General features: G+C 44.7%; 4 protein-coding genes and 2 pseudogenes across 12 annotated transcripts; 2 read left to right on the top strand and 4 right to left on the bottom strand.

The window, feature by feature from the left end:
• Window positions 1-2941: 2941 nt before the first annotated feature.
• On the bottom strand, window positions 2942-5501 carry LOC123955071 (annotated as a pseudogene).
• Window positions 5502-8282: 2781 nt separating this feature from the next.
• On the bottom strand, window positions 8283-9625 carry LOC123955072 (annotated as a pseudogene).
• Window positions 9626-17498: 7873 nt separating this feature from the next.
• WNT8B (Wnt family member 8B) lies at window positions 17499-54588 on the top strand. The gene is made up of 7 exons (XM_046026460.1): window positions 17499-17559; window positions 30679-30774; window positions 50458-50491; window positions 51686-51824; window positions 52683-52808; window positions 53549-53691; window positions 53901-54588. The coding sequence occupies exons 2-7, from the start codon at window positions 30707-30709 to the stop codon at window positions 54444-54446; spliced, it is 1056 nt and encodes a 351-aa protein (XP_045882416.1). The 5' UTR covers window positions 17499-17559; window positions 30679-30706; the 3' UTR covers window positions 54447-54588.
• SEC31B (SEC31 homolog B, COPII coat complex component) lies at window positions 50213-89124 on the bottom strand. Of its 9 annotated transcripts, none has more exons than XR_006821202.1 (27): window positions 86063-86166; window positions 85582-85705; window positions 79057-79252; window positions 78750-78845; window positions 77632-77775; window positions 77158-77300; window positions 76198-76297; window positions 75933-76094; window positions 75268-75402; window positions 71306-71536; window positions 69078-69152; window positions 68722-68820; window positions 68268-68367; window positions 67595-67773; window positions 67205-67331; window positions 66689-66834; window positions 65792-65965; window positions 65131-65292; window positions 62116-62293; window positions 61369-61683; window positions 61066-61124; window positions 60624-60770; window positions 60210-60329; window positions 59674-59745; window positions 59256-59440; window positions 52262-52482; window positions 50213-50881 (listed from the first exon to the last, which is right to left on the bottom strand). XR_006821202.1 is itself a non-coding variant. In XM_046026454.1 (27 exons), the coding sequence occupies exons 2-27, from the start codon at window positions 86139-86141 to the stop codon at window positions 59261-59263; spliced, it is 3552 nt and encodes a 1183-aa protein (XP_045882410.1). In that variant the 5' UTR covers window positions 86142-86149; window positions 88889-89124; the 3' UTR covers window positions 58300-59260. The 9 variants fall into 9 exon arrangements, 8 of the variants coding, with proteins under 8 accessions (XP_045882408.1, XP_045882409.1, XP_045882410.1 ...); XM_046026454.1 differs by lacking the exons at window positions 50213-50881; window positions 52262-52482 and adding exons at window positions 78195-78203; window positions 88889-89124 and having other exon boundaries at window positions 58300-59440; window positions 86063-86149; XM_046026452.1 differs by lacking the exon at window positions 50213-50881 and having other exon boundaries at window positions 52138-52482.
• A 3451-nt stretch (window positions 89125-92575) lies between these two features.
• NDUFB8 (NADH:ubiquinone oxidoreductase subunit B8) lies at window positions 92576-97233 on the bottom strand. Its single transcript, XM_046027239.1, has 5 exons — window positions 97076-97233; window positions 96687-96813; window positions 95318-95417; window positions 94753-94908; window positions 92576-92761 (listed from the first exon to the last, which is right to left on the bottom strand). The coding sequence occupies exons 1-5, from the start codon at window positions 97158-97160 to the stop codon at window positions 92669-92671; spliced, it is 561 nt and encodes a 186-aa protein (XP_045883195.1). The 5' UTR covers window positions 97161-97233; the 3' UTR covers window positions 92576-92668.
• A 177-nt stretch (window positions 97234-97410) lies between these two features.
• On the top strand, window positions 97411-110436 carry HIF1AN (hypoxia inducible factor 1 subunit alpha inhibitor). The gene is made up of 9 exons (XM_046027238.1): window positions 97411-97495; window positions 99857-100081; window positions 100364-100614; window positions 103608-103756; window positions 105871-106016; window positions 106831-106937; window positions 107359-107422; window positions 107656-107766; window positions 108593-110436. The coding sequence occupies exons 1-9, from the start codon at window positions 97442-97444 to the stop codon at window positions 108635-108637; spliced, it is 1152 nt and encodes a 383-aa protein (XP_045883194.1). The 5' UTR covers window positions 97411-97441; the 3' UTR covers window positions 108638-110436.
• Window positions 110437-142167: the final 31731 nt, after the last annotated feature.

A 142167-nucleotide genomic window follows, 5' to 3' on the forward strand; every position in this document is an offset into this window, starting at 1 on the left:
CCCAGGAAATAATGGACTCTGAGGTTTAAGGGAAGAATATTTAAGAAAGAAGGAGTCAGGGTGTCTAATACCTTTAAGAACTCAAACACAGAGGGCGCCTGGGTGGCTCAGTGGGTTAAAGCCTCTGCCTTCAGCTCAGGTCATGATCCCAGGGTCCTGGGATAGAGCCCCGCATTGGGCTCTCTGCTTCACGGGGAGTCTGCTTTCTCCTCTCTCTCTGCCTGCTTGTGATCTCTGTCTGTCAAATAAATAAAAATTAAAAAAATCTTAAAAAACAAAAAAAAACCTTCAAACACAGGAGGTACTCGATAACCCACTTAACTATTTTTTTTTTAAAGATTTTATTTATTCATTTGACAGACAGAGATCACAAGTAGGCAGAGAAACAGGCAGAGAGAGAGGAGGAAGCAGGCTCCCCGCTGAGCAGAAAGCCCTATGTGGGGCTTGATCCCAGGACTCTGGGATCATGACCTGAGCTGAAAGCAGAGGCTTTAATCCACTGAGCCACCCAGGCACCCCAACCCACTTCACTATAGAGGTGGGCAAAAGCCAGAGTGATTTAAGGTGGAAAAGGGGCGAGAGAATAGATTTAGACAATGCAACCAGTCCCGTAATTCATTTATCAGGTTAGTTGTCATCTTTCAAAACCATTATACTCCCAAGAGAATGAAACGAAGGACTTGAATTTTTTAAAAAAGGCAGCGTGGAACCTGAGTCAACTCAAGTCCTTGATGAGGCAATTGCACGGAGGTTCAGGGGAACAATAGGTCCCCAGGGTGAGTGCCTGTAAGTGGGAGGAGAATAGGATAGATAACAGATTATTTCATCATTTTGCCTTGGGTCAGCCCTAATCCTCACATTTAAAGAATGTCAAAGGATTTACTGTCAGGACTTAGTTAGCCAATGGAACGCCACCTCTCACAGATTTTGCTAAGACCCTCACCCAAATAGCTAGAAGATAAAGTTCTGTTGAGAAACTTTAGGACAAGTCTCCAAGCTTTTCAACATTTTCCCTGCAAAGAAGCTATCCAGGGGAGAGCAAAGAACATGTAAGAAACAGCAACAACAAAACTTCTCTTAGCTGAGAACCTGGGGTTAATATTTAGTTAACTTATAGTTCAGGGATTTGATTTATCCTGTATCATCATTCTTGCCCTTTATCTCATTATAGGGATGTTAACTGAACTAATAAAACCATTTGTGTGAAATGCTTAAACAAAGTCAGTGATAAAAATACAAGGTGATACTTCCTTTCCTAAGGGTTTATAAATTAAACATTAACCTCAAGTGCCATTTGTTACCGGAGGGTTACACATTCCGTCCAATTGCTAACTAGAAAAATGGAAAGATAAACTACAGATTCTGTTTCTGATTTGGAAACTTCTAGGATTATAAGGCCAGGGAAAGTTGGCATGAAAAAATGCCTTTCTAATCCTTAAGTACAGAAAACCAGACCATCACCATTGCCCTGACCTCGGTGGATCCCCCAGTGGCCTTGGATTCTTGCAGCACCCCAGTTAGGAGGCTGTACACCCCACCTACTTGGCCTGGCCAGCCAAAACAAAGCAGTTTTCTGCTTTGTAAAGGTCTTATCTTCCCAGCTTAAGGGGTGGGGAAGAGTCTCGTCTTTCCTGCCTTCTCTGTGCCCAATCATTTTCACCACCTTGTAATCTCTCCTACCAAAGAACTTCTTGTTCAGAAGAGGTTAAAGTTGATTTGAATAGAAATTGAGTACAGAGGGGCGCCTGGGTGGCTCAGTGGATTAAGGATCCAACTCTTAATTTCAGCTCAGGTCATGATCTCAGGGTCCTGGGATCTGCCAGTGTTGGGCTCTGTACTCAGCATGGATGGCCTGAGACTGTCTCTCTCCCTTTCCCTCAGCATCCCCTACCCCCGCCCTCCCATCTCGCACATGTACTCACACACACACACACACACACACACACACACACACTCTCTCTCTCTCTCTCTCAAATAAATTAGTAAATCTTAAAAAAAAAAAAAAAGAAAGAAAGAAAAAGAAATCTGAGGGCAGAAAGTTTAGGAAGTCGAATTTCTACAAAAGCAACATCTCCATGGCACATATAAGAGTCTTAGTAATAAAATTGCTAATTCAGAAATTAGGCAAAATTGGGAATAAAGAAGTTATAGGAAAGCTGTCTTTTCAATGTACTTTGGTAATGGCAAACGTGTTTTTGTGTGTATTTCTCCCCAGGGGCTGCTAGTGATAATGAGGATTAAGGGGCTTAGAAGCAAACTCCAAAATACCCAAGATGGGAACTCCAAAAAGACAAGTCTTCATTTCCTGTCATCTTGACGCATCTCTTTTTCTCCAGTTAAGTGTACCCGGATACCATAAACTCCTTCCTAGTATTATTTCCATCTCTCATGATAATTTAGAAAAGGGCCCTTAAGTCTGTCCCTAAAATTCATTCATTCAACAAAGACTTAAGTTTCTTTTGTTTTTCACCATTGTGCCAAAGGTTGCAGTTACAATTGTGAATTAGAATTGATCCTCAACTTCAAGGAATTTATGGTTTAGTGGTGACCCAAGAAAAAAGAAATCAGAAGATTTCTGGCGACCTAAAGCATATTCTGTCACTTAAAGGCAATAACACCTGATCTACTTTATAGCTAAGTACATCTTATGATTTTGTGTTATTGAAACCATGACTCCAAATCTAAATATACCTGTATATTCATATAACCTTACATGTTTACACTGTTAAATTTTAAACCGGTCCTTAAGCAGAGGGCTTTTGCAATTCATTCATTCTGGGTTTTTTTCTGAGGTATTTCTTAATACTGACGCACTTATCAGAAGACTTAAGCATACCCACCAATTTTGAGAGTCAAAGGGCGTATGTGTTAATAAGCACAGGGTTTGTTCACGAATATTCTCTTTTCCTTAGTTTCTTTAAAAAAATCTTTTAACAAAGTTTTATTGTTCGGTATGTGCGGATGGCAAGGGATCTGTTCGTGCCTCTTCACCAGCAGCTAGGATAACTCCAGCCCGTGTCTCTGGTGTAAATGATTTGGCTCCGTGCTTTGAAACCCGCTGAGTAAGTCCTTTACTGAAGAGCTTCTGAAGGGCAGCCCTGGCTGCCCATGCCCAAGGGGATGGGGGGTGTTTGCGTTATCTCCAGGCTCTGAGACAACAGCCAGGGTGGTAACCTTGGAGTTGGTAACCTCCTTACAAAGTTTGTCATATGTCACTTGATCAAACATTTGTTGAGCTCCTCTCGAACTTTGCCTTGGGACCACTTCTTTTTGGCCAATTTTGGACCGCTTGTTAGTGACCACAATTCTGGTCACTAGGACTTTGTCTGTCTTGGCTGACTTTCCGGCCTCTCTCTTCTTCTTGTTCTTGGGCTGCCTGGTGAAACTCCGAGAGCCGCTGAGAGCCGCTGCTACCCTTGAGGCATCACTCAGATGCCTGAGGAAAAGGACTCTTCTCCCTAGTTTTGATGGATTAGTTTGCCTTGAAAGACATGTTTAATTATTACATAGCACTCATATTTGACAAACAGCTTTCCACAGCTGGGGTGTCTTCTGTTTTGTTAACTAATTTGATTCTTAACCTCTTTTTTTAACCACTCTTAACCTCAAAAGTGCTTTTACAATGTACTATCCGGTTCCTGACTTCAAACGCCTGGTGCTTGAAACTGAGATACGGGCAAAGTGAGACAGAAGTGTAGGATGTCATGCCATGACAATTTAACAATATTCATCCTTTTCCTTTCCTTTTCTCCTTATGAACTTGGTAATGAATCTGAAATCTTTCTTCCGCCAGTCTTGGTGAATGCCGAGTCAATGAACACAGAACTCGACATCAAATTATCTTGTGTAGAACAAATGTGGCAATTTCAGTTCATTCCTTCATTCAACGAACATCTACTGAAGGCCTTCTAAAGGGCAGGTTCTGTGGGAGGTGTTGAGGATACATAAGTGAGCAAACAGAGAAAATTCCCTGCCCCTAAGGATGTTAGTGCAGTTTGCAATCATTGAACCCAAACTCCTAAATAATCAGTTCTGAGAATGGACTCTGCACTTTTAGGGGCAAGGGAGACAAATGACAGGAATCCCAGATCATATGAAAGTTGTAGGATGTGGAGTCAAAGGGCCACTGGATTTGCAATCAGGAGACATTGATTGTAGTCTAACTGTACTAATCCTCTTCATTATTTTCTGGGTCTTAGCCTTCTCATTTCTTAAGTAATGGCATCGAATTTCATAATCTCAAAAGTCTCTTCTGGGTTTTAGTCTATTATTCCGTAACAGGTAACATGCATTTACTCACTTGCTTGCTTAAGGTAAATGATTTGCACAGATTGTAGAGATTTTTTTTTAAAGTATAGCAATATCCAAGAGTCATCTTAAACTTTTATTCCTTCTGTAGCTACAGTACAGTATAGAATTATATATTATGTTCAGAGTAATGATCCCAAGGAATTGCAGGATGCTGACTCAGTAAGAGAAGATTTAATTATGTTCATTAGACTACTTATTAAAGCAAGAAAATACCCCAAGGCAATTTAAGGGTATTTCAAACAAAGTGTCTTCTCGTTAACCCATAGTTAATCTGAAACCCAATTAACCAGTATGCTCTATTCCAAGATTTTACTGTTCTAGACTTATTTATTCTTCTTTACAACCAAGACCAAATCACTGATCCAGATCTCAGTTGTCCCACATTTATACTGCTAAAATCAATGGATTATTTCCCCCTCAAACAATATAAAAAGCTACCAGAATAATCACTTCAGAGACAGAAAAAGCAGTTCTTTAAACAAGAAATAGGTATGAGTGAAATGATAAAATTCTGAGTTGCTTTAAAACACTCCGGATATACTCTAAGGTATGTGCAATTAGAAAGCAAGGGGGAAAAAAAAAAAAGAAATAAAGCAACTATTTTCCAAGTATGCTTATATTTCAATAAACCTTAATCCTTTCTAAATTCCAAATACCTGTAAGTTTTAAAACATGCGCAATAAAGTTCTCTGGAAAGTGTAACTCACTGATGAGAGTATCAGCACGACTACTTGTCTTTTGATCTTGTGTGTTTTTCTTTTTTTTTTTTAAAGAAGCTCTGCGACCCCAAGATCCAGAGTTGCTCGCTCTACTGACAGCCACCAGGTGCCCCAAGGTTATTTCTCTTTATTCACTATATTTAAGAAGCTAAAGCTAATGCAGAATTCTTTGAACTCTTAGTAGACACTAACCTGGCTCAACTTTCTTCTTTTCTTTTTTTTTTTTTTAAGATTTTATTTATTTATTTGAGAGAGGGAGAGAGAGAGCCCAAGCAGGGGGAGGGGCAGAGGGACAAGCAGACTCCCCACCGAGATCACGACCTGAGTGGAAATCAAGAGTCAGCCACTTTAACCGACTGAGCCACCCAGGTGCCCCTGTTAAGCCTGTCTTCTGGAAACACTACTCTCTCTCTCTTTCTGTCTCTCCTGGCTCTCCTTTACTTCTCACTCTGTCAACATACCTTTCCTCATCATTCGATCTTAACATTTGTATTGAGCAAGTAGTGCACATCTAACAATGTGAGAAGCAAGAATTTGAGGGATATCACAGATCTGGGCTTGGAGCCTACAGTCAAAGACTTACAGTCTAGGTGGGAGGATAGCAAACATGTCAGAGCAAACAAAACCATGAGGAAATCGTTACACTAAGCCATGCCATCCTGGCTCACCGGTATAACTTTAGAAACTCTTGGTTGAGAAAACCAAGCAGTAGAAGACACAGACATAGAGAAACAAAGAAAAAAAAACCATGCCACCATCTGCCAGGAAATATTATGCAAATCTGCAGAGGTGCAAAGCCTTCTCAGGCTATCTGAACTTTGGTTATTAGAAAACAAGCAGAGAGTGCACCCAGCTAGACTGGCGGATTTATATAAACTTTCACACATCTCCTTTCTAATTGTAGTAATTTAGCTGGATGTCACCAAACATGATGAAACCATGGAAAAACATGTCCAGGTACAAGTATCAGAAAAGTGTGAGTGTGTGTGCATGAGAGAAACAGAGACAGAGAGACAGAGAGATACAGAGAGAGACTTAGCCTGGTCAGCATCAACTGAAAGATGCACGATCAGTGATCCAGTCTGTTCCACCAATATAAACCCGTGTGTCTTTGGGTGGAAATAGCACCAGACGAGAAGCTAGATCTATTACCTAATGCCTGACTATAAATACCAAATAAAAATATAACTAACAAGGCATATCTTACAGTAGGTACTGGGCCACACAGACATGTTTTTATAAAGTCACACATTGACTTGGGGATTACCATAGTTTCACTCTAACCAAGACGGTCACAGCGATTGACTTTTAACCTCAGCAGAAGGCCTGTGCATGCCTGGGCAGAGCCTCTTCCCAGTTCATTCTAGTTTCACAGCGTGGAGGTTTTGGATTTCTGATCTGGCAAGGATGTTCCACCCCATGACTTCTAGGGGATGTTTACAGAGATTAACCCATAGGTAAGGAAAAGAAACTGCCTCACCTAAAAGCATAAGGAAGTGGTGCACCCTGCTGGAAAAAGTGGCAATTGCAGCCCTAGTGGGGTTTTTTTGGTTTGTTTTGTTTTTTGGTTTTTTGTTTTTAGGACAGCGACCTGCTCATTTTGTAGCACTAGATTTCATCTCTCCACAATGTGGCGCTGCTGTTCTCAAGGTCATTTTTCAGCCAGCTTAGGGTAGGAAGACTTGGGACATAGAGGAGGAAGCACAGGGTGGGGGCACAAGGAAGCCGGAGAGGTTAAGAAAGCAAGCCAGTTCTTTCTGCCAGAAAGAACGTCCCTAGCTCCTCAAATTAGATCCACTGCAGTAAGTAAAGGCATTCCCTAATCAAAGTAATTCATTTTTGGATCATTTAACCCAATAGTTCTCAAACCTGGCTGCTCAACAGAATCACCAGGAGGACACTTCTAAAGATACCAATTCCCAGATTCAATTCCACCCCCAAGAAACTCTGATTCATAAATTTGAGGAGGGGCCCAGTCATCTGTCTTTAAAAGAGAGCTCTCCTGAAGATCACTGGGGGTTTGTCTACACGAGATTTGGAAGGGAAACAATCGTTTTAAGAGGAAGCAGTCCTTGTAGGGCTCTGCAAAGAGGGCTTCCATTTTTCAACTCAATAACAGCAAATGCACTGAGCATCTATTCTGTGCTAGTGAGTCCTCTAAGAAATTAGAACACAATTTATTGAGTAAACTCATCTATATCTTTTAGGAGCTTACTAAGCAGACCTCTGTTTGGTGTTTTCTCTTGCCCGTTTCTGGCAAAAACTCTGTGACACAAAAGATTCGCAATTCCCTAGTACCAGACGCCACTGTCTACCTTTTATGTACCAATCATCCCAGTTAGGGAACAAGGGTGATCTGGCTCTCTTTGGCATCATTCAGAACTGAATTTGAATCTTAATTTAACAAGTCATCCACTACGAGACATTAAAAAAGTTACGTAGCCTTTCTGCCTTTATTTATAATAGAAATTAGTCATACCTGCCTCTGAAGTCTGTTATAAGATTCAAATGAGATCTTTTAAAATCCTTAGCCATCTGCCTGGTGCACGGTGTTTAATAAATGTCATTTATTCATAGTAGTAGTAGCCGGCTCCCTTGATCTCTAGAACTTATCTCAAGCACCTGTGTCATCTAATGACTCTCTGTGTTCACAGTTTTTCCTTGTCCCAATGCCCTGTTTTTGTTTTTGCTTTTACAACACTGAGAAAAGGATGTTTTATTATCTTAACTTGACTATAAATTATAATGATTATTTATAAAAGTTATATAAATGCAACCTGATTATCTTTAAAGTCTCAAAGAGCCAAACACAAATAAAGCACAGAAAATTAAATGAATTAAAGAAAGTTCTGACATGATTCTTCCACACATTATATGTAATCACTGGAAGAATCCTTGCAATAATTACCCAAAGTAATACTAAAGGTAACAAAAGAGATGTTTGGTCATAAATGTAAATTCAAATGTACAGTATATCTGCAATAATAGATCAAAGTGTAGCTGCAATTTCTAGCAGCAATAAACATGTTAGTTTGCAATACTGTATTCTTCAATGAAATAAGCAAGCAGATCAAGGATAAAATGTTGGATAGTCTTATCAACCAGGCCACCTTTCAGGACAGTTTTTCAGGGTAGTGTTCTACCCATGTAACTGAGCTGTTTGTTATTATTCTAGAGCCAGTACTTTATTTGCAGAGTCTGCACATCAAAATATAACAAATAATTATACATCAGGATCGGTAGGAATACCAACTATGATTTCACAACTGCCACTATGTGTTTCTTCTTCTCTGACACAATTGCCACAGATCCAGACTTGCTATGTTTGAGACGATTCCCCTCCGTTCATCGGCGAGCTTCCTTCATGATCCGCTGTTCTTGGATCTGGCTGTAGATAGATTTTGGTAGATGCCGGTGACGAGCAATGCGTTTTATATGAGGATGATGTTGAAATTTCTCCTTCAACTTCTGGTTATAATCTTTGGCTGCTTTTTCTTGTGATGTAAGCACACCCAATTTTTCAGAAGCATTAGCTTTCGATAGATGAATGTTCATTTCATCAGATCCACACATAATATATTTGCGTCAGAAGTTCATTTTACACAGATAACATGTTGCATTCTCTTTGTGTGATAAGCTTCCCTGCTTCTACTTTTGTCCACAGGGAAGATACAAATAGATTTATCAAAACTAGCAGACACAGGCTCTTTCCCAGTGGGAGAAAAATCCACATCAAGCACCGCAGACACATGATCCATATGTACCATTACAGGAGTGTGCAGCGCACGCATATCAAACGTATACAAGTTGTAATCAAATTCATTTGCTGCAGTAAAAATGAAAGCTTCCATAGGGTTCCAACAAATTGTATTTGTTCTCATATCTAAGATGACCTTTTTCAGCGGAGTAGCTTGCCTCATATCATATAGTACTATATTCCTGCCAGAAGCACAACTTCCCAAGAGAAATGTCTCAATTGGGTTAAATTTAACACTACTTATACTGTTGAATCCCCAGGCCATTGAACAGATAGGGCTTGTTCTTTGTTCATCCCAAATGTTTACTTGCTGTCCACATGTGGCAAAAACAGCTTCTTTCCAGTGATGATCAATTCCCATATACACTGTCTTTCCTAATATCGTATGCAATGGTTCTTCCTCTTCTCCATAGCCCGGTCCATCCATTTTCCATTGCTTCACAGTTTTGTCATCACCAACAGTAAAAAAAGAAGTCCCACAAAAGCGAGTACATATTCCTCGTACAAAACCTTCATGTGCTTGTATTGTATGGGTACGTTTCCGTTTAGTCAAGTTCCAAATCCTAACCTCTCCATCACATGCCCCATAAAGGACAGTGGCCAGGCTCTTTGGATGCTTTGTCAAGCAACTGACTCCATCTCGGTGACCATCCAGAGAAGCAAGGAATGGTTTTGCAAATACCTGTTCCAGTTTGGTAGCATTTAAAGCTCTTACATATTCTCGTGGGACCTCAAAAGGATGTAAGGTAGGATCATAGTTTCTTGGAACTCTTTGTAAGTCCAGCTTGGTTTTGCAGACATAGTTGTCTGGGTTCCGGCTGAGCATCTTCACCTTCATTTTGGCTGCTAGTTGCCCCCCGACCCCCCAAGCCTTTCTTCCACGTTCGGATTACCCACCACCTCCTCAGACACCCCAATACCCTGTTTTGAGAACTGCTGGCCTGCCCTCCAATCACTTGGGAAGAAAGTAAAGCAAGGAAAGCATGCTTCCCTCCCCAGAGTTGGCATGGGTAGATACAATAACTATATTTATCCATCTTAATTCCCTTTCCCACACCCCCACCCCTGTAATGTTAGAATGAAATAGTTGGAATTTACCTGAGCATGAGTTTTCAGACTCTGGTGAGCAACAGAATAATCAGAATCACATATAAAAAGTGTGGTTTCCGAGGCCACTCAGCAGGACTCTGATTAAGTGAACCCGGTGGGGGGCACAGAGTTCTCCACTTGAACCTCCAGCTCACACTTTGAGACCCAGGGCTTTAAGAACTATGTAGTCCCAGGTGATGGGTATGAACAAACTTAGAGTGGTGATCATTTCACTATATATATGTATCATATCAGCGTGTGGTACAACTTATGTGTATACAATGTTATATATCAAGTCTATTTCAGTAATAGACTGAGAGAGGGGAGGACAAAGAATTATGGAGTCCCAGGGTAGCAAGTTGAAAAGCTCCCGGGGTCAAGCAGATCATGCACATGGTTGAAGAGGCAGAGCGTAAGGCAAAAAAGGTGTGATGCTTACCAAATAGAACTGGAAAGTATATGTCTTTCTTTGCTTTTAGAAATTAAGTGATAATGCATAAACTGAAATAATTTTCTAAACAAATAAAATTTGTCTTTCAGCCCAGAAACATAAAAGGACTTGCTCAATGCTACTTGAGTAGTGATAGAGCTGGGCCCAGAGCCTCACTTTCTGAATGCCCTGGTCACCAGGCCATATAATTTCACAAGGGGACTCAATAGTCTACTTCTTTGGCCCACTAAATCTCATACCCAGTGGGAGAAAAGGAAAAATAGCATCAGGAAAGTTAACCTCGGAGGATTACTCCAGCCTGGACTATGCCACCAAACAGAATTTTCTTTGAGAAAAGCAGTGAGAGGTCATGGAGGCCTTGAGCCATGGCCACGAGTGCCAAAGCTTTCTCAGACTACAGACCAATACTACTAATTATTTTGTGATAGATCTTAACACTCTTTAAATGTTTATTTTCAAAGCAACCAAAAGCAGTTTGTAGCCTTCTTGAGGGAACTATCCACCTGATAATGGTGATCAATAACAAAATTATCAGACTATATTAGTCCTTAAAGATATCCCCAACATATCATTAAGGGGGGGAAACCAAATTGCAATAAAAATGTAGACTGTGAGCAGTAGGAAAAAACACATATATACATACGTGTGTGTGTATGGTGAAGGGACAGAAAAATGTTTAGAAGAATATGTTCCTCTTAACAATAAATACCTCCAGAGAATGGGCCTGCAGAGAGGAGAGCATTCCCTTTTTATTTTGTATAACTCTAAATTTTTAAAAAAACAATTAGAAAGTCTCAGTTTATATATCTCAAAAATCAAATACAGTCCCTCATCTGGCTCCTTGCTTAGCAGGACACCCGCTTCCCCCTCTGCCTGCTGCTTCTCCTGCTTGTGCTCACACTCTTGCTCTCTTTCTCTGACAAATAAATAAACAAAATCTTTTTTAAAAAGCAAATACGGGGGTGCCTGGGTGGCTCAGTGAGTTAAAGCCTTTGCCTTTGGCTCAGGTCATGATCCCATGGTCCTGGGATCAAGCCCCGAATCGGGCCCTCTGCTCAGCAGGGAACCTGCTTCCTCCTATCTCTCTGCCTGCTTCTCTGACTACTTGTGATCTCTGTCAAATAAATAAATAAAATCTTTTTTAAAAAATCAAATACAGATAGTAGATAAATGGCAGTGATGACACCATAGTTATTTAATCTCTCTAAATCCCCACATAGAAAGCGGGAGAGCAACAGAAAGCAAACCAAAAATCTATGGACCACATTTTGCAAAGCTAGGTGACAGGGTATCTCCACGAATGCCAAGCAGGGGAGAGCAAATCAGCCACACATTTGCATAATTTCAGCATCTGTGCCAGAAAGCAACAAGACCTCTGACAGATCCCCCAAACTGAAAAACCCCAAAACAGCCAAGGAAAGGAAGGCAAGTCGATTTGAGAACATGAGATTAAACTAAGAGTTTGGCCTAATCCTATTAGTGGCTGAGGGCATGGGGCTCATGGTTCAAATCTGCATCTTAGAGCAGTCTAACCCCTTAGCAACTCTTTTTTTTTTTTTTAAAGATTTTATTTATTTATTTGTCAGAGAGAGAGAGAGTGAGCACAGGCAGACAGAGTGGCAGGCAGAGACAGAGAGAGAAACAGGCTCCCCGCCGAGCACGGAGCCCGATGTGGGACTCGATCCCAGGACGCCGGGATCATGACCTGAGCTCGAGACCCCAGGGTTGTGAGATCGAGACCCCATCAGGCTCCACGCAAAGTGGGGAGTGTGCTCAAGATTCTCTCTCCCTCTGTCCCTGCCCTTCTCCAGCTCACATGCCCGCACGCATATACTCTATCTAAAAATAAACAAATCAACCTTAAAAAAAAAAAAACAACAGAAAAGTATCGAGGTTAAATTGATAAAAGAATTCATTATCCTGAAAAGAAAAATAAGAAGCAGAATAACATTTCTACAGATAATGCAAGCACACCAGAAAGACTACAACTACTTTACTCTGCTTCAAAACAAACAGAAAGCCCTTTAAAAACAATACAAGACATAAAAGATCCTTACACCACACATGAAAATAGACTCAAAATGGATGAAGGACCTCAATGTGAGAAAGGAATCCATTAAAATCCTTGAGGAGAACACAGGCAGCAACCTCTTCGACCTCAGCCGCAGCAACATCTTCCTAGGAACAACCGCAAAGGCAAGGGAAGCAAGGGTAAAAATGAACTATTGGGATTTCATCAAGATCAAAAGCTTTTGCACAGCAAAGGAAACAGTTAACAAAACCAAAAGACAACTGACAGAATGGGAGAAGATATTTGCAAACGACACATCAGATAAAGGGCTAGTATCCAAAATCTATAAGGAACTTAGCAAACTCAACACCCAAAGAACAAACAATCCAATCAAGAAATGGGCAGAGGACATGAACAGACATTTCTGCAAAGAAGACATCTAGATGGCCAACAGACACATGAAAAAGTGCTCCACGTCACTCGGCATCAGGGAAATACAAATCAAAACCACAATGAGATATCACCTCACACCAGTCAGAATGGCTAAAATTAACAAGTCAGGAAGTGACAGATGCTGGAGAGGATGTGGAGAAAGGGGAACCCTCCTCCACTGTTGGTGGGAATGCAAGCTGGTGCAACCACTCTGGAAAACAGCATGGAGGTTCCTCAAAAGGTTGAAAATAGAACTACCCTATGACCCAGCAATTGCACTACTGGGTATTTACCCTAAAGATACAAACATAGTGATCCGAAGGGGCACGTGTACCCGAATATTTATAGCAGCAATGTCTACAATAGCCAAACTATGGAAAGAACCTAGATGTCCATCAACAGATGAATGGATAAAGAAGATGTGGTATATATACACAATGGAATACTATGCAGCCATCAAAAGAAATGAAATCTTGCCATTTGCAACGACGTGGATGGAACTAGAGCGTATCATGCTTAGTGAAATAAGTCAATCGGAGAAAGACAACTATCATATGATCTCCCTGATATGAGGACATGGAGAAGCAACATGGGGGGTTAGGGGGATAGGAGAAGAATAAATGAAACAAGATGGGATTGGGAGGGAGACAAACCATAAATGACTCTTAATCTCACAAAACAAACTGGGGGCTGCTGCGGGGAGGTGGGGTTGGGAGAGGGGGAGGGGGTTATGGACATTGGGGAGGGTATGTGCTATCGTGAGTGCTGTGAAGTGTGTAAACCTGGCGATTCACAGACCTGTACCCCTGGGGATAAAAATACATTATATGTTTATAAAAAAAAATTGGAAGGGGAGGCGAACCATAAGAGACTATGGACTCTGAAAAACAACCTGAGGGTTTTGAAGGGTCAGGGGTGGGAGTTTGGGGGAACAGGTGGTGGGTAATAGGGAGGGCACGTTTTGCATGGAGCACTGGGTGTTGTGCAAAAACAATGAATATTGTTATGCTGAAAAAATAAATAAATTTAAAAAAAATTAAAAAAAACAATACAAGACATAAAAGAATAGTACAAACTGAAATAGAAAAATTCAGAAATAAAGTTAAAAAACTCACAGAAGAATTAGAAATAAAAGAAAAAATTCAGAAATAAAGATTAAATGATGAGGAACATCACAGCAAAAAAAAAAAAAAAACAAAAACCACAGATGATGGCTTAAGATAAATAGAAAGTGAAAAGGAGGGAAATTTAAAAACCAAAAAGAAATTGGGGTGCTTGGGTGGCTCAGTCAGTTAAGTGTCTGACTCTTGATCTCGGCTCAGGTCTTGATCTCAGGCTCATGAGTTCAAGCCTGCATTGGGTTCATTAAAAAAAAAAATACAAGAGAAAGTGACAAATACCAAAGATAAAATAAGAACATCCAATGTAGGGATTTGGATATCGATACTCTTACCATTGGGAGAGACTCCAGCTATATTGGGAACATAAATGTTTAGACATGTTTAACTTTTTAATTTAGCTTAAACTAAAAGCTTGTTCAATGCTATTGAAGTTGTTTTGCTAATTAGAATTCAAATCCCCTTTCCTAGGAAGGTTTCCTCTAGCTAGTTACAAAAACGAACACTCAGGTGAAGAGAATGAAACGGGTCAGGAACCCTTATATCTTGAACTGATCCAGATTTTATGGGTCCTTACGCAACATGGGGAGCCCTCTTTAAGAAAAAGAATACCCAAAAAATGCCTTATTTCTGTAGATTTTACAACAACATGGCAGTTCAAGGGGCCGCCCTAATTAAGCGTGGGAAGTCTACCTCTGCATGCCAACTTCTAATACCAGAATAGGCTGTCCTCTAGCTTTTTAAAAATTTTTTTTCAAAAAGACTTCATTTTTCCAGGGCCATTTTAGGTTCACAGCAAAATTACCAGCAAAGTACAGAGATTTTTCCATCAACTTCTGTCCCCACACATGCACAGCCCCTCCCACTATCAACGTCTCCGGCCAGAGTTTGTTATAATCAAGAACCTACACTGACACATTCAGATTTACTCTGGGGGTGGAACATTCTATAGATTTGCACAAAAGTATAATGACACATATCTATTACCGTGGTATCATGCAGAATACTTTCACCATCCCCCAAATCCTCTGTGCTCCACCTGTTCATCCCTCCTCACCACTCCCTGGCAATCGTTGATATCAGTCTCCGTAGTTTTGCCTTCTACAGACTGTCTTTTAGCAGGTTGCTGTTGCCAACACAGTACAGTTTGCCTTAATTTTTAACTTTATCTTTTTTTTTTTGGTGGGGGAAAAATACCTAACAGTATTTACCATTTTAACTTTTTAAAAAGATTTTATTTAGTTATTTGAGATAGAGAAAGAGAGCATGGGTGGGGGGCAAAGGGAGCAGAAAGCCCAGTGTGGGGCTGGTCTCTCCAGGACTACCCAGGATCATGACTTGAGCCAAAGGCAGATGCTCAACCAACTGACCCACCCAGGAGCCCTCATCTTAAAATTTTTGAGGATACAGTTCAGTAGTGTTAAGTGTATTCACATTGTTGTGAAATAGATCTATTCTCTTTCCTCTTGCCCCAGACTACCTCCTTTTTTGTACTCTTTCTCTTAACAGCATCCTTATCATTCAGATTCAAAATCTCAGCAATAACCAACAACCTCTGACGACTTCTGTTTCACTTACTGACTCCAATCACTTACTGACTCCAAGACTTCCATCTGTAAGTTCTGTTGATTGAGCCAGTCTCCAAGATGTTTCTCATCTCATCAGGCCCTTCCTTTCCAAGGTAACAACGGCAAGAGTTTTATAAGTGATTCTCTTATCTCCAGGATCTCTCACCAGAGACATTTTTTAAACCAAATTAACATTTTTTAAAAGTTTTTAATCATGCTACTCCTTTGTTCAGAAAAAACTTCAGTGACTCCCCCTACAAAATAAAAGATGGTGTCCTTAGCTTATCAAACCAGGTTATGCTTAAGATGCTATAACTTATCTTTTTAGCCTCATCTCCAATAAGCATGGCATGATTCCAGGCGATCGGCAAGAAGAAAAGAGCCATCTTCTATGTCCAAGGCAAAGAATGCCTCTCCATAAAGACCATGCCATAACACTACTGTGACACTGATTTCATTAGTGCTCTCACTTCAAGAATGCCTTTCCTATCCCCGAACGATGTAAGAGTACATACCATTGTGAAATCGCAGGCAATGAAAGTAAAATGTTCTTGCCTCTTGTATTATTTTTCTGTTGGAAATAATAGAAATATAACTCCTCTGGACAATCATGGAACCAAAGTCCTGAAAAAAACTCTTCTGGTCTGTCCACTTCTCTTTATGTCCACAGCTACCACCCCTGGCCAAGCCGCCCCATCTTTCACCTGGACTACCACAGGAGCCTCCTAAATTGTTCTCCCTGCTTCTATTCTAACACCCTTCTGATTCATCCTTCACACGATGGTCAGAATACATTTTCACATAGTATAAGCCATACATGATACTCCCCTGTCTTCCCACTGTCCTTTCAATGAAATCCAAACTCTCTGAAGGCTCTTTCTGATCTAGTTTGTGCTACCTCTTTGAACTTACCTTAATCCATTCTCCCCGCTTCGCTTGCTATACACCAACCATGCAGGTATTCCTTGTGCTCTGTACACCTGCCTAGATTGTTCCTACTTTTGGCCCTCTGTATTTACTCTTTCATTGGAATGCTATTCCTGAATCTATGCCAGGTGGCTCCTTCTTATCTTTCAGGTTTCACCTCATAAATTGCCTCCTCTGAAATGTCTTCTATGATCACACAACCTAAATAGAAATTTGGGGCGCCTGGGTGGCTCTGTTGGTTAAGCATCCAACTCTTGATTTTGGCTCAGGTCATGATCTCAGGGTCCTGGAACCAAGCCCTCAGTAGGGCTCTGTGCTCAGCAAGGAGCCTCCTTGAGATTCTCTCTCCCTCTCTGCCCTTCCACCATCTAATCATGTGCATATACACACACGTGTGTTCTCTCTCTCTTTCAAATAAATAAATCTTAATAAATAAATAAATAAATAAATAAATCTTAATAAATAAAAGGCCTGTGGTCATTTCCTATTAATTACCTTGTTTCATAGCATGTATCATCTGAAATTATTTTGTCATTTGTTCAATATCTATCTCCTCTCCCGCCTCTGTAAGTTCCATGACATGAATTGGTCTCTATTTTCTTCACAGCTGCATTCTGCTCCACAGGCAATTTCTAGCACAACACAGGTGCTCATTAAATACAGTCTGAATGAATGAATGAACTACCTTCAAGCAACCTGAAAGTGGTGTAGCCTGTTCTCTCCTTAAATACCTCCAGAGAAGATTCCACCATTTTCTGAAAAATGAATTCCCGCATCCAATAACTTTTCATTGTCAGAAAGGTCCTCTTAATATCCAACCTAAATCCTTCCTAAGGCAATTGCTGTCTCTTCTCATTTGGTCCTCAACAGAATCATTAAATTGCCTTTTTATAGTCAGTAATAAATTTGTTATTGGTCCTCTTAACACTAGCTACTTCCCACACTTTCTAACACTATTCTTTTCTGTCCTTGTTAGAGTTCTCTGTTTCAAGCTTCATTTGTGAGTCCAGCACTAAATATGACTACTACTGCTCGAATGTGCTATGTACAGAAATCTCAACTTAAAAAGAGTAGTCCATACATCATCTCACTTCTTTCCTGATCTCTTTTTCTACAGGTTCTGCATGTGAATTCATAAGGATGCTTGGATGCTTGGACCTTCTCAAGAATCTGCAGGTACAAATGAGAAGTTGCAAAATAGCTAGAGTGTGTAGATCTTAGGAAAGCTTCCTCAGCATGGCTGGCCCACCTGTGCTTCAGCTACCCACACAAAGCAGGTCACAGGAGCAAGGTCTGAAAAAAATTTTTTTTTTAAGATTTTATTTATTTATTTGACAGAGAGAGAGAGATCACAAGTAGGCAGAGAGGCAGGCAGAAAGAGAGGAGGAAGCAGGCTCCCCGCGGAGCAGAGAGCCCAATGCGGGGCTCGATCCCAGGACCCTGAGATCATGACCTGAGCCGAAGGCAGAGGCTTAATCCACTGAGCCACCCAGGCGCCCCAAGGTCTGAAATTTTTAAAAGGGGTGGCATCGGGCTTTCTGGTCAGTGGGGAGCCTGCTTCCCCCTGCCTCTCTGCCTACTTGTGATCTCTCCCTCTCTCTCAGTCAAATAAATAAAAAAAATCTTTAAAAACAAAACAACATATATATTTATTTAAAAATCTCTTTAATAAATGAATCTTATTAAACAAGATAATAAGGACCTCATTCCCACAGAACAAGTTTAGGATATCTTTCCAAATGCATACCCCAAGAAGACTTCATCAAATTAATGAAAGAAAGAAAGAAAGAAAGAAAGAAAGAAAGAAAGAAAGAAAGAAGAAAAGGACAGGACTGATGTCAAAGAAGTTATTGCCTGTGTTCTCTTCTAGGATTTTCATGCTTTTGGCCTTACAGTTAGGTCTTTCATCCATTTTAAATTTATTTTTGTGTATGGTGTAAGAAAGTGCTCTAGTTTCATTCTTCTGCATGTTGCTGTCCAGTTTTCCCAACACCATTTGTTTTTCCCATTGGACATTCTTTTTCCCAATGGATATTCTTTCCTGCTTTGTCAAAGATTAATTGACCATATAATTGTGGGTTCATGGTTCATTTCTAGGTTTTCAGTTCTTTTTTTTTTAAGACTTTATTTATTTATTTGACAAAGAGAGTGAGAGAGCACTAGCAGGGAGAGGAGCAGAGGAAGAGGGAGAAGCAGCCCCCCTGCCCCCCGGCTGAGCAGGGAGCCCAATGTGGGACTCAATCCAAGGACCCTGGGATCATGACCTGAGCTGAAGGCAGACACTTAGCCATCTGAGCCACCCAGGCAGCCTGGGTTTTCAGTTCTGTTCCATTGATCTCTGTGTCTATTTTTGTGCCGGTATCATACTGTTTTGATGACTACAGCTTTGTAATAGAGCTTGAAGTCTGGAATTGTGATGCCCCAGCTTTGCTCTTTTTCAAGGTTGCTTTGGCTATTTGGGTTCTTTTGTTGTTCCATATAAATTCTAGGATTGTTTGTTCTAGCTCTGTGAAAAATTCTGGTGGTGTTTTGATACGTAGGAGTGCATTAAATGTGTAGATTGCTTTGGGTAGTGTAAAACTTCTTTCTAGATATGTCTCCTGAGGCAAGGGAAACAAAATAAAAAATAAACTACTGGGACCACATCAAAATGAAAAGCTTTGGTACGTGAAGGAAACAATCCGCAAACCTATGGAATGGGAGAAGATATTTGCCAAAGACATATCTGATAAAGGATCAGTATCCAAAATATATAAAGAACTTACAAAACTCAACACCCAAAAAAAGCCAAATAATTCAATTAAAAATGGGCAGAAGATATGAATAGACATTTTTCCAACAGACACATGAAAAGATGTTCAACATCACTTATCATCAGGGGAATGCAAATCAAAACTACAATGAAAATCGCTTCTTGGCCTTTTGGCTAAGATCAAGTGTAAAACTACAATGAGATATCACCTCACACTTGTCACAATGGTTAAAAGCAAAAACACAAGAAACAACAGGTATTGGTGAGGATGTGGAGAAAGGGGAGCCATCTTGCTCTGCTGATGGGAGTGCAAACTTGGGCAGTCACTTCAGAAAACAGAATGGAAGTTCCTCAAAAAGTTAAAAATAAAACTACCCTAAGACTCAGCAATTACACTACTAGGTATTTACCCAAAACGACACAAAAATCATAATTCAAAGGGGGCACATGTTTATAGCAGCATTATTTACAATAGCCAAATTATGGAAACAGCCCAAGTGTCCATCGACTAATGAATGGATAAAGAAGAGATGGTACATAAATATACTGGAGTATTACTCAGCCATCAAAAAGAACGAAATCTTGCCATTTGCAATGTGGTTGGAGCTAGAGGATGTTATGCTAAGTGAAATAAGTCAGAGAAAGACAAATACCACGTATTTTCACTCATGTGGCATTTAAGAAAAAAAGAAGAGGAATACAGAAGGCAAAAAAGACAGAGGCAAACCAAGAAACAGACTCTTCACTAAAAAAACAAACTGATGGTGATCAGAGGAGAGGTAGGGGTGGGCGGTGGGGGAGATGGGTGAAACAGGTGATGGGGATAAGGAGCACACTTGTTGTGATGAGCTCTAGGTGTTGTATGCAAGTGTTGAATCACTATATTGTACCACTGACATTAATCCTACAGGTGTTAATTGGAATTTAAATGAAAACTTAACCAAAAAGGAAAGAAAAAAGAAATCAACCAATATAATTCATGTATTTTTTTGGGATAAAGAAAGAATGTTTATTCACTAGATGGAGAGAATGTATAAGATAAAATTCAACATCTTTCATAACTCTTAAAAATCTCTTATTAAACTAGGAATAAGTGGGAACCTTCTCTGATAAAGCCTCTAAAAAAATTCCCCGTATTGGGGATCCATCACTGTGTGACAAATTACCCCAAACCTTAATGGCTTCACACAGTAACAAACTTGTGTGTTCTCACACACTTTCTGTGGGTCAGAAATTAGGAGTGGTTTAGCTGGGAGACTCTAGCTCAGAGTTTCTGAGGAAACCCCAAGAATACTGGTCAGTATGCAGTTGTCTGAAGGCAGGATAGGGGTTGGAGGAACCACTTCCGGGGCGGCTTACTCACAGAGCTGGTCAATTGATGGTGGCTGCTGGCCGAAGGCTTCTCTGCTGCATTGATCCCACAGAAGGCTGTATCAGATGCTCCCGACACAGCTTCTGGCTTCCAAAAAAAAAACAAATTGAAACCGCAGTATCTATTATCACCTAGTCTCAGAGGTCAAACCGCCATTTCCTCAGGATCCTATGACACAGGTCAACCCTGTTCAGGGTTAGACAAAGATTGTTTGGGGGCAATCTTGGGGATGGGTTATCACAACACCATGCTGAGTATCTTATTTTATGGTGAAACATTCAGATTATCCGCTTCAGTTTCATGAAAAATACAAAGGTTGCCACTACCACACTTTTATTCAGCATTGGACTAGAGGACTTAGCTGACACAGAAAAACAAGAAAAAGAAACAAAAGGAAGAAAGAGTCACCATTTTCAGATCCTATAGATGTGTCAACATAGAAAAAGGCAAAAAAATTATATATATATATATATCCCACAAAACACGGGAATTAAGGTGAATAATGTTTTGGAATACAAAGCCAATGCATAAAAATCAGCTGAATTTTTATGTATCAGTAACAATCAGTTAGAAAATGAAACTTTAAAATATGATTTCAGTTACAGTGGCATAAAAAATATGAAGTACTTAGGGGTAAACCTAACAAAATGCATCTATGACCTTGATGGAAAATATTACAGAACTTCACTGAAAAACATTATAGAAGACCTGACTAAATTGAGGGCTTTATCATAGTTGTGGACTGGAAGACTCAGTGTTGAGAAAATGCCAGTTCTCCCCAAATTGATGTGCAGATCTGACAAATTCCAATCAAAATCCTGAAAGTGTTTTGGGAGGAGGGAAGAACTGACAAGGCGATTCTAAAGAACTAGATGGAGGGACTTGCCATACAAAATATAAGGAATTATTATAAATCCCTAATAATTAAAAAGGATCTTACTGATTTAGAGACAATGTAACTAATGAAATAAAATGGCCCGTGCATAAATGGAACCTTGGCTTATGATAGAGCTGATAGTAAAGAACCATGAAAAAGATGATAGCTTTTTTGATAAATGGTACTTGGTTGCAGATGAAAAATAACTAAATAATTACCTTACCTCATACACAAAAATCCATTCTAAGCGATCCTGGAAGGTAATGTAAAGACTAAACTATAACATTTTTAGAAATCAACATCAAAGACTATCTGTACAACTGATGGGTAGGAAAGGATTTCTTAAACAAGACAAAAAGGCATAAGTTAATAATAATAATAAATGTGTTTGAATCTCAGATGCCAACAATTCTACAATGCACCATTATATTAAAAAGGAAAAACATTGCTATTTAAATTGTAGGACAATGTGTTCTCACACTTAGAATTTTTAAAATTACACTATTATAAACTTATTTTTTAAGATTTTAAATGCATGCATAAGAAAGAAAATTTGAGGGAAATAAACTAGTCAAAATGTTCCTAAAATGTTTTCATATTCAGAGCCTGAATCTTAAAAATAGTTTTTGATTCTGTTCTTGACAGCTCTGTTTTTCACACAGCAGCACCCTCTACCATCAGTAACCAATGATGACTGCTGCTGTTGCTTCTTTTTTTTTAATTTGGGTATTTTGCTATGAGATTGGATATTTATTTAATAAGATCTGTTTTCAATGTGGACTTGTCTCTGTGATTAGCTGTGGAGAGTTCGTCATGAGACGGAGCCCCTGTGTCAGGCAGCCCTCTGGGCATGGAGCCTGCTGAAAATTCTCTTTCTCCCTTTCCCTCTGCCACTCCCCCCTCTCCCTCTTCCTCTCCCTCTCTAAAAAAAAATGTCTGTTCTTTGAGATCTCAAAGAATTGTCATTGTCCAGTATGAGATCAGGAGTCACAACCAGGTCCCTGGAAGGGCAGGTAAGAACAATTAAATCGTGACTTGTTGCCCAGCTGGTGAGCATGGAAGACCCATCAATTTTAAAGAGCTGCTGTGTTAGTTCCCTGTGGCTCCCATCACAAATGACCACAGCTGTGGGGCTTCAAACACAGCTAGAGGCTAGAAGTCTGCAATCAATTTCAGCAGGCCAAAAGCAAGTGTGGGCTGGGCCATGCTACCTCCAGAGGCTCTAGGTGAGAGCCTATTTCCTTGCCTCTTCCATTTTCTAGAGCTGCATTCCTTAGCTCGTTGCCTCTTCCTCCCTCTCCAAAGCCCACCTGCAAAACACCTTCAAATCTCTATGTACTGCCACGTCCTATCACACCCTCTCCCTTCTGTCACTGCAATCAAACTTCCCTCTGCCTCTTCCTTATAAGGACACTGGCAATTACATTTGAGGGCCCTCCCACATAATCCAGGATAATCTTTCCATCTCAGAATCCTTCATTCAATCACGCTTGCAAAGTAGCGTTAGTAACGTTAAGGTAAGTGTCTCAGGTTCAGGGTTTCAGACGTGGATGTCTTTGGAGGACTCTGTTCAACCTACCACAGATGATAAATGTGAAAAAATAGGCATCTATGAATTGATGAGACATGATAATATCAATAATGGCCAGTTTCCTTTTGGGGCGTCTGGCTGGTGCAGTTGGCTGAGCATCAGACTCTTGGTTTCGGCTTAGGTCATAACCTCATGGTCGTGTGATAAGCCCCACATCAGGCTATGTGCTTGGTGCCCAGAGTCGGCGTGAGATTCTTTCTCTCACTCTCCCTCTGCACCTCCCACTTGTGCTCTCTCTCTCTAAATAAGTAAGTAAATATATAAATCTTTTAAAAAATAGCTAATCTGCTTTCATGTGCCAAGTACTGTTCTATGAGCTTTATGTATAATTACTTATTTGTTAAGTTCGACACAAGAGACTACCTTTACAACATAGGTGTAAGGATGGATTTCTTAAATAGGATACAGAGGGATGAACAATACATGAAATGGTAATAGTAATATGAATAAATTACTACCAGTAATAATACTAAATTATTATATGTTGTTAATCATAACATTAAAATTAAGTTCTAGGGGTGCCTGGGTGGCTCAGTCAGTGAAGCGGCTGCCTTTGGCTCAGGTCATGATCCCAGAGTCCTGGGATCGAGCCCCGCATCGGGCTCCCTGCTCAGCAGAGAGCCTGCTTCGCCTTCTCCCTCTGCCTGCCGCTCTGCCTACTTGTGCTCATTGTCTATCTCTCTGTCAAATAAATAAATAAAATCTTTTTAAAAAATTTGTAAAAAAAAATAAAGTTCTATTAATCAAAAGACACTATCAAGATAGTGAGAAAACATACCACAAATTTGGAGCAGACATTTGCTATGCATACAGTTGACAAAAGCTGAATGTCCAGAGTATATAAAGAATTTATATACATCATTAAAATAGGAAAAACAAATAATCTAATAGAAAAAGTAGGTGAAAGACTTAAATGTACCCAACATAAAGTGCCTGAAGGGGTGCGAAATGCTGGTTGGAGTGTAAATGTAGCAACTGCTTTGGAACATAATTTAACATCATCTTGTAAAACAGATGTGCTAACCCTATGATCACAAATTCCACTTAAGGTATATACGCTAAAGAAACTGTTGGGATACGTGTTCTCAAAAACATGTATAGAATACTCACAGCAGGGGCGCCTGGGTGGCTCAGTGTGTTAAAGCCTCTGCCTTTCACTCAGGTCATGATCCCAGGGTCCTGGGATCGAGTTCCGCGTCGGGCTCTCTGCTTGGCAGGGAGCCTGCTTCCTCCTCTATCTCTCTCTGCCTGCCTCTCTGCCTACTTGTGATCTTTGTCTGTCAAATAAATAAATAAAATCTTTAAAAAAAAGAAAGAAAGAAAAGAAAACCATTAGAGGATTTGGCCATCATGTTAAAAAAAAAAAAAAAGAATACTCACAGCACCACTGTTAAATACTAGCAAAAGGTCTGACACAACCCTAATACTACCAACAACAAAATGGATAAATCCATACAATTGAATACTCCATATCCCAGAGAAAATAAATTCATTACAGCTACACATAACAGCAAGGATAATCTCAGGACTGTAACGTTAAATGAAAAAAAGCAAACTGCAGAAGAATACATACGGTTCAATTTCACTAATATCGTTCAAAGAACCAAGCCAAACAGTATTGTTTAGGAATAAAATATGTGAACAGCAAAGGGATGCTAAAAAAAATCCGTTTTCCCTATCAATTTTTCTTTCTCAGTCTTGGTATATTTCTTCCAATCTTGGCATTGAGTGGAAATGGCACAGTAAAGTAAAAAGGAGTGGGCTAACCAGGAACCCTGGGTTACTGATTGCTTTCTGCCTATTTCTATATAAAGACTAGGAATTCTAAGTAGAGGTCATTTACTGTGAAAGAGGATCACTGGGCGCCTGGGTGGCTCAGTGGGTTAAGCCGCTGCCTTCGGCTCAGGTCGTGATCTCGGGGTCCTGGGATTGAGTCCCGCATCGGGCTCTCTGCTCAGCAGGGAGCTTGCTTCCCTCTCTCTCTCTATCTCTCTGCCTGCCTCTCTATCTACTTGTGATCTCTCTCTGTCAAATAAATAAATAAATATTTAAAAAAAAAAAAAAAAGAGGATCACTGCCACAAGTCACATTATTCAGCATTAAACTGTCTCAGGCAGGTATCAGCTTAAACCGGTTGCTGCTATCCTTTTTGGTTGTACAAAAGCTTATGCTCAGCCTTGGCTCTTTCCACTCACTCGTACAGGTCTTCTGGACTCTCTCAGTCATCTATTTCAGAATGCATTTTGCCATTTTATACTTCTCTCTGTACCATCAGCATTCTTCTTTTGAAAAAAAAAAAAAAAAACATTGAATGAATATATCTCAAAGACCCTGAGAAGCTCAGCTTGGCAGAGAAACCATTTCTCCTCTGTCATTTCCCCTGTCATCCAAATTCTCAGGGAAGGAAACTTGACCGGCTCAGCTGGGTGATACCAGCTTATAACCATTTGTGTTGCAGATGGTAGAGGCTTCTATGTGGCACAAAGTCGCTCCTGAAGGTCCCCAACTGGAGGTAGAATAGCCCATAAAAGCAGTCATTATGAGCTGGGTGGACGCTCAAAAAATGTTCTACCGAAGCTGTTATTTATACTAATTCAATGAATACCCTTATATACATGTTCTGAAAAACATCGTCTGATTGCTTTCGTAGGATAAAAGTTATAAAGGTGGAATTATTGGATCAAATGTATTAACATGATTGAAATTTTATTTATTTCTTTATTGTTAATTATTTTGATTGAAATTTTGAATTCATATTATCAAATTGCTCTGCAAAGCATCGGATTAATTCACACTCCTACCATCAGTGTGTAAAACAACCATTTGACAAAACACAATACTCTTGTCAATATTGGGTCTCATTTTTTTTTAAAGATTTTATTTATTTATTTGACAGACAAAGATCACAAGTAGGCAGAGAAGCAGGCAGAGAGAGAGGGGGGAAGCAGGCTCCCTGCCAAGCAGAGAGCCCGATGTGGCACTCGATCTCAGGACCCTGAGATCATGACCTGAGCTGAAGGCAGAGGCTTTAACCACTGAGCCACCCAGGCGCCCCGGGTCTCATTTTTTAAAAGAGATTTTATTTATTTTATTTATTTGAGAGAGAGAGTGAGTGGGAAGGAGAGGGAGAGAAAATCTGAAGTAGACTCCACACTGAGCACAGAGCCCACCATGGGGCTCGATCCCACAACTGTGAGATCATGACCTGAGCCAAAACCAAGAGTCAGACACTCAACTGACTAAACCAGCCAGGTGCCCCAGGTCCCATTTAAAAAAAAAACCTTTGCCAGTTTGATAAATGAAGGTGGTATCTCATTGTTTTAATCTGTCTTTTCTCAAAATCAGTGAAGCTAAATTTTTTCATCTGTGTTTTGGATTTTTTATTTCTTAATTTTTGAAGAGCTTACCCATATAGATAGGGCTGGTTTTTTTTTTTTTTTTTATCCTAATAGTTTGTATAAGAGCAACATAGACGTTGAAAATATTTCTATTTCTATTAGTCTTTTTATTTTGTTTATAAAGAGGTGTTTGCTTGTTTTTTGGATGCCTGGTTCAATCTAAAAAGGATACTGTTGCCTAAACATCGCCCTCAGATCAGTGTGTGTGTGTGTGTTTTAGAGAGAGAGAGAGAGAAAGAGAGATGGCAGGTGGGGGGAGCAGAGGGAGAGAGAGAATCTTAAGCAGGCTCCACGGCCAGCACAGAGTCCAACTTGGGGATCTGTCTCATAACTCTGAGGTCATGACCTAAGCCAAAATCAAGAGTCAGACACTTACCCGACGAAGCCACCCAGGTGCCCCTGTCTGCAGATCAAATTTAAGAATAGATTTTTTTTAAATACTCTGGAAAACAATAGATTAAAATATTAATAATAAGTACTGAAAACTTAGTAAGCATGAAGTGTCAAGCACATATTCGACCACAGGGGCCTCCGTTGTGCTAAGGAGCTAATTCCATCCTCTTTCATTCACTTAACATGGATCCGCATTCACTTATACAGTCTTCTAGACTCGTCACTTGGATTTCTGCCACTGGCCCTAAACTGTCTCTGCCTCTAGTCTCACCTAAGCCATCTTCCATCATTGCCAAAAAATAATCTGTCAGGTATACAAATTTTATGTCACACATCTGCTCATCACCGTTTGGTGGTTTCCAGTTGCCTTCAGGATAAAATCCAAACTCCTCAGCACAAGGTCCTTCCCCTACCCTCCACCCCCACCACATTCTACCTAATTCTCTGGCCCTCCATCTCCATATCACCGGCACTGCAGCCGCAGAGAACTGCCCACAGTTCTCCACAGGTACCCCAAGGCTTCACAGATTTGTTATTCCTTCTGTGTGGAACCCCCTTCCTCCTGGTGACTATTGATGAACTTTTATTTATTTTTTGGACGCTCCCCCACTCTTTACATATGCTCAGAAGCCTGTCTGCTCTCTCCTGTTTCTTGTTTTTTTTTGTTTTTTGTTTTTTAAGATTTTATTTATGTATTTGACAGAGAGAGAGACAGGCAGAGGAAATCGAAGTGGGGGAGAGGGAGAGGAAGAAGCAGGCTTCCTGTTGAGCAGGGAGCCCAACTCAGGGCTTGATCCCACAACCCAGAGATCATGACCCGAGCCAAAATCAAGAGTCGGATGCTTAACCAACTGAGCCAGCCAGGCACCCCCTCCTGTTTCTTTAGGTACCCAGCCGCTATGCTTTCATAGCGTCTCATGCATTTCTTTCCCTTACCACTTCTGAGTGTACTGATCTGTTTCTTCCAGACTGTAAATGTGGTGACAGACTTCTCTATTCATTTTAATTCAGGGTCTTACCCAGGGCTTGATACATCATAGACCATTAAGTTTTTGCCAATTAAATACAGAGACAAATGAACATTTCTAGGTTTTCTCAGGAAAAAGTACAACAAAGCAAATGCGACACTATCAAAGTTTTAAATAGGGATTAAACAATAGAGCAGAGCGTTAGGACATTAATAATCATTTAAATGAGTTTACTACTTAGGTACCTGGCGGGCTCAGTTGGTTAAGCATCAGACTCTGGAGGGCAGAGTAGGAAGTGGTTCGTCAAAGAGGATTTGCACTCTTTATGCATTTTGTTACGTTTACGTTTTTACAATGAGAATGCACTAATTTTGTACAAAAGATAAGGGTATTAAATTTTCCCTTTGTGGGAAAAAATTCTGAGGTGATGGAAGAGTGCATCAAGAAACTTGTTTTAGGGGCGCCTGGGTGGCTCAGTGGGTTAAAGCCTCTGCCTTCGGCTCAGGTCATGATCCCAGGGTCCTGGGATTGAGCCCCGCATCGGGCTCTCTGCTCTTTGGGGAGCCTGCTTCCTCCTCTCTCTCTCCCTGCCTCTCTGCCTAGTTGTGATTTCTCTCTGTCAAATAAATAAAATATTTAAAAAAAAAAGAAACTTGTTTTAAATTTACTCTTTTTTCACAAAAAAATCGCCCAAGCCTGTTCTACCTCCTAGAAGTTTTTTCTATCCCCTGGGAATCAATTCCCTAGTCAAGTAAATGGAAAGAACTTTGTTCCTATTGTTATCAGGGAAGAAGTCAAGATTGAAATTCGGGAGTCATTACTCTTTACCTTCCTAGGACTTGACACTAGGTCTTAAAGACTTGGCTTCTTTCTTTCTTTCTTATTCTTAAAGGTTTATTTGAGAGAGAGAGAGAGAACAAGGAGGGGGATTGGTGGGGGGGGGGAGGCAGAGGAAGAGGGGAAGGAGACTCCCTGCTGAGCCAAGAAGTGCCCGTCTCCATCCCAGAAATCCAAGATCACAACCTGAGCCTAAGTGAAGAGTCAGAGGCTTGAACTCAAACCAAGAATCTGAGGAGTAACCTTAACTGATTGAGCCACCCAGGTGCCCCTGGCTGCTTCCTTTCTGAATGATAAAAGACAGAAAGATCTAGGAGGGTACAAACTTTTAGTTGTAAGATGAGTAAGTTTTAGGGATCGAATGTACAGCACGGTGACTGTAGTTAATAATACTTGTATTACTGTATATAATACTTGAAATCTGCTAAGAGAGCAGATCTTAAATTTTCTCACCACATACACACACACACACACACACACCATGTAAGGTGATAGATGTGTGAATTAACTTAATTGTGGCAATCATTTCACAATATAATATATACATATGTCAAAATATCACATTGTGCACCTTAAATTTATACAATTTTTATGTGTCAATCATACCTCAATAAAGCTGAGGGGGAAAAGAAGAGAGAACGGAAGACCTAAAGTTGAGTGAGAGTCAAAACCCACCAAGCTTATGTCACAGTTAGGAATCCCAAATAATGACCTGGTCTGGAAGACTCCAGGTGGACGACAAAGATAGTCAAAATATTTAGGTCAAGAGCCCTCAATCATCCTGCCTGAATAATTTGATAATGAATTAATCTGCTAATAATTCATTTGTCAGTTGAGTTTGCCAGTGTAGATCTGGCTGGAAAGGGTTCTGAAGAGTGAGCAACAAGGATAAAAGGAAGAGAACAAAGACAGACCATTGCCTCTGGGGAGTCCTCAGGAAAGGAGGTGTGGATGCCAAAGCAGGAGATGTGGCCATGTGGAAGTCAGTTGGGGGTGCTTTGAGGACCCCAACACTGTGGCTGAGGTGACCCTTCCTCTCTAGTGGACAAAAGGGGCAGCAACTCAGATGTGTGAGCAAGAATCTCAGTGCCCTACATGCTTCACCACCAGAGTCTTAAGAAGTTAGGGTTTGGCTACCTATTGAAATCTCAACCTGTCTTTGAAGTTCAGATTCTACCTTCTGTAGAAAACCTTCCCTAAATAAGCCCATATGATTTACAGGTACTTTGAAGCAAGTTAATACCTTATTAAATTACATTCTTATCTTACCACCCTACTGGGCTATAGTCTCTAGGGCAGAAATTGTATTTTGTCTTTTTAAAATGTCCACGCTGCCTAGCGTGGGGTTGACAATGTAACAGGCGTTCAACAAGTAAGTGTTCTATGGAAAAGTTGAAAGGAAGAAACCCTCAGGTTCCCTAAAGTAGCCCAAGCTTCTTTCTAACTTACAGAGGTGGTTGGTTGAATCCCCACATTTGCAAATCAGAGGGCTGAGGTTCACCCAGTACATGGTATATTTTTCTCTCAAGAAAGCTACTCTGAATGCAGATTAAGGCTCAAAGCCCTACAAAGGACAACCGGGAAAGCACAGTCCCTTCTAAATCCCCTTGGGGACCAGGCTATCCTCTCTGTGTGTCTCAGTCTGCGGGTGAGTGTGCCTGGGTGGGGGAGGCAGTCGTGGGGCGGGAGGGCATAGGCAAGAGGGAGGAGAGAAACCCCAAGCGGTGATTATGTGGAGGGGATTTGCTATGTCTCTTTTCCTCCCCCCCTTCTTTCTTTGTCCTCTTTCTCCGTGTTCCTCTCTTTGTCCCCTTTTCCTTGTCTCCTTCTTCTGCATTTGTCTGGGAGGATCCTGGAGTGTTCTTTTGATCGACTCAATCTTTCTCTGGCACTTGAGTTCTGATTGGCTGAAGGACTTAGAAGGGGGAAAAAAAACTTTAATTAAGTAGATAATCTCTTCTTTGGAAGTTTGGCAGCTCCATTTCACCTCCCCTTAACTCTGTTTGGGATCGCTTACACACCACGAAAGTTGGGACTTGAGGAGAATTCCACCCCACTCCCACTGAGGAGTATATTTCCCCATCTTGTCTGGCTCCCACGTTTTTAGAATTTTCTATCTGCTGCTCCTGAGGATTATGTTGCTTACGAAGCCTTCTGTGTGCATCTTCCTTTTCACCTGTATCCTCCGACTCAGCTACACCTGGTAAGTAACCTGGACTCCTACCTGGAACGGGACTAAGTAAATGTATGTAAGGGAGAGGGCTCTTTTTCACTTCCTGAAGTGTGGGAAGATTTGGGATCTTTTCTAGAGAAAACTGTTCTATGGAGTAGGGGCTCTTCCTAAATTTATAGCTGATTTCAGTAAATCTTTAGGACCCTGACTAATTAACTAATAGATTTAAAAGTAGATTAATAAATTGCTATACTACAAATATTCTAAGTGGTTTTGGGGGAAATGGACAGTAGTCCCCCTCTCCTCCCGTTTTTAACCAAATCCTGATGTCAGCATTGTGGAGAAAAGGAAGGTGGTTCAAAGTAAGTTCTACTGTGTTTGAATCTGATCTTTGAGATGAAGGCTGGAGACAAAATGCAATGGGCTCTTACTTTGCACTTTCTGACTTAACTTCACTTTGTTCAGGATATTGCAAGTAACTACATCATCATGTCTTAGAGATAAAAATTAGCTTGAGCTGTTGAGTTGGTATTGGGTAAATAAACACATTTGAAATGAAATATTTTAGAAATCTAAACTTTCTACAAATTTATTTAATGTATACAATTTACAAACACTTCTACGCTGCTCCGAAAATGAGGCAATGTTGGCGAAAGTGCTTTGGAAATTATAAACCACCTCACCAATGATAGGTGATGTTATTGTCAGTTTCATGTAGCTCTTGGGAATCACATGAAGTATCTATACATGGAAATGTTAACAAGTAACTACGCAATGGGATACAAAAGAAAGACCTGGGAAGTGCAAGTTGCTAGGGTGTTTGGAGTTTCTCCCCAACTGAGATACATAAGCTCAGTCTCTTTATCGGTTTGCATTTTGACCATCTGTTTAACCAAGGTCTGAATCAAACTGCTGCATAAACTGTTCAGGAAGCAAGGATAGGCATTTCTTTGCTGTAATCAGCTTCCTGTGCCAAGAAGGTATTCTTATCATAAATGATTATAGCCATCTTTATTACAGAGTTGGTAAGAAATATGCCCAATTTATGCAAGGATTTGTAAGTTAACGCAGTCATTTGTAACACTTCCAGTTACAAAGTGAACCACCAAATAATTGGTTCATTTCTAATTGGCATTTTAATTAAATATTTCACGCTCAAAAAAAAAAAGTCTCTCTCTTTTTCCCCTCATGAGAACAAAAAGACAAAAGGGAGCGGAGACTATTTCAGAGCATTTCTACTGATGTTCATGGTATTCTTCAGCTGATTCAGTATCAGCAAAAGAGAAACACGAGATTCCTTTCCCCAGTCACCAGGGCAGTGTGAAGAATTGTTCTATAAAAAATACCTTTACTGTGTGTTCCTTCCCTGCTGGAGGGGGTCATGTTCATTTCATTCCGATACTGACACAGCCACACTGAAAGGTGGCTGGGTTGCTTGTCTGTCCAAATTCAAGTGTCTGGATTCAAAAAGAAAAAAGAAAAAAGAGATGTGAAAGAAAGTTCTAATTTAAAAACAGGGTTTAAGAACCCCTCCTCGCCTTGCCTGACTTTGAGGAGAAAATGTACAAATCTCCTGTATAATGTAATTAGATTTTAATTGCTTTTTCTCTATAAGCCCTAATTTGAATTAAACACTTAGACTTTGCCAAGAGTCTGTTTTTGGTAGCATTTGAAGAGTGATTTTTAAATTTAACATTAAATCTTGATTATTCTTATAATGGAACTATCAGGGTTCTGCATAAGGTCATCCTCCCCTTTGTGCCATGCCGAGAAATTTGACCAACCACAGCCTTTCAGATGTTTCTCTTAATACTTCATTACCAACCTTTTATGTAAGGACCGCAAAAGCATTTAACAAATAGAGAACCACAATTTCTGCTTGGCTGTTCAATTGTAGGCTTGCCTGAAATTACTGTCAAAAAAGTCCATCAACAGAAGCTCTTGGGCTGGATAGAGGAAATAAAGATGACACCGACTTACAGCATGCCGTTTAACTAGGGTTCTCAAGGCAAGATGACTGGAAACTTTTTTAAAAACATTCTCTACCATGTCTTCTTGCTGGGACAATTCTGAGAATTATCCTTTAGTAACTTGAGAAAAATCTTTTCTTTGAATCTGTTTTCCTTAATCCAAATGGCTCCCCCAAAAAGAGAATGGGAGCACGTGATACAGCTAAGCAGATAGTGACGGTTACAGTGGTGGGCAGAGATGAGCCAATTTGACTTTTTGTTTCCATTACTCTTACTCATCTGGCATGAATGGGCCTAGAACATGTTTTTCCTTAACTGTGGCCTTCATTTTACTTTAAATGATGTCTCGTAATGACCCTAGGTTTTGCCCAGTTCTGCACATTTCTCCTTTCTCTCTCTCCCCTTTACCTGCCCAACTTGATGACCGAATCAGAAAGATGCACTGGAACACAGAGGTTAACTATGGCTCTGCTCTCATTCTTTCCAAAGACTTTAAAGGGAGTCAATTTCTTTTCTGCCGTAGAGCAAGAATTTATTGAAAATCTTTGGGTTTTAAGACAGCTTTTGAAATACACCATTCCTTGGTTTGCTACATTTATGTATTTAAAGTAACCTTTCTATGAACTTTCTATGAATTTCTATGAAATTTCATCTGATGATGACTGCAGAACCCTGGATCAGCAAGGGCTTCAGTGAGTGTAGGGGGGCTGTCTTGCATCCATACTCTCTCCCAGCATCATTTATTACTAAAATTATTCTCCACATACATGTGCTACTATCTTTCAAATATATATTATGAATAATAAAAATACATACTTAAAAGTATGAATTCATGATAATTTGTTGTTAAGTTTCTGTTAAGTTTTTCCACTAAAAGATACAAAAAAGAACAAGATGCACTAAACTTTGCTACCATAAAAAGAAATTCTCATCCTCAGAGAGGCTGGGAATCTCTGAAGTTAGGGAAATAAAAGAGTGAAAATTGCCTTGGAATCTGGAAAATAATATGCCAAAATCAAAGAGTCACATACCAATAGCTCCCCTGATCAACAAAAAATTCATAACCGATGAAAAAACTTGGGATTTATGGGGTAACTCTGAGGGGATTAGGTCAGTAGCTGCAATGTTGGAGGTCCTGCTAAGGGCTTGAGACATGATCACCGAAGTTGAATTCCCAGTTTTGTCATTGATTTGTCAACAACTTGAGCCCTATATTTTTGCTTTCAGAGTCTCTATACTTCCTGCCATGAATAAAAATAATGGTTAGCTAATAATAATAATAATAATAAATTAGTTAATGATATTTATTAGTACCATCATCATCATCATTTACAAAGGCTAAGAGGTCCTGGGAAGAGACACTTCATTACAACTTCTCTTACAAAACCAGTTTGTATAAATAAGGCAGATGCTCCATGATACATGTTTATTTTATGTGTGTGGTTGATAATATGACACAAAGAAGCATCTCCTTTTTGTGATATTATATAAGCAGGGATATTAAAAAAGGATCAGAAGGAGTTTCAATCCAAACCCTCTCTCTTCCATGGAAAGAGTTTACTTTTTTCTCTTTTTCCCAGCTGGGACACTTGCTTTAATGCTGTATCTTAGGGAATGCTATTCTCTCGGGACTATAAATGTAAATCCCTTTTCCTGGGCTCCAACTACTCTTAGCTTTTTTCTTTTCCAACTGATATGATCAAGTTCTCTTAATCTGCTGGATGTTTACTATTATTAAAATAGGGGCACCTGGGTGGCTCAGTGGGTTAAAGCCTCTGCCTGCCTTCGGCTCAGGTCATGATCTCAGGGTCCTGGGATTTAGCCCCGCATTGGGCTCTTTGCTCGGCAGGGAGCCTGCTTCCCCCTCTCTCTTTGTCTGCCTCTCTGCCTACTTGTGATCTCTCTCTCTCTCTCTCTCTCTGTCAAATAAAAAAAAAATCTTAATAAAATCAGGACATTTAGAAAGGATTTTATTTGTTCACATTTTCGGTGAAATATTTTTTGGCTAAAAGATTCCAAAGATTCCACTAGAACTTTGCCATCTACTCATCTTTGAAGACTTAGTTTAGGTATTCCCTCCTCCCGGAATTCTTCACAGTTAAATTAGCTACCTCTTCTCTCTGTCCCCATTATAGCTAGTGGCAGGTTAAGCCATTGTGGCACTTGGTACCTCTTACTGGAATTCTGCTTTTGAATCTGTCTTCTTCACTAGCCCAGAAGCTCCTCTAGAATCAGACACCTTGCCTTATTTATCATCGTGTCTCCTATGCAGAAATTAACCACAATTGTAATAATGGGTAACTTACAGGCACTGTTGTGCTTTACCAATCCTTCTATTAATCCTTCGAATTAGATACTATGGTCATCTACATCTTACAGGTGAGGGAACTGAGGCCCAGAGATATTTTTTTTTAAAGATTTTATTTATTTGACAGACTGAGATCCCAAGTAGGCAGAGAGGCAGGCAGAGAGAGAGAGATGGGGAAGCAGGCTTCCTGCTGAGCAGAGAGCCCAATGTGGGAGGCCCAGAGATCTTAAATAACTTGGCAAGATCACCTAACTTGTAATGATCCAGATGGAACTTGAACCCAGAAGACCTGGTTCTTGAGGCCTCATGCTGAATCATTATGATGATGAATGTGTTTTGAATTGATGAATGTGTTTTGAATTGACTTTGGCATGTAAACCATTTTACATAAGGGAAGAACCATGACAGGAAACCTTAACCTTAATTTAAACTTAATCTTTTCTTAAGTTCAGAAACTTCTAGAAATAGGTATCAGTTCTCAGAAGTAGAGCATCTTCATATTTTCTTTAAAGGTAGAAGACTCCATGGTTTACTTAAGTCCTTACTCTTGTACTGTTATAGTCTTCTGAAAAAGGATAATTTAAGATTAGCTTTGGCCCTGCCCCATACCCTGGGACAAAATCTATCTCAGAAATAATGATAATGAGGGGGCACCTGGGTGGCTCAGGGGGTTAAAGCCTCTGCATTTGGCTTGGGTCATGATCCCAGGGTCCTGGGATCAATTCCCACATCAGGCTCTCTGCTCAGCAGGGAGCCTGCTTCCCCTCCTCTCTCTCTGCCTGCCTCTCTGCCTACTTGCGATCTCTGTCTGTCAAATAAATAAAATCTTAAAAAAAAAAGAAATAATGATAATGTGAACCAACGCTTAGTACATGTTCACTAAGTAACTGGCCAAAGACACAAAAATTGTCACTGGTGAGACAGGATTTGAATCCACAGCACTCATGGCTTCTCTGCAATAAGCCTTTCTGCTTCAGATAGGACCTTGCTTTGTTTTCCCTGCCCACATTCGTAGCTCAGGAGCCAGAACACTGGACCATGGTCCTTTCTGTTGTGGCCATCCTTCTTTCTCTGTCTGACACTCTAATTCTTCTGGGAATGTTTAATAATGTTAACAGTAGTCTCATACACATTTAGAAGTCTGGCGTTAAGAAACAAAAGCTTGTGCCTGACTAGTATTTCTATATTAAAAAAAATAGTTCTGTTAGCTTATTTAAATTATCTTACACTTATTTATCCAACAAATTTATATTATTTCATTCTGTTATTTCATTCCTTTCATCTCACTGAAAACTGTCTGCAGGCTGATTTGGATTACATGTGTACTGTTGCCCAAAACCTCAAGTTACCTGTTCTTTTTAATGTAGTGGGCCTGTGTTTGTTCGTAGATCACTCAAAAAGTATCTGTACTATCTGTACTGCTTCTGATGTTAAGGTTTTATGTATAGTATAAGAAAGCTAGTTCTGATGATATTTTCCTAAGGATAAAGACCCATTTTTGTAGCACATCTTAGGATCTGCAGGAGCCTGAGAATTATTGTAGTGTCCTCCATTTCATTATTTTTCATATAACAGCTTTTAAAGAGACACTTAGAATCTTTAGAGCTCTTTTGTCTTTTGATTCCCCTTACATTCAAAGTAAAAGGCAGAGGCAAAAACAAATTCCCCAAGATCCCTAATTCGAGCATGTGATAAGGAGATGTAAAGAATAAAGTTACAGTGTTGGTCAAGAAAGAAAGAAAGAAAGAAAGAAAAAGAAAGAAAGAGAGGGGGAGGGAGGGAGGAAGGAAAAAGAAGGAAGGGAGGGAGGGAGGAGAAAGAAAGAAAGAGGGGCACCTGGGGGCTCAGTCAGTTGGACACCTGCCTTTGGCTCAGGTCATGATCTCAGGGTCCTGAGCCCCAAGAGTCGGGTTCTCTGCTCAGCAGGGAGATGCTTCTCCCTCTTCCTCTATGCTTGTGTGCACATTCTCGCTCAAATAAATAAAATCAAATAAAAACAAATAAAATTAAAAAAAAATAAACAGGGGCGCCTGGGTGGCTCAGTAGGTTGAAGCCTCTGCCTTCGGCTCGTGTTGTGATCCCGGGGTCCTGGGATCGAGCCCCATATCGGGCTCTCTGCCTGCTTCTCTGCCTGCTTGTGATCTCTGTCTGTCAAATAAATAAAATCTTAAAAAAAACCACAAATAAAATAAAAAAGAACTCTGTTCTATCTCCTTCAGAAAGGCAGAGGAGAATTCATAGGGCTCGGAGAGAGAGGTCAATATAATTTTTCTTAGGATAAACCCTGACTTTGCAGAGAGCAGATTTTTAATCCTCAGTAAAAGACTAGCCTGGAGGAAACTGAGCTCTTTTCACATAAGTAACATTCCCCATTGCCTCCCATTGCAATACATCTACATTCAGAGGACCTCTCAAAAGAAATTACCATTCACTCTGGACAGACTCTCTAGTCTCTTTATAAGCCAATGGCTTGTTTTTCTCAATCTTTTTCGTAGGCCCTGGTTATTGATCATATCATTTCTCTGTATGCTTCTTAGGTCAAAGTTATCTCTAAGCCAAGAGCAATCAGACCATAAGGGGATCGCTTAAATTCATCATTACTCAACCAGTCCAAATTCACTTTTGGTTGTTTCCCCACCTTCAGCATCCTTTTGGACCCAACACACTATGAGGCTGTGTTCCAGTCATCTCCATAAAGCCCTGTAAGTGGACCAGTAGTTCAGTCTTTCTGTACAACTCCGTGGAAATTCTTAGGTTTTCTAGGCCAAGCTTAAACCATCCTGCCTTGTGAGAAATTTCCTCTTCATTCAAAACTAATTCTCTTTTGCTACCATAAATCACAGTCCTTTTCCTTGACTCAAGCTCTTCAGACTCACCATAGTTGAACTGAAAGATTCCATTCTACACGAGTAGCCAGGATAATAAATAGCGAACCGTATTACCCTAACATTTCTTCACGTTAATCCAAGGTGCCTGGTGGAGCCCACACTGCATACATGATTGGTTCAGAAGCAGCATATTGTTTAATTCTATGTTATGGAAAATTTCATTTTTCAACAGAGAGAGAGAACAGTGTATAATGGACCCCACAACCCTGCCTCAACAGCTGGCCTCTGCTAGCTCATCTTGCTTCATCTTCTCTCACATTTTCAACTGCATGTATTTCTCTTTGTCTAAATCTTCTAAATACTACCATGGTTTAAAACTGGAAGAAGAGCAATAGGAAAAGAAATCTCCTATTGTGTCTGAGAGATCGAGAGTCAGTGATTAGAGTGAATCTTGGAGAACGTATAGATAAGACCAGCTGCCCTTGGGAAGAAAAATGAAGAATAAAAATCAGTAAAAAGAGAAAATTCATTCAAATACATTTAGTTTATTTCTGTTTGAGCTGCGGCTGATCAGCAAAGGCAACAGAAGTGGAGCGTTGGATTGGATTTAGTTCCATTAAATAGTTCCATTAAATTGGATTTAGTTCCATTAAATAGTAAAAAATGATACTAAAGTGTCGTAACCTGTCAATTTTCTCACCTTGAACTGTGCAGCTAGTTGTTTTGTAGGATAATTCTCAGAGTTACCGTATACACCTACCTTCCTGATCCTGAAATAACCTGATATTGTATCCAACAATGCAGTTGAGAACATAAGTATTTTCTAAGGTCTATACTACAGGGACCAGAATAACAAAATCAACAAACAAAACAAAATTTTCTGCCTCCATAATGATCCTGGAAGAGGTTCCTGTAGTCCCAGGCTTTCTGGGAACAGTGGCTTGGGCTGTTCCTTAGCAGCTTTTTGCTTAGAGGGCACAGAACAGAGAAAGAATACAGCTTATTCCCAGTTAGAGTCCTCATTTAAATGCTAAGTGTTGAAGTGCTTTTTTGTAGCTCAGCGTTTCTCAGCAGAGTTTGCTACAATACATAAAGAAGGAAGGAAATGAGGACAAGGAAAGACAGCCTATCGATTTATAAAACATCCTGGAATACACATGGCATTTTAGTTTCAGAGGAAAAGACTGTCCCTTGAACATTTGTGATTTGCTCAGTAAAGAATCAGCCTGGGATTGTTTTGCAGAGACCTAGAATACACAATTGTCCCATCAGCTATTATATAGTCTTTGCCAAGAATTATTGGGCACAGGCTGGATTTGAGATAATGTGGGAATTTATTATAAATTTTAATACGATTTCTACTAAAACTGATGCATTTGTTTAATTTTTTTTTTTTAGCTAAGTAGTTTATAAGACTTTTTTGTTGATTTTAGGGCACTGCATTATAATATGGAAAGTTCACATTTACAAAAAACAGTTTGAGAATTATTTATAGGCCTGAATTCCCTTGGAAGAAAGAGACATAGATATGGGAATAGAATGAAAACTACACATTCCTTCATTTTTTTAATACTTATCTTGGGAAAAAACCTTCACTTGGCCCCAGTCTGCACTGCAATCATGTCTGTCTTTACTTTCAATGCCATCCTCCCTCAGTGAGTCTACACTGGCGGCTTTCATTTCGTAACTGCTCATTTGCTGTAACCTCGCTTCAGTTCCTTTGCTCTACTGAAAATAGATCTCTCCGCTGATATCACCTCTGTCCCTTCTGGGCAAATTTTTAAAGTAGGAGGCAACGTGTCTTTGAAATTCTGGGTATTTCTCTTCCCTTCAAGACTTCAGAGATCTGTGCCTTCTGTTTTCTAATCCCTTCCCCTAGCTAAATGGGAAAGAGCCTGATTTCAATTATTTGGACTTTACAATGAATAAGAACTAGTCACGCTGTTCAGTCCTTAAAAAAATTTTTTTGCGGGACACCTGGGTGGCTCAGTGGATTAAGCCGCTGCCTTCGGCTCAGGTCGTGATCTCAGGGTCCTGGGATCGAGCCCCGCATCGGGCTCTCTGTTCTGCAGGGAGCCTGCTTCCTCCTCTCTCTCTGCCTACTTGTGATCTCTCTGTCAAATAAATAAATAAAATCTTTGAAAAAAAATTTTTTTTTTGCATCTTAACTTTAATTCTTTCTAATTGTACAGTGAATTGCTCCTAGCTTAAATATCCTTGGGTATTGTCAGAGGGGGTAGTGAAAAACTTTGGACAGATGGGATATTATTTCACAGCCATTTGTAAAACTTGCCTTCTATGTCATTGTGTGTGTGCCCAGCCCCATGTGTGCTGATGAGCCTGTATTCTGTGGGTCCAATGCTATAGAGGATGGAGAGACTCACACGGAAACTCGCTCAGAAAGAGCTATCTTTGGGCTCTCCCTGGCCAGAGACATTCTGTGAGTTCTAGGAGGTGAAAAGCCGGCTGTTACACATTCGTTCTAAGAGAAGTTGCTTCACTGGGGCACCTTCTATCTACAGCTCCAGGCAGCAACTCTCCTCAGGATCCTCCCCTCAGCCTGTTCGCTCCTTCCCGTCCTCTCTCTGTGCTAGATCACCACACAGAGATCCGCACCTGCATTTGTTTACCGCCACTTCTCTGTTTCCCCTCACCCCAAGCTGTAATCAGATGGTCCCTCCCGAAGCAGGCCACCTAGAGCTTCAGGACCCAGAGACTTTTTATGGACTTCGAAAGATGAGATTAAAGGGTAGGGAGAAGCCAAACCTATTATTCAAAACTTGTGAGGAAAGTGAAGGTGTGTGTGTGAGGGCTGGGGTGGGGGGCGAACCAACAAGGTGTCAGAGTGCATTGAGATGAAAGTTTGGGACCCTGAGAGGAAAACACTAAATTCTGGAGATTCACATTCAGAATTTGCTTTTTAAAAATATGTGGGGGAGGGGGAGGCACCTGGGTGGCTCAGTCCGTTAAGTGTCTGCCTTCAGCTCAGGTCGTGATCTCAGGGTCCTAGGATCAAGCCCTGCATCAGGCTCCTTGCTCAGCGGGAAGCCTGCTTCTCCCTCTGCCAGTAACCCCTGTTTGTGTTCTCTCTCTCAGATAAATAAATAAAATCTTAAAAAAAAAAAACCCTATACAGGTTTAAAAATACATATACATAGGTGTGGGGGAAGCAAAAAGGGAATCCTAACTTAAATCTAAGCCCCTACATTAACCACTGGGATTCAAATGAATCAGGGCACATTTGGCCAAGTAATGCTTGCCTATGAGAAGTTTGCTGCATGGCACTGAGTTCTTCCCTGGGAAAGAACTCTCATACTCAGGGGAGATGGAGTCCAGCACATGAACTTGACCCGTAAAAAGGGCCTAGTCATGTAAAGGAAGAAGTAAGTCTGAAGACAGGATGGTATTTGGTACTACTGGTTCTGTGTCCATCTGTGCTCCAGACCATATAGAAACAGCCATGTGTTCTCACCACAGCTGCCAAACTGCTGTGTGCTACAGACAGCCTCGTGGGCTACACTACTTTGGAAAATGCCCCCAAACAGGAAGAAATTGCAGAAACTAATTGGATAGTGGTTTAAACTGCTCATCTACAATTAGACATAACTACCAGAGAATGGGAACTTCCAATTTTCTATGAACTTCCTAAGGTGGTAAAATAAATTTCGTCAAGTGGTATCAAATGAAGAGGAGCTTTGAAAGTAGGGTGTTTGGATCTATGGATCATAAATGTGAGGTAAGAAAACACAAAGAAACAAAAGAAACTTGGAGACTTTCCAAGAACTAAAAGAGAAGATATGTCATTTGTATTTGGGTTGTCCAATGTCCCTCCCCTCCTGTACCAGCTCTCTGGGAAAAATTTTTGCGCTGATCAGGCTGATTATGAAATAAGCAACTCAGGAGGCAATATGGTTCATGAGAGAAGCTGCAGAATACTGAGCTGTGGGTGTTTGGGGGTTTACAGTCCTGGAGATCAAAGAACTTTCAGTTGGGGTCAGATCGTGGCTGAATATAGCCACTGAGGTGCTGCAAGGCTAGGAGATCCACAGGGCAGAGAAGAAATGGGAAAAAGATGGAAAGTCCACAGGACTCTCCTCTAGCATTACCCATAGCTTCAAAACTACAAATGCATCTGTATCTAGATGGTTGTTTAACAAGAACTGAAAAAAATATTCGGTAATTAGGAATCGTAAATGTAGACACACATTGAAATGAAGGGGAAAGAACTGATAAATATTGACAGTAAAGGAGCTAGGCAGAGGGCAGGGAAAACGGGACAAGAGGGCATGATTTAGCTAACCAGTCTAGATGGGGGCAAGTGACAGCAGAGGGTATGGTGAAACATTATTGTGAGAGCTGAGAAGGAATGATGGAAAGAGAGAGAAAGAGAGAGAGAGAGAAATTACTACTCTCCCAAATTCTTACTGTTGGTAAATTAAAAAGGAAAAAGTACAAACCAAAGACTGAGTTAGAGTCACTGATGACAGTGTATTGATGACAAGAATGTGGTCTAAGAATATAAAATCATAGCTATGGCATTGAAGACTTCCATGAATGGAGGTAGTTAGCAAGTTTCCTAGAGGAAAGATGGTCCTTAGACAAACACTTAGAATCATTGTGGGCACATTCCACCCCCCCAAATAGTTTATTCCTGGTATGACAAAGGTAAACATAAACAAGTCAGTTATAATTGCCAGGGGGAAAAACTACAGTATCAAGAAAAACCACAGGGAAGGAAAGAAATCCCCATGATTTTAATGCTCAGTGCAGCCAGAGACCCAGCCCCTCAAGGCAGTGACCAGAGAGAGCTATGAGAGCTACCGAAACCAGAAGGTACTCCATCCAGAAACAAAACAAGACAATTCCAGGGGCGCCTGGGTGGCTCAGTGGATTAAAGCCTCTGCCTTCAGCTCAGGTCATGATCCCGGGATTCTGGGATTGAGCCCCGCATCGGGCTCTCTGCTCTGCAGGGAGCCTGCTTCCTCCTCTCTCTCTCTGCCTGCCTCTCTGCCTGCTTGTGATCTCTGTCTGTCAAATAAATAAATAAAATCTTTAAAAAAAAAAAAAAGACAATTCCATCAACTTGTGACTGCTACAGTTGGAGCAGCAATTGTCTAGAAGACTGAAGCAATAATTTAAATTTTCTAAGCCCTCAAATTATTACTTAGGTATTAGAGGCCTGTTCTCCCTGGACCAGGGAGTTTCTCGAAGTGGACTCTGAGGATCATCTTAGGAATGTGGTATATACAGATTCCTACCATCTATTCCCCCCATTACCACCACTCAACAGGAGTCTCTGGAACTGGGACCCAAGAATCTTCATGTTTAATAAACTCCCCAGAGGATTCTTATGGACTCTACCAGCTAATCCATGTGGATTAATTTTCAAATGCCTACACTGAAGTCTATTCTCCAAATCTCTGGCACTCCAGGTCATGTACATATGTATGTATATAACATTTAATTTTCATATGTTTATATATATTTTTATACTTTACATATTTAAATTATAAACATATTTTTAAAAGATTTATTTACTTATTTGACAGAGAGAGAAAGAGAGAGCACAAGCAGGGGGAGTGGCAGGCGGATGGGGAGGAAGAAGCAGGCTCCCCACAGAGCAGGGTGCCCGACCTGGGGCTCAATCCACCTTAGCTGAAGACAGATGCTTAATCGACTGAGCCACCCAGGTGCCCCTATCAAGTTATTTTTATATAAATGACACTTTGCAGATTTACAGAAGTTTGCAAAGAACTGTACCGGAAAGTCCTATGTACCCTTTCCCCAGCCTTCCCCAGTATTAAGATCTTATAACCATAGTATCTCTTCCACAAAGCTTACTCAGACTTCTCAGTTTTACATACAACACTAAAGTTTACACTCCATTGCCCTAGACTGGAACCCTCCAAACAAAACAAAACAAAACAAAACAAAACAAAACAAAAAGCCAAAGCAGGACTAACACCAGGAGTCAGGAGGTAGAAGACTGCAGTCCTGCCTAGGTCAGGACTGGTGGACTATGTCCTAGGTGGACAGGTCCTAGGTGGACTATGGCCACCTGACAGTTAAAGGGAATTGGTGGAGTGTGGCTGTTTGCTTACACCCTTCACCACTGGGACTGACAGGAAGGCCAGGAGCAGATCTGGGGGGATGCGCTCACCAAAGTCACCTTCTTTGGGCATCTGGGGAAAGGAGCAGGGCTAGCTTCAGGCAGAGTCTCATTGAAGAATTATCCTGCTTATCTGGCAGGAGAGCCCCATCTATTTGCTTTTAAGCCAATGGACACTGCCAGCTCCCAGCGTAATAAAGAGGCTCAGCTAAATCAGAAACTACACTGGTGCTTATTCTTGAGGGAGTCGTCCTAGGGATGGAGGAGGTCCAGTGTGGGTGAATCAGTAATAGGCAGTGTGCCAAGGCCAAGGATATGGATCCTGGGTGGACAAAGGCACTTTGAGCAGGAGGTCACTGAAAGCTGAGCCCAGGAAAGGTCTCAACAAAACATGAGAGAAACTCTAGTTGATACTTCTCTTCATCGCCCATTTCTTTGTGAGGATGGCACCTTTTGAAGGTGCTCCACACTGGGACCACCACTTGGAGTCTGGGTATATGGGCAGGTCAGGAGAATTGGCAGGGCTGACGGCTCCAGAAATTTATCTAAATGAGTGGCTGTAGAGTCCTCCCAGGATAGCATGGGATAGGGATAGCAGGATAGGGAATCAAGAAGATCCCAGCCATGAAGCCAGTCACTGGAACATGTTAGCAAGCCCCTCAGCTTCGGTCCAATGAAGAAGGCTGGTGGGTGACGAGGAGGCCACGTTACAGGCCAAACCTGAAGAATTATTTTACTGAAACCCTCTAAGAAAGTGTACACGAATGGCAGTTTTGATAACTAAGTGGAAAAGCAAAGCTCTAAAGTGGATTAAAAGACATCTGTCCCTGTATTTTAAAAAAATTTATAGTTCCTCTAAGAGAAGTTTTAGGTTCACAGAGAACTTGAACAGAAAGTACAGAGTTCCCGTAAATACTCCCCTTTCCCCCTGCACAGGTTCCCCCATTATTAACATCCCAAATTAGTGTGGTACATTGCTACTTTTTTTATGCATCGAACTCAGTCTAAGCAGAAACGGTCCTCCCTACAATGTGCCCAGGGAATATGGTGGTGCCCAGATAAAGCAGAGGCCAGGCCTGGCAGATATGGGTGCTTGGCGGACAGACACACAGAGGGAGGGTTGGAGCAATGGAAGAACGGAAAAGCAGCAGAGACAATGTGATAGTTAACTGCGCTTGTTTATCAGTGTGTGCAAAACGTCACTAAGACCTTCAAGAAGTAGTTATCAAGAACTTTTGGGGGATCAGGAGTCCTGAATTAGCAGGTGGGAATATGAGCAAGAGAAACACGGGTTGCTTGCAGAAAAGCATAGCAGCGAAGGAATACACGCTCCGGGATCACACTGACTAGGTTCCCATCCTGGCTTTACCACTTACCCAGCTGTGGGATGCTGGCTAACCGCTGCATGCTTCCGTTTCTGGTTCTGTAAAATGGAAGACATTATAGTTTCTACCTTATACAATGGTTGTGACAATGACATGAGCTAAAAACGTGCAAAGAAAGCACTTAAAGTATTTTCTGTTCACAGGATAAACATTCAGTATATAGCATAGTACCTACCCCATAGGGTTGCCATGGAAATGAAAAATGATGATACAGGTGAAGCACTGCTTCAGAAGAGACGTACTCCATGAATGTTAGCTATTATTGTGTGATGGAAGTTAAATTTTAAATGGCATCAGTATATATACTGGAAGACTGTCAAAAGGAGAAGAAACAATTACAACATTTTTATTTGGCAGCATAAAAACAAAACTAACTGCAGTTGTTTATGTAAATCACTTACCACTTATGTCTAATTACCATGAAGCACAATAACAATTATACATAACATTAAGTGTGTCAGATTGACTTTGCTAAAACTTTTGATTATAACACCAACCTCTGTGTACATATGCTTAGTGTTAACTGTCTGTTGCTCTTGCGGTATGATCATCTGCTAATGTGGCACGGTCGTCTGCTCTCAATGTTAGAAAATTAGTGGGAGCACTGGCTTGCCAGACTTCCTTGTCCATATCCTCCCCCAGATCTTTTCCAGTGATCCTATTATCCTACAATTTTCTGTTCGTTCTGATGATCCTTCCATCCTTTTTTCAAAACCCTTTAATTCAATCTATTTTTAAAGAGCACTTACTCTGTTCAAGGTACTGTAATAGGAGTTGGAGGGGATACAAGGATAACTAAGGCAACCCCTACTTACAGTCGAATATTAGGAAATAAAAGGAAATCTTAATATGAGGCAGAAGAGAGTTGCTATGAATCTTTAGGAAATGCTGGTTGTGGATTTTGAAGTAGATATTAAGAGTAAGTAAAATTTTTATATGGAATTGACTATTCTGGACATTTTGTATAAAGAGAATCATACAATTTATGAAGCAGAGAAGGGTGGGGGAGTTGCAATTTTAAACAGGATGACCAAGAAAAGCTTTAGGGAGAATGACACACAGGATTTAAAGGCTGAATGCAGGTGAAGGAACAAACTATTTAGAGATCTGAGTAAAAAGCATTCTGGGCAGAAAGAACAGCCAATGTGATGGCCCAGAGGCTGGAGAGTGCCTGGTGTGCTGGAGGAACGACGACACCAGTGTGGTGTTACTGGCGGCCAGATTGCACAGGATTTTATAAACCATGATAAGGTTTGGCTTTCTGCTCTATGTGAAAGAGGAAATCAGGGCACCTGGGTGGCTCAGTGGGTTAAGCCTCTGCCTTCAGTTCAGGTCATGATCTCAGGGTCCTGGGATTGAGCCCTACATCAGGCTCTCTGCTCTGCAAGGAGCCTGCTTCCCCCATTCTCTGTCTCTGCCTGCCTCTCTGCCTACTTGTGATCTCTGTCTGTCAAATAAACAAATAAAATCTTTTTTTAAAAATAGATTAAAAAAAAAGAAAGAGGAAATCATTGGAGGACTTTGAACAGAAAGTAGCAAAATTTGATTTACATTTTATTTTTCTAAAGATTTATTTATTTATTTATTTACTTGAGAGGGGGTGGAGGGAGGGGCAGAGAAAGAATTTCAAGCAGACTCCCCACTGAACGTGGAGCCTGACATGGAGCTCAGTCTCATTCCACATGAGATCATGACCGGAGTCAAAACCAAGAATTGTTCAACTGACTGAGGTACCCTGGTGCCTGCCCCTGATCTATATTTTCAAGGGACTGATCTTTTTTTTTTTTTTTTTTTAAGATTTATTTATTTGACAGATAGAGATTACAAGTAGGCAGAGAGGCAGGCAGAGAGAGAGAGAGGAGGAAGCAGGCTCCCAGCCAAGCAGAGAGCCTGATGCGGGGCTCGATCCCAGGACCCTGGGATCATGACCTGAGCTGAAGGCAGAGGCTTTAACCCGCTGAGCCACCCAGGCGCCCCAAGGGACTGATCTTTAAATAGACCAATCATTTTGAGAATAAAATGTAGGAGAATAAGGGTGGAAACAAGGAGCACAGGAGGCTTTAACAATAATCCAGGCAATGGAGCTCCTGGCTGGCTCAACTGATAGAGCATGTGACTCTTGATCCCAGGGGTTGTGAGTTCAAGCCCCACATTGGGTGTAGAGATTGCTTAAAAGAAAAACCTTAAAAACAAAACAATCATCCAGACAGGAGACAATGATAGCTTGGACCTAGGGACAGCAGTGAAGGTATTGAGAACTGATTAGGGTCTGGATATAATTTGAACCGGAGTTGGCAGGATTTGATGACAGAATGAATATGGGATATGAGAGAAAGAAAGGAGCCAAAGATGATTCCAAGATTTTTGTCTGACAACTAGAGGAGGAAGTGTCCTTTACTCCAGTGGGTAAGACTACAGAAGGAGCAGTTTGGGGATGGTGGCAGCAAAGATCAGGAGTTAACTTTTGGATGGATTACGTTTGAGATGCCCATTAAATATTGAAGTGCAATATGCAAGTCTGGAGTTCAAGAAAAGGCCTGAGAATTGTTAGGAGGGTAAGGCACAAACCTTCTGAATGACAATCAATCTGGGTGGTATCTTCAGCAATAGTCCATATGGGGAATGGGAAGCTTGTACTTCGTCTAGGAACATGGTGATTATACCACGTTCTATAGAGCTACTTCCACTTGGTAAACAAATTTTGTATCTTCTACTGTTTATTATCATCTTGCCTCCAATCACCTAATTGTCTCTGGGTAATACCCATACAAACACTTAAATTCCTTCCTTTTTCGCTCTCTTTCCACTTTCTAACATCACATACTAACTATGCTATCTGTAATCCATATTGTATTTTACTCCCCAATAAAATATCTTGCCATTGTCTCATTAATTAAGAACAAGATCCTCCTCCTTTGGTGTTCGTTCACAAGGACACACTATCTTTTTTTAAATTGAGATATAGTTAACACATAATATTATATTAGTTTCAAGTACACAACAGGATGATTTGATATATGTACATACTGCAAAATGACCGTTACAAGAAGTCTAGCTAACAATCCCAAGTCTTCTTAATACTGGATGGTCTGGATATGAGGAAGCCAGCCATAATGGTTCACATATGTCTGCAAATAACTCTGGGGTTCACAAACATTAATTAATGGAAATGTCTACACAAAGCCTACAGTCTTGTCCCATGGCAGGTGTTCAATTAAATCTAATTGATTAATCATTTTGGCTCAACCAGCTCATCATACAAATCTTTACATATTGTAGGATCTTGAGGAAGAATCCTCTACTATCTCCCACCATGGCTCTCTGTGATCCCAACTTAGTATCCTCTCACAACCCAGGCTCATGGCAAAGATTTCTCTTTTCTCCACAACTTGATTTTTGTTTTGTTGCTGTTTTCTTTCCTGATACTGTCTAGCCTCTGAATGGGAACTAGCCTCTGTCTGGCGTGGTAATGTCCAAAAGTCTTTGCAAATTATGACTAACATCAAGATTGCCTCTATGACCGAGAGCAGGACTCTCCAGTGTTACCCTATTACAGCCACACCCATCCCCAATCCCTAACCCCTGACAACCACTAATCTATTCTCCAGCTCTATGATTACCTATTTCATGATTGTTGCATAAATGAAATCATGAAATATGTAGAAATCATGAAGATAGAGCACGAGTGGAGTAGAGGAAGAGAGAGACTCCTAAGCAGGCTCCATGCCCAGTGGGGAGCCTGACACTGAGCTCTATCTCACGATCTTGAGATCGTGACCTGAGCAGAAATGGAGTCAGATGCTTAACCAACAGAGCCAATCAGATACCCCAAAGTATGTATCCTTTTGAGATTGGCTTTGATCACTTTGTGTAATGTACTTGATGTTCATCCGTGTTATTGAATGTATCAATTAGTTCATTCCTTTTACCACCGAGTAGTGCTCTGTGGCATGGATGAACCACAGTTATTTTATCCACTTACCCTGGGAAAGGTATTTGAGTAGCTTCCAGTTTTGGAGTATCATCCATATACACCCATGTACAAGTTCCCGAGTAAAGACAAATCTTCATTTCTCTGGGCTAAATACCCAAGAGCAGAACTGCTCAGTTGAATGGCAAGTCCATATATTTCAGTTTTGAAAGAAATTGCCAACATATTTTCCAGAGTCAGATTATTTATTTTTGGAATTTAATTATGACTCAGTTCCTAGAAAGACACTCTACTACTTACTTTTTTTTTTTTAAGATTTTATTTGACAGAGAGAGAGAGCGAGAGAGCACGTGCGCAAGCAGGGGGAATGGCAGGCAGAGGGACAGGGAGAAGCAGCCTCCCTGCTTAGCAAGGAGCCCAGTGTGGGGCTTGATCCCAGGACGCTGGGATTGTGACCTGAGCTGAAGGCAGACACTTAACCAACTGAGCCACCCAGGTGCCCTATTTACCTCTTTCTGATTAGAGAACTATCCTTCTCAGAGTCCTACGGAGTCTGATGGCCTTGGATTCAATCCTGCTTCAATACTTATTAGATGGGTGAGACTGAACAAGATATTTACCTTTTTTGAGTCTCAGATTCCCTATTTAAAAAATAGGAACATTAATGGCCAAGACAGTAAGAATTTAACAAGATCGGCATGTAAAATACTCATAGTAGAGTGCTGGTACACAGTAGTAAGTTCATGTTCTCTCTTCCCACTCCATGGCAAAATAACAATCAAATATTACTTGCAACATTTTTGTTATTTGAAATTTTAAAAATCAAAAGAAAGCATAATGTTAGTTCTTCTTCTTTTTTTTTTTTTAAAGTAGCTTCCACACCCAGCATGGAGCCTAGTGCAGGGACTGAAACCACAATGCTGCGATCAGAACCTGAGCTGAGATCAAAAGTCAGATGTTTAACTGACTGAGACATCTAGGCATCCTAATGTTAACTCCTTTAGTGCATATTCTATTAGATAAATTTATCTTTAATAGATCCCTTCTGCATAATTTTTCCTAGGAAAAACCATTTTCATTTCTTCCTATCAATTATGTTTGCTGAGGTAATCCCTATAATGCTTGGCAACAGAAATGAGTTGGTATATCCCCATTATGCTCTGTGGTTTTTGTCTCTTCTAGGTCAGTGAACAATTTCCTGATGACGGGTCCAAAGGTAAGAAAAAATGGCCTTTGATTTATTTGGATTTCACTGATCTTAGCTTCTTGACTGAAGACTATACATGTCAATTTCTTTTCATGATATCCACATTTTTTATTAGCTGTGTATATTACAGAAGGAAAGACGTGGCATGGAGAGGGTTAGGGATGCACCCAAAAGAACACAGCAAACTACTGTCAGGACCAAGGCAAGAACTCAGGAGAACTGATTCTGAATTTATGGCCAGAAGTGCCAGAACCACAAAAGTCAATGGCCTTTCCCAGTGTCAGGTTGCAGCCACACATCCTTCTCAGTGCAGTGTTAGGATACAGCTCTCCATCTTTAAAATGCTGACTTTGTACTCCACGATCTCTAAGAACAGTTCCAGCTGCCAAATGTTCTTTTCTAAGACAGTAATGGGATGAGAACAGCCAAAAATTCATGAATTATGTAATTTGGATTCATTTTGGAGAGGCAGAATAGTATAGTGAATAAAGGCTAGCGAGGTCTAGGGGCACCTGGGTGGCTCAGTTGGTTAAACATCTGCCTTCGGCTCAGGTAATGATCCCAGGATCCTGGGATTGAGTCCCACATGGGGCTCCCTACTCAATAGGAAGCCTGTTTCTCCCTCTGCCCTCCCCCTGCTTGTGTTTTCTCTCCCATTGTCTCTCTGTCAAATAAATAAATAAAATATTTTTTTTAAAAAAGGTTAGTGAGGTCTAGAATCTGGTAACATTGAATTTCATTCCTACTGTTACCATACTAGCTGTACAGGACCTTGAACAAAACGCTTTACTTCACCTTTCTGAGCCTCAGGTTCCTAACCTATAAAAATAGTACCTACTTCACAAGGTTATTTGTGATGTTAAAGTGCTTACTCTGTCATTATTTTATTTTTTAAAAAGATTTTATTTATTTGTCAGAGAGAGAGAGAGAAAGAGAGAGAGAGAGCACAAGCAGGGGGAGCAGCAGGCAGAGGGAGAGGGAGAAGCAGGTTCCTCACTGAGCAAGGAGCTGAACAAGGGACTCCCAGGACCCTGGGATCATGACCTGAGCCAAAGGCAGATGCCGATTGAGCCACCCAGGCATCCCTGTCATTATTTTAGAAGGAGAGAAGAGTGGGCAGGAAAAGAGATGCATGGCCACTTCAGTGCAAATGCCTCCCAAGTTCAGCTGGGAGTCTGAATTTCGACCCCTGTGTTTCTGTAGGCCTACTTGATCTATTCCAGCAGTGTTGCAGCTGGTGCCCAGAGTGGTATTGAAGAATGCAAGTATCAGTTTGCCTGGGACCGATGGAACTGCCCCGAGAGAGCCCTGCAGCTGTCCAGCCATGGTGGCCTTCGCAGTGGTAAGGAAAGCCTCCGCCACAGCTCCCTTGACCCCCTGGCCATAGGTTAGAGCCCCGCTCTTCAGGGATGGCCCCCTGCTGCTTCTACATCAGCATCCTAGTCTTCACCTGGTCTCTACTCTCAGGTGATCCTGCCTCTGGGATCTTCTCTGTCCCTTTTCCATCTCCTCCTTCTTAGGAAGCTTTTTTTTTTTCTCTCTCTTCCCAACACCCTCCCTGCTCAATGCATGGACCTTGCCTCACCCCTAGTCTATAACATCCTCAGCCTCCCAGTTGGCTAAGGGCTTCCTCACACTATAAAGAGCATCAGGAGGTAGGTAGGAGTATTAATTCTTCATGTCTCTTAGCCCTTCTTTCAGCAGCTCAGCAGAGAGGTACAGGATAAGTGGGGACTAACTTGGACACCATATTCCCAAGAAGATAAAGAGTGGCCATACCAGTCAATGAAATAGCTGCCAAGCAGAGGTTTTCTCTTTAGGACTAGCTGGCCCGTGCCTCTTAGACTTCAGTATTTCAGGAAGGAAAGGGCATGAGTTCTTTACAGCCTGGCCTTCAGATTCATCTCCTTCCCCATTTCTTCCTCTGGCTCTTTGCCACCTAAATCCTTAAGAATCCTGTAGGTCAACAGTCATCTAGCCACCTAATCATAATGTGTGACCTGAAAAAGATGGGAGGGGAGAAGCGTAGCGCTCAGACGGAGGCTGGAGCAGACCATGGACAAGGGTGAAGTACATTGTAAAGGTGGGGAAACAGGTTGGAGCTGGGGATGAGAGCACAGTGATGGTGCTCAAGGGAGACAGCATGACTGACAGTGAGTTGTAACCCCTGCTCTGACTCCCCGTTTTTGGTTCCTGCCAGCTAATCGGGAGACAGCGTTTGTACATGCCATCAGTTCTGCTGGGGTCATGTACACTCTGACTAGGAACTGCAGCCTCGGCGACTTTGACAACTGCGGCTGTGACGACTCCCGCAATGGGCAGCTGGGTGAGTAGAGGTGGCCAGGGCAGGCTGGTGAAGTTCACTACGAAGAAAAGTTCGGTGGGTAGTTTGGTGGGTGAAGGACAGTTGTATTCTTCTAAATCTGGGGAAATCAGGGCGGCCCAGTTTAAGCCAAAACCCTAGAAGTGACAAACCAGGCTCAATGTAGCTCAGGGCCCTCCTTCTCCAAGTGGGGGGTTTCCTTAGTTTAAACACAACCAAGGAACACTCCCTGTGGATTCAATCCTGCTACTCTCTCAGAACAGGAGGAACATCATTCCATGTCCCCGTGTTGGAGACATGCCTACCCGTTTCCTTTCTACGCTTTACCTCTGCTGTCCTCTGGAATCCTCTCTGACCTCCAGTTCAACTTCCAACTTGGTTGGTCCATATTATTTCTATTGTGCCCCCGCCCTGCAAGCTGGTGCTTTCCTCTCCTTTTTCTGGCCATTGTCAGTCGCTCACCAGGCACAAACATACTCTGCCCAAAGACCAGAGACGGCGTGTAGAGGGCCAAGCCGCAGGCACCTTGCAGAGAATCCACTCCGCAAGGACTTAGGTCATGGAGCCCAGAGCAGGGAACTGGCTGAGGCTGGAAGTGGAAGCGGGAATGTGGCCTAAACAAATCTAGGCTGAAACTGATCTGGAGAGAGGATACCTGCCCAACGCCAACCCACTTAGAAACAGTAGCCCAGGAGTCCATGCCCGCCTGCTCAACGACCTTTCCTAACCTCGTATCCTTCCAGGGGGCCAAGGCTGGCTGTGGGGAGGCTGCAGTGACAACGTGGGCTTCGGAGAGGCAATATCCAAGCAGTTTGTCGATGCTCTAGAAACAGGACAGGATGCTCGGGCAGCCATGAACCTGCACAACAACGAGGCCGGCCGCAAGGTGAGTCCTGCAGCCCCCAGGGTGAGGCAGCTGGCTCCACCCCCCATCAGCCCTAGGTACCGACCTCTCTTCAGTTCATTTAACAGATTGGAAAAGCGAGGGTCCAGGCTCGCCAGCTACATGGACTAGCTAGCCGCCTCGCCATCCCCTAGCGGCCAACTGCCCCGCCGCTTACTCCCTGGCCGGCTCACTCCTAGCTCTCTCCCCAGGCGGTGAAGGGCACTATGAAACGCACGTGTAAGTGCCACGGAGTGTCCGGCAGCTGCACCACGCAGACCTGCTGGCTGCAGCTGCCCGAGTTCCGTGAGGTGGGCGCGCACCTGAAAGAGAAGTACCACGCGGCTCTCAAGGTGGACCTGCTGCAGGGGGCCGGCAACAGTGCTGCCGGCCGAGGCGCCATCGCCGACACCTTCCGCTCCATCTCCACGCGGGAGCTGGTGCACTTGGAGGACTCCCCGGACTACTGCCTGGAGAACAAGACGCTGGGGCTGCTGGGGACGGAAGGCCGAGAGTGCCTGCGGCGCGGGCGGGCCCTGGGCCGCTGGGAGCGCCGCAGCTGCCGCCGGCTCTGCGGGGACTGCGGGCTGGCGGTGGAGGAGCGCCGCGCGGAGACCGTGTCCAGCTGCAACTGCAAGTTCCACTGGTGCTGCGCGGTCCGCTGCGAGCAGTGTCGCCGCCGGGTCACCAAGTACTTCTGCAGCCGCGCCGCACGGCCGCGTGGGGGCGCCACGCACAAAGCCGGGCGAAAACCCTGAGGGGCTCCTTGGCCCCCTCCTTTCCCCATCTGTCCTAGGCTTCTTTTAGAGAGACCCCAGTGATAGAGGAACCTAGGGAATGCCCCCGCCCCAGCATCCCCCCCCCCCCCCAGGGATCCCAGGAGGGAGAGACACCACCATCTCTCCAGTTTCCAACCCTTTTCCCGCCCTTTTCCCCAATTCTTCCGTGCTCTTCTCCACCTCTGTCCACCCTCACTGGCCACACTTAGGTGTGAGAACTCCCAGTCCTGAGATTTTGAGCTCCTGATCTTCCTTGGACTGGGGTGAGAACAGGTGCGTCTCCTCCCCTTCCTAGCTGCCTTAAGGCCTGGCCTGGGCTGGCGGTGGAGCCTGTGGAAGAGCACTGCCCAGATTCACAGGGCCTGGCCCCAGGAAAGCCATGCATTTCCCTTTCTCCCATTTTCTTGCACCCCTCCCCCCACTCTTCTGCTGCCAGGTCTCTACCACAGCCACATCTTTTCTTTCTTCAGAGCTCCTTCCTTGCTTCTGATTCCCTGCTAACCGCTGGCAGACACCCCAGCAATCTCTAATGCTTTCTCTCTTGTTCCCGTTCCCTGCAGAAAAACTGACAAAACTGACCCCGGAAAAAGCATGTGTTTGGGGCTTGTTTCCCAAAGGCAGGGCCTGAGGATGAAGAAGTGGGAACCCTAGCAGGGTGACTTGCTGGAAACCACGGGTGCTACTCATCCATGGGATATGGTGACTTCACCGGTCAGGCCGCAACCTAGTGACCTTCGGACAATCACCCGAGGTGCCCCAGGCATACCCACAATGTCTGGGAACTATGTAAGGGCAGATGACCAGCCACTCCCTGCCCCTGAAACTTCTCCCTGCTCCTAACCTATCCTTTCCTAGCAACCGACTTTACCTCTCCTCCTTCCTCAAAGGATCCTTGTTTCTCAGAGCCAAGACTGAATGAAATAAAGCCCATTTCCCATTCAGACCCCACTCTGTACCTCTAAAAGCAGGTCATGAGGAAGGAGAAGCTGGGACCTTTCCTTTTCGCAAAACCTGGATCTCAAACAGGCAGGATTCAGGTCTGGCATTGGATATTTGCCTTCAATAGGTAAACTTCCTGCGATGAAACTTTCCAGCTGGAAGCTCAGCACCTTGAACTTTAATTTATTGAAGTCCCTGTGATATGTGCCTTCTTTTCTAGGTATTGAACTTATTCTTGGGGACATTGGGGAGGGTGGGTGGAAGATAGAACCTCTAGGCCCTCTCTTCCTTCCCCCCTTGCCAGAACACTATCCTCCCTCAAGCCTCACTTTCCTGATGGCCTACATAGTTAACACTGGGCTGACTGAGGCTAGCCTGCCAACAATTAGTGAATCATCCACACAAATCTTCCCTCAGTACATTCACTCAGAAGCCAAGAGCTCACTGCTTGAGAGAAAAGCAGTACAGCAGGAACTTGCTTCTGAAAGAGGGCTCTGGAAAGGGAAGAGTCAAACCCTGTCAGATTCTCTGTAGCCCACGGAGCTTCCCAGCCACCTCCCTCCTCCTAAGCTGGTCATGGGTCTGGACACGGGACAGCTCTTTAGAACTGGTCAGATGCCAGTCCACCTCATCCTACCTCCCAGAGTAGGAAGGGCACAGAGATGTGGCTCCAAGTAGGTAACGGGCTAAGGCTTTCGAGGCCAACCCAGGAGAGTGGAAAGGCTCCTTGTATATTCCAAATTGGGACAGTGGCCAGGTCAGACTCCAAACCCCTAGCCTCATCCCTGTACATCCTCTGGTCAACTAACACTTACTGAGAGGAGAGGCTGCCTGCCCTTCCTCATGGGGGACACACTTCCCTTCAGGATCTCCTAGGGCTTCATTTCCAGCTCTATCAGCAAAAGCCCTTTTTTGCTCCTTCCCTCAGCTTTGATCTGGGCCTCGTGAACCTCCCAACTTGTCCTTCTTCCCTAATCAAGTAGCAGCATATATTAAACTGGCTGTCCCACTTGGCAGAATTACTTGATAGTGTACCGTAAGAAAATCTGGCAAGGCCACTAGAAAATATAAAAGAACGGGGCTGTAAAGGAAAACTGCATTCTCCAAGTCTCTCAGCATAAAAGCAGGACAATTATTGTGCTTCATATTTGATAATCCCAGGCCAGTACTTGAAACCATCATTGCTGCCAGAAAGTTGTTTCATAGGTTGTTGTTTTGTATTGCTAAATGGAAATGATTGATAACCAGATTCATCTGAGTTCTATAAAGAAAACATTATTGAGCTAACTCAGATCTGTATTGCTTTTTTTCCTCTCTTGCATTATCCACGCATTCATCTGGTCATTCAGCAAACACTGGTGAACAAATACAGTGGTGAACAAACAACACAGCGATCTCCTTGCATGCATGGAGTTTAAGTTCTCTCTTACGTTCAATCACCAGGGTTGTGTTCCCCTTTGCAAAATATGGACAAGTTCAGAACACCTGCTTGGTAGGACACCTTGGAGGTCAACTAGTCAAACCTTTTGTTTTATAGATTAAAACCGATGCTGAAAAAAATGTCTGTCTTGTTCAGCCAACTAGTAAGTTACTGTGGGGTGGAACCCTCCTCTTGCATACCCTTTAAGGCCCATGTGTCTCCACCAGAGAGAAGCAGAGGGAGATCCTGAGAAGTGACAAGGACACGGCGTGGGGGGAAGGGGGGCGCAAAACACTCTCCTTCCTGTTGCTGGCCTGTGAGCCTACACACAGGCAGGGCTTTCTTTTCTTGAAAAGAATCCCAGCCTCAACTGGCCTTAGCAGCAGGTTAGGGCAAAGACAGAGCCAGGGTCGTGCTCAGCCCCGGTGGTGCTGGCGGTGGTGGGAGGGGAGGGCAGGCCAGGGCACCCGCCTATTGTGGGTCTGGATTGGATGCTTCCACTCATTCATTTCCTTTTAATTAACCCGCATTCCTGGAGGAGAAATATTTATGTTGGCTCCCATAGAGGCAATCCGCAGACTGGAAAGAAGGGGAAAGAAAGCCTGCCTTAGCAAAACAATATCTCTAAAGAGCTCAAGGAGAGAAAATAAGAGAACAAAATGCCATTAAAATAGCCTTCTACCCCCACTGGAGTCAATGAAAACTTCATTTCACATGCTAATCCCCCACTCCGCCCCTTCTCTTCTCACAACACCTTTCCCGAAAGTGTTTGGGAAAAGTCTTCGCAGTCAGTACACAGCTCCCTGCAGCTCAGACTTCTCCTTGTGTTAGTTCAGGGCCCCAAGTGGGGCTCTCGCTCCAGCAGCGGCTTTTTTCTCCCCCCCTTTAATTTAAACAAAGACTTCAGAGTTCATCAACCTCCCACTGAAATTCACAGCTGCTGAACAAACTAATCCCCTCTCCCTGCCTTTCTTCCCTTCAATGGGCTCTTGGCTTCAAAGACACTTTGGGAAAGGACTTTGCTGGGGCTCACACTGCTTCCTCAATAGAAGTTAGTGCAAGTATTATCTGAAGAGCAAGTGGCTTTACAAACAAATACTGCCTAACAATCCCTTCCTTCCAAACACACACATCTAGCCCACAGACATGATGGGATCTACAACAGGATTAGAGATAGTACCCCCGGCTTCACACCCAGCCCCTTTGTGCAGCTGAGCTCAGCCCTGAAGTGGTGTGGGGAAAACCCTAGAGCTGAACGTCAGGCACGGACACACACACCAGAGTGGCCACAGATGCTGCAAGGCTTTCTCCTCGCACCCCCTCCTTTCTCCAACTCTCTAGACTCCCCATGTGTCTTCAAGCCTCTCTCCTGCCTTACTGGGGTGCAGGGAGCAAGAACAAAGAGAATAGGAAGAGAGGTAAGGGCAAAATAGGACCCAGAGGAGACAATAATTGGGAGATGACTGAGGAAACCAAATCAAAGCGGCTTTATTGCCCACTAAGTACACCAGTGCTTCAAATGCAAAGTTCAACCATGAAAAGTGCAGCCAGAGAAGATAGCCCTGAGACATGTGAGCGCTGAGGAGAAGGGCCTCCAACCCTTGAGGAGCTGTGCCAGAAAAGTCTTTTGTTAATATGGCTCCTGTTGCAGAATGGGGTTGATGATCACAGAATGAATGGCTGAGGGCCTTGGGCCAGAGCCTGGGCAGGTCAAATCAGGTCAGGTCCCCGCAGGCAGTGGTCCCTCTGCTCCTGTCTCACAGCCTAGGACAGCTCCCAGCAAAAGGCGGTGCGCCCCTTCTACTTTCCGCCTAACCCAGCCCACCCCTATGATACTGGCAGAAGAGAAGGTCTTGTAAAATGGGCCAAAGTTCCTCCTCTTGGTTCTGCCCAGCACCCACCCCTCATGTCCATGACTTGTTCAAAAGATTAATGACAGTCCATTCTAGCCCAGTCTCTGGGGCTCAGAAATAAAAGGACCTGGAAATATGAAGTCAGAGGCAAGGAGAAGGTAAGGTCAGGCTCATAACCCATAGAAGGGGAAAACAAATCCCCACAAGATGCGTACAGCAGAGGTAGACTTGAAGGTAATGATCTCGCTCAGCCCCTCGGAAGCCACACTTAAACAGAATCCCCCTGGGGGAGAAGATGCCCTGCTCGGGGTCCTGTCAGAGTCCAGCATCAGGGAAAGGGAAGAACCAGTTCTCTCTGCCTCAGAGGCTGAGAGCCTTGGGCAGATTCTAGAAGGCCAGGCATAAAGGAGTGGAAAGCAGGCAGTCTGCTAGCTTAGAGGCAAGCCCACTGCATCATATACCTGGCAGCAAGGGAAGAGGGTCGGGGAAAACAAACAAAACCCATTCCAAAATTCCCCCTTTTCTGCAGGGAGGAGTTAAGTCACAGCAGAAGTAGCTCCTGGCAAGAGAGGCTACCTGGTTTACATGTGCAGCTTCTGCGCAATGGTGAGGACGGCCTTCAGGACGAGCATAAAGCTGGAGACCTCGCTGAAGCTGCTGCAGGCCACCACCTGGGCATGCACGGCCAGGCCCTGCTCGAAGTCTCCCACATCCACACATCGGGCTACCTCATGAAGCCCAGCCAGGACATGGGGCGAGAGCTGTGGGGGGATGGACGCTTAGGTCAGGGAGCCCAACACAGCCCCTGCCCTGGGAGCGTGGAACAGTAAGAGAGGATTTAAGTTCTGAAGCCCAGGGCCAGGCAAGAGGTCTATGTGTATATTTTGTGGGGAACCCAGGTCACTGAGACCTATGGAAAAGGACACTGGGGTCCCTCTGGTCACGGCTGATGGTGGAGGGCAGGGGACAGAGGAGCACCACGAAGTGTACTTACTGTGCCCTGGCAGAGCTTATCATATAAGCATTCTAGACGTTGGGCTGCCTTATCCAGCTTCCGTTTTGTCTTCTGCAGGGAGGGAAATGGATTGTGACTCCAGCCCCCGAGACTAACACTACACAGGACTATAAAGAATCACAGTATATCAGAGCTGGAAGGACTTCATGCTACTGCTTTCATTCCACAGGAGAGGAAATGGAGGCCCAAAGAGGGTAAGTGACTTGCGTAAGCTGACACAGCCAATGCATGGATGGCAGGTCTCCTTACTCCTAGTTTCACCCTCCCTCCAGTGCCCCACACTGCCTTGCCAAGAGTTAAGCCTCCGTGCTGCTGGGCCCTGCTTCCTAGGTGCTAGACTCAGACCAGATGAGCCCCCACTCTTGCCCCACATGGAGATACCAAGTAAGTACAAGACACAGACAGCGGCTCAGGGACCCTGACAAGAGTCACACAAGGAACTGATCTATAGCTCAGGAATTCTGGGAACAAGCCAGCACTGTGAGGAGGACACTGTGGGGAAGGCTCAGACTTACTAAATCAGTGGCAGACAGGGAGCAGCGTCGTAGAAGCTTCTCAAAGCTGGTCTTCAAGGACTGATGCTCTGGAGGCAGCTCTTTCCTTTCCACCTTCTCAGGGGGCCGCTGCTGAAGTTGCTGAGGAAGGAGCAGGGAGACAGAAGAGACTGGCAAGCTGTCCTTCTCACAGCTTTCCTACAGACGAGTCCTCAGTGACTCAGTGTCACACTGCTCCCACTAAAGCACAGTTGGGGAAAGGGGTACTCCCTCTTCTCTGCAGTAAGGACATTTGGGACCTGCCCACACCAGTTCCCCAGTGCAAAATCTGCCTGCCCCTTGATGCCTGAGACCCATCTTCCATGCTCCCTGCTTTTCTATACCCAGGGAGAGTTGCAGTTTCCAAGAGGACGGTTAATGCACTGTTCCTCTCACCTGCAGGCTGAATTCTTCTGGAGCTCCTGGGGGAGCATGGCCCATACCAGGGACAGAAGGCTGTGAGGAAAGGACCCCTCGTGGCTCAGGGGTGAGGCTCATCACTGGAACAGTAATCGGTGCTGGGGGCACAAATATCTCTGACAACTAGACACAGAGAAAGAAAGGCATAACACTCTGAGAGACTTCCTAGGCCCTACTTTGAGAGAGCAACAAAAGTTCTGGGTGAGCAAGGGAACAGAGTAGCAAGTAGGGAACCAGGAGATGGGGAGATTGATACATGCATGCAAGAAGGAAAGAGGAGCTGGCTGAGAGGAGAAGAATGAGTGAGGAAAGGGAGAGGACAGTGTGTATGTGCTGACAAGCAGACGGGCTGAATTCCGGAAGAAAGTAGAATATGGGTCATTGCTGAATGTATGAGGGGTAGGTGGCACGAACTGACCTTTTTCCTCTGGAGGTTTGCCCTGGGCACTGGGGCATTTTTCAAGGAGTCTTGAGGTCCTGCATAGCACAAAGATAGAGGTATTTAGGGGCATAGTCAGGAACCCTGGAAATTCAGGCTGAAGGCCAGCAGAATTATTTGAGCTGGAGTCGATCACACCTCCCTCTGCAGACCAGACACACTCAGTTGACATTCTTCAACCCAACGGCCCCCAGATCACTGCTGTGAGGAAAGGTGGTAGTGAAGGGGGGAAGGGAAGGAGGCAATGACCGAGAAGACAGAAGCCATGGAAATAAGACTGACCTGGGTGAGCAGTCGAGGGGCCAGTGATCGGGAGGGCACTAGAGCAAGCAGCACCTGGCCCTCCTGGAGGGTGTGTCGTAGAGAAGTTGACAGGAGGGGCTAAGGACCGGAAGCTTATAGGGCTGACACCTGGGAGTCTCGCAGGAAGTGGAGGGAACAGTCGAGTCATCTCAGCCAGAGGGGTAGAGCTAGGCTGTATGGCGTCTGGGGTTACCATGGGTAGAGGTAGACCAGGAAGAGGCCATGTTCCAGGGAACCCCAAGGGGTTAGGAACTTGGGCTTTTTGCCCACTTAATAGAGGTGGCTCAAATAAAGCTGAAAAGGAACAGAAACAGGTCATTTGCCAGCAAACTTCAATTTGGGAGAGACTCGGAGCTTATCAGGGAAGAATAAGGCAACAATAAAACACATAAAACATACCTAATAATGATAATGAAAGATTAGTATATGTGTATGGAGACCAACCATTTACAGAGTACTTTTAACTATTCCTCATTTGACCCTGAAAATAATCCTGTGGGGTTGAAATGACCAATATAATAGCCTTTCTCACTTTTCAAAAGAAACAGTGGCTAAGTCTGTTGCCCATAGATACAAAGCCAGTAAGTCATAGTACCGGGGGTTCAGACTTCAAATTCCAAGCTCCTCTCACTATACAGTAGACATAATGCCCCCCAAACTCATGCTGGCCATGCCAACTGTTATCCTCTGTGCTCTGCCCAGATAATTTTTGACTCACTCACTCACCAGGCCTTACACTAGGGGCCAAGGGCAAAGGCTGGGCTGCCTGGGGCTCAGGTGCCCTGTAGTCACTGATATTCTGTGTTTTGGAGCTTTGATAAGGGCCAGGATGGGAAGATATCAAGGGTGTCACTAGTGATGACTGAGGTGTGAAAATCCTTGGCCTTGGAGATGGAGCTGGAACCTGTGAAGAGAAAAAAGAGTCAGCACCTGGAAAGGAAAAGAAGGGTAAGTAACTGAAAATAAAAGAACAATAAAGAATATGAAACAAAAAGCTAGTTCTTAAAATAAAAATCAACAGAAACTATGTCTCTATAAAAAGTCACAAAGTGGGGTGCCTGGGTGGCTCAGTGGGTTAAAGCCTCTGCCTTCAGCTCAGGTCATGGTCCCAGGGTCCTGGGATCGAGCCCCGCATCGGGCTCTCTGCTCAGCAGGGAGCCTGCTTCCCTTCCTCTCTCTACTGCCTGCTTCTCTGCCTACTTGTGATCTCTGTCAAATGAATAAATAAAATCTTAAAAAAAAAAAAAAGTCACAAAGAGGGGCATCTGGGTGGCTCAGTCTGTTAAGCGTCTGCCTTTGGGTCAGGTCATGATCCTGAAGTCCCAGGATCCCTGCGTCTGGCTCCCCGCTCGGTGGGGTGGGGAGTCTGCTTCTCCTACCCCCCCCGCCCCTCCCCCTGCTTGTTCTCTCTCTCTCTCTCTCATTCACTCTTTATCTCTCAAATAAATAAGATCATAAAAAAAAAAAGAAAAACAGAGTGGGAGGAATTATTCTTCCTAATGTCAAGACTTACTATATAGAGGTAGTATTCAAGACAAAGTGGTATCGTCAGAGGAAAAGACACACATTAACACAATAGAACAGAGATCTGAGAAATAAATCCATACAAATATGCCCAGTTAATTTTTAATAAAGGAGCAAAATCAATTCAATGGAGGACAGACAGTCTTTCCTTTCTTTCTTTTTTTTTTTTTTTAAGATTTTATTTATTTGTTGGAGAGAAAGAAAGCGTGCGCATGGGTGCACAAGCAGGGAGAACAGCAGGCAGAGAGAGAAACAGGCTCCCCGCTGAGCCAGGAGCTGGATGCGGGAATCCATTCCAGGACCCTGGGATCACAGCCTGAGCGGAAGGCTGATGTTTAACTGACTGAGCCACCCAGGCATTCCAAGACAGCTTTTTCTTTTTTCTTTATTTTTTTTTAAGATTTTATTTATTTATTTGACACAGAGAGAGACAGAGAGAGAGGGAACACAAGCAGGGGGAGTGGGAGAGGGAGAAGCAGGCTTCCCGCCAAGCAGGGAGCCCCACGGGGGCTTGATCCCAGGACCCTGGGATCATGACCTGAGACAAAGGCAGCTGCTTAATGACTGAGCCACCCAAGTGCCCGAGACAGCCTTTTCAATAAATGATTATAGATATCCACTGGCCAAAAAAAAAAAAAAAAAAAGAAAAGGAGCTTGGCTTAAACTTCACACCATATGCAAAAATTAACTCAAAATAGAACACAGCATAACTGTAAAACATAAAACTATAACTTTTAGAAAGAACACAGGAAAACTTTAGGGTAGTATAGACTGGCAAAGACATAAAACGTGTGATCCATAGAAAGAAAACTATAAATTGGGTCTTATAAAATTAACAATTTTTGCTTTGTGAAGGACCCTGTTTAAAAGATGAGAAGACAAATTCTTACATAGTTACACAAACACACACACACATGAGATCTGAATCTACAGATTGTACTAATATCAGTTTCTTGGTTTTCATGTTGTACTATGGTTGTGTGGGACACTGGCACGAAATGGGGTGGGGATGTGATGCATGAGACCTCCCAGTACATTTCTTTACAACTTCCTATGAATCTATAATTATTTCAAACAGAAAGGGGAGAGGGAGAGGTGGAGAGACAGAAAGAGAGAGGGGATAGGAGAAGGAAGAGGAGGGAGGGGTAAGCAGGGGGAAAGAAGAAAAAACATTAGGGTGAGAACTGAAGGTGGGACAGGATGAACCATCAGAGCTTCTGTCTGATACCTCTGTTTACCATCTTGCTGGATTTTGTTCCCCAGTCCCTCCAGTAGGATCCTGGTATCATAAGTTAATAGCACCCTAACCATCTGGGCACTGGTTGGTACCTGGGGGGGTCAGTCCCCCTACTTCGCAGACTCCTCTAAGTCATCACCAATTTCTGTCCATATACTTATTAAGTATCTTAAATCTAACCTCATTCTCTAGCGTTAGGTCAGTCATTTTATGCCCTCATCATCTCTTGCTATTGCCTCTTAAATGCCTCCAGACTTGCCCTTCCTAAACACATAGCTAATCATTCCCCTGCAGAAGACCATTCAATTTCAGGATCAAGTCTAAGGTCTTCAGCACAGAACTCCAGGTCCTTCCTGCTCTATCTCCCACCTCTTGCTCCAGCTTCATCTAATCCCACTCCCCCTACAACAAACACCTGTTTTGCAGCCCCACTGAAATATCAGTAGTTCCTCAAGTGGGCTTTATTTACACTCTCTTCAGTGCTTTTTTACATGCTGTTCCCACTGCTTGAAATAGCCTTTATCTATCTATTCCTTCCTTTGCCTAAATAACTTAATTTTCAATACTCAGATCAAGCATCATCCTCATTCTAAAATATGTCCCAAGCTTCTCCTGCTCCCCCAAAGACTAAGTTGCTTTTTTCTGTGTGATCCCATGGTACTGTATCATACCCCAATCATAGCATTTATGAATTTTACTGTACTTATCTTTTACATACCCGTCTTTCCATGAGACTATGAGCTGATGAAGGGCATGAATCATGGTTCGGCCACATTTCTGTTCTAAGAACCTAGCAGTTGTTTGACAAGCAGTTATTAGAAAAAAAACTGAATCTATATTCTACAAAGTTGGGAATTTTCATCATTTTTGTTCACTAATATATTCCAAGTGCCTAGAACCATGTTTGGTACCTGGCAGACATTGAATAAGTATTTTTGAATGAATGAGCAAATGACTGAACAAACCAAACCAGGCCTTACCTGGTTAGAAGGCTGGAATCCCAATCTGTAAGAGGATGTTTCTTTAGAGGGGGGGGTCGCTCCCACAACAACCCGAGGGAAGGGGAAAGGAGGACACTGTTGGCCCAAGACACCAGAACCCTGGGCATGAAAAAGTCGATCTCTCAGCTGCTGAACTGGTAGCTACAAAAGTTTTAATAATGAAAAACTGTGTTAATTAAAATTAAAACGAGTAAACATCCTTTCTTATAAGCCTGGCCCCAGACAGCATTTAAAATTCAGTTGACCCTCAACATTTCAGCCTTAGATAACTCAAAGGTCCTAAACCCTGCCAAGCCTCCCTCCTTGTTGTTCCTTCTACCTAGAATGCCCTACATCTGCTGGGATGCTGCTTCTCTGTGAAGGTCCAGCTCAACTTTTAACCACTGGAAAGCCTTCCTTGAGGACCACTCTATGCAAAACCAGCCCCTTTCCTGGAGTCTCACAGCACCTAGTATAAGCTTCTGTTATAACACTGTAAGTTGCTGACATCTGATTTCCCCCAAGGGATGGTGAGCTTCCTGAGGGACTAGATCTCATTTATTCTAGAATTTCAGCATCTGCGGAGTGCCTGGAACATGGACGTGCTCAGCCAGTGTTAGATGACTGAAATGGTTTGCTCTCTCTCCATGGTCCCACTCACCTGAGTACAGTCCCTGGGTAGGTAGCTCATGGCAGTGGCAAGGCTGCCCTGGGCTGCCAGGAGGCTAGCATACTGAGTGACCCTGAAGGTTGTGGCAGGGCCTGAGCTCACCCTGTCAGGACCCCGCAGCAGCTCCAAGCTTCTATTAAGGACCATCACCTTCTCCATCAGGTCCTACAGGAACACGGATAAAGGCAGTCAGGTCTCTTCCAAGCACATCCTGCTCTCTCAGGCCAGGCAGTTCACCCAGGGACTTCCCACTACAGGTCTGAGGGTATCTGGCCCTGGCCAGTACAAGCAGCAGGTGATGATTCGTAAAAGATGTGACATTTAGAGAAGAGCCACTTGGCCTCACCTCCCAAGCTGTTAGCATTGCCCCAACTGAGTCCATCTGGCTCTTAGACTCTCCTACATCTCTGCCTCTCTTTTTTTGCTTTCTCTACCCTTTACCCTGCTAGTACATCATCAACTTCAGGTTCTGTTACACTATCGTTTCATCTGCGGCTTTGTCTTCCTGAGTCTTCTCTAGTTACCTGTGGGGTGTCTTTTACAATTTAAATACACAGAACTTTTCATAGCAGCTAATAGGCCCAGGCTCACAATTATTCAAACAGAGAATAAACTTGTAAAAACAAACCTAAAGTGGGAAAAAATTGTGAAGGTTAATGCCTAAGCAGCTCTTGCTCAGTCTCCCCTGACTGAGAAGGAGAGAGGAAGGTGCTAGCTCATCCCTGGGAAGAGGTCCCAGACACTGAAGGCCCTTTTCTACTTCCTAATAGACTGGTCAGAGCCCGGGGACCCGGAAGCCTCGCCTCTGATGTCCCTGCACACCCCCATCAACAGCCTCTCCAACGAGCCTGGTGTGGAATGACCAGGGTCCCGCACAGGAAAGAGTACCTGCAGAGCCAGGGGGTACGAAGCCTGGTGGCACTTTGCCCAACACTCCACCAGCAGCTCCACACTCCCTGAGCACACATAACAGAGTCTGGCTTCGGAAGTTAGTGCTCCGCCACCCTCCTGCTCCATGCGAGTGCCCAGCATGTCTGCAGAGAGATGGAAAGTTCTTTAATGGCATAGCTTTCCTGTGCTTCTTCTCATTCTCCTATTTGAAAACAGGCAGAGGACCATGAGCTATGGGACAAGTAACAGCAATGGCTTTGGACAATACTGAGGCCAGTTTTGCTCTACAGTGAAGGGCAGAGCTCTTGCATAGAGATGTAATGAGAAAAAGTAAAACAGGACAATACGTGATCACTACTGTAGTCCTAACCTCCCAGCTGACCCAGACCTCGGCCTTGACAACACGGCCTGGCCTCCCACAGCTCAGGCTGCTCCTCTGCCTCCTCCCTCAATTGTGTCTGTTAACTGCATGCCAGAGTCACACCACTCCATCTGAAACCCAGGGCTACCTACCACAGAGCTCAGGAAATTTCTCTGGCCCGGAGTATGTCAGTAGTAAGGCCAGTGCCTCTTTCCAGTTCTGCAGGCTACAGGCGTGCACCATATCCTCCCAATTCTTCCATACAACACAGGCTAGCAGCTATAATGGGCAGAGAGGGAAGGAGGTCATCAGCCATCCATCCAGCATAGGCAGTTGGAGTCACACACAGGGACATGTTAAGAAAGGCCACTGGTAAGCAGGCTTCCTGTTAGACCACTGGCTAGGGGTTGCGGGTGAGGGAGGGCTGGTTGGAGCGGGGAGACAGACAGCCTGGCAGAGCTTCTAAACACCAAGGTGTAGGCATCCACCTGACAAAGTCCAAGTAATCCCCTCCCCTCCTCTCCTGCACAGTGGGCAGTTACCGAAGAGATTCTGGTTTTCTTCTTGGCCCAGTAGCACTCCTGTGTTCGCCTTAGCAGATCTGCGCCTCCAGCCTGGGCCAGGATGATGGCATCGGCAAAACGCTCTTCCTTCAGACACAGTTCCACAGCAGGGCGCAGTGCTCCAAGCAGGAGAGCCTGGCTCAGGAGTCCATCCGTGTCTGCAAGTGGAGGCATCCCCTCCATGTCAGCCTGCCCTCAGACTCTAGCCTCCGGTCCCCTACAGGGCCCACAGCACACCCCTTCTATCTCTGTATCTCCCTTGCCCCAAATAAAACTCTCAAGTTTCGTTCCTCAGCAACAAAATGTAGCGCACTGTCCCCGAGTACCAGGCCCAGGACTCTAAGGACAGGGCTCGACATGAGGGAGAGTCTCACATGGCAATACCAGAGGGACAGCGTGTGCTTGCTCAGCAAGAAAAGGGTCACAGTCTTTTTAAGAAAACAGTAGGAGAGAAAATATCTTGCTAGAAGGCCATCCACAGCAAAGACGCATCCATAAAAATCCAAGGAGGGTTCTAATCAGTAACAGAACCACCCAGCATTTGTGATGGTCGGAGGCAGGAGGCAGGGGACAAGGAGATGTTCTCAAGTCCAAGAACGCTGAGCCCACCTACTCCCACACAGAGAGTTTCTCTCCCTCAGGATCAGAGTACCTTCTGTGATGGGGATCTCCCATGGAGTCATATTCTGAGGGACCAGCTCATCAAAGAAGGATGAGGAGGCAGAGGCTTCCTCTGTGATGTGTTTGGAGGTCTGTGCAAGAAAGGATGGAGTTGGCTATTTTGGAAATGAACTGAAAACAGTTAGAGAGCTGGCTTAGTAGCTCTCTCTGGGAGCTTTCCTATCTGGGCTGTAATGATACAGCTAAAGAATAACCAGATAAGGTCTAGGAAGGGCTCTAGTCCATGGTTAAAACAGAGCTCTGCTCCCAGCCCCAAAGTTTATGCACTCTTGTCTCACTGTGGTTCCAAGAAACGAGGAGTCTGGAGACATCTACAGAAGCCAAGCACTTTATGAGAGCAAAACAAAGAGCCAGGAAGGGGCAGATGCCCTAAAGGCAGGTCTCCTGTGCTACCCCAGGTCCAGCTTTCTGGGCTTCCACCACACCTGGCTGCAGAAGGCCTGCTGTCTGTTACTGTGGAGATCGTCTCCCTTGGACTGAGGGCTCTCACCCAGCCCCACGTCACTCTTCAAACACGTGGCCACCTGTAAGGAGAGACCTGTGAGTACCCTCTTCCCAGCACAAGGTCTAACATCTAATATGTTTCCTTCCCACCTTCACACTGCACTTAGACTCTCTAAGATCCTGGTCTATTTACCTGGGGAGAAGCCTACCTCCAGGAGGTACAATGTTTATATTTGCATTAGTGAAGTCCAGAAAGAGGTCACTGAGACAGTTTCCACTGAAGGACTTCTCTTCTTCTCTACTTCAAGTATGTACTTCTGATGTGAAAGTAGCTTACCTTCTTCTGAAGCTCATCTTTACTGTATCCTAATAGTTTTAGAAATTTCATTCTGGAGTCTTCCTCTAAGGTCACCTAAGGAACCACAGAACACACAAGTCTCCATTAAATCAACGTGAATGACCCTCTCTTGCATAAGTCGAACATCTGTGCCAGTGTACCCTCTAATAGAGTTCTTCGTGCTACCAGAAGGGCCCTCCTGAGGCCAACACCATCTCTCCCCTTTTTCTCCCCAGATTTGATCCTGCTGGGCTAGAGGCATGGGTGTTAACAAAACGCTCGCCCACTTCTATGTGAGAACTAGACCTTCGGTTGACTTACTAGAGCTATTGGCCTGGTTACCTGGTAAGAGTCAAATGTGAGCTATGTTTCCAGGCAACACTGCTTGCAATGGATAAACTGCATCTGAACTGGAACTATACAAACAATAAATAGCCTCTGTGGGTACAATGCCCCAGGCTGCCCTCATTGCAAAGACTCTTGTAACTGAACAGATCTCTTGCAGGGACTCTAGAAACATTTTTTTTTTAAGATTTTATTTATTTATTTGTCACAGAGAGAGATCACAAGTAGGCAGAGAGGCAGGCAGAGAGAGAGGAGGAAGCAGGCTCCCTGCAGAACAGAGAGCCCGATGCGGGACTCGATCCCAGGACCCTGAGATCATGACCCGAGCTGAAGGCAGAGGCTTAACCCACTGAGCCACCCAGGCACCCCTAGAAACATTTTTCAAGTGGGTACAACAGACATTGGCTCTTGTGGGCATGAGGCTTCTTCGCTGGGGCTACCTACATGCCTGCCTTGTGTGCATCTCATCTCCTTGCACCTAAGCTGTCTTCCGAGGAGGTGAGGAGGACTCTGAACTGCTGCATGGGCTGCTCCAAGAACCCCCACAGAAGAGTGCCACCTCCCACTGCCCGGCCGACAAGCTGTGGCTCCTGTCCCACATCCTTCTGGGGAGACTGATGCCAAGAGAACCTACAGAGTCTTGTGAGTCTAAAATATCTAGATGAAAACATAGTTCATGGCGGAAGCTGCCCAGATACAATAAACCAAGTCAGCTTACCCACTCAGTGTCCCAGATACTGGGCCAAGCCTTCCTGAAGCCCTACCCTAATCTGGGTTAGGGAGCTAGGCCCTTCATTTGCCCTACACAGAACTATGAATTCTGACTACTCCTTTCTCACAGTCTCTCAGGGCTCCCGCCTTCTCCCATACTCATCCTTTGGAAATGTTCAAGCACATTCAGCTTCAGGACCATCATGATGGACAGCTCTTGGGGAGTTTTTCTACCAGACTCCCCTCTGTCCTTAGGTGCGCTGCCTCCTTTGTTCAGAAGAACAAAGGCTCAACTCCTGATGGTGACCTCTATTCTCTTTCTCATTCCACCATTACTGGAGCAGTAGTGTTTTGCTTACAACAAAAGCATCATTTCTTATTCTTTTCTTCCCACACCTTTTTCTAGCTTCACTCAGCAGTTGATGATCTTTCTCAAATCTTGTCTCCTTCCCAGATTCCTGGTGTTTATGTTCATGAAGTTCTACTATATCTGAAGCACAGACCCCAAGTCTTTCTTAGATCCCCAGGGACAGGCTCTGTCCTTTTGCATTGTTCACTATGATCCCAAAGCTTTGAATAATCTTCTCATTGTCTGTCCAGTAGGTTCTCTTTCTCCCTTTAGTTCTCTCTTCCCATCTGCTCAATTCCCTTAATAGGTGGAGCACTCCTTCTGATATCATGCACAACTTGAAATTTCATTAGCACTGGAACTTGATCCATGCCTCCAAAATAAATTGCGACTTAAGCCCTGAGTCCCATCACAATAACTTGCCTTGGGTTACCTGAAACAAGCTCAAAGCCTTCTCATGATGATGTCCCCTTCCAACCAATCCTCTTTCCTTCCTTTCCCTTCTCTTCTCTCTTCCCATCACCTTATCTGCCCTTTGGCATGGCACAAAAGCCTTCACCTTGGCTTCGATAAAGTATCTAGGACATCAGCAATAGAAGCAAAAAAGGCAAATATCACTTTTACTTCTCAGCTTCCTTAGCTCCAAAAGGTCTCTGAGCCACTGGTAAAAGGTGAAGAGTCTGGGCCCAGAGGATGGTGTGGTGTAGGAAAAAGCCCGAGAGGTCAGGGCCTCTGTAATCTAGGTCACAGTGTGGTTGTCCATGTCCTAGAGTTTCCAGCTTTGGGGAAACACTTCAGAGCAGCCAACCTTCATGCTTCTTACCTTCAGGAATTGCCAGAGCATCTTTTCACTTTGCAGTGATGTTTGTTCGATCTTGTCCTCACAATAATTCAGGAGATTTCCTGATTCCAGGGCCTCCCGCAGCTCAGCTGACCGCCTCAGGAATTCAGATTCTATGATGACTTGACTGACAAAGACTAGGCGGAGGCAAGGCTGTGGCACCTGGTGGGCAGGGATGCTGGGGAGGCCAAAGGTAACCAGCTTCCCCCCAAACTGGTGAGAAAAAACAAGGGTGAAGGTCATATCTTCAGGCTAAAAATTAACACCAAGTCTACATTACAGGGAAGGCTATTTAACTGGTTGAACCTAGGACAGAAAACCAACAATAAGAACTCCTGGGGGTTGAACAGGATCAGGAAAGGAGTAGCAAATGCGCCCCCATACCAAAACCACCTCTGCATTTTTAGCCCCATCAGCTTCAAACTCCAGCACATAGTTCATCTTCTCAGCTGTGCTAATAGCACTATTCTCCCAGTCACCTGGACTAAATGCCTTGGCATTATCACAGTCTTTATACCCACACAGCCACAGCCACGGAACAGTAGTCTTACCTCTTCTTGTGCAATGTCTCTCACGCAGGGTCCCTCTGCGTGGGTCCCAGGGCTAGCACACCTCGGTTATTGGAATAGGCTGCTAGCCTCTGGGTTTTCCTCCTCCAGTCCAAGCCTTAGACCATCACCCTATACCTACAGCTGCTTAGGAATGTGTTATGGTCTCACAAGGCCACAGAAGAAAGCTTAAACTTCTCTGCCTGTGGTGTAAAAAATCCTCCAAAGTCAGGGCCAGACTCTCTAGCCTCTGTCTCCTGCTTATTTATGTGATCACTCCACATCCCCAAAGTGCCCAGTCCATTCCTGCTTCTGAGCCTTCACCCACAAAAACAGCCCTACCTGAGCGTCCTTTTCACCAAAACAGGCCCCCTACCTAAAGCATCTGTCACCAAGCAGAGCTTATTAAAGTCCCTTGACTCTAGCAGTTTTCCACTGCAGCCACACATTAACACAACACCACAGCTATCCCGAGTCATCAGGCTGGACTCCAGACAACAGAGTCCGAATCTGGGGCGCGGGGGCGGGGAGGGCCCGGGGATTAGGCATCGGTATATCTGAAAGATCTTCAGGTTGCAGCTATGGTTGACAGCTACTGCTTACTCCCCAACCTTTCACTATTTCCCTTCCGGAGACCTCTTCCTTAATGAACTTTCTGAGTTGGAATTCTTCCCTGGATTCTTACAGCACAAACCTACACTACAGATTAGCGCTAAACAAAACAAACTTAACTTTTGATCTGTTAATATTTGCTAGTCTTGCAAAATGCTTATGTATATTCTTATTTGAGGTTCATGTCAATTCACTAACATAAGCTGACCAGGTATCACTATCCCTGTTTTACAGATAGTCCTGAGTTAAGCGATCTGCCCAGGGTCACCGCTGATAAGCGACAGAGCTATAGCAAGAATGCAGGCCTCAGGAGCCTGGGTGGCTCAGTCTTTTGAGGGTCTGACTTTGGATTTCAGCTCAGCTGGTGATCTCAGGATCCTGGGATCGAGCTTTGTGTTGGGCTCCGCACTTGGAAGGAAGTCTGCCTGAGATTTTCTCTCTCTCCTCTCTCTGCCCATCTCCCCCAACCCATCCATGGGCATTCTCTCTTTCAAATAAATAAATAAATAAATCTTAAAAAAAAAAAAAAAAAAAAGGGAATGCAGGCCTCTCCAGACAGACCCATAAGTACAGAGAACAAATTGGTGGTTGCCGAGGGGTGGGGAATGGGAGGATGGGCAAATGGGTGAAGAAGAGTGGAAGGTAGAGGCTTCTAGTTATGGAATGTATACACCATAGGGATGAGAGAAACAGCATAGGGAATATAGGCAACGGTACTGTAATAGCGCTGTAGGCTGACAGCTGGTAGCCACGTGTGTGGTGAGCACTGCCTAATGTACAGACTTGTCAAATTGCTAAGTTGTACACCTGAAACCGAATGTAACATTATGTGTCAATTACACTTCAGTTAAAAAAGGCAGAAAAGGGGCGCCTGGGTGGCTCAGTGGTTTAAAGCCTCTGCCTTCAGCTCGGGTCGTGATCTCAAGGTCCTGGGATCGAGTCCTGTATCGGGCTCTTTGCTCAGCGGGGAGCCTGCTTCCCTTCCTCTCTCTCTGCCTACTTGTGATCTCTGTCTGTCAAATAAATAAATAAAATCTTTAAAAAAAATAAATAAGAATAAAAAAGGCAGAAAATAATGATTAGGGCTGATGTAGAGAAAATGAAACTCTTAGGCATTGCTGTTGGAACTACTGTGCAGCTGCTGTGGAAAATGGTATGGTGGTTCCTCAAAAAATTAAACAGAATTACCTCCTGAAACAAACAAACAAACAGCAGAATGTACCTCTCTCAACATCAGAATTCTTCACCTCCCTGGCTCCTGAGTATGTCAGCCTTACCTCCACAATAAAACTGGTGGCTCTGAACATAGGAACCACTTCTTTGATACATCTGTTTTCAATTCAAACCTAAATTTACTTATTTATATATATATTTTAAAGATTTTATTTATTTACTTGACATAGAGAGAGAGAGAGACAGCGAGAGAGGGAACACAAGCAAGGGGAGTGGCAGACAGAGGGAGAAGGAGAAGGGGGTTTGTGCTGAGCAGGGAGCCTGATGTGGGGCTTGATCCCAGGACCCTGGGACCAAGACCTGAGCCGAAGGCAGATGCTTAACAACTGAGCCACCCAGGTGCCCCGAAACCTAATATTTAAAGCATTGGATTAAGTACTTTTGGGCCCTGCCACTCCTCAGACCACTGGCAAGGACATCACCTGGGAACTTGTTGGAAAATCAGAATCTTGGGCTCTATCCTAGACTGAAGGAACCAGAATCTGAATTTTAGTAAGATCCCCAGGTGATCTGTATGTGCATTAAAGTTTGAGAAGCATTTGCTTTAGGGATAAAAATGAACAAAATGTGGTCCCTACCGTCAAGGAGTCTCTGACTTAGTAGGGTCCCCACACCTATATAAATAACCTTAGTACAGTTACAATGTATCGTTAGAGGAGTAGAAATCTTCAAGTGAAGTTTGACAAGGGTTTAAAGACAGGCATTGTGGAGGTGGTGGTATTTAAGCAAGGGACCATAAAAGACCACAGTAGGATTCAGTGGCTCAGGAGGGAAGCTGAAGGCAAGGGTACAGGCAGAAGCAGCAAATTTGAGGAGCCATCTGTAGAACAGAAAGGAGTCACATGGAACTGGAACCTAGGGAACACATAAGAAAAAGTTAGGAATAAAAACTGGAAAGGTGGGGCGCCTGGGTGGCTCAGCGGGTTAAGCCTCTGCCTTCGGCTCAGGTCATGATCTTGGTGTCCCGGGATCGAGCCCCGCATCGGGCTCTCTGCTCATCGGGGAGCCTGCTTCCCCCTCTCTCTCTGCCACTCTGCCTACTTGTTATCTCCCTCTGTCAAATAAATAAATAAAATCTTAAAAAAAAAATACAAAACTGGAAAGGTAAGCAGGGCCCTCTGTACATATGGCCTTGAGTTCATAATGGAATAGAGGTCAAAGGTTTTGAGCAGAGGAGTGACAGGATGGACTTAACAATTTTTTTTTCTTTCCTGCTTTGTGTTTCTAACCCTTACATGTCTGCACTCAGTACTAGTCCAGATATGCAGGGGTTAGAGAAAAATTAGATGAAACCTCAGGCAGTTCTCTATAACCAAACAGCCTACAGCAGCCAATACTTTTTAGACCGCACTGGCACAGTAAGCAAGGTGAAGAGACAGAGGAGAGAGCAATAGTGACTCTGCTTGAGCCCGAAAATGGGCCCTGATTGGAGGCACAGGGAGTAGGAATAAATGTCCCATAGAACACAGCTACGTGTTGGGCATATGCAAGGCTTCATGAACACACACGCACATGCACAATCGTGCACAGCCCCCCATACACTACACTTACAGCAAATGAAACACCTGCTAGCCTTCTCATCCATTTGGGGGGTTTCTTTAGAGGAGGTATCAGGGATGCTTGGGCCACTTGCTCCGGTACCTGCAATGGTGGGAGAGGCTGGCCTTTGCTGAAAGAAGAAGAGATCTGAGGGCAAAAGGACAGCTGTATCACCAACCCCACATGGTACTGCATCTATGAACTTTACTCTGGGAGGAATCCTTGAGATACCCAATCTGGACAAAGGCTGGACTCCCGTATTCTAGGGAACTGGTAGTAAGGGCAGGACTCCCATGCAGGAAGCTCTTGGAAAGCCTACTGTATCCACGGTCTACAGTGGAATATAGACACAGAATGGATCTACAGGAGAAAAGGAGATGAGACAGTTCATATTTCCAAAATAATGGTCCCGGCATGGAGATCCAGTGTCCCCGAAATACTACAGGGAACATCCAAGAGTAAGAGTCAACATGAAAGTCTGTTTTATATCGTAGCAGGAACGACAGCCTCCCAGGAAGATGGGCACTACACCAAAAGTGCAGCCCTCCCAACCCAGGGCCCTGGCCTCCCAGTCTTCAACAGTCCCCATTTCCTCCCGGGCCATTCGTCCTTTTCTCTCCCCCCCCCGCCCACAGAAACAGCATTCCCTCCAGCATTCTCCACCAAGCCTTTCAAACCTTGTCAGCCTGTTTCATCTGCTGGACCTCCCAGCTCCTACCCATCACGGAGTACAAACTGATCCAGCCGTCGAAGGAGGCAGCAGAGAACACTGGAGGGTTCCGGGGGCACCACTGCACATCAAAGCACCAGCTGCTCTGTGTGGGTAGCTTATATACTACCTGTGAGGGAACCCCACCATTAGGGAAACCCTGACTAAAAGAAAGGTAACCCAGAACATAGCTTATTTCCTCTCCCAGCATGCCCACAGAACGGCCAGCCCACCTCACTGCTCCCCAGGTTCCAGCACACGATCTGGTTGTCCTTGGCACTACTGAGCAGAAGCTCAGCATCAGCCTGGCTCCATGACATGGATAAGATCCCCCTAAAAAGGAAAGACCAGCTAACATTTATCGAATGCCTACTCTGAGTAGAGTACCTTATATATATCTTGGATAAATTTCACCCCTGTAAAATGAGCAGTCTGATTTCATTTTACAAATGAGGAAAATGAGGCTTTGAAAAATTGAGGAACCTTTGGCAGTCACACAGCCAGAACCCAAGTCAAATCCCAGAGCCTGTGCACTACACACTCTATTATTCTGTCTCCCATAGATCCCTGCAGAACGACCCACTTCTTTCTCCTGACTGCAGAGTAGGGACTATGAACAGAATGAATCAGGCACGCACTCAACCCTATGAGTGCTTGTTTTAAAAAGAAAGGTAGTGAGGACTCAACTCTTCAAAGTCCCCAAGAAGGTATAAAGGCAATACAGCCCTTTAATAAGAAAGAACAGTGTGGGGCTGCTTTTTCTGTTATGGGACCAAGAGCTACAGCTTCAGGGGAAAGTCTGTTCAAAGGATAGACAGGAGCCACGGTTCTCTTATTAAGAAGGTCTTGGATGAAGCAACCTCACCACTTAAAGAAAGAACATTATCCTTGAATCGGAGCCTGGGGATTCTCCCAGGGGCACTAAACATTGTCTCCAAATATTTCTCATGATCCCATCTACACTCCCTTTCTGGAAGTTAAATGGAATCTCAGGTTCTTTTCCATGACCTCAGGATCTCAAGGAGCTCCTCTTTATTGGGGCTACAGCTAGGACTTAGAGACTATGTTCACTGGGAATTACTTTGAAGACAGGGAAGATGACTGGTAACTAAAGTGAGCCATTCACTGCCTCCTACCCAGGTCAGTTATGCCCCACCATCCACCAAGGATGTAGACAGAGTTTGATACTTTACTTGCTGTGGCTCTCCAGCACCTTCAGGGGCGAGGAGGCAAAGCGCAAATCCCACAGCTGAATCACTGGGAAACGATCATCTTCTGAACACAGCACCAACTGGGTGGCTATGTCTGGGTGCCAGGCCAGGCCTGAGCTGTGCATCTGTGAACAAAGCAGACCGCAACGGGTGACGTAACCCGAAACTTTTGGTTATGAACCTTTTCTGCCTAGTTGGAATAGGACCTCTGAGGGTGGGTTTTATGTCTCTTCTAAGTGATAAGTGATGACCATGAGTAAGTAAGGAACATTAGCCTTTGGGTCAGCTCTGTTTAGCTTCCCTAAGCATTCACTCTCAACCAGAAATCTGCTAAGAGGCTGAACCTGCAAGTGCAACAGCTGGGAGCAGAACACTGGCCTGGGGAAGAGCAGCTCCGAAGTCTAGGCACACGAAAGAAGCCAGAACCCGAGCCTGTATTCTGCCTTCATGACTCACCCTGTTGCTGTGATCGCTGACTTTGATGATAGGTTCATTCTTCCTGAGATCCCACACAACCGCCTTGCCACTGGGGTGAGCAGAAGACAGAATGTGTTGAACCTGCCGGTTCCAAGCGAGTGCCTTGATGTCTTCTGGAGGTTGCTGAGGCAGGAAGCGGGGAGGGGGGAGGGGACAACTTGTCATCCCTTGGACAGAGAGCCATTTGCTCTTCCACTGCTCCCAACCCCCTCCGCAGAAAGCCCAAGAGTTGAGGTGGGGCTTCCCAAACCCAAACGGTGTCAGGGAGTGGGAGCTGAATTTTCCAGAGAGGATCCTTTAGGGGACTGGTGTAGAAGCTAAGAGAATGGCAGGCAGACTTGGAATTTACTCCTATCCCAAGGTGCTCCTGAGAGGATGGAGTCAAGATTTAAATCAGCCCTCTTATCTATGACAAAGAGTGGTAGAGAAGGAGGAAGGGAGGATAATAAAGACATGTAAGACATCCAGAAAGAATGAGGCAGAAAGACAAGCCATTGCTATTTTTAGGGCACAAGGTGCTATCAAATTTATACTTAACTTACCTCACGATACTGTAAGCACAAGACAGAGAAGAGCCAGGAAGCAAAAAGACGGGCCCAGTTATAGACTGACAGGTAGGTATACTCCGAGACAGACATACAAGATGCCCAACCGCATGGGAGAACCAGATATAGAGGCAAAGTTGACCCACCCCACAAAAGGACAAGGACGTATCTGGTCCCACTCCAGAGCCCAGGGTCTTACTCTACTCTGCTTAAGCTCTATTCTGATAAATAGTATTCTCACTCCTTTTCTCAATGTCTTTTACTGTCTTTCTTCATCTTTGTTCCAGAAACCCTAGGACAGTTAACGACCACAAACCACCACACAGACGCCCTACCCCTCCATCCCTGCTATGGGTTGGCTGGTAACATGTTAGTCTGTGGCACTTTACTGCCCTCCAGTGGTGAAGTCCAAAGTCTGTTAGTCTGTGGCACTTTACTGCCCTCCAGTGGTGAAGTCCAAAGTCTCCTGGGCTCTGGGTGCCTCAAGAATTCAAGACTCTCCTGGGCAAACCAGCTGCACACTCTAAGCAGCAGCCCGGGGAGCCTCCTTACCTGTGACTTGGATCCTGGAGTCACTGGCACATTGAAGTTATTCAAATCCCAGATAAAGATTTCAGAATCACTGGCCCCTGAGGCCAGAAGGTTGGCCTGTATAAAGAAAAGGCCTTTGGGGATACACCATCCCAGGAAAAGGTAAGAACAGGAAAGGGGGAAAGAAACCCACATTTGGGGCTTCCAAAACCTCCCCCATAAGTGTGAGAAGGGCTCAGAATTACAGACTAAAGGTCACAAGTGAATGCTTCCACTCAGATCTGTGGCTCCACGGCTTGGCCATGTTGCACCAAATGAAATGCAGTACCTGAAAAGGATTAAAGTCAAGGGCTCTGACAGGTCCTGTGTGCTTCTGTCTCTGGGCAATCACAGGCTCCTTCCCCGAAGACAGGATGTGGGTCACATTGTATAGAGTAAGCAGGCCATTGTCCCCGCCACCTGCAATGATCCCGGAGCCTTCCGGAAGCCCATTGCCAAAGCTCCCCCAGATCAGCTTGTAAAACCTACAAAGAGGCGGAACCAGCATCAGCACCAACTCAGAATCACGTCAGTAGGCAGAGAGGAGGCATTTCTGTCAGCCTCTGTCAATATGCAGGCATCCCCATCGAGATGGGAGTCTGCCTGTCTCCCTCACTTACCAGACACACAACACAGGTTTGCTTGCTTGGTCCTGCCCTTTCTCTAAAAAAAGATTCCATCTCTGTTACACCAGAAGGCAGGAGAACACTGCCTCAGAGTTGTGTGGCATGCTTTTTTTTTTTTCCTTAATTAACATTACTGGGGTTACATAGGCCCAGGGATACATATTTCAAATAGATTACTTAATCCTCACAACTCAAATGAGAACAACTAACACTTATTGGACACTTCCTATATGCCAGGCACTGTTTTAAGTGATTCACATGTATTAGCTGATTTAGTATTCAACAACCCTATGAAGTATTATTATGGACTCCATTTTTAATTGAGGAAACTGAGGCAGAGAGAATTTATGAAACTTCTGTATACATAGCCAGTAATTTTATCCCTCCTTGACAGCTAGGAAGTGGCAGAATCAAGGTTTAAAGCCTGGCCCATCTTATTTTGTTTATTTATTTGTAGAGCAAGAGTGAGAGAGAGAATCTTAAGCAGACTCCACACTCAGCATGGAGCCCGACGTGGGGCTTGATCTCATGACCCTGAGATCATGACCTTAGCCAGAATCAAGAGTCAGATGTTCAACCAACTAAGCCACCCAGGTGCTCTGGCCCATCTTATTTTAGAGCCCAAGCTCTTAACTATCATAAAATAGTGTATTCTGCTTAAAGGAAGATCCAAACTCTCTTATACCTGACTATGAAGCAGTTTCCCTATACAAACAGTTACTGTCCCCTCTTCCCTCTCAAACTGGAGGTAAGAAAAGACCCACAGACCTCTCCACCCTGTGTGTCTTCCATGTAACTAGCCCATCGGATCTGCTATATGGCTGCCCTGGGCCAGCCCTACCAACAGAGAAGCGTAAAGAATAAACATACCTCTTGGGAAATACTTTTGGCTTTCTAATGATGCTTCTAATGAGACACTGCTAGTGTCTTGCACAAAAGAAAAAGACAGACTCTGGGCTCCTGCAGACAAAGATGGTTCCTCTGCAAAGCCCCCAGGGAAAGCATGTGAAATCCTCAAAGCCTCCCAGGTAGCTTGTCCTTCATTCACAGCTGCCAGCCAAGGCTATTTCCACAGCCCTTCAGAGAAGCTAGATTTCACATCAAATGATACCATAAGATCCTTACCTAGAAATGAAATGCTCCCACACCCTGGGAACTGAGTGGGGTGACCAGGCAGGAACCTGTTTGGCCAGTCATGAGAGCAGCAACCGCCTGTTAGAAGTAAAGAGCTGAACACTGGTTGAGACCAGGTCAGCAACTGAGATAAAACATAAAACAGCAGAGCTGGCACAAACAGTGGCTACAGAGCTACTGTCCAAATGACTATGTGTTCTAAGGCTGCCCTGATCTTAACTGGACAGAAGAATGTGTGCCACACTGGTTCGAGAGGCTGCCATGTTCCCCTGGGGCTAGAGGTCAGTGTGGGCAGAGGGCAAGTCAACAGAGCAGCTACAGAAGCCCAGAATAGGTCTCACAGAAACCAGAGAGTGTGACCAGAGAAAAACTCACACACAGAAGGTGGAGGATGCTACAGTATGGGCACAACTTATGACCTCCAGACCGAAGACAAAGGCACCTGACACCTCAAGGGGGAGTCACCAAAGGGCTGGAAAGTAAAGCCCTGTTAGTTTTGAGAGACCAAAATGCAGAACACAGCACGTGACAAAATGACTTCCTTTCTCTAAGCCTGCAGAAAGTATAGTCCTATGGTTAACCATTTCCCTGGCGAGGGTGAAGCAGGAGCCCAACAAGTACATGATCCTTCGGTGGGTTCAAGGACTGTCAGTCATCTCTGCTCTGCAAATGGACAGGGAATAGCATGTTGGGGGGGTGGCGGGTGTACGCATGTGTGTGGATGCAGAGAGAGAGCTCAGAAGCATGCAGGAAATGCAACCAAAAATGAACAACTGACAAATCTAAGGAAAGGCATACGATTACTCCTTGTACTAGTCTACAACTTTTCTATGTTTGAATGGTTTAAAAATAAAAATTAAAAAAAAAAAGTTGGCCTTTGGCTTAAAAATAGGATTTTTCAGACATTAGAAGAAAAGAGATTTAAGGAGAAGGTACAGAAAGAGTTTGTATAGAAAAATGGGAACTTTCAAAACATCAGAATACCGATAGAATTCTCTGCTGAAGAGGTTCCCATGCAGATGGCAACAATGGGTACCACAGAGCATCAGGAATGATGGGTGGCACCTAAAAAAAATACAGATTCTTTACATACCTACATAATTCACATTTTTAACATGAGTTCCCAGGTGATTCTAAGAAGCAACCAGGGTTGAGAACCCCTGTACTAGATACATCAGACCGATGCCAGCCTAGACCAATAAGGGAAGATATTGAAATTCGTATTGATTCTGATGCATTTACCCACGCTCTCCCAGTCTACTGATAGCCTGAGGCAGCTCCTTGTCTGCACCTGTGCCAGTGTTTCGGAGCAGTTCTCTTTCAGTCAGGTATTTCTAAATATGTAACATTTCTCTGATGCATCATGGATTAAGGATAAAGAGATCTTCAGGATTCAAATGTGGTTGAGCCATAAAAAGGGCAGGCAAAGGAAGGGGAAAGGTTTTGAAAAGTGTATGTTTAAGTAACAATGAAGAGACACAAGGAAGGATTCTTTTTTTAAAAAGTGGGGAGTACCTGGGTGGCTCAGTTGGTTAAACATTCAACTCTTGATTTTGGCTCAGGTCATGATCCTGGTCAGGGTCCTGAGATTGGGCCCTGAGTCAGGCTTCACGCTGAATGGGGAGTCTGCTTCTCTCCTTCTCCCTCTGCTCCCTCCTCTCTCTCTCTCTTTCAAATAAATAAATAAATGAATAAATCTTTAGGGGGAAAAAGGAAAAGAAAAAAGCAAATACATGGCTTGTGAACTGAGTACTTAGCTGCTGCTTTTTTTTTTTTTGCTATAGAAAAAGAAAGGGAAGGAAAGACTGAACATTAGACCCGAATCTAGAGCCCAGTAGGTTCTTAGCAGCCATCTTGCACAACCTCTTCTTTACACATAAGTGAGGAAACTGAAGACCACTGTCAGAATACCACCTGCGCAGTCATGTACCCTTAGCCAAGGATGCAATACAATTGTACTTTCCACTAAACCATGCCAAAGATGACACAGAAAAGAAAGAGGAAAGCATAAAGCAAAGAATGGGCAGCTCTCTACCTACCTGATCATCTTGGTCAATAGTTTGAAATGTGGGTTTCTGGGTGAGTGGCTGAACCCAGGCTGAGCCAAAAGTGGGTGTCCTGACTCTGGAGTATCCAAGATAACTTCGACAAAACTCTAATAGATCGGGGTGCCTGGGTGACTCAGTCGGTTAAGCACCTGCCTTCGGCTCGGGTCATGGTCCCAGGGTCCCGGGATCGAGCCCCGTATCAGGCTCCCTGCTCAGGGGAGAGCCTGTTTCTTCCTCTCCCTCTGCCTGCCACTCTGCCTACTTGTGCTCTTTTTCTCTCTGTTTAATAAATAATAAAAATCTTTAAAAAACAAAACAAAACACAACTCTAATAGATCCAGGTCAAAGGTAATTCTTTAGTTCTTTGAAAATGCAAATCAATATCTGGATACAATGATGGAGGTGGAAAAGAAAGTAGAGATGAAATACTATCAATAGGGTTAACTGTACTATTTATTTTGGTTATAGCCCCCAGTCCTTGCAGGATGGAACAAGGTATGAAGTGAAGTTTATGATTCCTTTATCGGGTACCTATATTTCAAAAAGGGTCCCTTCAACCTAGTTGGCTGCAAAACCAACCAATCGTCATCCCTGAGAAGCTCTCCAGGCACTAAGATTAATTGAAGAATAAGTATAACAAACTGAAATTGCAGGTACCAATGCTCACTTTGGTAATCCAGACATTTCTAATGTCACTTGTTCATTTAACAGATTTTATTAAGCATCTAACACCAGGCACTGTTTTAGGAGCCAAAGATACAGTAGTGACTAAAACAGACAAAAATCTCTGCCCACAGAGATCTTAGGATTCAACCTTAAGATTTCCTTTTTCAAGAAAATAGTTTTTTTTTTAAATATTTTACTTATTTATTTGACAGAGAGAGAGAGAGAGCGCACGCGCACGAGAGAGAGCGCGTGCACAAGCAAGGGGAGCTGCAGGCAGAGGGAGAGGGAGAAGCAGGCTCCCCCCTGAGCAGGGAGCCCAATGAGAGGCTTGATCCCGGACCCCTGAGATCATGACCTGAACTGAAAGCAGATGCTTAACTGAATGAGCCACCCAGGCGCCTTCTTTTTAAAAACAAGAACTGTTTTAAAGATTTTATATATTTTTGGGGCGCCAAAATAAATATATTATTTATATGTATATACACAATAAATACATATCAAATAAACAACTTATTTATTTGATATACATATCAAAATCATATTTGATTACATATCAAATAAATAACTTATTTATTTGATATGTATTTATTGTGTATATACATATACATCATATATAATAATAAATAATAAATATGTATATAACAATATATAATATATAATAAATATTAATATATAATATAATATATAATAATAAATATATATAATACATATCAAATAAATAACTTTATTTGATATATATATTTATTGTGTATACACGCGCATACACAAGCATGATACAAGATTTCTTAAGCAATTATATTGCCTCTATTAGGAACTCTCTGCCCTAAGGAGCCAATGCTATGCTGAGGCTGCTGCTTTGCTGGCTGAGGAGAAGGGTCCTTGCCCACTGCCCCTCTTCTTAACTCCAGGAGTATGTTATTGCAATAGTTCACCCCTTTCAGGGGCCCTTTCTGAATACTTGCTTAGATGCTAAGAATATTTCATGATTATTGGTAAACCCTCCAGTGGCTCCTCTTCAAAAGGGAAGGTACTGGAAATACAAAGAGATGTAAAAAAAAACTATAAAATAAGGGATACTGTCAGAAAGTGACAGAGGGGCTCCAGAAAGGGAGAACAATAGCTAACTTTTATTAGGTTAAACCATGAAAAGAAAAAAAAAGGGTACTTCTGTTTAAATTAATCTCTCAGATGAACCAAAAAACGCACAAGAGAATGCATAGCTGAATTTTGATCAGTAATCTCTAAAGTGGGGTGAGCAAGATAATTTTCTGAGCTGTAGGAAAAAGACTTTTTAATCTATAAAATTATAGAAACTGCATTCTTAATGGTAGAGTAATATATTACTTATATTCCCCATATAAGTATATAAGTATGTGTGTGTGTATATATATGTGTGTGTGTATGTATATATCAAGTATAGTGAATATTCACATTTTCCCTGGTGGTATGAAAATCTGGAGACCACTGCTGTAAGCCACATCTTTACAAAACCTATAAAAGAAAAGTTGAATAATAGAATAATAGAAAGAAGGTAGATTTTGGAGTTAGGCCTAGATGTAAATCCTAGCTTCCCAGAGTTTCAGTGTCCTCCTATGTAAAATGGGAATAATGGTATTTATGGCTTAGGCCCATTTTGAGGGATAAATAAATATACAGAGCTAGTGTCTGGTCCGTATCCATACCCTCTATGAATGCTAGTACTCAGCCCTGAAAGCCCACCAGAGCCATGAAATCCTTGAGTACCCAATCAGTGCCTAACCATGATGAGGAGAGGCTCACTCATTCTCCTCCCACTGGCAGAAAAGGAGATATTGTGTAAGGTTATCTTCTCAAGAGCCGAGGGAGGAAGGAGCCAACATCTCTGGGCTCAGAGAGAGATCAGGTACTTAAGGGTCCAGCTCTGTGTGAGGTGTCTCTATCACCTGATTCTTTTTTTTTTTTTAAGATTTAATTTATTTATTTGAGAGAGAGAGAGAAAGAGTGAAAGAGCACAAGCAGGGGGAGCAGTAGAGGGAGAGGGAGAAGCAGGCTCCCCGCCAAGTAGGAAGCCCAATACAGGATTCGATCCCAGAACCCTGGGATCATGACTCGAGCTGAAGGCAGACACTCAACCGTCTAAGCCAGGTGCCCTCTATCACCTGATTCTGCCCGATGCTGCTGCTGCTGACCAAAAAAGTGCAAGTGGGTGTTTTAAAAAATCCTCTTGCAAAATAAACCCAGGGTTAACTTCTCCCCTCACATATCTCCTCATGAGCTCTGAGAAGTACACATTACTACCAAGATTCCTCAACAGGTATCAGGATCTGACCCACACACCCATCAACAATTAAGACATAGTACCTGCTTGAGGCAGAAAGGACTCCCTTGTGTTTCAAGTCCAAAGAGGGGTCCTTGAAATCAACCTCAAAGATTTCCAATGTGCCATTTGTGCTAAAGGAGGCATCTAGCTGCTGGGCAGATGTTCCTAGGCACAAGAAAAGTTAGGAAGAGGCAGCATATAAGCAAAAATACATGCATGGATTTGGGGTATAAATGGTTGGGGAGTGGAGAGGCAGAAGAACAGGAGAGGACTGGGAATATCCTTTTCCAAATGGTAATTCCATGGAAAGGAAGAAAACAGGAGGTGCCCAGGCTTGAGCTATAGTTCAAGGCTGCCCCGAGGTAATCCAAACACTTAATGTCCCTTTGCTTATGCTGCGAGCAAACCCCACCTTTCCATGACTCTAAAGCTTTCTCTGAAGCTCAGTAAGGAATTCTGGATATTAAGTCTCCCCTTGACTTACGTACTTTCAGCAGACCGTAGTCCACAATATAATCATACCTGTGGCCAGATACAAAGGGTACTGGCTAGCTGGGCTCCATGCTTGGACAGCAGGCCGTTCAAGTTCCTTTAGCTTCATGGTCGGTCCTGTGTGGGGCAGAAAACTGACATGGCCCTCAGTTCACTGAAAATAGAAACCTGCAAACTTAAGGGTCAGATCCAAGGAGTACCTGCAGACATGAGATCTTGTTTCTCTCTCCCCACCATGGAATGGGGATTTCAGGGCAAAAGGGGGTAACACACACATAATCATCTGTAGCTCTGCAAGGACAGTTCACTTACCCAATTACGGAAATCTAATGCATTTACCCCAGAAAGATATCCAAACACAGTGGCTGCCACAAGCCCAGTGGTGATGACAATGATCAGATCAGATAATATCTCAGTGACCTCATCTATTCCCTTGGCTTTATATATCATCCATATGCTGATGACCCCCAAATTTGTATCACCAACACAAATTTCTCTTCTGAGCTAAAAGTTCTTATATATAAGTTATTAATCAAATATTTCCATTTGGATATAGCAATGATACCTAAGTTAGTCCGTCTAAAACAGATTTCTTTATTCCACCATCTCCTCCCCCCAAATCTGTTCTTCCTCCAGTTTTCTTCATCTCAGTAACTGGTACCACTATCCACCCAATTGCTCAACCAGAAAACCTGAAAATCCCTGATTCCTCCTTCTCCCTTATTCCCTTCTAATTCATTAAGTCTTTCTGATTTCACCTCCAAAATTATATATATATATATTTTTAAAGATTTTATTCATTTATTTGACAGAGAGAGATCACAAGTAGATAGAGAGGCAGGCAGAGAGAGAGAGTGGGAAGCAGGCTCCCTGCTGAGCAAAGAGCCCGATGCGGGACTTGATCCCAGGACCCCGAGATCATGACCTGAGCTGAAGGCAGCAGCTTAACCCACTGAGCCACCCAGGCGCCCCTCCAAAATTATATTTTAATCTGTTTACTTCTCTCCATCTCCATCACCACCACAGTCTTTGAATATACCATCATCTCTCATCTGGATTACTGCAATAATCCTCCGACCGGTCATCTTCACTCTACCATCACCCAATCAACTCTACATAGCAGTGGAAGCGAACTTTTAAAAAAAAAAAAGGGGGGGCGCCTGGGTGCCTCAGTCATTAAGCATCTGCCTTCCACTCAGGCCGTGATCCCAGAGTCCTGGGATTGAGCCCCACATCAGGTTCCCTGCTCTACGGGGAGTCTGCTGCTCCCTCTCCTTTTCATGCTGCTTGTGTTCCCTCTCTTGCTGTCTCTGTCAAATAAAATAAAGTCTTTAAAATCAAAAAGAGGATTTTGGCGTTCCATGTTTAAAATCTTCCAATGACTTCTACTGCACTCAGAATAAAATTGCACTCAAACCCCTTATGACCCTGCTCAAAGGCTCCACCTACCACTTCAAACTCATCTCTTGCTACTTTCCCCTCTAATTCATTGTGCTGCAGCCACATTAGCCTTTTTTCCTTTCCTGGCTTTATACTAACTCAGAGCCTTTTTTTTTTTTTTAAGATATTATTTATTTGACAGAGATCGCAAGTAGGCAGAGAGGCAGGCAGAGAGAGGAGGAAGCAGGCTCCCTGCTGAGCCGAGAGCCTGATGCAGAGCTCAATCCCAGGACCCTGATCATGACCTGAGCTGAAGGCAGAGGCTTTAACCCACTGAGCCACCCAGGCGCCCCCCTCAGAACTTTTGTAAATTGTATTCCATACTTTGAACGTTCTTCCTTCCATTCTCTGCACACTGGCTCCTTATCACACCTTTCTGGGCTCATCTTCTCACCCCCTCCAAGAGGTGAGCCATCCAATGAAAATCAGACTCAATCTTTTTCCCCTTGCTAATCTTATTTGTTGAATGAGGGTAGACATCCATTTAATTCTGTGGTTTCCAATCCAACTCTAACGCATATTCAAGGTGCCATCCCAATAGGCTGGAAAAGTGGCAGGAAAGCGTTTTGTTTGTAATGTAACACTGAACTTGAGGGAGTAGACTTGGGACCTGCTGTGACCTGCTTAAGGAAGCCACCGTCAGGTTAGTCTCAACCTAGAAAAATAGCAGGTAGTACTACTCAATCTGTAATGTACTTTCCAGCCTGAAGAAAGTTTGAGGCTGCCAATTCAGCCAAGATTCTCAGGGGACCTCTAAACGCTTGAGGCAACACAATTACGTACGGACTTGCGGCACAACACATCATATAGTCACCACCGCCACCTGCTGGTCAAAGCCATTTTCACGTTTCCGGGGAAAGCCCTTGACAAAAGTAGAAGCTGTGTTTAGCACTACTCATTTAACGTGCAAATCTCAAGTCTCCCAATGGCTCTTCGTGGCAAATACTTTATGATCCCCATTTTTACGGGGAAGAAAACTGGCTCAGCCGAGACGTGAACCCACATCAGCCTCCACAGCCCAGTGCTTTTAACCACTATACTAGTTCACACTAAACTCAACCGCACATGAGGTGTTAAATCCCCGACGGTCTGGAAACTGGGAAGATGGGCTTTTAAACTACATTCAACCAAGAGCCAAACGGACTCCTGCAGTGATGGAAGGCGAGCGGCAGCGACCCGGCCGGGCCCGGGGCGCACGCAAAGGCGCGAGGGCGGCGCTCAAGGGAGACCCTCGTCCGGTCGAAGCACCGCCGCGAGGGGAGCCGGCCCGGGTCCAGTCCGAGGGCGGGCGCGGTGGGGCCCTGAGAGGCCCGGGCCGGGGTCTCCGCTGGGGGTAAGCTCCCCCGCGACACTCTCCCGAAGGAGGGGAGGCACTCCCGGGCGCTCCCACCCCTCAGAGAGGTGGGCAAGACCCACCTGCACGGGGAGCCCCGGTCGGAGTAGCGCGGCGCAGCCAGAGCCGGTCTCCTCCGAGGGCCTATGGGCTCAAGTGGGCGGTGCGGACGGCGGCTGCCGAAGGCCAAAAGTAGTCCTGTCAGGGCACGGCGCGCGCAAAGCGCGGGGTGGAGGAGCTGGCTGACCCGCGAAGGAGGTCATAGGATTCTCGCTTTTGCTCCGGGCTCCCTCACCTGTCCTGTGGTTGCGCAGTTCTGCGGCAGTGGGTCAGATCCTGCGACGACCTATTCTGACCTACTCGATTTAAGCCAGATTCCGGGAACAGCGACCCCCCCGCCCCCGCAAAAAGGGAAAATATTAATTCATTATTTGTTGAAGTGGATAAGACATGGTACTAGTTCCAGAAGCTCTCAGTGGAATTGAAAAGGTAAATAGCAATCGAGGCCATATTTAACAGGAACGCACTACAGCCCAGCACCAACCAGTAGCCAAAAGCTGTTGGCTTTGTGAATTGTTTTTTGACTAATGAAAAGGCACAGGCATGCAGGGGGCTTGGCATTGTAGACGAGGGGCTTCCTGGAGGGCTTCAGGAACATGAGACAGGTGGTCATATCTTGCAGCAGCAAGGTAGGTGATATCTCAGAGAGAATGAAGGGCCCAACGAGCTAGTGGGCCCCTTTGCATTTCCCCTACCATGAACTAAAGAGGCTGGATACAGGTTGGGAATACGAGTTCAACTCTGCGGGTAATCGGTAGTTACTGAGAATTATGAGTAGGGATGCAATAAGATGAGGATTGTATTTTGAGACAAGTAGTATGGACTCACTTGGAGAGAAACCAGAGCTGGAGGCAGGAACTCCAATTAGGTGACTAACAGTCCAGGTACCAGGTGATGACAGCCTGGATTAATATAGCGGCAGTGACTATAAAGGAAAACTGGACAGGCTCTTGTGACTGATGAAGGTTAACAATTGAAGAGGGAGGTGAAAAAAAATCAGATGGATGTTTTTATGTTGACTGAGGGAATTATGGCATTTTCAAATAAGTGTTCTGCCAGCAGCTAAAGAACTTAGACCTGTTATCTGCGATTCAAAACTTTGGTTTAATGCGGAAGTCCCACCATGTTTTTGCTGGCTACACCTCCAAAGATGGTGAATTGGTTCAGTTATTATTATTTTTTTTTTTTTAAGATTTTTTATTTTTTATTTATTTATTTGACAGAGAGAGAGAGAGAGATCACAAGTAGACAGAGAGGCAGGCAGAGAGAGAGAGAGGGAAGCAGGCTCCACGCCGAGCAGAGAGCCCGATGTGGGGCTCGATCCCAGGATGCTGGGATCATGACCTGAGCCGAAGGCAGAGGCTTTAACCCACTGAGCCACCCAGGCGCCCCTGGTTCAGTTATTTTATGACTGAGCCCCAAATCACTGTGACACAAGCCTAGATTTCCTTTTTGTGTGGACCAGAGGGGTTTTTTTTTTTTTTTTTTTTTAGATTTTTTATTTATTTATTTGACAGAGAGAGATCACAAGCAGGCAGAGAGGCAGGCAGAGAGAGAGAGGAGGAAGCAGGCTCCCCGCGGAGCAGAGAGCCCGACGCGGGGCTCGATCCCAGGACCCCGAGACCACGACCCGAGCCGAAGGCAGTGGCCCAATCCACCGAGCCACCCAGGCGCCCCCAGAGGGTTTTGAAGTCAGGACAGAAGACCATTCACATTCTTCCTGTGTGTTAAGTACTTACCAAGCATTTCTGGAGCATCTTAGCACCACAACAGTGGATGAGATCTGAGGGCAAGTAAACAGGGTGGAAAATGGAACCTTAGAATATACCTCAAATTAGGGAATGAGGCAGAAATGTCACTGATGGGGGAGTGCTGTGGAAGAAATCTAGACCAAAAACGTAAGGTCAGTTCCAAGCAGGACAGAATTAAAAAATGAGAAGTACAGGGGTGCCTCGGTGGCTGTTAAGCCTTCAACTCTTGATTTTGGCTCAGGTCATAATCTCAGGATGTGAGATCAAACCCCTTGTCTGGCTCCACGCTGGGTGTGGAACTTCCTTACGATTCTCTCTCTTGGGGTGCCTGGGTGGCTCAGTGGCTTAAAGCCTCTGCCTTCGGCTTAGGTCATGATCCCAGGGTCCTGGGATCGAGCCCCACATTGGGCTCTCTGCTCCGCAGGGAGAATGCTTCCTCCTCTCTGTCTACCTCTTTGCCTACTTGTGATCTCTGTCTGATAAATAAACAATCTAAAAAAAAAAAAAAAAATTCTCTCTCCCTCTGCTCCCCCAAAAAATAAATTTTAAAAAAATTTTAAAAATTAAAATTAGGGACGCCTGGGTGGCTTAGTTGGTTAAGTGTCTTCTTTTGGCTCAGGTCATGATCCCAGGGTCCTGGGATTGAGTCCCACATCAGTCTCCTTGCTTAGCGGGTAGCCTGCTTCTCCCTCTGCCTTCTGCTCCCCCTGCCTGTGCTGTCTCTGACAAAAAAAAAGGAAACTCTTCTTTCTGTTTACACATCTCTTAATTCTTTCACTTTATTTTATAACTGCCAGTTTCAGCTTCTACCTAAGTACTTAAAGGCAATTATTTTGTCCTTCCAATTGTATATCCCCAGGACCTATCAGTGTCTGATTTTATATATATATATATATATATATATAATCACACAATATTATATATATTAGATACACAGATGTTTGTTTGTTAAATATATATTATCAAATGTGACTGAGGACAGAAAATGAAGACAGATATAAAAGTCCCTTTCAGTGCCTGGACAAAAACAAACTTGGATGGACCTGCTTTCATAGGTCATACTGAATGCGTGCTTTTTTTTAATGGGACAGGTTTTCAGGCAGCATGACTGTTACTTTAAGAAAATGTCCCCAAACGGACAAAAAGAAAATGAATTGGTTTACTTAGCATTAAGATAAATCCTCAAAAACAGGAGCAAAAGCCATGCACAGGTTCAGAATAACTCACTGAACTGTCCTCTCATTCATAAATGTAGGATTCAGGATATATAAATGTAGGATTCAGAAGTGGATTCAAGGAATCCACACTCTTACAACAGAAAACACATTAGAGACCATCATAGCCCCAGGTGAGTCCAAAAACAACTATTTATCCTGGAATATACTTGAAACATGTTGAAGTACAATTTTTTAAAAAAACTAGCCACTATAAAAAGGGTTTTTTGTTTTTTTTTTTAAGATTTTATTTATTTATGACAGAGAGGGAAATCAAGTAGGCAGAGAGGCAGGCAGAGAGAGGGGGAAGCAGGCTCCCTGCTGAGCAGAGACCCTGATGCGGGGCTTGATCCCAGGACCCGGGATCATGACCTGAGCCGAAGGCAGAGGCTTTAACCCACTGAGCCACCCAGGCGCCCCTAAAAAGGGTTTTTTAAATTGGAAATACTTTTTGTTCCAACTTGGGAACGGAGGAACATATCTTTCTTCTTCTTCAACCCTGTAAACGGGAAAAGGAGTTACCCTTACCACCTGTTGCACAACTTGAACTCTCAAATCTCCTCATGGTCCCAGCAAAATTAACAAATTACCATTTTCTTGTGCTTAACTCCCCCCACCTCCCATCTTTCTAATCTCAGAGAGGGTAGGGGTTGGGAATGGGCTGCAGAACAAAAAAAGAAAAAAAGAAAAAGGAAAAGGATGAGGTCCTCACAGTAGTGCTATTCCTGCGGAAATGAGGCACAGATACCACAGCACTAAGTTTTATTAGGGATTTCATTAAGGTTAAACCTCTAGAGATGAGGGATCAGTTCAGGGGCACAAAGCTGATGAAGCCACCTCAGATCTCATAATGAACCACTGGCTCAGGCTCTTTGGTGGGATCGCCACCTCGTTCCAGGTACAGATTATTGTAAGGATACTGCTTTGGCCCCTAAGGAAAAAACACAGGTCAGCAAGATGGCATACATCCCAGCCAATACTCCACTCTGAGTTAACAATCACACATGGTAAATGGGTACAAGGTAGCCTTTGGTTGGACCCAGCTGGGCTGAAACAGCAGGAATTGCACTCCTCTTCCCTAATCAGCCTAAGGCAGAGAGAAAGCCCAGATTGTAAGAGAAGTGGTGCCTACACTGTGTGCGCGTGCGCAAGAGTGTGTGTGTGTGTGTGTGTGTGTGTTTGTGTGTGTGTGAGAGAGAGAAAAGGAGAGAGAAAAGGAGGGAGGGAGGGAGGGTAAGTGCTTTCTAAATGAGATGATGCATCCATCCATCCCACTCTCTCCTGGGGTCGAGACAGACTCAATCTCCTTTAAGTCACTCAGCCTCTAATGGTTCCACCACTAAAGTGGCCCAGCAAATGAGGCGTGCAGGAGCAGCGGTGGGGGAATGCACAGAGGAGACACGGCTGGGACGTGCTTTAGGGGCTGCTGGCTTTACCAACAAACAGCTGTCAGAGAACACAGCTTAAGGGGAGGAGAAAAGGGTGATGTGCTTACAGAACTGAAAAAGAGAAAAGCCACACTGTGTTTCTTGCTCTCCTGAAGTGAAGTTAGTGCCCACACCAGCCCTATGTGCACTCTCCAGCCTGGAGCCCCTGGGGTTTGGTAGGAAGGCTCGTGTCAGTGCACACCAACATGCCAGCTACCATCAGGACACTGATGATCTCTGCAGAGGTAGCACTGAGCAGCCAACTGAAAACACGACAGTCTTCCTGCTTTCAGTTCCTTCCTGTACCATCTACCCTGTAGACGACTCCCAGATTAATCATCTTAAAATCCTAACCTTCATCAATCCTAACAGTCATTTCTGTTCAAAAACTCAATATAGTTCCTTTCTGCTTAGAGGCAGACCCAGTCATCACTGGATCCCCAACCCCCAGCACAATCTGTATCTGGTATATAGTTGGTCTTCATAAATACTTGAATGAATGTCTTACTATACCACTGAGTCCAAATCCCTAACTTCACAGTCAAAGCATCCCAACCTAAATGACCAACTCACCTCACAATATTTTTTTTAACATGGCAATTTCCACATCTAATTTCCCAGAACATGAAAATTACCTGGGAACTTGTTAAATACTGATGCTAGAACCCCACCATGGAGCTACTGAACCAGGAATCTGACTTTTTAGCAGCTCTCTAGGTAACCAATATAACTAGTTATCTAGGAATATTGTATGCCCCTATTCCATTCCAGCTAACTAACTCTCCTTCTCCTTCCTTCATTCTATTTTCTCTTGCTCCAAGTGTTCCCTCCAGCTTCTGCCCACCATCCAAAGTCTATACATATTTTTAGTATCTAGCATGATCCTTCTTTTCAACAGGACCACACACCCCTTAATACACAGGTTCACTACATACATAAAACTGCCACCACATTCTTGTTATCTCCATTCAAATGTTGCTCATTGTGTCATTTATCTATATCTTCTTCTTATCCAAATCAAACTTCCTTAAAGCTAGACAATATATTTTCCACGTCCTTTACGTTCTCCAGGATAAAACTATCTGTGCTCGTAGTAAACCAACTGCTTCCATACCCTGTAGGACTTAGAGTCCTTCATACCTCCAGCAAAGAATAAGGTTTCAGCTCCAGATTCCTTGACTCTACCTTGAAAGATCACTTGCCAAAATAGAATTGGTAAGTAAAGTTCCCAAATGGCAACTCTAGAAGACTAGTTGACTTATACATTCTCATTTCTCATCTAGTCCTAAACTGTTTCTTCTCACTCAGACTGACCCAAGAAGTAGGCATGGAGCAGTGCTCTGAGACTTGTTGCCAGGTCAATGGGTGAGGCCTTCTACAGGCCTTAACAGGAAGCCAAGCGTGGTATTGGCTGGATCCCTACTCCAGAGACTTCATTCCCTCAGGAAACAGCACTAAGTAAATGTACCTACCAGAGCACTTCTCAGATACTCACCACAGGCTGGTAGGTGGGGTAAGTCTCCCCAACCCAAAACATGAACACCATGAAGGCCACGAAGCCGAAGAGTTGCTTACACATGACATTCCAGGAAACAGGTGTGGGGGATGTGTCCACACGGTTCCTGATATACATGTCAAGGTCCCAGTGTATCTGAGGCAGAGAAACAGTTCAATGTCAAATTCTGCTCTTCCTGCAAAAAGGTGATCAGAGCCTGATACAAGGTTCGATAAAGGCACTCTACTGCCCCAGGGCAATATTCTGTAAATCAAGTGTGAGCTACTCTACTATAGAGGTCTAGGTGCTGGCTTAAGCCTAGGTTCTGCTGACCAAAGACTGCATGGCAGTTCATAATTTTCAAAGTACAGAGCTCTGATTATTTACAGAAGTCTCATCCCATGAACCATACATGGAACCTCAGACCGTGGATCACTGGATCTTGCTTTCTTAGGCATAAAACCTTAATGCTTAGATGGCAAAATGCCATTTAAGCTAAAGAAAGAATCCTCATGAAGATATTAGGGAAAAGGAAGAAAGATCAAATGAGATACGCATCTCTTACCGGTTCACCCCAGTTTAACCTCAGGTCTGAGTGGTCCCAGTTATACCACGGATCCCTCTCCTGCTGTGAGCGGTCAGGGAGCTTTGGGTAGTCGCCATACCTGAGAGACAGAAAAACTTCTGGAAGGGGCTTTGAGTGGCATCACTCAGGCAATTCAAAGTACTCTCATGTTAAGAGATGAGCAACCAAGTGTCAGATAACTGCCTCACCTAAGGACAAAGAAACCCACTTTCAAATTAAGATCTCAATTTATAGTCACTAAGTACAGAACTAATTGCAGAAGTCCAAAGTGTAAGTAAAAGATCCTGTCAAACAAACATTGTAACATGCATGCTTTTCTTACCTTCTTTCAACAACAGTCATGCAATGTTATAATCTTAGAGCTGGAAGGGAATTTAGCAATCAATCACTTAGATTCCCTCATTAGACAGAAAATGAAACTGAAGTTTAGTTTGAACCCAAGGTCACCCAGCTAATTGGTATACAAACAAAAGGGGTTCAGATTAGGAAAGCATTCTCTTCATAGCAAATGTGCTCCCCAACCACCAAGTTAACATACATCTCCATGTCTCAAACACTTCATGGGACTTCCTGATAAGCTGAGTTTTCCCAACAAATCCAGTTTCAACTTTTATAGACTGCTACCAAGGCTACTATTGTCCACAACAAAGAGACATAGGAAATGATGACAACTAGTCATGTGTCACAGAAAATGATTGGAAAACAAGAAGAATAGGAGCTGTTAAAACCACTACTGAAAGAGTGATGCTAGGAAAGAAAATGAGGGTGACCGTAATCACTTCAGATAATTAACCGCAGGGATGTTATGTAAGGGGGGAGTAGGGATGGATAACATCAACTGGAGTAGGGAAGTTGGCTATTTAATCTGCTTGACAGTTACTTCAACTCCACAGCCCTAACAGCAAAGAAATTTTTTTAAAAGAAAGATATACACAGGAACACAGAGTATCCTAGCTACAAATAAGGCTCTCAAGACCGGAGTCCAGCTCCAGCGTGATCACGTGCCTGGATGACAGCACCTGAGCCCAGCAGATGCTCAATCTAAATGAAACCTCGCACTCCGGTTGAAGCCAAGGAAAGTTCCTGCTATTCAGGGGTCCTCAAGGGAGCTATTAAAATCCCGGCTTCCTCATTTGAGGAAACAGCCTGAGCCAAGGAGAAAATTGAAGTCCTCTAGGCTGCAGCTGCTCACCCATCACCTCCCACCTCCCTCCACCGAGAAAGGCATCCACACCATTGACTCTGAGGGGTCACGAGAAGGTTCAGGGAAAATGGTCAGATTCGAGCCACCCATCCCAGCTGGCAATCTCGCATCACTACCCAGCTGCGAGCAAACTCTGCATCTCACCCCATGCCATCATCTGGGTATGGTTCGTAGTCTTCTACCCGCATATTATATTTCTTGGCGGCAGCGGCCCGTTCTTCCGGGGTTTTGGGATAGGGTCCCGGGAGCATGTCCTTCGTAATGTGCGAAGCTAGAGAGCAGTAAAGGGCGGGTCAGGAAAGACCCTGTCCTTCCTGCCACCCCGAAGGCTTTAAGCTGCGGTGGCTGCGGCGGCCTGGGCTTCAAAGGACCAGTAAGATTCTTGACCCCCCTTTCTGGGTATACTAACTCCATCCACCTCCGCCCCCTCGCCGGACACGGCCACCGCAGTACCCGCGATACCCGCCCCCCCAACGCTCGACACACCAAACCTCAGGCACCCCCACATTCAACCCTCGCCCGTTCTCACGGACCTGTCCGTGCACCCAAGGGCACCACGGTCCGGGTTGCCCTTTGCAGCCATCGGACTCCCAGGACCCGCGCTCTGGCCGCCGCCATCTTCACCTTCCTCTCAGTTGACCCTGCACATGCGCAAAGGCCTTAGCACGGCGGCTGAGCCGGGCCAAACGCGACAAGGGAAGCCGGTAGCGAAGGAAAGTCTTTGGGCTCCCATAAGGGCGGGGCTTAAATCGTTTTGGTGAGCCGCAGGGAAGATGAGAGGCTGGGTAGAGGCAGAGAGGGAAAGTGGAAAGGAGAGAAAATCAAACAGATCACTACTTTGACATTTCATATTGTTGTATCCCTTTCTCCGTCAGCTGACTTAGACACTTCCAAGGATAATGGGGACACAGAACAGGAGCATCTCTGGTGGACAGCTAACTTACCTCCCGCAGGTGCAGTACAAATCAAACAAGCCTGTATTACATTCTTTGACTGCTTGTCTGTTTCCTCTCCTTCACTGGCAGTTCCTCCTTTCATCCCCAAACATGATCATTCTTCAGATTCAGCCCCTGATCTTTCTTGCTCTTGTTTTGCAAATTGGTTGATCTCCTTCACGTAGAGGAATGATGCAACACACAAATCGCCCCAAATTCTCTTCTGCGTTTTTACTACATATTTATATTTGAATGCCCCAGTCACCTCAACCCAACAAATGTAAAACCAATCCTAGCATCTAAAGCAGCTCTTCCCAGACTGGCGAAAGCCTCAGATTGGTTAGGACTTGTAAAGATTTCAAGCTGGACCACAGTTAACAAAACTAGCTTAAAGAAGAATGGGGGATATTATCAGGTTTACATATGAATATATTTTCATTTTTACATAAAGAGCGTTTGCATAATTTACACAATATAAATGTACACATATTTCCAGCGACTTTTAGGGTGATGGCTGTTTTGGTGCAGAATCCATTATTTCAGACATTCTCAAATATGTATTAGACCAATAAAAATTATATATACCACTTGGCATATAAATTTGGAGGAAGGGATGCCTGGGTGGCTCAGTCAGTTAACCTGCTGCCTTCAGCTTGGATCATGATCCCAGGATCCTGGGATCAAGTCCCACATCAGGCTCCTTGCTCAGTGGGGAGTCTGCTTCTCTCTCTGCCTCTCCCTGCCCCTCTGCCTGCATCTGCTCTCTCCCTCTCTCTGACAAATAAATAAATAAATAAATAAAATCTTAAAAAACAAGCAAACAAAAATACCCCAAGTTATCACCAAGATCTTTAAAAAAAAAATTTGGAGGAAGACTACCTCACAGCAACTTGCCCTCTTGTAAATAAGCATCACTAGTTCATGTTCAAAATAATTGTACAATATCTGCATCAGTCAATAGCAAGTCCTGATCTAATTTGGATTAAGAAACAGTGTTGGCCTGATTTACTTACTATTATCAATATATAATTCACATACCATAAAAATCATCACTTTAAAGTGTACAATAAGGTGATTTTTAGCATATTTACAAAGTTGTGTTAATTATCTCCACTAATTTTAAATAGTTTTCACTACCCCTGAAAGAACCCCCATCCCTATTAGTGTATTTCCCTTACCCCTAGACCCTGGCAATCACTAATCTACTTTCTGTATGGATTTGCCTATTCTGGACACTTCATATAAACAGTTTCATACAATATGTAATCTTTTGTGTCCAACTTACTTCTCTTAGCATAATATTTTTAAGGTTTGTCCCTGTTGAAGCATGTGTCAGTTACAACTTTCTGTTCATACACTCATCAGTTGATAGACATTAGTTATTTCCACTTTGGGGCTATCATAAATAATGTTGCTGTGAACATTCTTATACAACTTTTTGTGTGGATGTATGTTTTCAATTCTCTTCAGTATATTGCTAGCAGTAGAATAGCTGGATCAAGAAAGAAAGAAAGAGAGAGAGAGAGAAAGAAAAGAGGAGAAAGGGAGGAAGAAAAAAAGAGAAAGGAAAGGAAAGATAGAGAAAGAAAGAAAAGAAAAAAGGAGGAAGAGAAAGAATTGCTGGATCATAGGATAACTCTGTGTTTAACTTCCTGCAGAACTGTAAAACTTTTTCAAAGAAGCTGCACCATTTTACATTCCCACCAGCAGCGTACGAGCTTTCCAATTTTTCTGCATTCTAGTGGCTGTGAGTGGTATCTCATTGTGGTTTTGATTTGCATTACTCTGATGAATAAAGATGTTGAGCCTCTTTTCATGTGCTTATTGACCATGGTATCTTCTTTGGAGAATTCTCTACTCAAGTCTTTCATCTGAATTGGTTTGACTTTCTATTGCTTACATGTAAGAATTCTTTGTATAGTCAAGATACAAGTCACTTATCAGCTATATACTTTGTAAATATTTTCTCCCATTCTATGGATTATATCTCTTGTCTAGGCCTTCAGAGCAACCTTTCCCCAACATCTCTCGATCTGACAATTGCTTTTCCTTCTGATTTCTTAGGTAGGTCAAGAGTTTGCTTCTCTCCCCATCCACGACTGTACAGGTTAATGCCCTGCTAAACTGGCCTCCTTCTCTGCTTCTTGTGTAGAGCTGGGCACACTGACGCAGCAATAATACTTGGTGTATTGGTTAACCAGGTGATCAGTGCGTCTAACCTCTGCGCCCCAAGACTTCACGGGCGGAGCTTAGGGTGTAAAGCTGTAGGTCACCATTAGGAGGCGCTCCCCCACGCCCCGGTTCCGCGTTCTTTGTGTCTCTGGACCGCTCTCGAGAGCGTCCATCTCTATGGTTTCCGTTGTGTTTTGTCCGGAATAGGCGGAGCTTCCGGTTCCGGTGGGGCCGGTTGCAGCGACGGAGATGGCGGCGGCGGCGACGGCGACGGAGGCTGTGTCCTCCGGCTCTGGAGAACCCCGAGAAGAGGCCGAAGCTCCGGGCCTCGCCTGGGATGAGTCCCAGCTGCGTAGTTATAGCTTTCCGACCCGGCCTATCCCCCGTCTGAGTCAGAGCGACCCCCGGGCCGAGGAGCTTATCGAGAATGAGGTAGGAGGCGGGGCCCGGTCTGAAGGGGTGGGGGGGAAGGGACCAGGTTGAGAGGAGAGGTCAAAGGCGAATGATGATACAAATGGGGGACTGTCAGGGCTGTGGATAGGGCCTAAGGGAGGGTGTAGAGGGAGACGAGGAGAAATGGAACTTAAAGGAGTTTGTGCTTGTTCGCAGGAGAAAGTATTCAGAAGTAGGGAAGTGGTTGGGGTCATGGGACGAGAATCCACCAGCTTCTTGGGATGACTTCATTTGTTTTTTTCACTTGTTGATTTCACTTAGGAGCCTGTGGTGCTGACAGACACAAATCTTGTGTATCCTGCTCTGAAATGGGACCTCGAATACCTGCAGGAGAACATTGGCAACGGAGACTTCTCTGTGTACAGTGCCAGCACCCACAAGTTCTTGTACTATGATGAGAAGAAGATGGCCAATTTCCAGAACTTTAAGCCCAGGTCCAACAGAGAGGAAATGAAATTTCATGAGTTTGTTGAGAAACTGCAGGATATACAGCAGCAAGGAGGGGAAGAGAGGTAAGTTCCCAGACTGTGGCTTCCCATTGACTCTAGGGCATCCTTTTTCCTGTCTTGTAATTGTTTGAGCATATGGAGGAGTTGGGTGAGTTCGCTAGTTTGAGAGATGAGAGAATGATTAGACTTGAATTGTCACTCTGTCATTCTTTGTTGAATGTCCCTTCACTTCACAAAGTGACAGTCACAGTTGCCTAGAAGAGTTAAGTAGGTAAGTAAAACGAGAGACGTTGTCGGGATGAAAACGACAATGAAGCTGAAAGCATGTGCCATGTTCAGAGTGAGAAGTCATTACTTGACTCTTGTTTCCAGTTAGGAGTGCAGTCCCTGGGTTGCCAGATATTCTCATTTTTCAAGAGAAGCCAGAAATTAGGATTTTTTGTTTTTAAGATTTTATTTATTTATTTGACAGACAGAGATCACAAGTAGGCAGGGAGACAGAGAGAGGGGAGGAAGCAGGCTCTCCGCGAAGCAGAGAGCCTGATTCGGGGCTTGATCCCAGAACCCTGGGATCATGACCTGAGCCGAAGGCAGAGGCTTTAATCCACTGAGCCACCCAGGCACCCCAGAAATTAGGATTTTTATTTAAAATTTTTTTGACCTCGGCAGCTAACTCAAATTTAAGAAAGCTGCGGGGTGCCTAACAAAACTAGCTGTCATTGAATTTAGCCTGAGATTGCCAGTTTGCACCCTGTGTCCTAAAATATCAGGCTGGCTGGGGACAATTAAAGCTAAAAAATTTTTATAGATTGTTGTGATTCTTGACTGAAGGGTGTCAGGGTCCCCTAGATTAGGGGAGATCAGATTCAGTTGATACGGAGTTGCACATTATACTAGAGATGGCAAACACAAGACACACTCAGAAGTGACTCTTCTTCTGTGCTTTCATCTTTATATGCGAGGCCAGCCTCCTCGGTAGGTCCCAGACAGCATTCAGTTCCGCACTGTAACATTGCTTCTGGGGAATTGCTTTCACTGAGTACTTCATGGTGAATGACCATCTCCATCTCACACTTGGTGCCCAACCCTGGGCTTCCTTTAGTCTCCTGCCTCAGTTCTTTTCCTGACTCTGTTAGCAGCCTATGGCTGCATGAATGGATTTGAAATATCTTTTTTGTGTTTGTATGTCTTTCTGACACTTAGCGGTTATCATAGTGCTAGAACTTTGACCAAAAAGAGTTTCCAGGGTTAAGGCTGTAATTGATCAGTTCTTTACGTCTTACAAAGACTAGTGTAAGTCATCTTCTGCTTAAGTTTCCTCAAATTTAACATAGCTTGTACATGTGTATGTGCACACATCCACCCATCCCCAGGGTTGAGAGAGAGGGGTTGATTTAAATGGTGCTGGTGGAGTGTAATTCCATTCATGAACATTTGTGTTGCAAGGAGCAACTGAGTCCTGGTTCCTCAGTCACTTCAAGTTTCTTACCTCCTGTAGGGAGAGCAGTTTGCCTTACTAAGTACAAGTTATGAGTGTAGTTTTTATGAGTAATTCAAGGAAAATTTTTTCCTATGCATGAGTTTTGCCTGACCAGCTTACTTTACCACCGACCAATTCCACTTTGGAATTGTACGGGTTGTTACGATTCAAGGAGTTCTATAATTTCTCTTTGAGCTCTTTTGACCATTTACTGTTCTGATGTAATAGGAGTTGTTTGGATTTATGTTTGGTGAGTGTTCTGCCTCTTTCAAAGTTACTTGACAAAATTTTTGTATGATATATTTTATAATTTCTGAAGAAAGGTTGCATTTGAGTCTTTAGAGTTCTTTGTCCCCCAAAGGTAGCTAGTGTTTACAACTTACTAAGATTTATAGTTAATATTGCCTTAAACATTCTGATTGTAGGCACTGAGATACTTTTGAGCCATTTGAAGTAACATTCTTGGGACTAGAACAGGGCTGCTTTTGTGTTTTGTCTTCATGTTTGCCCTTTTATTGATGTCGCTTGTGGGACTTGAGAACATGTCTGGGTTTTTAAGTAATTTCTGATGTTCCTCCATGATTGGGTCTACAGAAAGCCTGATGAGTCTTTCAGCTGTAGAAGTCTGCTACAGAGAGGTGGCTGAATTGGTTAAGATAAACTAGGTTTCAAGCCAGAGGCAGTGACTTGAAACAACAAAGGTTTATAACAGCAACGACAGTCGGGCTACATGTCCATCCATGTCCATCGTAGGTCACATGGAGGCTCTGCTCTTACATCATTTTCCCTATTTTGGGACCCAGTAGCTACTATCTGAAATCTTGCAGTTGATTAGCAGAGGGAGAGAGATGTGGTAGGGAGTACTGCTTCTTCAAAGTACAGTTTGGAAGCAACATAAGTCATATTTGTGGACATATCATTGGTTAAAGCAAGTTGAATAAGCAAGCTTGGCTTTAAGGGGATATAGGAGAATTAACTCTCCCACAGAGAGGGAACTAGATCTTGGTGAACAGTAATACGATCTATCATAAAGGCCATTGAGGGCCAAAGAGGATGTCTGAGGCTCTGAGGGTTTCTAGAGAAAGGCTGAATAATCATTTTAGACTCTGAACAGGTGTTGAGGAATCTGAAATTGTATGAAAGTTCCGTGTGTATGTACATTTTTATGGAAACGTTCCTTGGATTCTTAGATTTATGCTGTGACCCAGAAAAGGTTAAGAATAATTTCTTTTAGGGGCACCTGCCTGGCTCAGTTGGTAGAGCATGCAACTCTTGATCTTGGTCTAGATCTTGATCAAGATCTTGATCTAGATCTTCAGACCTCACATTTGGTATAGAGTTTATGTTTAAAAAAAAAAAGGAATCTTTTCTTTAAAATAGCAAGTTTGGTGTTGAACAGAGCTCAGAGGACAGGCAAGGATTCAGTTCTGTGAGACTCTGTCTTGGTTGACACTGGCATGGCTGCAGCTGGTCTCTGTGGGAGGTGCTGGTGTGGATTTGGATTTCCAGATGTGGGGAGGCCATGCCAAGGAACTGTGTATGTGCATTAATGGGATTTTATTCTCGGGAAACATAGGTTGTATCTGCAGCAAACACTCAATGACACCGTGGGCAGGAAGATCGTCATGGACTTCTTGGGTTTTAACTGGAACTGGATTAATAAGCAACAGGGAAAGCGTGGCTGGGGACAACTGACATCCAACCTACTGCTCATTGGCATGGAAGGTAAGAAATCTTTCAGAAAGCAGCATAGCTTGGAGTCATACAAACCTGATTTCCAGGCTTGTCTTCACTCATTTGCTTTATGACTCTGAACAAGTCATCTAACTTTTTAAAATCTCAGTCCTCTCTTCTGTGAAAGGAATATCTTATAAATCACTATGAAGATTAAAGAGGTAATGTATGTAAAATGATTAAGCTAGTTTCCCGCACTTTAAAAAGAAAATTAGTTCTCTTTTCCTTTCCTCAGTTGCTGCATGAGCGTGTATACTCAGGTATGAGGGGTCTTCCTGAAATACTGTTCTTATCTATTGGATCTGCTTGTATTCAGAAGATTTTTTATTCCAGTAGAAGAGGAAAGCTTACCTTTTCGGTATAAATTGAACCTTATCTTTTGAATGTTAATATATTTATGGAGTTAAATTCAAAAGATATAAATAGGTGTGTAATGATAAATCTCTCTTCCACTCCTATTTCCCAGCCTCCTGATAACCCTCCCTGAAGGTACCACATGTTAGTTGCTTGCGTATACTGCTAGAGGATTTTATGTATACACAAGCAAATATGTGAGTATGTTCATTCTTTTTTCAACAGAATGAGAGGAGAGGCCTTTGAACTCCAAAGGAACAAGAGGCTTCCAGTACAAAAGAAGGAGAGCTGCTTACTGGCCAGGGTCATTGTCTCCTTCTTGTTTTTATTTCTGGCACTAGCCCAGGGCCAGGCCCATGATAGGTATCTAATAAATGGTGAATAAATTGGATTAAACAAGGAAGCAGAGTAGGTATTTGTTGTCATTCACCACTGGGTTCTGAAGTCTCTCCTTTGTTCTTTCTTCAGTTTGGGACCCTTTGCTGCCAGTATTAATAAAGATTTCTAGCAGTGCAGCTTATGGATTGCACCTCTAACCTGTCCCTTTGAAACCAGCTCTTGATTAACCTGCCAGGAGCTAGTTCTGACCTACTTAGCTATAAGTTTTTCTTTTGCCTTCCTGTCCTTTGGTAGCGTGCACTGAAGCGAATCCCTCAGGTAGAGATGAGAGAGCAGATCTCCTCTGAAGATGTGCATGAACTCTGAGCATTTACGAAAGCTGCTGTCTTGGCCCACTCAGGTGGACCAGGGAATGTTTTCTGAACTCCGTGCCCTGCACAGGGCCCTCAGCTCTCAGGGATTGTGCAAAGGATAAACAACAGATAAGGTCCCAGTTACAAAGAGTAGATGGAGCAAACATACACTAGTGCAGAACTAATTCAAGTTGGCATTTAAAATAATTCGCCTTACTCAAATTATACAGCATTTCAGGAATCCGATATGCTCTCCTCATGCCCCCACGACAATTAACAGCCTCCGTGTTGCTCTAAGAAGTATTGCATCCCACAGATGTGTTGAAGTGAGAACAAATGTTGAGAATCTTTGAGCTCCAGAAGAGCTACTCAAAGCAAATACATATTCATACAACTTCAAGTGACCGATTAACTCCATCAAAGATGGTCACGCATGCATTATTTTTTTTTTTTAAGATTTTATTTATTTACTTGACAGACAGAGATCACAGGCAGAGAGGCAGGCAGAGAGAGAGGAGGAAGCAGGCTCCCCGCTGAGCAGAGAGCCCGATGCGGGGCTCGATCCCAGGACCCTGGGATCATGACCCGAGCCGAAGGCAGAGGCTTAACCCACTGAGCCACCCAGGTGCCCCTCACGCATGCATTATTGATACCAGTCACTTCAGTTGTTTGTTACTCCTGTTTTATTACCCTTTGATTCTTGCCATAGTCAAGACGCGTACAAGTATGCACGGTGTATTACTTTGCCAGACTTGTGAATATCATCTCGATGTGCTGCTTTTTCCAGGAGGGGCAGAAGCATCATTTATGAAAGTTTGCTTTGCTCTGATTGATGGTGAACCCTTAGCTAGCAATGGTTTCTGAATAACTTATTGCCCACTGAAAGTGTAACAGTTTGCTGAGAGTTTTAATTGCAGTCGCCCCGATTGTGCATGAAGTTTTGATTAGGAACCCTTAGCTGAGAGGGCAGGCTGGGTTTCTCTCCAGCATTGGGCTTTGTATTCTAGCCTCTGCAGTCAAGCCACTGCTCTGAATAAGAAAATGTCTTTCCTCCTACAGGAAATGTGACACCTGCTCACTATGATGAGCAGCAGAACTTCTTTGCTCAGATAAAAGGCTACAAGCGATGCATTTTATTCCCTCCGGATCAGTTTGAGTGCCTGTACCCATATCCTGTTCATCACCCATGTGACAGACAGAGCCAGGTGAGCTTGTGTGGTCTGAGGAGGGTGTAGTACTCCTTTGGGATCCAAGGTTGGCATGTCTTTCCCCTTCCCTGTGGATAAACTCAGGATAATTTCACAGTGTAGCTCACATATTCCAGGCCCTTGTGGTGGTCCTCCTTAGATGTTCATAAGGATAAACAGTTCTGTTGAGTTAATTCTGGAGGGCAGACCCCATCACTGATGCTAGTGGACTCTGGTCACCCTGTTTGAATGTGTATGTCTCAATTGGATTTAATAATTGCTTTCTGTTGTCATGGATGCTGCTACTTTTTGATAAGGAGAAGGGTGAACAGAATTGTCATATGTCATATACTGTCTTTCCTGGATCTAAAAGAAGTATGTGGTTGACTTTATGGCCAACCAGGGAGGGCCTCTCCTTTCTTGAGAGAACTGCCTAGCCACTTCATGTAGGAGTTTTTGCTGACAGGAATATGTGTGTGGGAGAAAGTTTCAGAAGATTCGGTTGAAGGGTGCATCCTCATTTCTCATGTCTGCAGGCCATGACTAGGTTTTCTGACCTGTGAGCTGTGATGATTGGTTTCTGACCTCAGCAGTACTGAGGCCCAGTATTCTTTATCACTTAATCCTCAAGCCTAGCTTGTCTTATACCCTTCTCTGAGAGAGAGTGTGTATGTTTAACGTGTGTGTGGTATCTTCTACCAGATATAAATTCTAAACATCTTTTATTCTTAAAGCCATCTTTTTGTCACTACCAAACTAGCACATCACAGTTTATATTAATAAAGATTTGGCCATTGACTGATTTTTTTTTTCTTTCTCTTGAACCTCTCAGGTGGACTTTGACAATCCTGACTACGAGAGGTTCCCCAATTTCCAGAACGTGGTTGGTTATGAAACAGTGGTTGGCCCTGGTGATGTTCTTTACATCCCAATGTACTGGTGAGGAGGGGATTAGGACTGGGGGCTTTTTGGGAGCTTTCTTTCCCATTCCCCGGAAAGCTGTATTTGTGTCCCTTCCAAGTTGTGGCAGGATTGGTTTTACGTGATCTACAGAAAGGTCGGCATATCCAGATGTGACCATACTGAACATGGGAGAAATGACAACCCAGTCTGTAGGACAAGATGACAATTCCTCAGGTCCAAAGAGATCCCAGAGGCTTGAGGCTGAAGAAACTGTTCTTGGCTCTTCTGTATTTGGAGACTGAGCTGAACACCCACTGCCTCTGGTCCCGGGGTGTGTTTGGCAGGATAAATGTAAAGATAATGTCCTTGTCATTTGCTGTAGCCAGACTTCACCTAGTTTTCTATCTCTCTCTAAGGAATATTGGTGGCAAACAGGAGCATGTTTATTTTCTTGCAGGTGGCATCACATAGAGTCATTACTAAATGGGGGGATTACCATCACTGTGAACTTCTGGTATAAGGTGAATATGGGTTTTTTTTTCCTCCCTAGATGGAATTGGGGTGAGGTAGGTGTAATAATTTGGGGGCAGGGTGGGGAGGTTGGCTCTCTCTGAAAGTGATTCCCAGGTCTTTGGAGAGATGAAGAGGGGTGGGATTGAGCTGAGTTTCTTAGAAGGGGTAAAGGCACTAGAATGGTAGGTTACACTGAAGCCTGCTGCTAAAGGCATTTCCTGAGCTGCTGCTTCCTTTGCAGGGGGCCCCCACCCCTAAGAGAATTGAATATCCTCTCAAAGCCCATCAGAAAGTGGCCATAATGAGAAACATTGAGAAGATGCTTGGAGAGGCCTTGGGGAACCCACAAGAGGTATGTGGCTGCCCCAAGGTGGCACTCCTGTGGCCCAGTGGGCAGAGTGACCAGGGAAAGTCAGGATTGATGTCACATTCTCCATAGCTCTGTTTCAGTATCCAGTGTCCTTTCTCTCCATAGAGGTTATGGGCGTGTTCAGAAAATCTTTGTTTTCTGGTGAGAGCTGGGCTTGACTGGTGGATCAGTTATAATCTGTTCCATGCTAGTGGTAATGTTCCCCATGGGGCTTGTGTGCCAGCTGGGTACCCCTGGGGGGATTCTTCTGGAATGGGAAGCGAGCGGTAAAGCATCTCCTCACGCTCTCTCAGCTGTGCCAAGGCTGCTATAGGTAATGTTGAGACCTGCTTCCCACACAGGTGTGCCAGTGGCCCACTGGGGACCCAAGGGAGGTATTTGTAATGCTCTTGCCTTCTTCCCGTGGATAGCCTCAGCATCCAGAGATACCTGTGGGATTGGAAAGTGGCACCAGCCCCAATTGTGGGTGACCATTTCAGGATACAGAGGCATTTAACCTTCTTAAATCTCATTTGAAACATGCAGGCACTCTTGGGTTTTGGGGGATTATTGGCTTCTCTGACCTTATGTTGGTTTGGTGCTATTTATAGGCTATTGTTAGAGGGAAGGTAATATACAAGAGGGACCCAGATGAGAGGGCCATGTCTGGAATATTTTCCAGGAAGAGAGTAGGTTAGTGTGTTTACAAGATTGAACAAAAGCCTTGTCCCTGCCCTTGGTTGGACATAGAATGCCTCCAGACACACCACGTCTGGCTCCAGGGCCAGGGGACAGGCAGTTCTGACTGGCTCCTCATGTCTCTTCACAGGTGGGGCCCTTGTTGAACACAATGATCAAGGGTCGATACAACTAGCCTGCCAGGAGTCGAGGCCTCCTGCCAGGTGACTGCTAGCCCGTCCACACCGCTTCATTGATGAGGACAGGAGACTCCAAGCGCTAGTATTGCACGCTGCACTTAATGGACTGGACTCCTGCCATGGCCCTGGAGGCAGGTGTTTGGGGCAAGGCAGGGTGGTTGGCGCTCCACTCCCATTTGGAGGGACTTCTTGCCCTTGCCTCTGTGCCCCAGCATCTTCCCTCTCTGCCCCCACTAAGGCCTGCATTCAGTGTGTGGAGTCCCAGCTTCTGGTTGTCATCACGTCTGTGTGCGTCAGTCTGTCACCCTCGGGATGTGTGTGCGTGTGTGTGCATGCACACGCACATGTGTATCTGTTCCTTGCTTTCTCCTTCTGAGTCAGGATGCCACTGCTGGCTCTTGGGCATGTCTCCTGCAGCCTCAGTGCCTCAGCCTGAGAGAGAGGAGGTGGTCTCGGATGCCCACTGTATCTGGGCTGTGGGGCCAGAGCACTCCTGACCACCAGGTCAATCTGCCTCCTTCCAGTTTTCACAGTCAGGCTCTAGGCTGGGTGGGAATGGTTACTGGGACTCTTCATGGGAAGAGTGAGAGGGGGACTTGCCTTTGAGAGCCTAGGTAGCCTTCCTATGAGAGAATCAGAGTTCCAACTTGGGACCTTTCAGCTCAAGCCATACATAGAAAAAACCCTCGGGACATGAGAGCCAAGGATTATGCCTAAGTTCCAAATTGCAGACATATACAGCTTCTCTCTTTTCAGCGCCAGCTCTGGCTCCCTGTGCTGAGTACCAGGGGAGTTCTCTTAGTAGTGGCTTCTCTAGGTTCTAGGGGTATGAGCCTCTGTGCAGGTGTGTGTGTGATATGTGTGCACACTCATGTGCATCTGTGTCTGCGTCCACACTGGCCTGCCTCTTGGCTTACTCAGTTTCTCCACTGCTTACCCTTGTCCAGTGGGACACACACCCCAGGGAAGTACTGCCTGGCCTAGCCTAAAGCTTTTAAACTCAATTTTAGCCATCGGACACTGGTCAGGTTTCACTGCAACCTACCTGAGGCTGAGTGGTGAGAGCCTCCAGGGCCTGTGACCCTCCCTGCCCCGGCCACGTCCTCCACTCCTGGCCAAGTAAATGAAATGGGGTCAAGCTTAGGCAGCCAGCTTGCCACCTGTCATCCACCTCAGGGCAAGGACAAAAATACAGCCTTGCCTCTTAAAGCCAGCGCCTCTGCCAGACCCCTCTGTAATGTTCCACAAACACCCTTGAAAGTCAGGGCAGCTGATGATGGAGCACAGAAGTGGAATTTCTTTTCCTGTTCATTGTTACTTGTGGGAACCCCTCTCAGGGCTGCAGCTTGGAGCTGGGTACTGCACAACCCAGAGGGCCATCGGTCACATGATTCCGTGGAACTGGGGCCGCTGGAATTGGGCAGTATGGTGGCCCTGTAGTCCTGTGTCTTCTCACCTCCACTCCCATCTTCATGCCCCTTCTTTCTGGAAGGAAAGAGGAGTTGGAAAACTCGGGGGTTTTTTTTTGTTTGTTTCGTTTTATTTTTTGCCAAAGGTTTACTGTCAGCTTCTGAGCTGTGGCTCTAACCTCCAAAGCTCAGTTTACAGTTACAGTTACAGCGCACTGATGGACTGAGAGGATGTATGTGTGTGCATGTGTGCACCTGTTTGGGTATTGGGGTAGGGGTGTTTATTTTTAGTACCCCATTCTGGGGTTCTCTGATGCAGCGTGGGTGTGCAAACACGGTACCTTCTCAAGTGTAGTTCTTTCAAATATAGCCAATGCTGGAAAATGTGATTGCAGTGATTTCCATCCCTCCATCTCTTGGGAAAGAGGAGTGCAGCAAAGAAAACAAGGCAGACAGAGGATAAACTTCAACCCAAGCAAACTTTGAAAGATAGCAGATTATTTTTGTTCTCCTTGGGAGGTCTGCTGTGCCCCTGGCTCAGCCCTCAGGGATGTGGGCGATGTGCAGCAGGGAGGCATGTGGCCCTCCGCTGCTCCTAGCTGGGCGCTGTGCTGGCACAGATCTGACCTAAGGCGACCGGGGGTGGGGGAAGGGTCCTTTACAGGATTGGTGCTGACCCTTGGGTAATACAGTAGTGACCCTGATTATTAGACACTCAGTTTCTGCCTAGTGTTCTCATTTTTGTTCCTCACTATCCTGCAAGGTAGGTATTTCCATTTCACGGCTAAAGAAACGGCCTCAGAGGGGTTTCAGTGATGAGTGGCAATCAGGATTTGAACCTAGTGTTAATTTGACTGCAGAGCCCCTGCTGCTCCCTTTCCACCAAACACTTGTTTCTCCTACCTTGCTGCCTACCTTGTCCTACAGGCTGTCCTCAGATCTCACCACACTGGGCAGTGCCCAAGAGGGTGCACAGGCTACAGCTCAGGGTAAAAGCTCTTTGGGGCTCCAGCTAAAGACCTCTTGTGAAAACTGTCGGGAAGCCTTGTTCTGAGTTAAGACTGCTGGAAGGAGTTGTGGGGAAACAGTTCTAGATCCCAGTGCATTATTTGTCCTTTAATAGGTACCCTAACTTCTCCCAGCTTGCTTTTGCACCTTTGATTGAAGATCCAGTTCTAGATAATAACTAAGAACATTGATTCGTGTTCTCCTGCGTCCCTTTCCCCCAAGGAAGAGAGCTAGTCTCCTCCCTTCCCTTAGGGCTGTTAGGGCTTTTTAGGCTCAGATTCTACTTGCGGCTAAGGAAACATACCTGCTCTGTTGCTTACTCCTCTGCTGACCAGCAGTGTGCAGGCAACACTCCAAGGGAAGGTGGGGCTTTGGACCTGAATAGAGGTCAGCCATATTACAGGCTCCCATTTTTACATCAGCAGGTATATGGGAAACTGTTCTTTTGTGAAGTCAAATATTTGTTGGGGAGTTGGAGTTCAGGGGAAGAAGGAAGGGCTGTTCTGGGCATCAGTTGAGCAGATGCCCAGGATGCCTGGGGGAGACCAGCTTCCCCTACAAATCAGAGCTCTAAATTACAAGGTTTTTACCAACGCGAACAGTTGGGGGAAGTCGTCTGCTCTCATTTGCGTAATGGTTTCTGTCACTGGTGATTAGACACAGGATGAAGGAAAAGAAATTTGACAATTAGGAATGAGCGATCATTAATCTGAATCTGTTAGGAGACAGAGAAGGGAAGGATCCTTATCAGTGGACCAGCCCGGTGTGGGGAGACCCTCCTGCCCCCACCAGAGACTCTCGGGCCACATACCCTTCCATTGTTCCCACATGCAGGATGAGCTGATGTTTCTTTACAAAGCCTAGGTAGGCCCATTCCCCAGCCTAAGGTGGATACAGTAGGGTAGGTATAGGAATGGGACATCAGAGAGAGATACATGGGTGTCAAATGCAAGTGACAGGGCAAAGAATACCAATGGTAAAGTTTTGACGCATTTGCTGTTTGTGGAAAAATTCTTCTAATCAACACTCCAGGTACCCGACCTGTGACAAGTTTCTGTTACATTCCAACACTGCAGGATATGGAGAAAACCTGGTTTTTATCCTCTAGGACCTTCTATTTAGTTGAAGAGGGAACCACACAAAACAGAGGTTGTGAAGCCATGAATCTTGAACTTTGTGAGGACAAGATGAGAGATTGTTGAGAGAGGAGGAAGATCAGTAGAGAGCAAGCTCTGCCCCCAGGATCTTCCGAGTTCCTGGGCTCTCCTGGGAGGGACTCTTCCTTCCAGGCCTCCCAGCAATGCTGGTTTTTCCCAGTCATTGCAGCCGCAGTGCAGGAGCTGCTAAGGGGCACTGAGGACCCCACCTGGGCATGTGAACAGGTGATAAAACTTCAAGTGGGCTGAGTCCTGAGGTGTGGAGAGTCCCAACTTGGATCTTCCCGGGTCTCTGTGGCACATCATTATGCATTCTTCCTCTCTATTCACACTTTAAGGACTATATTAATTCACACTAGTTGGTGGTATTTGTTCCTCAGTTTTGTGACTTGTGTGTGGTAGGTTCCTTAGGGTGTCAGAACATAAACTTCCCAGAGATAGGACCGTGTCTCTCCCGTGGTAAACTCCCTACTTCTGAAGCTTCTACCCTTCCAGATTGGGTGCAGAGTTTAGTAGGGTGACAGGGAATAGCCCTCAGTGACTAGCTTTACCCAAACAGGTTGGATGCTGGGATGCACCTGGAAGTGGCTTCTTGGGGTTCCAGAAGCTCTGACCTTTCAGCCCTGTTCTCATCGTCCTCTGGAACCTGCAGTGCTTGTCCTCTGGTCCATGCCAACTTCTGGTGTCCTCTCAAGCTTCCTGCATTGAAGAGCTATTCCAGCTTCCTTTTTCAGGGCTCCCCCAGTTTCTCGCTCTCCCACTCAGCTTCCCTCTGTCCAGTCTCTCTCAGGCAAGTGCCTTTTCTCTAAACAGTTGCCCTTTCTTCAGAAGCCTGCAGGTGTTTGGATAGACTTTCTCTAGGATCTCTCCCCCTGTAGCATCTTTGCGTTATCGTCCTTTTTTGGCCTGTGGTTAGTCCATTTATTCTGTGTCCGCTCTGCTCTCTAAGCATTCCTTTGTTAATTCTGTGCAGCCTGCTTCACTTTTCTAACTCTGGTGGCCCTTCTGCAAGTCTTCAGCCATCTCTGTTTAATCATCATCGGTCTTAGGGTCCTCAGTGGAGCCAAGCAGAGTGCTTCTGATACGCTTCTGGGGTTTGAGGCCTTAGACACTGGCAGCCTTGAGGCCCAGGGACCAATGGTCCTTGGGGCCTCCAGAGTGGGCGAGGGGAGGGTACCTAAAGTCTTGGACAGTGGAGAGCCAGTGAGGAGGGTCTGGGTAGGAGAATCCCAGGATGGGGCCAGGCCCGGCAAGCCAGGATGGAACAAGCAGTTTTGTGCTTCCACCTGAATGCATCCTGTGTGCCTTATGGCCCAGCAAGCAGTTCAGGGATGGTGGGCATTTTGTGAATGTCTCCTAGCTTCTCTCAGGTGTCTTTGGCCATGCCTCAAGTCACTAAGTTTGGTTACCTCTGCATTCCAGCGTTTGCTGGAAGGGAAACAACATATTGGTAGTTTTATGTAAGGATCAAAGGTCTTAGACGAGGAAAGCCATGGAAGCTGGGGTAGCAGGCGAGAGGGATTCGTTGGTCAGCTTATCTGGGCTGTCTTCATTCCTCCAAGTGTTTAAGTACAAAAGCTGATTAAAGAAGTGAAAAAATGAGGCCTCGCTTTTTTCCCCACCTGAAGTCTGGGTTTCAGGTAGTGTTTGGGGAAGGAGTATATGTCCTTTAACTTCCAGTGAGAAGTAATCTAGCATAGTGTTTTAAAGCATGGATTTTGGAGTCTGATATCTTTGCTTCACTTCTGTAGCTTTGCTACTTACCAGCTGGTTTGACTTGTTGACTGATATTTCTTTTCTGAGCCTGTTTCTCAACTCTAATGGTATGTATTGGTGTGAGGGGTAGTGTTGAAAATACCTACCTCAGTGCTGTCAGATAACTGAAAACAATGTAAAGCTTGAGCAAGGTGCCTGGCAAGCGCTTATTAAATGGCTGTAATGGTGGTGATGGTGGTGGTGGTTTATGATGTGGCTTTTTCAGAAACTTGATTTCAGTGATTTGTGAGCAGGTGTCCAGTGATTTCTTTTCTCTAAAGAAAACCGGAGGGAAAAACAAGAAAAATGCCCTGGAGATGCCCATACTGAGTTGGGGGCAGACAAAAGGGCCCTGGTACCCAAACCTGTCCTAGAGGGGAGGGAAACAGGGAATTGTCTGATACTTTTTGCCTGGTCAGTCAGACATGACCACTCTCCACGCCAGTCCCAGGGTGAGGGTGAGAAGCCATCAGACGTAAGCTCTCCTTACACCCTTGGAGACGTGAGGGCAGCTGAATGGGTTCCCATCACCCCTGGAGAAGCTATGCCAACTTCACGTCATTAGACACCAAGTGGGGCCCCGTTCATTCAGTTTTATTCTGTGAGCTTCAGTGTATTCAAATTGTATGTGTGTTAAGAGGTTCTAGGGCAGAAGGGTATTGAGATACTGAGAAGAGAATCCAGAAAAACATTGGACTGGAATTTTAATAGCTACCATTTGCAGAGTGCCCTGGAGCATTTCTGTTCCGGACCCTGTGCTAGTTTGTACGCATGTGCTCTCAGGTCGATGGGGACACCAAGCAGGCCGTTAGCATTATGGATGCGCAAAGGAGAAGCTGGGTGTTCGCAGTAGGCTTCTTCCAGGGAGTAACATAGTCTAAGCTGATATCTGGAAGATACCTGGGGACTGGGGAGTAGTGAAGAGCATACCTTTCTCCTCTGGCTTATTTCCCAGTTCCCAAACACTGTGCTCCTCTGTGTTTAAGGGTTCTGTTGTTAACTCCTAGAAAGGAACTGGGTGATGGACCCCGAAGGAAGAAAACCCTTTGGTTAACCATAGAAATCTTTGGAAATCATTTTGGTTTGGTTGCTGGGCCAGGTTTGTCCTGGAGTGCAGATGGATTGGACTTGCTCCTTTGTAGCCTTTCTACTGTCCTCTTTCTCAGAGGTCTGTCTGCATTCTGGCCTCTGGAGCCACTCTGCCACCCTACTTGGAAGAGATTTCTGAGTACAGTTACTCAGACATCACCCTGAGGTATATTCTGGCTGCCTGGAATTCTCAGCCTCTTCTACACCTCCACCCACTCCCCTCCTCCCCACGGCGAGCCGAGCCAAGCCCCTCTGTAGCCACGTACAGCCTCTTTCCTCTGACCTTGGTCCCGAGCCTCGTGGGTGAAGAAGACCCCTCTCTAGCTTGTGCCAAGTCATTTCTGGACTATAGGCCATCCTGTAGTCACCTTGTATTCATTCACTTCGTTGCTTCTAGATTTCTTTGGCTGTGGGCCTTGGAAGCCTTCTCCTCGGCCCCAGAAAATGTTGCTGTTGTATTCAGTTTGCTTAAAACCTACTCAGTCATTGAGGTCAGTTCTGCCCTTAAGGGAAGCTCTGCTCCTTAACCCAAAATCTAAGCTGTATTTGGGCTAGGTTTTTATTATCTTTCCAGTATATAGTGTACAGTGCAACATAGGGTAGTGGTTGAAAGTGAGGGCTTTGCATACCTGGCTTTGAATCCTAGATCTGTTATTCTGTATGACCTAGGGCAAATGACAGGCTGCTTGTAACTCCTTCATATGTGTAGGGACACCATTGCCTACCATGTCAGGGCTGTGTGAAATAAGGTTTGTAAAGAAAGTCTTAGCAGAGAGACAGTTCCATAGCGAGGTCCAGCCCTTCTGTCTTTCAAAGCTCTCACCTCTCTTCCCCATCTGACTTTCCAGTGAAGGTCCTGCTTCTGGTCTTGGGGCAAGTCTAGTCGTTGACTTGTGAGCAGGGCAGAGGTATGAGCATAAACTCTCCTGCTCATTCCTGTCTCTACCCCTTCTCAGTGACCTGATAAGCAAGAACCCTCTCACACTACTATCATTGGGGAATGATCTTCCAAACTCTCTTTTCTGTGATATTAAAAATACCCAAAACACAATGTCAGTGACAGTAGAAAACCTCAGAACTGCTACTAAGGGAGTGGGAGTCACTGAAGGTACGTGCAGGCGGGCAGCAAAACAGGCAGGAACGCGGGAGAGATGGAGCTTGGTGCAGAGGCCACCATGCTAGTCCAGAGGCAGCAGGACCTTGGGCTTAAGAAGGTTCCCTGCGAGTTTTCAAATAGTTTTTGACTACGTTGTTTGAGCAAAATCCTACACACTTTACTGTCACTGGTCATTGTTTTCACAAGAGTTTGTGTGATGTCTTGATAGGAGTAGAGGCATTCGATTTGCCTCCTGGGTTTGAAATCCCTATTTGCTGCTTCCTGACTCTATCCTTAGGTGAGTTTAAGAGCCCTTGGGGGCAGGTGGGAGAGCTCTTCACTCTCACTCACAGGTGGGAGGCCACTTCACCTGTGGGAAATAGGTGGGAAATAGCACATGGCTTGCATTGTTGTTTTCAGTGTATGTGGAAATGTTCCCAAAATACTCAGTTCAGTGTGGGTGCTTAGGAGATGGTTTATTATGAAGACCCGAGTGTCTGAACAGTGTTCAGTTAGTGCTCGGAGAGAAGGATTAGTGCTTGGAAAGGAGGAACCTGTGACAGCAGGGCTTTTTGGATCCTACTTTCTCAGGATATAGTGCTTGAAGCAGAATCTCAGAAGACATGGCTTGGTGGGGGAGCAAAAAGGAAAAGGTCATAAGGCTTTGTAAGAGCGTGAATGTCTGTGAAAGGCAGGGCTGGGGACAAAGATCATTTTGCCAGGATGGGGTCTTGAGGAACAGAAGCAAAGAGCTAGATTCTGGGTCACCACCTAATCCCCAGAGGAATAAAGGAAATGGAGCAGGAGAGTGTCTGTGGAGGACACTGGCTGAGTAGAAGGAACACAAGTTTCAGGGATAGTGAACCAACGTGTGAATCTTAGGTGTACTTTTCAGAGGCTGGGTGACTTTGAACTTGATTGTCTCTAAGCTTCCGTCCCCTCACCTTTAAAACCAGCTAGTAACTACTGCTACCTCACTTAGAGAATAGGTGGAGCGATACATGTGAAAGTGCTGTCTCTAAACCAAGCACTGGGTGTTCGGTGTGGTTTTAGGAGAGCTGCTCCAGAGTGGATGGGTTACAGAATTGTAAGAGTTCCCAGATTCGCCCCCCCCTCCCCCCCAGCAGAAATGGTAAGATGGCGTTTTTTTAGTCTGCCACCATTTGACTAGGAAGGATTTTGACTGAAGAAGGAAAAGCAGTGTGGTGAGAAAGGGCAAGTTTTGGAGTTGCATGAACTGCGTTTAAATCTTATTTTTACCGTTCCCAAAATTGAGTTGGTCAGATCACTTAGGGTATCTCAGCTTTGGTTTCTTAATAGGCCCCTTCATGTGGTCATTGGGAATAAATGAGACACCTCAAGTGAAACAGCTCACTGCCCAGTGCCCAGTGCCCAGGCCAGGTAATGTTCATTCCCTTTGTTTCTTTCATTTCTTTTCCCCTGAGGAAGCATCCATTTACCCAGCATAAAAGGTCTCGGTTATCCATGCCTTAGTATGAACAAGTAATATCTGATCTCCTCCTTTTCTAGGGTGAGATTGGTTGCCTTAAAGAAGTGTGAGTGCGAATGGGGGAGAATCGAGGAGAAGGAGCCAGGACTCCACAATATTGGGGATGGAGTAGGGATACTTGGGTTATCTGGTCAGCATAGGGGCGGGTGAATGAACAAAGAGTGATATTGAGAGGTGAGAATTTCAAGAAAGATGGTGAGTGCTCAGTGCTAGAGGAAAGCCAGATGAGCAAGGGGTTTGGAGCAGAGTATGGAGTGGAGGACAGACAGTGAACTAAGTGCCAGAAGACCAGAGTTCTGCCAGGAGAACCTTGGGAATTGTGATTAAAGTCAAAGTTGTGAAGAAGTCTTGTATTTTGCCAGCTATCATTTTAATACCTGTAAGGGTTGCGATCTTCCCAGAAAGAAAGAATATAAAAAGAAAGCAGGAATCCTCAAGATGGAAAGACTTTTTTTGTTTTTGTTTTTGTTTTAAAGTAATCTTTATGCCCAACATGGTCTCAAACTCACGACGCTGAGAACAAGAGTAGCATGCTCTACCAGCTGAGCCAGCCAGATAACGCCAAGATGGAAAGACTTTCTAAGTGTTTTCAGAGCCAAGGATTTGCATCACCCAGTGAGGGCATATGGTAGTCCAGTTGGGGTTCTAGACTTCTATGAGAAAATGTAGTTAGATCCTGAAGAGCATAGACTCCTGGGATCTGAGCTGGTAACCATCTCTGTAAGTAATGGAGGTCCTTCAGGCTTTCAGAGGCTGCAAGTAGGACTTTCTGTATCCCTTAGAATCCAGTCACTGGTCCAGCCAGTGTTTCCAGTTGTTCACACCTTCAGCCATCTGAGAAGGCAACCGTGAAACTGTTCAGGGCAGCATCAGTTGCTTCCTTGATAGGTCTGTATCTTTTCATGCTGGAGGACTTAGAATGAAGAACAGACATATTTAAGAACATGAGAGCCACAGCATTACTACATTGGCTGTAAGGAACCTATGCCGTTTGTGTTTTCAGTCCTTGACACATGAAAGAGAGTTTGCCTCGGTTTAATAGGTTTACTTTGTAATACCAACTAAAGAGTGTTGAGTAATTTATTTAGACTTGAATTTTACGTTGAAATCTTCCTGAGTGTACACTTTTGGAGCATTTTAAATGATTTAAGGTTTGCTGTATTTATAAACTTAATTTATTGGCGATATAATAAGTACTTCAGAAGGTTGACTTCAGTCAGATAAATGAAGTACTTGAGGAAATCAAATACGTAACCTTCCATGAAATCATACCCCTTTGTTTTATAAGCAAAATAATAAGGTTTGTAAGCTGAACTTAAAAGCTTAGACAAGAATTAGGATTTTGAGTATGTAACTTTGAAAACTGAATATAGCTTTTTAAAGTAATTTCTGGTTAATTACTTCTGTACACAAAAGTCACCCTTGTGGGTATCAACTCAGGGACTGTAGTATTACCACAAAACCAAGTCTTTAGTCTCTCCAAGTACCAGGCAACTGGCAGCAGTTAAGATGGCCAGCATGGGTCAAATGAGAGCTACAGACATGTGTTTTGAAAGCTTTTTAAATTCTTGGCAGCATTTAAGATAAACTCAGATCTAAAAAAAGCCAGATTTTGGCGTCTCTGGAAAATCAAAAGATCGGACAATAAAATTACATTTTCTATATGACAACAGTTGACTAGAACTGAGTAGCTGCCACCCATTGGGGGTTGGGGGTGTTTCTTCCAGTTTGCTATAGTCACTGCTTCTCATTTTGGTACCTTATTCCTGGTTTGTTTAATTTCTGTGCCCTATCAGGCCCACATAGATTTTTGAGTTGTGTGACCCCTGAACTAGAGGTTCTGAGGTTCCTAACAGCTGATGGATAGTCTGAGGTAAGGGCTCAGGAAGAATGTAGACCCACCCTTCTCTCTGTCCTCAATGTCTGCACTCCAACTCCACTGTCTGTCCATCTGACTTGGCCCCAGGACTGGGTTTTCAACCCCTATAGGGAGTATGTAAGAACTTCCTGGGTTCAGACTTCCCTGTGTTTGCTGCTTTTTTTCTGTGACCAGGCCAGCTCCAGGTCTTTTCTTGCCCCGACAGTTTGCCTAGGCTCTCCCCTCATCTCTCAGTTCCTTTGCACTTCTGATGGTTACCTTTGTAATTTGACCATGGCCTCACTCTCTTGCATGAGGACCACCAGGCTCTCTGCTTTAGCTTATACTCTGATCTCTCTGGCCTGGTTGTGGGTCTTCTGACTCAGACTCCCAAACCCTGACCCCATCTTCACCATCACTGCTCACTGTCTGGGCAATGTGGTTACACAGCTGAGGGGTGGAAGATTGCTGAGGGTTCAGGAAACGTGGGAGATAAGGTTCGAAGTGTTTGGATTTTCCAGAGGAGGCAGAGGCCAACCACAGTTTAGAGAGGCAGCTAGTAGAAGGCTCTTCAGGGGAGGGAAATCACTGCACATACTTGAAGGCAGAGGAGAAGACAGTAGGAGAGAATTTAAATGTGAGAATAAGGTCTCAGAGAAGACACAGGGTGATAAGCTAGGAAATGGCAGAAGTTGCTTACACTCGGGGATTCTAAAGCTCAGAAATATCCACAGAGGCAAGACATGCAGGAGGGAGCACCATGGGGAGTCTGTAAGCCCCGACCGTTCTAGTTAAATAAATGACACTATATACTTTGGGAAGAGGGGCCTGGTCACGATGTTGGGGTTACGGCCTGGGGTGAGACGCTCACAATATCTGTAGATGTAGTAGGAACATCTGAACCAAATGGTCATGTTGCTTGGTGAAGAGCCAGACCCAGCGAGGGTTGATTTATGGATCCATGTCATACTAGACCAGAGGGAAGTCTCCAGCAGAATGCTGTAGGGCTCAGTCTGGGCCTGTATCCTGTCTGACATTTTTATTGACAACTGACCAAGGCAGCAGGCTCATCAGGTTTGCAGGTGATAGAGCTAGGAGGGGCAGCTAATACTTTGCATGAAAGAGTCAGGATTCAAAATGATTTCAACAGGCTGGAACACTGGGCTGGAACCAACAAGATTAAATTTAACAGGGATAAATGTAGAGCCCTGCACTTAGGTTAAAACAAAATCAATGACATAAGTACCGGGCAGGGGGTGGGCCCAGCTTGACAGCAGTTCATGAAGAAAAGACCTGGGGGGTTTAGTTGACTGCAAGCTCAATATGAGTCAACCATGTGATGTGACTGCTGAAACCTCTAATACAATCACGAATTGCATTAACCAAAAAGGAGCAGCCAGATCAAGGGAGGCCATTACCCTGCTGCTTTCTCAGATTGTCAGGCCACCTCTGGAATACTCTGTCCAACTCTGAGGTTCTTTTTTTAAAGGAGGTCAGTGACAAATAGGAACATTTTGACAAGCAGCCAGCGTGGCAGTGGGCCTGAGTACTGCCAGAAACTTGGTAGAAACTATGGTGCTGTGGTTCTGGGATGAAGGGCAGGGATGTATGATCTGACCCCAGCAAACAGTTGAATCTGGAGTACTATTGGAGGTGGGGAGAAAAGCGGGGGGGAGGTGAGGGGGGGGGTCTGGTTTTTTCCACTTCCTTGGGATACCTGGAAGCGTTGGCCTGTGAGTCTCATCCCAGGCCTTTCTGAAGTCAGATGATTAAGGGTTACTTAGGAGTCCAGAATGGGGATCAATGGGAAAGTAAAGAGAACGGGTTAGTAAAGTGTGAAGTAACCTGCAAATCTACCTCACACCACCTTTCCATCACCTTTCCATCCTTCTCCACCCTCCCCCGGGATCTGCAGTCCCCACTTTGGTCACACCGTGGCGCCGTCGCTCCACACGGATGCTGAGCCAATGGTGGGTGCGGAGCGGACAGCCAGGCTGCTGCTGCACTTCCCACACTCCCCGCTACGGGGAGCCCGTGGGGCCGCTCCACTTAGTCGCTCTTGACTAGGAACTTCTGTGTGGCAAGAAAACAACTGAGGTAAAAAAAAAAAAAAAAAGAAAAAAGAAAACAACTGAGGTGTGGAAAAGCTCGACCACGGCACAGGCACACGTGGATCCAGATATGACTCCGTTAGGACCATGTATTCCAACCCGAGCCACTCTACACATGCCTCTTGTCTGCCCTAGCATGGAGCTTGTGGTGCAGAGGGCTACTCCTATGGCAGGAGGAATTCTGGGGCACCAAGAGCTCCAGCTCTGTGGGGTGAGGGATGAACCTGAATCCCTTTACAGTGACTGGCTATATTACTGCCACCAACTTACCTAAGCTCTGTATGTCTTGGGTTCCTTAACTGAAATAGAATAACACTGCCAGATTCATGGAGTTGTTAGGATTGAATGAGTCAGGCATCTGGGGCAGTGATTCCAAACTGCTGTAAGAATCACCAGAGAAGCTTGTTGAAAACGTGATTTCTAGCCCCACCACCAGTCATTTAATAGTTCTGGATGGAGCCCAGGAACATGTCTGTCTAACCAGCTCCCCAGATGATTCTGATGTCCATGGTTCTCTGACCACATTTTGAGGAACTGACTTAGGACATGCAAGGTGACCTAGTTTAGTATGCATTAGTTCTTTCTCAGAGCCTGTGGGAGGGACAGTGGGAATCATGGGGCTGGGCTGACAAGTGTATCAGCTTACTCTCCAGGTGACTATAGCCTTGATGAAGAAGGAAGGTAGGTCTGGAGATGGGGACATGATACTAAAGCTCAGAATGGATGTTTGAGACCTGACAAGATCGCATATACTGAGGGCCATTGAGGACTTGGGAGTGCTGGTACCAGGGCTGGGGGACACTTGGTCGGGTGTCAGGGTGTGTTGGTGTATTGGAGTGTTGGGTGTAACATATTGTTGAAGGGAATGGGGTCAGAGTGCACCTGGAGGGGAGGGAGCTAAGAGGATGCGGTAGGGAACATTTGCATTTTCTTAGGGGACCGAAGACAGAGGTTTGTTATATTATCACTGGGCCAAGAAGACAGCGATGGGGACTGCAATGCTCATTGAAGTCCCGTGGGGGCAGCCGTGATTTGTGATTTGTGATTTCTGATGCGGCATTGAACCCAGGCTTCTATTCTTTTTCTTTTCTTTTCTTTTTTTTAATAAGAGGGGGAAAGGATGCTCCTTAAGAGCTTCTGGGGGAACTTTCCTGCCCCAAGAGGGCATAGGGTGTGTGTGTGTATGTGTGTGTGTGTGTGTGTGTACGTACGTACGTACGCACGCGTGCTCACGTGTGTATAGGAGATTAGCTTATGCAATGAGGTTTTTGAAAAGACCCTTTCTGGATTTCATGACTGACTGAGAGGAGTCAGTCTCCAGGACACACTCTTCTCTGCCTCCACACACACAGTAACATTTGACCTGCCTAATTTCTCATGGGGCTCAGTTCCCCAAAAGGGGGCACTCTTGTCAGCTGCTTATGAGCATGTGGATGTCTGCCAACTGAAAACATCTTCCGGAAACTCTGAAGACCTCACAGGAACATTCTAGAAAGAATCCTCAAATTTCAAAGCCTCGAACACTGGAGCTGGAAGAGCTTAAATACCATCTCATGCAGTCTCCCTCAGCTTGGTCCTGGGGGAAAGACACCTTGTGTGGACATTTACTTTCCAGGCTTTTGGGGACCCTAGAACCTGGTGGGAAACAAGTCTCACCCATTACCTAGCAAACAGGGACACTCAGAGTAGGGTTGCGGGTTCTGCTCGGTGAATGAATACCTATAATGAAGTCTCCCTCAAACGGACAGCTAGACCTGTACCTTAAAATGGAAAGGGTTTGTTTTTAGTTGTTTTTCTTCAATGATTTCATGAAAAAATGAAAATGTACTGGATGAGAGGGTGGGGCATGGTGATCTGCTACAGGGGAGCAAAGCCACAGAGGCCTGGATCAGTCTGAGGTTTGGGGGCCAAAGGTTTGATTATAGAGGGTGGGTGGGGACCTCTGCTGGCAGAGTGAGAAGGACAGAAAGGTGTGTCTGCAGTAGGAGGTATTATGAGGCTGGAGGTCAGCTTGGACTCATAGTGGGGATACTGAGGATTGAAGCTAGAAAAGCAAATGAGAGCAGCCAAGGACACAGTGTGAGACGAGAAGATAGGTAAAGGGGCGGTTGTGAACATACCAAAGAAGCACTTCCTAGGGCATCAGGGATAGAGCCAAAAGAGGGGGTCATTAAGGTGGGGGTGAGGAAGGAAGGTCATTAGATTCTGCGATTAAGAAGTCAGAATGGTGAGGGTTAAAGAATGAGTTGGAGAAGAGATTGGAGCAGCACGTATAGACAACTATAGGTTATTTGGGAATACATGGAGGGCTGGACACAGGCCCATATTTTGAAAAGCTGCAGCAAAGCTTTGTTAGCCAGAGGTAGAGAAGCAAATCTGTGGACAGAGGAGAAGGAGCCATTAGAGGGGAAGAGATTGATGTCACCAGAAGGACTAGACACTGGGAAGAAACAAGTTCTAGAAGAGAAAAGGAATAACAATGGAAACAGCCTAGAAAATGTCAGAGTCTCAGATGGAGAAAAGGGTGAAGTGAGAGACTCCAGTTGGACCCAGGCTTTGATCTGAAAACAGGAGTCATGATTGAGGTCAGGTTCTTCAAGTAAAGGTGCTGGGGTGGGGCTGGTCTGTGGGAACATAGAGGAAGGCCACAGTGGAATCAAAGGAACAGTTGAATGTCTGACGTGCTGTCCGGTGGGGCCAGGTCTGATGCTCTGCCTCTGGGAGCAGGATGGAGCAAGCGAGCCACAGTACGACCAGGTTGCAACAGTGTCAGGAGCCTAGAGGTCAGGGCATAATGAGGGCAGTGAGGGGCCTTGCTGGGGGAAAAGGCACAACTCTCAGAGCCCAACCTGTGAGGGCTTGATGGAACAGTGTAGGCAGCCATGCAGTTTGGGGGTCGAGTCTAGATTCAAATGTGAGGAACTACTGTTGTTACCATTTTTAGGTGTCTGAGGTGGGCTCTGAGTGGAGAGAACATGAGGAGTTGCAGAGAGGGAGCATTGCTTTGTGCCAGACACTGTTCTATATTAACAAATTTAATCCTCACAAGAGCCACCCCCTCCCTCCTGCCATGGATCAGGTGCTATTACTTTACTATTTCACAAATGAGGAAATTGAAGTTCAGAGAGGGAAAGTACCTTGGCCAAGGTCACATAGCAAGTTGGTGGCAGAATTTGTGTTTGAAAGGTTTTTCTGACTCCAGAGTTTGTGTTTTCTGTTGTTTCTTTTTATTAGCTGCTTAACAGGTGGGTGACCTTGAGTGAATTACTTAATTTCTCTCTCACTTTCCTCATCTGAAAAGTGGGATAAGTTTGTGAGGTTTAAACAAATGAATATATGTAAAGGCCTTAAAACAATGTCTAGTACATAAAAGTGCTACTTAAGGGGATGTCATTAATTGTTGCCATTATTTTATTACTGTTTCTATTTCTTCTAGCCTGTTACCAGAAGCTGAGGACTTTGAGGAAAGTGAATGAAGGTCCTGGGGCATATTGGTCATTTAGAGAGGGTCAGATAGTGGGAAAGGGGAGAAAAGAGATTCCAGCCAGTGGTTCTCAGCTGGGGACATGTTTATCACCATGGCCTGGGTTTTGGTAGTCAGGAGCCAGGAGTGTTAACAGTGGGCAGTCACATCCCAGTTGAGAATGTGCAGGAGAAATAGTGGGAAGGATACTTGAAATTTAACTCCTCGGAAGAGTAGCAGTGCTGGACATTGGAGCAGCTTGAGCAAGTGCTGGGTGTTTGGAATGAACTTACAGGTCTGTAGGGACCTGGGAAGAATCACCCTGATGGAGACAAGGCTCCTTGGAGGGAAGGGTAGGGAAGGGCCACGAAGGTAGACTGAGACCAAGCCCCAGAAGGCCAGGCTGAGGGGTCTGGACACTGAACTGGAGAGCTCTGGGATTCTGGATGAGGGCATGTTGTCTTTAGGAAGACTGCTTGTGCAGTCAGAAAAGAGCTTGGGCGAGAGGAGGAGAATGTGGAGACTCATCAGGGATGTGGGGCCAAGCTTTGGCAGGAAAGGCACATGAGCTGGGCTGAGTTTGGAGTTGGAGTGAGCAGATAAGTGGAAACACAAAGGAAACTCCCAGTTGAAAGATGTTTGAATGGACAGTGGGCTGGCCTGGATCTGGCAGGCACTGACCTGGGAGAAGTGGACTGGGTTGGGACCCATGTCTGGTGTTTGGGACATGGTGATCATGGTGAGTTTAAGAGAATTTAATAGGGAGTCAGAAAGTTTAAGGGAATTTAATAAGGACTAGCCGGAGATGCTAGTCGAAGTCAGAACTGAAGTACAGATTTGGGAGTAATCCACATCTGTTGAGTGCCCATACACAAATGAAATAGGGCCCCTTTGAGGGCCGTACCTGTGGGATTGCTGGTTGAGTTTGAAGTCCCGCTTGCAGATACATTCGTCATGAGAGAGAGTGTGGAAGGGAAGCACTGAAACCTTCAGGTAGCCTGGGCCTCTGCATGTAAGGGAGAGTCAGGCCACGATACTAGGAGGAGGCCAAGAGCTTCCTGGAAGGCCTCACCTTCCAGGTGAGGAAATGCCAGAGGAAATGCCCAGGGGCTGACTGCTCCTGTAGAAGGTCACTTCAGGACAGTGGCAGCGGAGCCACTGAAGGAAGGAGGCAGTGAGTGAGGATGGCTGGTGAGCTGGAGGTTTTGGAGTTCAAGGAGAGAGGGACAGAGCTAGGGTTCTGCAGGCAGGCTGAAGAGGGTGTACATGTGAGGAAGCAGTGAGGCTGGTGAAGGGGAAGAAGCAAGAGAGTAGGTTCTCTGACCTAAGGGTTCCCAAGGAGCTGTCCTCGCCTTAGGTACAATGGATTTCTCCAGACTCAATTCTGTGGCCTTTCTCTGCACCTTAACCCCCAGCTTAGGCTATTTTCCTCTGCTCCTCCAGAAAAGAACAGATAGCCTGTGGCCTATAACTATTCTGATTTATCTGGCTTTCCTATCCTGCCCTCCAGACTCTGATTGCTGCGCCTCATCCTTCCCTTCCCCAGGATAAAGTTCACTCCCGTGAGGTGATCTTCCTGTTTGACATCCTCAGTGCACGTGAGCTTCTTCAGGAAGCCTGTGGACCCCCTGTGCCCTTCTCTCCCTCCCCCCATAGTCTTCTGCTACTCCCATTCAGGCCAGCCTTGCCCTTTTTTGGCCATCACTTTGATCACCATTCCTCCTGGGAAGTGATGCCCCGATCCCTTCCCCATCAGCTCCCTGATCTCTTCGAGTCTGTCACCAGAGTTAGGAATCAGCCCAAGATGTTGAAAACTCTCCTCTCCTCTAGGACTCCTCCTCCAGTTGGGCTCAGTCACTTCTTTCTTCTGCTTTTTCCTCTGTTGATTCTGCATGTGGGGGGGAGGGGTCCACTTAGAGAACTTGGGAGATAAAAAGCAGTATGTGCTCTGTTACCTTACTGGTTTGGAACCATTTTGCTTCTGTTGCATTGTAATATTCTGGAAGGGAAGTAGAGATCACCTAGTCCAGAGATTTCAAGGAATATTTTAAACTTTAGAATCTTCTGTTCAATTCTGAAAACACACACACGCATACACACACACACACACACACACACAGCTAAAAGTAGAAGGGGCTTTTATCAGCAAGCTTCCTTACCCTTGCTCCAGCCTTTGCCCATAGCAGCCTTAGATGCTTCTGAGGACCCTTAAAGCCCCACGGAGCACATTTTGAAAGTCTGATGCCTTCATTTATAGGTGAAAAAACTGAGATGAAGGGACTTGCCCAAAGTCACACAGCAAAAGCAAAAACTCAGGATTTCCTAGGATCACTCCCAGTCCTAGCATTCTAGGAACAAATAACTTCTAGCTGAGCTATCCGTCTGGTGTTCTTTCATGTGTTTTGTGTTTGTCATTCATTTCCTTAGCGGCTGTTACTGAGCACCTGCTATGCATTGAGTACACTGTAGGCCCCCAGCAGTATTAGGTACCAATCTTGGGAGTTAGTGGAAGCAAAAGCAGTCACTGTCTGCCCTCATGCGGCTTTCAGTCTAGTGGTGGGGGCAGAAATACTACATCTGTGGCCAGTACCATGAAGGGGAGCATGGTGTGGTAAGGACTTGTAAGTGGATATCAGGCCAGTTGCGCTGCTGGAACAGAAATTTATTTCTCACAGTTCTGGAGGCTAGGAAATCTAAGATCAAGGCACTGACAAACTTGGTGTATGATGAGGACACACTTCCTGGGTTACAGAGGACCATCCTCTCAGCGTCCTCACTGGGTGGAAGGAGTGAGGGAGCTCTCTGAAGTCCCTTTTATAAGGGTACTAATCCCATTCAGGAGGGCTCTACCCTCATGACCTAATCAATTCCCAAAGGCCCCAGCCCAAACACTACCATCACATTGGGGATTAGGTTTCTACGTAGAAATTTGAGGGGGACACAAACATTCAGTCTGTAGCATGAAGGATTTAACCTAGTTAGGAAGTGGCCTAGAGCCCAGACCTAAAGGTCAATAGAGGAGGAGAGAGGACAGAAGTGTTGCAGGTGGAAGGAGCCGCATATGCAAACCCCTGTGGCAGGTGCGAGTAAGCAAGGTGGATAGAACATGCCAGGCTAGAGAGGCTGGAGAGCAGGAAGCCGGAGCACAGCCAGGCAGGGGCTGCGGCTGTGCACCCCACAGGGTCACACAGGCTGTTAAAGAGTGCTGGGGTTCCATCTGAGGATTAGATTTGTGTTTTGAAGAGATGTCTCCAGTTGTAGAAGGTACCTGAATGCCCTGCCCTCAACCCTGTCTCAGCTGAGTCCCTTTCATTTCATTTGCCGTCTCCTTTTCTGACTTCCATCACACACTGCTTGGGGTGCTCTCGGCAGGTCTGGTTGCCACTCTTTGTGGCATATGCATTTCGGCTCTGAGATATATGTGTGTCGGGGGGGTGTGAGTGTGTTGTGACTGTATCATTCATTCAATAAATATGAAGTTACTAAGTGCTGCAGTGAGCCGGCTACTGTTCACTTATCATGGTGTGCAAGTCACCATGATGGGTGATAGTGTGTGTGATGTTGGTGCATTGTGTCATAGGCGAGTGCTTGTGTGTAAATGTGTTAACCGTGTGCTCTGAATGGTGGCCACCATGGGTAACTGTGTCAGGCTCCTCTAGATGTCATCATGTATGCCTGTCATTGTGGGTGTTCTGTCTAACTTCATGTAAAAACAACAGCAGATGTGGCTAAGGTGGGCTCTGTGTTTTCAAGTCATGTGAATGTAGGGCTGTGGTGTCTGTGTGTCCTGGCAAGGGCGGAAGACCTTAACTCCTGCAGTAAATCTAGCAGAGAAAGAGCTTCCTGGGACTGTTGGAGGCCCTCTCCGCAGCCCCCCGGAGGGATCAATGCAGGGAGTGGAGCCTCCCCCGCGGGCACTGGAGGCAAAGGGGAGGTGAGGACCCGTGGGCAGGCCGGGCTGGCCAGACGGGGCGGATTAATAAAGTGGGACCTGGGAGAGGGCAGGCCAGGGCAGGCGGCTTTGGCAGGAGGCGGCTGAGATGAAAGTGGCCCAACTGGCAGGCAGGCAGGTGGCCTCTTCCCTGCCCTGTCAGCACTTTTTAATGTCCCCTTGGTTAGAATGTGTGGGAGGAATGGGGTGAGGGAAGCTGGAGCTCACCTTTCCCAGGCCCTGGAGGAGGGGCTGAGGCAACCAGGAGCCCGGGTGGGAGGAATGTTGTTCTAGGGGTAACTGAGAGCAAGAGTCTCAGCCTCCTCTGTCCTGTCTGCCGCCTTAGCTCCAGCTCTCCAGGGAGGCAGGTTGGGAAGTAACTGGAGAAACAGAAAACCGAAAGGGAGCAGAAGGGGGTGTTGAGACTGTGCGCCCGCATGTAGGTGACTGTCAGGGTGTGACTGTGAATCTGCGTCAACAGATGAGCGTGAGGCTGGGGTCATGAGAGTGTGAGCAGGACCGTGTGCGCGTGCGTGTGTATGTGTGTGTGCAGCTTGCTACATGTGGGAATTCGAATCTTAAAATAGGAGGCTTGCTTCCTGGCGTTGGCCTGTTGCTGGTGCGTGGCTCTGAGCAGCTCATTCACCCTCCCTGAGCTTGGCTGCTTCAGCTCCGAAGTGAGGATGAGGGGACCTGTTCCACAGGATGATCGTGGGGGCTTAAATAGACTGAAATAAATGGTCAACTGTAAATCTCTTTATAAACGTGCAGTATCATTGTTAATAACTGCATGTGGGGCGTGTTGGGTGACTGTGTGTGATGGTGTGGGTGTGTCTGGGGCCCTGGATGTCTGTGCCTATCAGTCACAGCGGGTGTCTGGGTGAGAGAACAGAATGTTAGTGAGCATGAACTCTGTGATGAGTTTGTTGCAGGAGTGAGTATACAGGTGTTAGATGTGTACTTGGTTGTTGTAGTGAAATGTATGAAAACATCTGTACGATCCAAGAGCAGCAAGGGTAGGTGTCTTTGTGTGACTCTGAGTGTGTGTGTGTCTGTGGGTGTCTGTGTCATTGTGTGGGTCTGTTTGCCACAGCTGATTTTGTGTCTTGGGTACATCTGAGTTGCCCTGGCCCCTGAGATAGACATGGAGAGCATGCTGGCGTTGCGGGGGGATGTGTGGCGTGGCTTTAGTGTGTCCATGTGCCCTGTGTGTGTCTCTGGGTGTGTGTCCCAGTGCGAATGTGCTTGAATGTGCCTTTGTCTTGGTCGTGTGAGTGTGATGGCAGGATGTGGTGCCTTGGTGTATGTGTGTGTGTATCTGCGCGTGCGAGTGTGTGTTTGGTGAGCGGCTCTGCTGCCTTAAGCACCTTTCGAATACATTGGCCACAGCTCATTGAATCCTTTAACAATCTGACTCTGCTCTTCCTTCCCCGTTTTTTCTAATTCAGTTCCTCTTATTACAAAAATAAAAAATAAAGCGCTGCCCCTTTCCAGTGGCTGGCCCCGCGGAGCCCCCGCCTCGGGACCAGCCTCGTTTCACTCCATTTCGGAGAAAACGGGAAGTCGGTAATTTTAAAAAATATTTTCTACTTTATTTGGGATTTAATGTTCTTACAGAATCCTGCTGCCTCCCTCTGTCCCCCTCCTCCCCAGCCACCCCCAGCCCCACATGCAAGAGGCGTAATGGTCCGTTCAGCATATTAGGGGAGCCAAGTGCGCGCCTGTGTATATGTGTGTGTGTGTTTGTGAGTGTGTACACATATACACACTTTGATAAAAACACAGAGACCTACAGCAAAGACACATAGGAATACACAACAGCTCAAATGTATACTCAGACATGAACTCAAACACTGTCCTATGCAAATACCACACAAAGACAGAGACCCAACCCCAGACACTGTCACATTCTAAAGGGAAACACAAAAGCAGGAGCATTGTCGGGAGGACCCTCTGTAGACAGGAAGCCAGACAGGCTGAGAGGGGAAGAAGGACAGAGACATGTTTCCAGTGAGAGATTGCAAGCAACTTTTCCACCAGAGGAGCGTGAGTAGAGTAGTTCAGAGAATGAGAAGGGGTGGAACATCCCTGGGCCAGACATTGCCCCTTTTGTACAAGGGGATACCATGTGGTCAAAACTGATGAGTCAAGGTCATGCAGGGAGTCCAAAGTGGACATGGGATCAGAAATGAGATCCCTTTGCCACTTGCCTGTGCCCTGCTTTTGGGGTTCCAGGGCAGTAAACTCTGTAAGTATGTGGACGTGAATGCTTTTGAAAGAAAGATAAGCTTTTGAACAGCACTAATTTAAGTGCCATACATGTATTAGGCTCAACAAATGTTTGCAGAGGCTGGCAGAGCCTGAGTGTGCCTGTGTATGTCTGTAAATTTGTATTTGAGAACCTGTGTGTGCACACATGGGAGCATCTCTCATGGTGTATAAATGTGGCTGTGTGGACATGTCTATGGATAGATCATAAGCCCTGCAGGGGGCAGGAACTATGTATCCCCCTTGTATCCCATCACCAAAGAGAGGGCTTGGCAGATAGTAGGTACTCAGTAAATATTCATTCAAGAATGATGAAAACAAAATTGCTCTGGGAACTCAGGTAGCTTAGGGAGGGCCTGCCTACCAGTGGTAGAGATCATGAACAGTCCAGCCTCTGGGAAAGACCTGGAAAGAGGAGAGATGGTGTACCATGGGGTGGTAGGATGAGAATTGTGGTGATCTTACCCTGCTGCCATCTCTCTTGCTAGAAGTGGGCCCTAGGTCTGCGCTTTGTCCAGAGTGATGAGTTTCAAGAGTTTTAGACTATTCTGTGGTGAAAAAAGGAAACGAGCTATCCACTTGTTAAATATGAGACAGGTGGTGAGGGATAGAAGAGCACTAGTGGACAGAAACTCAAGATGGATGGATGGACAGAGATAGATAGACATACTGACTAAACACACAAACTGATGAATAGATTTATTTATAGACAAACCAAAAGACGAATGGAGACACAGATAAATAGATGTACAGGTAGGCACACAGACTGATGTGAATAGCCAGGTGGGCTGACAGTCTCTAGAAGTGACTGACAGACCAACAGACAGGCAGGCCAATCAATAGACAGATAGATAGCTGATTGCACAGAGAAGATGGATGTATAGCTCAGCATCCAGAATGGGCCTATAGCCATGCCTCATATTCCATCTTCCTTCCTTACTAATAGAACCAATGCTTTTGTTTGGTATTTAGAGACCAAGTGCTTTGTGGTGGAGGGGTTTAACCCCCTCCCTTATCCCAGAGGTGAATCCTAGTTGGTCCGGGAAATTCATGGTAATTCCATCCAACTTGCTGGGGATTGATTTAGGAATGACGTGTTATAATTCTTAACACTGAATTGTGAGAAGAAGTCTATTAAAGAGACTTTGGAGAAATTTTATCTCATACTCATAAAAGGGCCCAGGGAAGAGCTATGCCCCTTTTCTCTTTCTAGATTTTGGACTTCACTATATAAAAATGTAATATGCTGAGCTGTTGCGGCCTTTTATAAAACCTTGAGGTTCCTCCTGAGTCAAAAGCTGACATGAAAAGAATGGCAGAGGAGAGATGTTAAAAGAATTTGGGTGTTAAATGATGCCACTGGGCCACATCAATCAATTTAGGAATCTCCCTGCCCCCAAACTTCTTGTTACGTGAGATAATATTTTTCTTACCGTCTAAGCCTCTTTTGGTAGGGCCCTCTGTTACTTGCAGCCAAATGTATCCTGATCGCTACACAAATCAACTGACAAATCAGCAGACAAATAATGGAGAACTGAAGAGATTACATGAGTGGAGAGACCAACCAATAGACAGCAAGACGCACACAGATAGATGGCCAATAGATCAGCAGTCAGACAATAAACAGATTCTTCAAACTGACAAAGAGGTAGGCAGCTGATTTGTTGATGAATATGAAGCAAACAGACAAATGGACAGAGGTGAATTAGACGAATGGAAATAGGAACTGGACCATGGAGGACTGGCAGATGGAGACATACATAGACAAAAAGACTACTGATACCTCCAGGAAACCCTCTCTGACCCCAGTCTGATTTGAATTTTCCTTCTGAGTGTTCCCATGGCCACCTATATACAATACCATATCAGCCCTCACCCTCTTTGTGGTGAAATTGGTTTCCTCATCACTCTCCATGGTAAGTTCCAGGTCACAAGTTCCTTACCCACCTTTAATATCCCAGACTGGCACAGAGCTAAGCACACAGTAAGTATTCAAGAAATATTTATTTATCAAATGAATGACTGAATGAACAGCTGTAGATGGGGGGGGTGGTGATGGATGGATCAAAGGAAGGACAGAAGAGGAGGGAGGGAGAGAAGGAGAGAGGGAGAATAAGAAGATGGACAAAAAGTTGTACAAATAGATAAATGGAAACAAATAGACAATTTGGCAAGCAGGTTGGATAGACCATCAAAGAGGCAGATAGTATGTTCATGTAAATACCAATAGACAGATGAACAGAGAAACATAATGACCAGATAAATACACAAACAGACATGTGTGTGAGAGAGGGAGGGAAGGAGAGAGAGAGACTGAAAATTAGAATATGGATGAATAGATCACTAATAGGCAGGCAGGTATATGATGGATGGATAGTCAGATGGTTAGATCAAAAACAGGTAGAAAGGGGTGCCTGGGTGGCTCAGTCATTAAGCGTCTGCCTTTAGCCCTGGTCATGATCCCAAGGTCCTGGGATCAAGCCCCGAGTAGGAATCCCTCCTCAGCGGGAGCCTGCTTCTCCCTCTCCCCCTGCTTGTGTTCCCGTTCTCTCTCTCTCTCAATAAATAAATTAAAATCTTTTAAAAAAGAAACAGGTAGAAACACAAATATGCAGGTAGACAAAGACAGGTTGTCAAATGTAAGACATACAGATACCTGGCTAGACAAAAAGCAAAAAGAAATGGATGCATGGGTGGATGAATGGTTGGATGGATGGAGAAATAGACAGAGATAACCAGATAAACTGGAGAGCTGGCAGCTGGAAAGACAAACTCCATGACCCTAATGTTTATGTTTATCACTTGTTAGATAATTAATGTCTATTATGTAATTTTCTTACTTGGGAAAAATTCTCTCTGTCCCTGTCTCCATCCCTACCCTCCCTCCCTCTCTTCCTCTCACACTGTATCTCACCTCCTCTTTCTCTTCTTCTCTTCCTCTTCCCCTTCTTTTCCTTTCTTCTTCTTTTCCTTCTTCCATGTCCTCTCTCTCTGCCTTCTTCCCAACTCCTTACCTGCTTCTGTCTTTAAGAGTCCCCGTACCCGGGACACCTGGGTGGCTCAGTGGGTTAAGCCTCTGCCTTTGACTCGGGGTCATGATCCCAGAGTCCCGGGATCGAGCCCCGCATTGAGCTCTCTGTGCTGCTGAGAGCCTGCTTCCTCCTCTCCCTCTGCCTGCCTCTCTGCCTACTTGTGATCTCTGTCTGTCAAATAAATAAATAAAATCTTAAAAAAAAAAAAGAGTCCCCATACCCACAGATGACCCTCTGCCTCTCATAATAAGGCATGTATTTGTGTGACAGAGGCTGCCTCTGAGCAAGGCCTGGATTTAGGATGGTGAAGGAACATGAGAACCGTGGCAGGATGGAGAACATCTCTCACCCCTATCCCCACTCTTGGCAACCACAGCACAGTCTTTCCCCAAATCCAGCAACTAAGTCCTGGCCTAGGATTCTTCCTGACTACCTCTCCCCTCATCCTCCATGCCAGAGATTCCAAGAAGCTGAGATTGGGCCTTTGAAGTTTTTCTCTGAGATCTGATCACGTTCTAGGCTTGAGGGAGGGGAGCAGGCTCAGGACTTGCTTTTTTGTTAAGGGGCATGGAAATGGTAGCAAATACAGGTGGCAGCAAGGGAAGAGAGGTCCACCAAGCTCAACCCAAAACCTTGGTTCTCTCCATCTTTTATGTCCATCTCAGTTATTGGTCACTTTCTGAATCTCCACTGAGTCTCTCAATTCAGCAAGTGGTTCCTGAGGTCCTGTGGTATACCAGGTACTTCCTAGAGCTATGGGGACAAACAAGAAGTAAGACAAGTCCCTCTCCTGGAGGCTTCTCATTTTCTTCTTCCGTTATGTGTATCTCTATTTGGGTATCTCTGTCTTTCTTAGTCAGTGGGTCAAAAATCAATCATAAAGTAGCCACTATCTGCCATTCCCACCCACCCTCCGTCTCCAGTTCCCACTTGGGCTGTAGCAGGTGCAGCAGGCACTCTCCAAGTACAGAAGACCCAAGAGATTGATGACTCTGTCGCTGTCCCCTCCTCCTTTCCCCAGAGGTAGCCAGACTGTCAGGGGACCAGGGGAGTGGTAGAGGTGACTTTGCACAGATGCAGGCAGTGGGTGGCCCCTGGGGTGTTCCTGCTGGCTGTCAGCGCCCCCTTCCTCATCGTTGCCCTTCATCCCTTGCTGCCTAGTTACTCTTCCTGCAGCATTACTCTGAGCAGGCGCCACTGTTGAAGATGATTCAGTGTGCCACTCAGAGATCTCCACTACAGGCCCAGCTTACCCCTACCAATCCACTCACCCCCACAAGCTCTTCAGGACTGGTCACCTTCCTTGACGGGCCTGTGGTTGCCTTCTCCTTCACCAAGCACATTCCATATCTTTTAAAGCCACACTCTAATGTCACCTGTTCCAGGAAACCTTCCCCGATTGCCCCTACAAGAGGGTCCAATTCAGACCCACATGTACCAAATATGCCCTTATATATGTACACACTGACCTCCAACTACAAATGTTGACACCAACACCAAGAAGTTCCACTGCCATGTCTTGTACTTCCTGCCTGGCTTTGGTCAGAGTCCAGGTTTTTCCAGGCCTATGGACAGCTCATCCCCAAGACTTTTCATATTCTTGGTTCCACTCACCTGGCAGGCCCTTGTATGTTCTTTGGGTTACCTGTTCCCCCACCCTTCCCCATTACTTGCCCAGACGGTGATTCTTTCTTCTTCCCCTCACTGTCCTCCCTCCCCACTTCCTCCTTAACCTCAATAAGCTTCCTTGAGAGCCTGCTGTGTGCTGAGTATTCTCTCCCAACCCCTATCCCCGGGGCACAGATCTGTAGCCAGACTACCTGGGTTCTAATTCTGCCTCCACCTCTTCCTAGCTGTGTGATCTCAGGCAAATTACTTAACTTCTCTGTGTCCCATTTCCTTATGTGCAAAATGAGGTTAATAATGATACCTACCTCACAGAATTGTTGAAAGAATTGAAGTGGTAGAAGTAGTGTGCTTAGAACAGACCCTGGCACATAGTCAGTACTATAGATGTGAGACTTACTCTATTATGTTTTGGCTTTGAGGATACAGATTTTCAAGTTTAGAGGAAGAGAACTGTCAGGTACCAAGTGGCCCCTGTGTGTGAAGGGTCTTACATGTGGTATCTTATTTATTTATTTATTTATTTATTTATTTATTTATTTATGAGAGAGTGAGCAAGCACAAGCAGGGGGAGCAGCACGCAGAGAGAGGGAGAAGCAGGCTCCCCACTGAGCAGGGAGCCAGATGTGGGGCTCAATCCCAGGACCCTGAGATCATGACTTGAGCCGAAGGCAGATGCTTAACTGACTGAGCCACCCAAGCACCCCGTGGTGTCTCAATTAAAAAAATTAAAAAGCAAAATACTTGTTAGAAAGGATTATCACCACATCTGTTCCATGGACAGGGAAATGAAGCTTTAGGTAGCTGAAGTGACTCGCCCAAGGTCTCACAGCCAACACAGAGAAGATTTAGTAGTTGAGTTCAGATTTACTTGACTCCAAAGCTGTGCATTTTCCAAAACACCATGCTTTTTGTTTGCTTGGAGGATCAGCAAATTAGGAATTGGAGTTTGTAATCAAGGATGTGAGATCTGAGAGTGCTGGTGCTTTGGAGGTCCATATTATCTTGGCCAGGAACAGTTTAAGTACAAGTAACCCGTTTTCAGAGTGGTCACAGTATCTGACGGAGCACTGCACCCTCCTTGCATGCATCCCCACCTTCTCCCTTCTGAAATCAATGCTCTGCCTTCAGAGTATGGCTTGGGGGATTTCAGGGGATGGTGGTCAGGTGAGTGCTGGAGGACAGTAAGAGTCACCAAATTAACGACCCACCTGGGGTCAGGAAGTCCAGGACTACCTGGAAATAAATTATCTGGTTAAGAAGCCATGACCAGGTGAATCAATAGAGACAGAGGGTTTGTCACTTATTGTCCACATTTAAAGAGCTGCGCCACTGGGGCTGCGGTTTTTGGGGACTGTGGTCTTTCTCCTATAGTGCCCCAGCCCTGGATCACTGAATCCTTAGGGAGCTCGGAGCCTAGTTGAAGAGTCAGAAGCACTGAGGGCTTCCCCAGGAAGCAGATTCTGAGATGGAGGTTAATGTGCAAGGTGCTGTCAGGAAACTCTTGGGATCAAAATCTGTGGGTGGCGAGAAAGGAATCAGGATTCGGTAGGGCCAACCTTTTGGGGCATTCTGGAGCTAGAATGGCCCTTCTACTTTTTCCCAAGTTGGGGCCAGAGGGCTCACCTCTTATGCACCCCACTCCTGCATTGATGAGTCATAGGGTAGGTAACCCCAGAAAGCAGGTGTGACCTTGGGCTAGGTAGCTGTCTTTAGCTGAAGCCATTCTCCAGCAGGAACTGACAGGACTCTCTGGTAGCACTCCCAGCCACTGGGCTAAGGCCCTCATCAAAAGGGGCCTGGGTGTACATGACTGTCCACCATGGGTGCCTACCCAACTGGGGAGGGCGGGGCATTCAAGAAAGGCTTCCTGTATGGGGCAATGGATGAGCTTTTTAGAAGAATAAGAAAAAAAAAAAAAAGCCAAGATGGGGGTGTGTAGGGAAAAGAGGAGTTTCTGGTAGCAAGAAGAGCATTACTAAAACCCAGAGGCAAAGCAGTTGCAGAGGTAGGCAGAGCTCAAATCTGAAGGTCTGCCTGCTATGATAAAGAATTTGAGGTTTTGTATTAAGGGGCTGGGGAGTCCTTAAGGATTTTAGGGCAATGTGTGATATAATTAAGATTTATTTGCATTTTAGAATAATCTTAGCACTGCCACCTACTAGCTGTGTTACTAACACGTGATTTAATGTCTCTGTGCCTCAATTCCCTTGTCTGTAAGATGGTGATAAGGATAGTCCCTGCCTGTTAGGGTGGTTGTAAGAATGAATGAGAAAGTATGGGTAAAGCTGGCATGTGGCAAGCCTCAGTGAAGGCAGGCTATTGTCATTAGCTATTACAGCTGGCCTGGACTGGGAGGAGAGCAGTGGAAGGTGTCGCGTGACAGTGTCTGCAGGTGGTCAAGAAACCTACGGTAAGCGCATAGCTAAGACAGAGAAGGCAGAGGTGGGAAGGAAGAGTCCAGTTTAAAGGCTTTTAAGAGGTCAAATTCACAGGGCTTAGTGATGGCTTGGATGAAAGACGTGATGAAAAAGATGGCATTCACAACGACTCCCAGGTTTCTGGTTTGAGTGACTACTGGGAACACACACACGGATTCGGGGCACAGGAGGTGACAAGTTCATTGTGGATACATCAAAACGGAGATTCTTGAGGAATCCAGCTGGAGGCTCTAGTCAGTTGTTCAGAGCTGAGCTCTGAGAAGGGCTGGATGGGAAGCAAACGTGTGGGGATCGTCTGTGTAAAGGTCAGTGGAGCCATGGACTGGGGTGAGGCCACCGAGTGAGCGCATAAAGAGAAGAGCTGTGGGCTGCAGATGGAACTGTGGTGAACACCACTCACAGAGGGAGTGTAAAAGGAAGAAAAAGAGATCCCAGAGAAATGGAGCGCGTGTGGGGGGGGGGGGGACAAGGAGATGCTGCTGTCACAAAAGCCAGGGAGGAAGAGACCCAAAAGGGCCCCAACCAAGACAGCTCAGTGTCAGAGAGACAGCAGCATCTGCTGAAGAGGGCAGGGTGCTCCTGGTGGTTGCCCTTGAGGAGAGCATTTCCTCAAAGTGGTGGATGGGAGGAGGTTGTAATGGCTTGAAGAATAAAGATGAAGCTGAGGGTTGTACATCTCTGAATGGACAAACATGCAGATGGAGAGATTGCTGGGGTCAGTGCTGGGGCAGTCCAAATGCCATCTCTCCAGACCTTTATTTGTGCCCCTTCTCCCATGTTTCCCATCATACACTATGAATCATAGTTATCTCCATCCGTGCCTGCCTCTCCTACCAGACCATGAGCTCCTTCATGGTGGGATCTTCATCCATGTTTGGTCCTTCCTGGAACCAGAGATGGTGCCATTGGACCTGCAAGTGATGAGCAGCTGCTTATGAAGTGAATAAATGATTTGAGATGGGACCGTGAAGCAAGTTTCCTGGTTTGCCAACTACTCAGTCAGCAAGGAAGTAGTGAAACTATGTTCTGGAAGAAGATGTGTGATGGGAAAAAGAATGGCTGAGGATTGTGGGGTGTGAATCAAGGCACTAGAGAAAAATTAATACAACTGATTTTTTTTTTAATTTAAGTAAATTCTGCCCCCAATGTGGGGCTGGAACTCACAAGCCCAGGATCAAGAGTCACATGCTCTACTGACTGAGCCAGCCAGGTGCCCATAAATACAACTGACCTTTGAGGAGAAGTTCTTAACTGTTTTCAATTCTGGATCCCATGGAGAAATGCCACTGTAAATAATGAATACTTGCTCCAGGAAAAACACATCTCACACACTCATGTCCTGTCTGCATATGACTTCAGCAGTTTCACAGACTCCTGAGGCCCATCGATGGACCTGCTTAGTGGTCCATGGATTCCAAGTCAAGAATGCGCTTCCGGAATGAAGTATTTACCAGTCCTGTGACCTGTGGTACATCATGTGCCCACCCTGGTCCTCAGTTTCTTTATCTGTAAGATGAGGAATCATGAGACGAAGGTGGAACGTGTAAGAAACACAACTTTATGAGTCATCTGGCGCAGGTGTTTTACATACCACCAGTCTTCTATCTTCTTAGTGGGTAGAATGATCCCCATTTGGAAAACAGGAAAACAAGAAATTTGACCAGACGTACACCTGAGTAGGTGAAGGAGCTAGATTCCACCTGGGCTGTCTAGCTGGTGCCACCAACCAGTCATAATGTGACCAATATCTGTTTGGCCACCCCTGCCATGGTAAAATGCACCAGCATGCGTGAAAAAGATTTGAAAACTGGACAGCATCTATGCAAATACTATGTTGATATCAGCATTGTTGATCACCTCATATCTTAAAATCTCTTCCTTTGGCATCTGTCTTTCCTTCCCTGAACCTCAGACCCCTTCTTCCTTGCTTCTGTCAACTGCTCCTCTTTTTCTTTGTCTCCTGAGGGTGGGTCTTCTCTAGTCCCACCTCTTGCTTTCTGTTCTTTCCTCTCTAAATCCCCTCATGCTATAACCTCAGCTCCAAGCAGACGACTCTCAAATCTGTACTCCAGTCTAGAGCCTTATTTCAACCATCTTCTGGGAGTTTGTCACCTAAATCAGTGGTCTCAAATGTTATTGTGCGTCAGAATCACCTGGGGTGTTTGTTTGGTAATGGGTTGCTGGGCCCCATTCCTATAGTTTCAGATTCAGTAGGCCTGGAGTGGAGCCAAAGAATATTTTTTACAGCATCATACAAGGCATAATTGACATATAATAAACTGCACATATAAGTTTTGACATGAATACACTCATGAAAGCAGCACCACAATCAAGATAATGGACATCCTACCCCCCAAAGTTTCCTTGTTTCTTTTATAATCCTTCTTCCCCTCCCCTCAATGCCTTCCCCATCCCCAGATAAACTTTAACTTGTTTGTGTCACTATAGATTAGTTTGCATTTCCTGAAATTTTATGTAAATGGAATCAAGAAAAGATACTTTTTATTATTTCTAACTTGTTTCACTTACATAATTATTTTGAGATTCATCCATGTTGTTGCATGTATCAGTAGTTCATTCCTTTGTATTACCGAGTAGTAGTCCATCGTATGAAGATACAGTAGTTTGTTTCTCCACTCACTAGTTGAGTGACCTTTGGGTTTCCAGTTTGGGGCTATTATGAATAAAGGTACTGAGAACATTTGTGTAAAATTCTTTTGTGTTCTTATTTCTCTTGGAAATAGAATGGATAGGTCATATAGTAAATGTGTGTTTAACTTTTTAAGGAGCTGCCAGATTGTTTTTCAGATTGGTTGTTCTATTTTACAAAGCTACCAGCAGTGTCTGAGAATTCCAACTGCTCCACATCATTGCCAGTATCTGGTATGATCAGTCTTTTTAATCTTAGCCATTCCATTGGGTATGCAGGGGGTATGTTATGTAGTGGTGGTGGTATGTTGTGCTTTTAATTTGTATTTCCTTAGTAATAATGACATTGAGCAGCTTTTCAGGTGTTTATTTGCTATCCATATATCTTCTTGGGTTTAGTGTCTGTTTAAATCTTTTGCTTATTTTAAAAATTAGATTGTCTTTTTACTATTGTGCTGTATTTTTTTAATGTATTCTAGGACAGATTTGCTTTGCAAATAATTTCTCCTAGTATATTGCTTACTTTTTAAACAATATCTTTTGAAGAGCAAACATTTTAATGTGATGAAGTCAAATTTATTGATTATTTATTTGTTTCTTTATTTAAAGTAATCTCTATACCCAATGTGGGGCTTGAACTCATAACCCCAAGTTCAAGAGTTGCATGCTCTTCCAACTCAGCCAGCTAGGTGCCCCTTGATTTTTTTTTTAATAGTTTGCATTTTGGGGGTCATATTTAAGAAAAATTTTTAAAGACTTTATTAGTTTATTTGACAGAGAGAGATACAGTGAGAGAGGGAACACAAGCAGGGGGAGTGGGAGAGAGAGAAGCAGGCTCCCTGCTTGGCAGGGAGCCTGATGTGGGGCTCAATCCCAGGACCCTGGGATCATGACCTGAACTGAAGGCAGATGCTTAATGACTGAGGCACCCAGGCACCCCATATTTAAGAAATCTTTACCAAACTCAAGATCACTAAGATTTTATCCCATGTTTTCTTGTAGAAGTTTTGTGGTTTTGGTTCTCATATTAGGTCTATGATCCTTTTCAAGTTAATTTTTTGTATATGGTGTGAGGTAAGGATTAAGTTTCCCTTTTTTCTGCATATGACTATTCAATTATTAC

The sequence above is a fragment of the Meles meles genome, chromosome 13, assembly GCF_922984935.1.
Source record: "Meles meles chromosome 13, mMelMel3.1 paternal haplotype, whole genome shotgun sequence".
Taxonomy (NCBI): domain Eukaryota; kingdom Metazoa; phylum Chordata; class Mammalia; order Carnivora; family Mustelidae; genus Meles; species Meles meles.

Bases quoted from the DNA above. Each gene is read 5' to 3' on its own strand.
- WNT8B (XM_046026460.1), top strand. From the start codon at position 30,707: ATGTTGCTTACGAAGCCTTCTGTGTGCATCTTCCTTTTCACCTGTATC. The intron at 51,825-52,682 runs GTAAGGAAAGCC...GGTTCCTGCCAG, and splicing joins CCATGGTGGCCTTCGCAGTG to CTAATCGGGAGACAGCGTTT. The intron at 53,692-53,900 runs GTGAGTCCTGCA...CTCTCTCCCCAG, and splicing joins ACAACGAGGCCGGCCGCAAG to GCGGTGAAGGGCACTATGAA.
- SEC31B (XM_046026454.1), bottom strand. From the start codon at position 86,141: ATGAAGCTAAAGGAACTTGAACGGCCTGCTGTCCAAGCATGGAGCCCA. The intron at 76,298-77,157 runs GTAAAGTATCAA...TTTCCTTTTTAG, and splicing joins GTGCTGGAGAGCCACAGCAA to GGGGATCTTATCCATGTCAT. The intron at 68,368-68,721 runs GTGTGGTGGAAG...TTTCTTGCACAG, and splicing joins AGCAGGCCTTCTGCAGCCAG to ACCTCCAAACACATCACAGA.
- NDUFB8 (XM_046027239.1), bottom strand. From the start codon at position 97,160: ATGGCGGCGGCCAGAGCGCGGGTCCTGGGAGTCCGATGGCTGCAAAGG. The intron at 95,418-96,686 runs GTGAGATGCAGA...TCTGTCTCTCAG, and splicing joins TACCCAGATGATGGCATGGG to GTATGGCGACTACCCAAAGC. The intron at 92,762-94,752 runs GTGAGTATCTGA...TTTTTTCCTTAG, and splicing joins ACCCCACCTACCAGCCTGTG to GGGCCAAAGCAGTATCCTTA.
- HIF1AN (XM_046027238.1), top strand. From the start codon at position 97,442: ATGGGGACACAGAACAGGAGCATCTCTGGTGGACAGCTAACTTACCTC. The intron at 97,496-99,856 runs GTGCAGTACAAA...TGTCCGGAATAG, and splicing joins AGCTAACTTACCTCCCGCAG to GCGGAGCTTCCGGTTCCGGT. The intron at 103,757-105,870 runs GTAAGAAATCTT...TTCCTCCTACAG, and splicing joins ACTGCTCATTGGCATGGAAG to GAAATGTGACACCTGCTCAC.